Here is a 143356-nt window from a genome sequence, read left to right on the forward strand (position 1 = left end):
GGATATAAAAGCTATTATGCTGAAGAGTGGAAGGAGAGAGAGGTTAAGGAAAGGAGAGAAGTACAAAGAACTGGGGACAATGACTCTGCTTCTCTTTATTTCCTTCTGGAAATGTCACAGTTCAAAAAGAAAGTTTCCTCCTTGCACTTTGCAGCTCTGAATGGAAGTTGACAGCCTGTTTTGAATGCTTGATGAAAGATTGCTTTTTCACGACTTATTACTTAAAAAAAAACTCATTCTTATTCCTAAGGCTATGAAACCACCCATGTTATTGGTAAAATCACCCTTGTATTTTACAGGTTGTGTAGCAGATTTGGCTACACACACACACACACACACACACTCACACACACACTACCCTATTCACACACATAACAGAATCATACTTTAAAAATGACTGACTTGAAGACATTCTTGATTTGATCAAGAATGGTGAAAACTTTCTACAACAATGATTAATTTTTTACTCATGAATTGTGTTGATAAGTATTTCAGGAATGTGCCTTAACTGATGCAAATCAAAATGGAAACAAAAGCTTTAGAAAACAGCATTAATCATCACACGTCCATGCTAGTGGCAATGACAGAACTTCACAAAAATAAATATAGTTTTGATTATGTAGCAATCAAAAGACAGCTAGAAATTGTGATTCACCGCCAATGTATGAAAACATTGGAATCGATTTATTTAAATACAAGATTTTCAATGATAAAAGATACAAGGTAGTTTAATTCTATCATATTTCATAAACCATATTCATGAAGTGCAATGATTTGTATGGGATTGGTACCTAGTTTCTAGTGAACATTTGACTAATATTGTTGTAATCCCTTCACCTCAAATTTGCACAAAGGTGAAATTAGTGTCTGAAAAAAAGGAAAATTGAATTCAGAAATGTTAGCTGCTTAACAATTTTTAGTCAATGAAATTTATAAAGCATGAATCATGTAAAATTCTTGGAATATTATCATTATATCAGTTAATATTTATGGAATACAAACTATGTGCCAGATAGTAGACTAGAAATTTTTAGTAACATCCCTCATTCTATCCTTCCTCTTTCATTAATCCTCAATCTTTAATTAGTATGTATGGGAAAGGTATTATCTTCAATTTTAGAAATGATCAAACTCAAAGAAATCATGTGATTTGCCCAAAATTATACAATTATTCAAATAGATGGGGAAACAGTGGAAACAATGGCAGACTTTATCTTTTTGGATTCCAAAATCATTGCAGATGGTGACTGCAGCCATGAAATTAAAAGATGCTTACTCCTTGGAAGAAAAGTTATGACCAACCTAGACAGCATATTAAAAAGCAGAGACATTACTTTGCCAACAAAGATCCGTCTAGTCAAGGCTATGGTTTTTCCAGTAGTCATGTATGGATGTGAGAGTTGGACTATAAAGAAAGCTGAGCACTGAAGAATTGATGCTTTTGAACTGTGGTGTTGGAGAAGACTGTTGAGAGTCCCTTGGACTGCAAGGAGATCCAACCAGTCCATCCTAAAGGAGATCAGTCCTAGGTGTTCATTGCTAGGACTGATGTTAAAGCTGAAACTCGAATACTTTGGCCACCTGATGTGAAGTGCTGACTCATTTGAGAAAACCCTGGTGCTGGGAAAGATTGAAGGCAGGAGAAGAAGGGGATGACAGAGGATGAGATGGTTGGATGGCATCACTGGCTCAATGGACATTGAGGTAGATTTAGGTAGATTCCAGGAGTTGGCAATGGATAGGGAGGCCTGGCGTGCTGCAGTCCATGGGGTCTCAAGAAACTGGACACGACCGAGTGACTGAACTGAACTAAGTATTAATAATATAGCATAAAGTATTTTCTCTTTAATAAAAAAACATTTGGTAAAATGTACACCAGAAACAATTTAAATGGATTCTTTCCTAACTTCCTTAATTACTTCCTTAATTACTCTCAGTTAAATTCAACAGGTATTTACTGAATGAGTTCATGAACCTATTATAGATAAATATTGGGTAAAGGAATATAATAAATGCATTATTTTAAAAGTATGCAATGTCTTAGAACATAAACTATATTCTATAAGAAAGCAAAGAAAGTGATATCTGCAGACTTTTTCCTACTGCAAGGTGTTTAGGCCATCCATAAAGTTAGAGGGCATCTTCTCCAAGACCACCCTCACTTCTGACACCAAGTTTGAACCCTCAGCTTCAATAATTAGCAGAAGGACTCAAAGAACTCACTGAAAGCCATTATTGTCAGGATTAGGGTTGATTATAGGGAAAGGATACAGGTTAAAATCAACCAAAGGAAAAGCACACAGGACGGAGTCCAGGAGAAGTGCCGCATGCAGAGATTCTTTTGTTCTTCTCCTGGGGTCAGAAAGAGGTTGCTCTTCCAGTACTGATGTATGATAATGTATAAGGAACACGGCCAGCCAGGGAAGCTCATCTGAGCTTTGTGTCCAGAGTTTTTAGCTTTTAGAGGTCCATCATATAAGCATGATTGACTCCTTTCCCCCCATAGTTAATCTCAATTGGTTGACTGATCCAGAGCCCCTACCTTAAGTCACATTGTTGTTCTTTCTAGAGTGGTCATCCCCCACTAGACTAAGTGGTCAGCCCCCACAAGACTATGCAGAAGTAGACAGCTCTCCACCCTGAATCACATTGTTGGATTATCCAGTGTGACATAGGGCCCCCAGGCAAACAAAGACACTCTATCAGGCACAATACTAGGACCCAGAGATAACCTCCCAGAAGCCAAGAACAAAGTCCAGAGTTTCTCTTTGGGCAAGAGACTCTTTATTATATAGTCTTTACTACATATTGACTATATTTTGTTTAAATAATATTCAGATATTTATTTAGCCATTCAAAAATGGTGAAATCCTTTGCTTTCCCATCCCCACCTTCTTTCCTCTCTGGAATGGGAGCATCTCTTTTCTTGCCCCACACAAACCATGAGGCCTGGGAGAAGTGTGAGTATTCTTCAACTTGCCTATCATCCCCCTCACACCTTTATTTTTCTTCTTCTTTAGGAAAGGCCTTCTTTTATGAGGTTCAACTATCTCTCCACACCAACTTATTAACAAATCCCCAGCCATCTCTCACGTTTATGGATTTGAGATCTTTCTCAGTCTTCATATTAAATTTATGAATCAGTGTCTCAACTTAACACTCATTCACCTCAACACTCATTCATTCACCTCCTAGATTAAAGCTTTTTTACTTCATTGTCCAATAAAACTGTAACTCTGAAATCTTGAGCTTTACCAGTTTGTCCTAGATCACAAACTCTCATTCCTTTAGCCCGTCACCTCTCTTACTTCTACATAAGGAACTCTTTGGCCCCTTAGTTTCCTCACTCTCATTTGCAAATCCAATGGACATCTTTCAGACCCGATGTTATTTGACTTCAGTTCTGAATTTGACATTGTTGACTTCTGGCTCCTTGAAATATTCCCTTCCCTTGGCCTCAAGGGATGCTACTCTTTCCCACTTCCCTTGCCTCACTGAGAATATTCTTATTACCCTCTTTTGTGAACTCCCATTCCTCTGCTCTCTCCTCAAGTATTATTCTACCCTGAGATTCTTTCCTGTTTTTAATCTCCTTTTGTTCTAAGACAAGAGGGAAGGAGACAGGGCACAACTTTTAAAAGAATGGCATAGCCATTGAGGAGACAACATAACTGGTTAGAACCAATTAGGCCCCAGATGGCAGAAGATTTGACTTCCAGTAGATGGTTAGCCATCATTATATGCTCATTGTAATATGCTCAAATGACACAACAGCTGGTGCCAGGACAGTTCCAAGGCTGACCGTAAAGCCCACAAAGATGGTAATGGTTCAATTTCTGGAAATCCCCTCTTTTCCCAAAACAGTTGGAACAACCCATACACTTGATAGCCTATGAAATCACGCAGCTCATAAAAACTAACCTGCCATATTTAAAATGGCTGCTCTCACCTTTTGAGATGAACTGCATTCTGTCTGTAGAATGTGTATCTCTCTAAATAAATCCACTTCTTATCTATCACTTTGCCTCTCACTAAATTCCTTCTGCACTGACATAAAGAACCAGAGCTTCATTAAGTCCTGGAACCTAGTGTGCAATCTCAATCAAAAGACAGTAGGTTCGCGTCCCAAGCAAGTCCCATTCTGAGTTTTGGCTGGGTTAGTGTCTCATCTGTGCAGTTTCAGTTCCCTTCCTGGCCTTGATACTGCTCTCAGAACACAGCCCAAATTACACAGTGTAGAATATGGATATGGAAATATCTACCGTCTGAGTCATTTATGCTGAATAGAGTTCTGATTTTTTTAAAATTTGGGCCAACCCCTGACACACAAAATGACAGCCTTATCAGTTCATGTAAATTTTTCAGATGTTTCAGGTTTTCATATCTTTGTGCCTTGGTGTTCATGCTGCTCCCTCAGCACTTGTGAAGAACTCACTCAACTCCAAGTTTCCAAAGGGGAAACATATTGTCTATGCTATGCCAATGAGACTACTGACCACAACCCCCTGACCACAGTGATTGGTTTAGGGAGACGCACGTGACTCATGAGAGACCAGTTAGGGACCCCAGTTAAGCTACCATGGAAGTTACAACTACTGTCAGACTTTTTCATAATAAAATAAATCTTCTTTGTGCACAGAGAAGTTTGGGCTTATTTTTTTCACTTGCTATGAAAGGATATCTAAAAATTGATACTGAGCTCTACAAATATTTGTCAAGTGAATGGAAACTGTAAAATAGGTAGATTAATGATGTCATAGGGCTGGTCTGAGAATTAAATCATTTACCCATCTGAAGCACCAGGCCCGATGCCAAGCAAAAACAGATATTCAACACTTTCATTATGTTTCTTCCCCCTAGCCCTCTCCCTATCCCCACAAAGTCCATACAACACAATTAAAAATTGCTACCTGAACTTGATTTTATAGTACTAAGAAAGCACATATTCTCAAATATTTAAATTATTTTTCCCTATAAATCTTTTCTTCCTATTAAAGAACACAACTTTATTTTTTTTTTCAGAGTCCAAAAGACTGTTCTATACATCTGTGTCTCTTTTGCTATCTCACATACAGGGTTATCGTTACCATCTTTCTAAATTCCATATATATATGTGTTAGCATACTGTATTGGTGTTTTTCTTTCTGGCTTACTTCACTCTGTATAACAGAACACAACTTTAAACATATTCTTTTGTATAACATCTTAAAATGTTTTGCTTGATTTACAGGTAAAAACACAGTATTTAAAGTAAAAGATTGTAAAATCTGACTTTATAAATATTTAAAATTTCTGCATGTCCAAAACCATCAAAACATTTTAAACTTGGAAAATTACCCAACATGTATAAACAAAAGGTATCTCAAAAATCTTAAGCATCATTAAGAACAGGACAAACACAATAATGGAAAAGAAAATGCATTGATTTTAAACAGTTCATTTGCAAAACACCTACAAATAACTATTAATTATATTTTTAATTATCAACAAAATATTCAGAGCCACATTCATTAAGCCTACAAAATATAACTTTCCCCCTTATCATATTGGCAATTTGGGGAAAGAAAGAGAAACATGCATACCTATGCTCTACCAGTGGATGCATGATTTGTTAGAAAGTTGATTTACAATTTGTAGGACATTTTTCAAAATATATATAAACTTTGATTCAGCAATTTCATTTGTAAGAATTTATATTTAGAAATTAATCATAGAAATGCACAAAAAATTAGGAACAATGTTGTTGGTATAACATTCTTTATAATGGTGTGAAAATTCAAAATAGGATAATAGCATCCAGGTGGCACAAGGGGTAAAGAACCCGCCTGTCAGTGTAGGAGACATAAGAGACTTGGGTTTGATCCCTGGGTCAGAAAGATCCCCTGGAGGAGGGCATGGCAACCCACTCTAGTATTCTTGCCTGGAGAATTCCATGGACAGAGGAGCCTGCCGGGCTATGGTCCATGAGGTTGCAAAGAGTTGGACACAACTGAAATGACTTAGCATGCATGCATCACCAGAGTCAGCCGCAGGGACCAGTAAATAATAAAGTAGGTTCCTGGCCATGAGCTCAGTCATGTCCAACTCTTTGAGACCCTGTGGACTGTAGCCCACCAGGCCCCTCTCTCCATGGGATTTCCCAGGCAAGAATACTGGAGTGGGTTTTCATGTCCTCCTCCAAGGGATCTTCTCGACCCAGGAATCGAACCTGCATCTCCTGTGTCTCCTGCATTGCAGGAGGATTCTTTACCTGTTGAGCCATCCATTCAAAAGAATAAAATGAAGAGAAAAATGATATTCCCTTACTTCACATACCCTTTTACCACTTGATGGCAGTATACCAAAGTTTTCTTTAAAAAAACAACAAACAGTTATAATGCCTTGAAATGACACGAAATATCTCATGATAAGGGCTGCAAAACAATTTCCCCAAAATGTGCTGTTTTCCAGTTGGAGATTAAGGTACTGTGACTATACTGTAGGTTTTTGAGAAAGATTCTTTCTGCAATGTGTCCCTTCTCCTTCAGCCCCTGCCCATTTTTATACCTACTATAGAGTAAAGAAATTACGATTATAATGCAGTGAAACTATTGAATTAATATTTCAACCACTTTCTCTTTACTTTTTGCTGCCACCGAGGTCTGATTTGTCTCCTTACATTGGCATTCCTTATTGAAACAGGAAGATCTTCCTTTTATTAAGAGTTGTCTTTCTAATCAAAATGCTGACAAAAAATCATTATAAAAGTTGATAATTATGAAAATTCTTATATATTTACTTCTTGTGTTATACTTACATTTCTTAAGCTACTTATAATGATTTACTTAAAACTCTAATAATTAAATTTAGTAGTTTATATCAAATACCATTTTATTCTTTGAACTAAATGTTAAGTTAAACATTGACAAATTGTTATAATTCTAAAAGAAATAACACTCTCTCAAACTCCCTTCTATTTCCTTTTGGCTTCCTCCTGCTGATTTGATCATTCCTGTCCAGGCTCTTCTTTTCCCTCTCACTTCTTAAACGTTAGTGTTATCCAGGGTTCTGTCTTCACACTGCTCTTTTCTCTTACCCTAGTCACTTCTCCTAAGCATCTCGTCCATATCCAAAGTTTAAGTCATCTCTTATTTACCGATGATTCCTAGGTTTATCTCCCCAGCCCCATCTCTTCTGAAACTCCATTCATTTTGTGATGGCCTATTAAACATTTCCACTGGAGGCCCCACAAACACTGCAAATTCAACATGTCTACTCGTTAATTATGTCCCTTCCTAAATTTGTTCTGTCTCACACCCTTCTGCCCTTACACTTGGTCAGTGAAAATGAAATATTGGAATAATTTTAATATGAATAATAATAATAATTAAAATCATTAAATAAGTTCTGAGTCTTTTATATGCATGCATGCATGCTAAGTCACTTCAGCCATGTCCAAATCTTTGCAACCCCGTGGACTATTTGTAGCCCTCCAGGCTCCTCTGTCCATGGGATTCTCCAGACAAGAATACTGGAGTGGGTTGCCATGCTCTCTTCCAGGGAATCTTCCCAACCCAGGGCCTGAACCCATGTCTCTTATGTCTCATGCACGGGCAGGTGACACTTAACCACTAGTGCCACCTGGGAAGCCCATTTATATGCATCAACCTTATTTAATATTCAAAACAAGCCTATGAGGTAAGTACTATCACAAAACCATTTTACAAGTGAGGAAACAGACTTTCCTACAGCTATGTAGCTAGTAAGCAGAACTGAGACGTAAACCCAGGCAGTGTGTTTTCAGAGTCCATACCACTAACTCACACTTAACAGGAGCAGCACCAAGTATACATGTTTCTAAACATGTTCTTACTTCCCTTGCAACTAGGTTGGGATCATCTATCCAGCTCTGGACAATGAAATGGGAATGAAAATGATGTATGTCTCTTCCAAGATAAGGCACTTAAAGAAATTGTGTTCTCAGTCTTTTATTTCCCCTCAGTTGTGGCCATGAATTCCAGATGGCACAGATACATAATCCATATCATTAAGGGAAAATGTGGTAAGTTCCAGAGATTTCAGAGTTTGCTGTTACCACTGTGGATCCTAGCCTATCCTGACTGATACAAGCCATATGCCAATAAATGCCTCTATTCTCCTTCACTGTTCACATCTGATGGATCAATTACCAAATTGTTTCATTCCTCCTTAATTCTTCTTCCTCTCAGTTCTTTCCATAGCGCCTTAGGCTAAACTCTCATTGTTTCTTTAATTGGGACAGCTCCTATAGCTTTCTAAATAACTCATCTTCTTTCCTCCATCTTCAACCACCTTCAACCCACACTCTACTCTGCAGCTGGGTTGACCCTTTTAAAATAATGTATTCATGCTCTGTTATTTCTTAACATTTTTAAGTGGCTTCCCATTCCCCAAGAGATAACAGCCAGTCTTCTCAGCATGGGCTACAAAATCCTTGATAAGCTCAATAACATCTCACTGGCCACTCCTTCAACCTTATATTCAATTCATTCAGGTCCCCAGATGCCCTTTATTCTGCTTTCTAATGGGCTTGATAAAGGACAGAAATGGTATGGACCTAACAGAAGCAGAAGATATTAAGAAGAGGTGGCTAGAATACACAGAAGAACTGTACAAAAAGGATCTTCACAACCCGGATAATCACGATGGTGTGATCACTCATCTAGAGCCAGACATCCTGGAATGTGAAGTCAAGTGGGCCTTAGAAAGCATCACTACGAACAAAGCTAGTGGAGGTGATAGAATTCCAGTGGAGCTGTTTCAAATCCTGAAAGATGATGCTGTGAAAGTGCTGCACTCAATATGCCAGCAAATTTGGAAAACTCAGCAGTGGCCACAGGACTAGAAAAGCTCAGTTTTCATTCCAATCCCAAAGAAAGGCAATGCCAAAGAATGCTCAAACTACCGCACAATTGCATTCATCTCACACGCTAGTAAAGTAATGCTCAAAATTCTCCAAGCCAGGCTTCAGCAATACGTGAACCATGAACTTTCTGATGTTCAAACTGGTTTTAGAAAAGGCAGAGGAACCAGAGATCAAATTGCCACCATCTGCTGGATTGTGGAAAAAGCAAGAGAGTTCCAGAAAAACATCTATTTCTGCTTAATTGCCTATGCCAAAGCCTTTGACTGTGTGGATCACAATAAACTGTGGAAAATTCTGAAAGAGATGGGAATACCAGACCACCTAACTTGCCTCTTGAGAAACCTGTATGCAAGTCAGGAAGCAATAGTTAGAATTGGACATGGAACAACAGACTGGTTCCAAATAGGAAAAGGAGTACGTCAAGGCTGTATATTGTCACCCTGCTTATTTAACTTCTATGCAGAGTACATCATGAGAAATGCTGGACTGGAGGAAGCACAAGCTGGAATCAAGATTGCTGGGAGAAATCTCAATTACCTCAGATATGCAGATGACAGCACCCTTATGGCAGAAAGTGAAGAGGAACTCAAAAGCCTCTTGATGAAAGTGAAAGAGGAGAGTGAAAAAGTTGGTTTCAAGCTCAACATTCAGAAAACGAAGATCATGGCATCCAGTCCTATCACTCCATGGGAAATAGATGGGGAAACAGTGGAAACAGTGTCAGACTTTATTTTTTGGGCTCCAAAAATCACTGCAGATGGTGACTGCAGCCACGAAATTAAAAGACGCTTACTCCTTGGAAGAAAAGTTATGACCAACCTAGATAATATACTCAGAAGCAGAGACATTACTTTGCCGACTAAGGTCCGTCTAGTCAAGGCTATGGTTTTTCCTGTGGTCATGTATGGATGTGAGAGTTGGACTGTGAAGAAGGCTGAGTGCCGAAGAATTGATGCTTTTGAACTGTGGTGTTGGAGAAGACTCTTATGAGTCCCTTGGACTGCAAGGATCTCCAACCAGTCCATTCTGAAGGAGATCAGCCCTGGGATTTCTTTGGAAGGAATGATGCTGAAGCTGAAACTCCAGTACTTTGGCCACCTCATGTGAAGAGTTGACTCACTAGAAAAGACTTTGATGTTGGGAGGGATTGGGGGCAAGAGGAAAAGGGGACGACCGAGGATGAGATGGCTGGATGGCATCACTGACTTGATGGATGCGAGTCTGAGTGAACTCCGTGAGCTGGTGATGGACAGGGAGGCCTGGCGTGCTGCGATTCATGGGGTCGCAAAGAGTCAGACACGACTGAGCGATGAACTGAACTGAACTGAATATGGTGATCCTTCAGGGACTGCCTCTCCCATGTATCTTGTGAAATTCAACTTAGTTGTTGCCTTTCAGGAAGAAATCTTCCCTGACACTTTATTCCATCACCTCTATCTTGGGCTCCCGTGGCCTCCCTCTTTTGTAGCCTTTATGCCATTGGACGGTAGCTCTTTTTCCCTTCTATCTGTGCTTATTTTACTAACTGTCATATTCATGTTAGTATCTTCCCTACCATGCATGCACATTGTCTGGCACATATCGGATAATAAAATATTTTCTGAATGAATTAATATGTTCGTGAATGTGTGAATGATATTCCTAGATAGCCTGCTGGGAATGCAAGATCATTGAACTATTCACAAAATTGCATTCTCTGGCTGTGATACTCCAAGACGATTTCCCAGATGCCATTCAGCATGAGCTGCCAGCCACCTACATGAATGAACCATCTTGGATGTTCCAGATCAGCTGAACCACAGATACCTGTGGCTCCAATCATCATCATGTCAGACCGAAGAACATTTCAGCTTAGCTCAGTCATCGCCTTCTCTGCTATTATAGCTTCATGCGATCATGCCTCCTATGCGTGCAATGGCAAAAGTGATAATCTGCTGCCTTCCACACCTTTGCCACAGTTACCAGTGCCTGCTGACGCCTCTGCTAATGTTGCTGCTACTAGATGTTGAGAGTGCAGATGTCTACACCGGCGTGCAGTCTCAGGTCCCTGTGGAAGTTGTCATGAATGCTGCTGATCTCCTGCACTTCATCATCCCACAAAGATCACTGTCAAACAGTGATCACCCCAAACATCCGTTGGGGCTGGGCCACTAAATAATCTGAGTGATAGGTAGAAATAGTGCTAAATTCATATTCATTTCTCCTCCTTTATCCTTGGTCCACTGTCCTTAAGTCATACTTTTGTGCCATGACATTCCCTTCCCTTGGATTAAAATTTCTCTGAAGAGGCATTAAGATGCTTGCTGTACACAGGGCCTAAAATGCGAATCCCACCAGACCTGCAGACGTGACCAGAGAAGGCTGAAATCAAAGAGGTTCGACATGCCCAGATCCTAGTGGACTTAAGACTAAAGCTATTCACTCATATATTTATTTAAGTGTAGAATACTCATCTCCTCCCACTTCCATTTGCTAACAGCTGCCATTTTCCTTGGGGAAACTGCCCTGACCCGCTTCCAGTGAGTTGTGATTGGATTGTCAATTGTAGTACATCATTCCACTCTAGCCTAGAGGGATGAGAATGGGACCTTGTTCTGGTCAATCACAGTACCTCCTTTCTCTAGGTCAAGAGACTGTTCTAAAGGATTAAGTATAGGCTCCAAGATAGGGCAGACAGAGTTCCTCTCAGAGATTTTCTTCAAGAAAAGACTCCTTTCTTGAGGTACAGAATAAGAAAGTTGTAGTCTGGGGATTCTATGTGGAAAATATTTTGAGAAAATAAAGCCTAGAAGAATTAAGCAGATGAGAGACGAAAGGCATGAAAGAGAGAAAGTCCTGGTTGTGTTAAGTTGGAAGTTTTTCTCCTTGAGATACCTGAAGTTAACTGCTCCTCACAGAAATTCCATCAGTTCTACAAGTGGGCTATATTCTTTTTCCCACTAATTCCCACTTTTATTTTAAATAGTTTGAATTAGATTCCTAGCAGTTACAGTTTAAAAAAAAATTTATGACTATTGCAAATACAAGCAAACCAAAATGATGCAAAATATTTTTCTTGTTTTTATCTGCCTTATATTCACAATGGGAAAATGACTTAGAGTAAAAAGAGCTGAAGCTGCAGCATTTTAAAATAGTTATCTAATAAGAAAATAATGTGCTATAGTATATAATTTGTGGTTGCTACAGTCTGATCTAATGAGGTTAACAAATTGTTCAAGAAATGAAAATTAGACTTGCAGAGTTTTTTGTAATGGGAAAAAATCATGGAAAATAAATGCTTCCTTGGAGTAAAATGACCGTTTTAAAAGTTACTCTGTTTTGCCATTTTTTTTCTTGCAACTCCAATTTGAAGTTTTTTTTAAAAGAATATCTCTATAATTTTCTGAGAATTCTTTTCTATTGAGTAATGCTGTGCTCTGGATTAATGAAATTTTCTACTGGTTTCTAGTATGAAACATGCACAAATGTTTAATGCTAACATATTAAATCATACTTTTATTTAACAACTGATTAGTATTAACCTAAGAAGGAAATCTCAGCAAAATATAAAGGTTCATGTAAACAAAGCTGCAGTAACTGGAAATATAAAGTTATCTAAAGAAGACAAGCTAATTAAATTAACCATCCAAGATATACTCTATCAAACAGGAAAGTAGAAAATTGACAACCTAATTTATACTATAAATTGTCTTTTCACAATGTCTTTTCACAGTATGAACACTTTGGTTTCCTAATACTGTAAAGAAAAGAAGCACAAGGAAGAAATATCCTAAAAGAGAAAGTCGGTTAGCTACTGAAGACAAAGTTAATATTTCTCCCTAAGTTAAAAAAATTGAATCACACCTGTAACTTGTGATTGGTTGAAAGATGTGTTAAACTCTTCAGTGTTTAAGCCACTGTACTCTAGCAATTTAACAATAATGACTTTCCTGGTGGTCCAGTGGTTAGGACTACGGGATTCCAATGTATGGGCTGTGGGTTTGATCCCTGGTCAGGGAAAAAAGATCCCACATGTCTCATGGCTAAAAAAACAAACAATATGCTATATGTGCCCCATTACTGACTGAGATATGAAACTCTCACCATTAGATTGCCAGAAGATTCTCCTGGCAAAAATAGTTAACAAAACAAACTGCTTTTTTTTAATTGAATTCTGGTTTCAAGTATAGCACTAATGACCTCAATGTTTAATTTGTTTTTCCTCATGTAAACTTGTGCGCCATTTTATTTGAGACTTTTCCCATTCTATTTGATTTGATTTTAGCGTGGAAAGGTGCACAGCATTGAACTCAAGACAGAAATCTTGCCTTATTCTACTTGTTATCACCATAACCAAGAAACCAATATTGATCAGATAATTATGTGCCAGACACTGTGATATACATTTATAGATGCAATCTTACTCAATTCTCCTCCAAATCCTATATGGTATATATTATTACCCACATTTTACAGTGAAAAAAACTAACAGAAAATGGTCTTGTGACTTGTCTAAGGTGATTCAACTAATGAGTGGCCAAACTTGAATTTAAACTTAGATTTCTCTGGCTCCAGAATATTTCTCTTTTCTATCCATCCATCCTGGTGCCTTCATAGAAAATTTAATAAGGTGTGACCTACTCTTAAAGAAGCACCAACTGGAAAAGTGGTTATTAACCTGGAATTCTCAAGGACATTTTCTTTGCAACCTAGGAGAGTTTATCGGAGAAGGCAATGGCACCCCACTCCAGCACTCTTACCTGGAAAATCCCATGGACGGAGGAGCCTGGTGGGCCACAGTCTATGGGGTAGCTAAGAGTCGGCCACAACTGAGCTACTTCACTTTCACTTTTCACTTTCATGCATTAGAGAAGGAAATGGCAACCCACTCCAATGTTCTTGCCTGGAGAATCCCAGGGACAGGGTAGCCTGGTGGGCTGCCATCCATGGGGTCGCATAGAGTTGGACATGACTGAAGTGACTTAGCAGCAGCAGAGTTTATGGTCAAAATGACATTGTTTCAGGTTAATTACATTTTGTATTGCTTTTCCTTTTAGATGATATCTATAAAATTCTTAGTATAGTCCTTGTTACATTGTCAGGGCTAATTAGTTCTCTACCCATGCTTTCCATTTTAGCATTTTGGGGTTGATAAAATCTACTATTTAATATTACTTTATTTGCTGGGCTTCCCTGATTGCCCAGATGGTAAAGAATCTGCCTGCAGTGCAGGAGACCTGGGTTTAATCCCTGAGTTGGAAAGATTCCCTGGAGAAGGAAATGGTAATCTGCTCTAGTATTCTTGCCTGGAGAATCCCATGGATAGAAGAGACTGATGGACTACAGTCCATGAGGTTGCGAAAGAGTGGGACACAACTTGGCAACTAAATAACAAAAACAACAACAATAACACTATACAGGACTCCTGTTGTCTTGTTTGCCCATCACCCAAACTTCCTCTGGAAACTGTTTTTCACATTCACTCCTTGTGACAGATTAAATGATTTAGCCCCATCCTTTCCCCTTCTCTGCATCAAACTCTGACTGTAGCTTCACTTGGGCAGTAAGTTTTTCTCTGTGCTTGCCTTAGTGTTTAACCATGCGGCTGGCACTGATCAGTGGCATGTGAGCGGGAGTGGCAGGGTTAGGATGGTTCAGAGACTAAACTTCAGAGGCCTCCCATGTGCTCAGGCTCTCTTACTTGTCCCAGGAAGTAGATGACCAAAGTGTAGCCACCCGAGTCACTACTACCTGAAGTAGAGCTGCCTCAACCAAATTGCAGAGCTGAGGAAATAAATGATGGTTGTTTCAGTGCTTTGTATACAGCATTAAGTAATGGCTAACAAATTACCTCCCACTCCCAAGCACACTGCTCCCACAGAACTTACCAGGTTCTTCTTATAAGATCTGACCCCTTGTAATATCTTCATACAAGATCCTGTCAATAGTTGGTCCAGAGGCCAAATGGGCTACTTACAGCTCTTCTCAGTGTTTTGAACGTGGAAGAGAACATGCAGCAGTGGGGAGGGCCGGGGAGGGCGGGTGTGTGTGCGCTCTGGCAGAAAGTCCAAGGTGTAAAACCTAGGAATTAGCTATGTCGGCCACCCTGTAGAGAAAGAAGGTTTGCAGTGAGAAAGATGAGTCAGGAGGTGAAGAGTGACACCTAGGGGCTCTTTAGAATTTCTGGTTGCAATTTTTAAGGCCTTGCTACATTCTTTGGCTCTCTGAACTGGTAATTCTCCTTTGTTCAACTAAGCTGTTTTGGCGGAGTTTAGTGGCTTGCAATTGAATGAGTATTGGCCATACACATATTTTCTTTTCCTTTTTAAAAAAAAATTGTGGTGAAAATCATATTTTGTAAAAGTTATCATCTTAACCATTTTTAAGTATGCGGTACAATGCGCACATGCTTAGTCACTCAGTCATGTCTGACTCTTTGCAACCCCATGGACTGTAACCCTCCAGGCTCCTCTGTCCATGAGGAATCTTCAGGCAAGAATACTAGAGTGGGTTGCCATTTCCTTCTCCAGGAAGTGAAGTGAAGTGAAGTCGCTCAGTCGTGCCTGACTCTTTGCAACCCCATGGACTGTAGCTTACAAGGCTCCTCTGTCCATGGAATTTTTCAGGCAAGAGTACTGGAGTGGGTTGCCATTTCCTTTTCCAGGGGATCTTCCCAACCCAGGGATTGAACCTGCATCTCCTGCATTGCAGGGGGTTCTTTACCACTGAGCCACTAGGGAAGCTCACCCAGTACAGTAGTGTTAACTATTTGCATACTGTTGTGCAACAAATCTCTAAAACTTTTCAGTCTTTTGAGACTGAAACTCTATATCCACTGACCAACAATTCTTTTTCAACTGCCCCTTTCTCTGACAACCACTATTCCACTTTCTGTTTCTTTGAGTTTAATTAGTATGCAGGTCAAGAAAGAACACTTAGAACTGTACACAGAAAAACAGACTGGTTCAAAACTGGGAAAGGAGTACATCAAGGCTGTATACTGTCACTCTGCTTATTTAAATTATATGCAGAGTATGGCACACAAAATGCTGGACTGGAAGACTCACAAACTGGAATCCAGATTGCTGGAAGAAATATCAACAACCTCAGATATTCAGATGATACTCTCTAATGTATCTAATTACCACAGTAATCCAAGTCTATGCCCAGCCACTAATTCTGAAGAAGCTGAATGGTTCTGCGAAGACCTACAAGACCTTCCAGAACTAACACCCAAAAAAAGATGTCATCATAGGGGACAAATGCCAAAGTAGGAAGTTAAAGACATTTGGAGTAACAGGCAAGTTTGGCCTTGGAGTACAAAATGAAGAAGAGCAAAGGTTAACAGAATTTGGCAAAGAGAATCCCTGGTCATAGAAAGCACCCTCTTCCAACAACACAAGAGATGACTCTACACATGGACATCACCAGATGATCAATACTGATCAGATTGATTGTATTCTTTGCAGCCAAAGACGGAGAAGCTCTATACAGTCAGCAAAAAACAAGACTGGTAGCTGACTGTGGCTCACATCATAAACCCCTTAATGAAAAATTCAGACTTAAATTTAAGAAACTAGGGAAAATCACTCAGTCACTCAGGTATGACCTAAATCAAATCCCTTATGATTATAGAGTAGAGGTGACAAATAGATTCAAGGGATTAGATCTGACAGAGTGCCTGAAGAACTATGGATGGAGGTTCGTGGCACTGTACAGGAGGCAGTGATCAAGACCATTCCAAAGAAAAGGAAATGCAAAAAGGCAAAATGGCTGTCTGAGGAGGGCTTATAAATAGCTGAGAAAAGAAGAGAAGTGAAAGGCAAAGGAGAAAAGGAAAGATATACCCATCTGAATGCAGAGTTCCAAAGAATAGCAAAGAGAGGTAACAAAGCCTTCCTAAGTGATCAATGCAAAGAAATAGAGGAAAATGATAGAATGGAAGAGATTAAAGATGTCTTCAAGAAAATTAGAGATACCAAGGGAACATTTTGTGCAAAGATGGATACAATCAAGGACAGAAATGGTATGGACCTACAGAAGCAGAAGATATTAAGAAGAGGTAGCAAGAATACACAGAACTATACAAAAAAGATCTTCATGACCCAGATAACCACAATGGTGTGATCACTCACCTAGAACCAGACATCTTGGAGCGCAAAGTTAAGTGGGCCTTAGGAAGCATCACTAAGAACAAAGCTAGTGGAGGTGATGGAATTCCAGCTGAGCTATTTAAAAATCCTAAAAGATGATGCTGTTAAAATGCTGCACTCAATATGCTGGCAAATTTGGAAAACTGAGCAGTGGCCACAGGACTGGAAAAGTCAGTTTTCAATCCAATCTCAAAGAAAAGCAATGCCAAAGAATGCTCAAACTACCACACAATTGCATTCATTTCACATGCTAGCAAAGTAATGCTCAAAATTCTTCAAGTCAGGCTTCAACAATACATGAACTGAGAACTTTGAGATGTTCAAGCTGGATTTAGAAAAGGCAAAGGAACCAGAGATCAAATTGAAAACATCCATTGGATCATAGAAAAAGCAAGAGAGTTCCAGAAAAACATCTACTTCTGCATCATTGATTATCCTAAAGCCTTCGATTGTGTGGATCACAACAAACTGTGTGGAAAATTCTGAAAGAGATGGGAATACCAGACCACCTGACATGCCTCCTGAGAAACCTGTATGCAGGTCAAGAAGCAACAGTTCTGGACATGGAACAAAGGACTGGTTCCAAATTGGGAAAGGAGTACATCAAGGCTGTATATTGTTTCCCTGCTTATTTAACTTATACGCAGATTACATCATGCGAAATGCCAGGCTGAATGAAGCACAAGCTGGAATCAAGATTGCCGGGAGAAATATCTGTAACCTCAGATATGCAGATGACACCACCCTTATGACAGAAAGTGAAGAGGAACTAAAGAGCCTCTTGATGAAAGTGAAAGAGGAGAGTGAAAAAACTGGCTTAAAACTCAACATTCAAAAAATGAAGCTCATGGTGTCCGGTCCCATCACTTCATGACAAATAGATGGAGAAACAATGGAAACAGTGACAGCCTTTATTTTCTTGGGCTTCAAAATCACTGCAGATGATGACTGCAGGCATGAAATTTAAAAGATGCTTGTTCCTTGAAGAAAAGCTATGACAAACCTAGACAGTGTATTAGAAAGCAGAGACATTACTTTGCCAGCAAAAGTCCGTAGAATCAAAGCTATGGTTTTTCCAGTAGTCATGTATGGATGTGAGAAATGTACTATAAAGAAGGCTGAGCAGTGAAGAATTGATGCTTTTGAACTGTGGTATTGGAGAAGAGAATCAGTATTGAGAATCCATTGGACTGCATGGAGATCAACCCAGTCCTAAAAGAAATCAACCTTGACTACTCATTGGGAGGACTGATGCTGAAGCTGAAGCTCCAATACTTTGGCCACCTGATGTGAAGAGCTGACTCTTTAGAAAAGACCCTGATGCTGGGAAAGATTGAAGGCAGGAAGAGAAGGGGATGACAGAGGATGAGATGGTTGGATAGCATCACCAGCTCAACAGACATGAGTGTGAGCAAGCTCTTGGAGATGGTAAAGGACAGGGAAGCCTGGCATGTTGTAGTCCACTGGGTTGCAAAGAGTCAGACATGAATGAGTGACTAACAACAGCACAACAATGGCAGAAAGTGAACAGGAGCTAAAGAGCCTCCTGATGAAGGTGAAAAAGGAGAATGGTAAACTGGCTTAAAACTCAACATTCAAAAAGGGAAAATCATGGTATCCAGTCCCATTACTTCATGGCAACTAGAAAAGAAAAAAGTGGAAAGAGTTACTGATTTATTTTCTTGGGCTTCAAAATTACTGCAAATGGTGACTGCAGACACAAAATTAAAAAATGCTAACTCCTTGGAAGAAAAGCTATGACAAACCTAAATAGTGTATTATAAGGCAGAAACCACTTTGCCGACAAAGATCTGTATAGTCAAAGCTATGGTTGTTCCAGTAGTCATGTAGGGATGTGGGAGCTGGAGCATAAAGAAGACTGAGTACCAAAGAATTGTTGCTTTTGAATTGCGGTGCTGGAGAAGACTCTTGAGAGTCCCTTGGACAGCAAGGATATCAAACCAGTCAATCCTAAAGGAAATCAACCCTGAATATTCACTGGAAGGACTGATGCTGAAGCTGAAACTCCAATATTTTGGCCACCTAATGTGTAGAACTAACTCATTGGAAAAGACCCTGATGCTGGGGAAGATTGAAGCAAAAGGAGAAGAGGGCAGCAGAGGATGTGATGGTTAGATAGCATGACCAATGCAATGGACATGAGTTTGAGCAAACTCCTGGAGATAGTGAAGGACAGGGAAGCCTGGCATGCTGCAGTCTATGGGGTGGCAAAGAGTAGGGACACAACTTAGTGACTGAACAACAAACATGTGGAATTATGAATTATTGTCTTTTTGTGGCAGGCTTATTTTACTCAGCATTATGTCCTCAAAGTTAATCCACCTTGGAATATATGAGAGAATTTCCTTCTTTTAGGGCTGCATAATATTCCATTATATATATTTACCGCATTTTCTTTATCCATTCTTCCGCTGATGGACATTTAGATTGCTTCCACCTCGTGGTTATTGTGAATAATACTGCCATGAAGATAGATGTGCAAATATACACAGATTTTCTCAATGCAATCAAACATACTTACACATGTGGTCTCTGCTTCTCCATTTGGGAGAAAAGAAAATGAAAGAAATATGGATGTAATAACAATGGTTTGAGGACATAAACACCCACCAGTGAAACATACTCCTGAACTTTCCCACCCCCAGGTCCCTGCATATTTTATATCTTCTGTCAAATCTCATCCTTCCCATAATTCAGGGGCTATCTGAAATGTCATGTCCTCTCTGGAGCCTAATGGAGAATCACTTTTTTTAAGTTGAACCTCCGTAAAGTATTTCTGCCTCTCTGTGCCTCTTATTGTAGTTGCTTCACTCTCCACTTTTATGTTGTAATCTTTCTGAAGAAAAAGACAGTCTCTCTCCTTTTAAAATTTGTGCTTATTTGTTTCTTTTTGGCTGCACTGGGTCTTCACTGCTGCACACGGACTTCCTCTGGTGTGGCGAGTGGGGGCTGCTCTGGGCTGTGGGCTTCTTACTGCGGCAGCTTCTCTTGCTGTGGGGCACAGCTCTAGGTGCACAGGCTCCAGTAGTTGCAGCTCTCAGGCCTAGAGCTTGGGCTCAGTAGTTAAGGCCCATGGGCTCAGTTGTTCCAAGGAATGTGGAGTCTTCTCAGACCTGGGATCGAACCCATGTCCCCCTGCATTGGTAGACAGATTCTTATCTACTGCAACACCAGAGAAGTCCCAAAGACAGTCTTTTAATTAAATTTGTATTCCCCCAATAATTCTCTTACAAGTATTACACATAATTGGCACTCAGTAAATATGTGTGGAATTAAGAGGTACCTCACCCAAACCCCTGAGTTAAAACTAGATCCCCTCTCTCATAAAAATTAGCCCATATTTACTCTAATCCACCTACTTTATGCTGGAGGTTCATAGTTCAATCATTTTCCATCATTTGACTGAAATTAAACTCCTAAATTAAATTGAACAAATGAGTCAGCTAGTTTTTTAAAGGTCAAAATATTTGTTGCCAAAAGGCCACAAAAGGTTGAATTTGATCATCCTTTGGATTAAGATTTATTTTAGCTTTAAGATTCTTTAGCTTTGTGATATATACAGTTAATTCTTTTTTCCAATCATAAGTAAATGACTTTTTAGGTAACTTTCTTAAAGATAGAAAATCTGCCTTGGTTTATTTTTCCTTGTATCTTTACATAGGAATGTTCTGGGCTCAGTCCTAGGAACTTCTTCCCTTTTCTATCCCTAGTTTACATATACTTTCTTGGTAATCTCACTCATGCCTGTGGCTTTAAATTCTCTATATGTGCAGAAGACACTAAACTGTTTGTATCTCATCTGTATCCCTCCTCTGAATTTTAGACTGATATGACCAACTGGCTATTCAACATCCCTGTCTGGATGCTTAATAGACATTCTAAAGCTACCATGTCCTAGAATAAATTCCAAATTCCCTATCCCATTCCTCTGCAAAATATCTTCCTCTTGAAGAAGATATTTTATCCCATCTCAACTAATGGCCATTTCACCCAGCTTTTCCAGTTGCTTAGGCCAGAATCATTGACGTCAAATCATGGTCATTCTTCTCTTTAAAACACTCTAATAGCTTCTCATCTCAACTGACAGAAGAGCTGAAAGCCCACGCAGCCTGACACTATCACCCACCAACCCCCTTCATGACAGTTTCTTCTCTATCCTCATTTCCTTCTGATTTTATCTCCCACTTTCATCTCCCCTTGCTTACTAAGCTCCTTCTACACTGGCTTCCTTACCTGTACTCAAAAGCAGCCCAGAGCTTCTTTTCTTACCCTATCTGTCCCCTCCACTGTTCTTCCTGTCTGAAGCACACTTCTTCAATTAAACCCACAGTCCCTCACTCAAGCCCACCAGATCTTCGCTCAAACATCCCAGTCCAGCAAGAGCTTCTCTGAACACATTGAACTCTGTCTGCATTTCCCACTTTATTTCTCTCCAAATGGTAACACCATCTAAAACTATAATTCACTTATTGATTTTACTTACTGTCTCCCCATGCTAGAATATAAGCTTCCTGAAGACTAGACAATAGAACATAGTATGTTTTCTTATACACTGAATTTTCAAGTCCATTCCTGCATTCTTTCCAGCACCAAGCTGAAATGTCACTTTGAGAAGCTGATGGATGTTGAGTACTGGAGTATTAAAGTGGTTGTCCTAAAAGCGTAAGTTAGTAGAACATGACTTGGTGATTGAACAACAACAGTCATTGTTTGGATGTACCAGCAAATCCCCCCTGAGCACATAAACATAAAAATTGAAGAGGAGTATTTAAATGATGCCTTTTAAATTAAAAATAACTAAATATTTAAAAAGAACAATATGGTGCCACTGGCATAAAAACAGACAGACCAGTGGAATAGAAGAAATATCCCAGAAATAAACTCATGCATATGTGATCAAGTAGTCTTTGACAAAGAATACACAATAGGGAAAGTAAAGTCTCCTCAATAAATGGTGCTGAGAAATCTGGATATCCACATGGAAAATAACGATATTAGACCTCTATCTTACATCATTCAAAAAATTAATGGAAATTAATTAAAGATTTAAATATAGGACATGAAACCATAAGATTCCTGGAAGAAAACATAGGGAAAAATCTCCTTGACGTTGGTCTTGGTAATGATTTTTTGGATATGACACCATGAGCACAGACAACAAAATCAAAAATAATCAAGTGGGACTACATTAAACTGAAAAGCTTATGCACAGCAAAGAAAATGATCAACACAAAGGAAAGGCAGAAATGTGGAATGAGAGAAAATAATTGCAAACTATATATCTGATAAGGGGCTAATATCTAAAATGTATAAAGAACTCATAGAACTCAATAGCAGAAAAACAATCTGATTAAAAAAATGGGCAGAGAAATTGAATAGACATATTTCCCAAAAAATATACACAAATGGCCAACTGGTAAATGAGAAGGTACTCAACATTACTAATCATGAGAGAAATGTATATCAAAACCACAGTGAGATATTACCTTATACTTGCTGAATGACTTTTATCAAAAAAACAAACAATAACAAATATTAGGGAGGATGTGAAGGAAAAGGAAACCTTAAATACTCCTGGTAGTAATGTAAAATGGTACAGCCTTCATGGAAGACAGTGTGTGTGTGCGTGCACGTGTGTGTGTGTGTGTGTGTGTGTGTGTGTATGTGTGAGTTAGTTGTGTCCAACTCTTTGTGATCCCATGAACTGTAGTCTGTCAGGCTCCTCTGTCCATGGGATTCTCCAGGCAAGAATACTGGAGTGGGTTGCCATTCCTTTCCCCCAGGGGATTTCCGGGGATTGAACCTGGGTCTCCTGGATTACAGGCTAAGCCACCAGGGAAGTCCTATTCAATATCTCTACTACCTTAAAACAACACTGTTATAACTTATCACATGTTATTACAATTTTTTGTCAAATGTCAAAGAACAGAAAGCTCTTTGAAGTCAGGGATATGCTTAAGCCATCCCTGTATCCTGAGCCTTGTGACTGTCACATGGTAGAAAATTAAGAATATGATTAGTAAATAAACTAATCATCTCTGGTGATATGCAACCAAGCAGGAACTGTAGCAACTCTAATAGACCTTTAATGGCTGGGTGCAGCTGGACTTGAAGATTGAATGATCTAGGGCATTGTAGACAGAAGTTAAGCCATCAGTAGGCTGTCAGAGATTGCTGCTGGCCATAGCCATCCTGGTGCATGTAGCCCTCGTTTTTGCAGTAGCTGTCTTTCTGGTCTCAGAAGTAGTGACCATAAGTATCCACCATGCTTGTGGTCAAATACCACTCATTGTTTTCCACCAGGCTGACCAGCTTCTCAGCCAGCTGCAGGGCCAGGTTCTGCTGAGAGGAGGGCTCAATGTGGTGCATCACCGCTGTCTGCATCGGCTGGTCCAGGGAGGCCATCAGCTCATTGTTAATGATCATCTTGCTGATGATGGAATGCACAATGGGAAGATAGTATAGAGGTTCCTTAAGAAATTAAAAATTGAACTACCATACGATCCAGCTATTGCATTCCTGGGTATATATCTGAAGAAACTGAAATCAGTATCTTGAAATACCTGTACCCCCATGTTCACTGCCTTTATACACAATGTATACAATAACCAAGATACAAAAACAACCTATGTGTCTGACAAGATGAATGGATAAAAAAGATGTGATGTGTATATACAATGGAATATTATTCAGCCATGAGAAAGAACAGAATCCTGCCATTTGCAACAACATGGATGAATCTGGAGGACATTATGCAAAATGAAATAAACCAGACAAAGGAAGACAAATACTGTTGGGTATCTCTTATATGAGGAATCAGAAAAACAACAACAACAACAACACACACACACACACACACACACACACAATGAAACTCATAAAACAGAGAGTAGAATGGTAATTCCCAGGGGCTATGAAAGTGAAGTGACAGTGAAAGTCGCTCAGTCGTGTCCAGCTCTTTGCAGCCTCATGGACTATACAGTCCATGGAATTCTCCAGGCCAGAATACTGGAGTGGGTAGCCTTTCTCTACTCCAGGGGATCTTCTCAATCCAGGGATGGAACCCAGGTCTCCAGCATTGTAAGCAGATTCTTTACCAGCCGAGCTACAAGGGAAGCCCAAGAATACTGGAGTGGGTAGCCTATACCTTCTCCAGCAGGTCTTACCAGCCCAGGAATTGAACTGGGGTCTCCTGCATTGCAGGCTGATTCTTTACCAACTGAGCTAGCAGGGAAGCCCCCCAGGGGCTGTGGGGTGGAGGAAATGGGGAGATATTGATCCAAGGATGCAAACTTTTATTTATAAGATGAAGAATTTCTGAGAATCTAAAGTATAGCATGGTGAATATATTTATAATACCATATTGCATACTTGCTAAGAGACTAGATCTGAAGTGTTTTTGCATACACTCACACACACACACACACACACACACACATACGCAAAGAAGAAGGATAAAAGAATAACTATGTGAGGTGATGAATGTGCTGATTAGCTTAATTATGATGATCATTTAACATATGTATACATATACTAAATCATCACATTGTATACTTTATATGCAATTTTGTCAATTATACCTCAATTTTGAAAATATTTACTGTTATTGCATTTCTGGTACAGCCTTCTTTTCTTTGAGTCACTAAAGTCTCAAGATGTCTGTTAAAGAAGACAATAGAAAAATGAAGGACAATTTAATGGGATAAAAACTCTTCCCCCTCCACTTTCAGTTCAGTTCAGTCACTCAGTCGTGTCTAATTCTTTGTGACCCCATGAATTGCAGCACGCCAGGCCTCCCTGTCCATCACCAACTCCCAGATTTCACTCAGACTCATGTCCATCAAGTCGGTGATGCCATCCAGCCATCTCATCCTCTGTCGTCCCCTTCTCCTCCTGCCCACAATCCCTCCCAGCATCAGAGTCTTTTCCAATGAGTCAACTCTTCACATGAGGTGGCCAAAGTACTGGAGTTTCAGCTTTAGCATCATTCCTTCCAAAGAAATCCCAGGGCTGATCTTCAGAAAGGGCTGGTTGGATCTCCTTGCAGTCCAAGGGACTCTCAAGAGTCTTCTCCAACACCGCAGTTCAAAAGCATTAATTCTTCAGTGCTCAGCCTTCTTCACAGTCCAACTCTCACATCCACACATAACCACAGGAAAAACCATAGCCTTGACTAGATGGACCTTAGTCGGCAAAGTAATGTCTCTGCTTTTGAATATGCTGTCTTGGTTGGTCATAACTTTCCTTCCAAGGAGTAAGCGTCTTTTAATTTCATGGCTGAAATCACCATCTGCAATGATTTTGGAGCCCCAAAAAATAAAGTCTGACACTGTTTCCACTGTTTCCCCATCTATTTCCCATGGAGTGATGGGACCAGATGCCATGATCTTTGTTTTCTGAATGTTGAGCTTTAAGCCAACTTTTTCACTCTCCGCTTTCACTTTCATCAAGAGGCTTTTTAGTTCCTCTTCACTTTCTGCCATAAGGGTGGTGTCATCTGCCTATCTGAGGTTATTGATATTTCTCCCAGCAATCTTGATTCCAGCTTATGTTTCTTCCAGTCCAGCGTTTCTCATGATGTACTCTGCATAGAAGTTAAATAAGCAGGGTGACAATATACAGCCTTGACATACTCCTTTTCCTCTTTGGAACCAGTCTGTTGTTCCATGTCCAGTTCTATCTATTGCTTCCTCACCTGCATACGGATTTCTCAAGAGGCAGGTCAGGTGAATAAAATCTATGTATCAGTAGGCATATAATTCCTTCCAGTTACCTCATATTTTAAGAAGTGACTAGGAAAGAATCTCCTCTTTATATCTTTTCCTTTAAAGACTTCCTAGTTCTTAATATGGTTAGTATTTTTTTAATGTTTAAAAATTATCATATATAATATGCACATCCTAAACAACAGGAAGTTATAGAAAAGCAAAAGCAAGAAAAAGTATCCATAATTTCATAATCCAAAGAAACCACTTTTCGGTGTATTTTTCCACATATGGATTTTGTTTGGCTAGTATAGTATCACTTTATGGCAAATAGATGGGAAAACAATAGAAACAGTGAGAGACTTTATTTTGGGGGGCTCCAAAATCACTGCAGATGGTGACTGCAGCCATAAAATTGAAAGATGATTGCTCCTTGGAAGAAAAGCTATGACCAACCTAGACTGCATATTAAACAGCAGAGACATTACTTTGCCAACAAAGGTCTGTCTAGTTAAAGCAATAGTTTTTCCAGTAGTCATGTATGGATGTGAGAGTTGGACTATAAAGAAAGCTGAGCACTCAAGAATTGATGATTTTGAATGGTACTGTTGAAGAAGACTCTTGAGAGTCCTGTGGACAGCAAGGAGATCAAACAAGTCAATCCTAAAGGAAATCAGTCCTGAATATTCATTGGAAGAACTGATGCTGAAGCTGAAACTCCAATACTTTGGTAACCTATGTGAAGAACTGACTCCTTGGAAAAGACTCTGATGCTGGGAAAAATTGAAGATAGGAGGAGAAGGGGACAACAGAGGATAAGATGGTTGGATGGCATCACTGACTCAATGGACATGAGTTTGAGCAAGCTCTGGGAGATGTGATGGACAGGGAAACCTGGCATGCTGCAGTCCATGGGGTCGCAAAGAGTCACACATGACTGAGCGAGTGAACTGAACTGAACTGAGTATAGGTGACCACTAGTATAGTAGTCTTACAAATGTTTTCCTTAAATACCCTTAAAATAAACTTTAAAAATTATGTACCCTTTTGCATATTTTTAAATGAACCTCTGAAATATTAAACACAAGTCTAAAAGAGTTTGCTTCCTTTTAAATAGACAATAGAAATTATTGAACATTTTATAAGATGAAATAAGCAAGACAAGGCTGAGTAGGAACAAATATGCCATGATATAGTTTGATAACATGACCTTTAGCTACCTTATTCAATTGTTGTTCTTGTTCAGTTGCTAAGTCATATCCGATCCTTTGCGACTCCAAGGACTGCAGTGCACCAGGCTTCCCTCTCCTTCACTGTCTCCAGGAGTTTGCTCAAACTCATGTCCATTGAGTTGGTCATGCTATCTAACCATCTAATCCTCTGCTGCCCTCTTCTCCTTTTGCCTTCAATCTTTCCCATTGTCAAGGCCTTTTCCAATGAGTTGGCTCTTCTCATCAAGTGGCCAAAGTATTGGAGCTTCACCTTCAGCATTAGTCCTTCCACTGAATATTCAGGGTTGAGTTCCTTTAGGATTGCCTGGTTTGATACCCTTGCAGTCCAAGGGATTCTCAGGAGTCTTCTCCAGCACCACGATTTGAAAGCATCAATTCTTTGGTGATCAGTCTTCTTTTCCTTATTCAATAGAGTACAGCAAATCTGAAATAAATCAAGTAAAATTTTACACATGAATTTTATCCAATGTATCTAGAAAAAAAATTATAGTCCATCAAGCATCTTATTTACATTTAAGAGGATAATCATAAGTTTCCCACATTGCTCGTGGTGTTCAGCATTCAGGCTATTCCAAAATGGGCCCAAATATCCCAAATTGACTAAAATTCAAAGTCAACATGGGCTGAAATACTGGTATTTTCATAAGCTTCACTTTTCTAAAATATGCATGCAATGCAGGAAAAGATCAGAAACCTTATGAGCTTAAAGTGCCTTGATTAGTTATTCAAAGAGTTCTCCCTGAAACCAGTACTCCCATTTCTCTGTTTGTTTGATACCCTAGCATTAATTATACCCAGGGTCATGCACAATGCCGAGATTTGGGATGGAGGGCTACCATTCTATGAAGCGAAAGAATGACTATTATGAATCCAGCTCATTCTCAGAGAAATCAGATTTAGGAAAAGGCACATTAGGAAGTTAAAATCTTGAAACTGATCTTAAAAGTATGCGTGAAGTCTCCAAGAGCTACAGTTGTACGTTGAAGGTGGGATTTCCCCCCCAATTTTAAACTTCTTATTTTGTACTGGGGTATAGCCGATTAATGGTGTTGTGACAGTTTCAGGTGAACAGCAAAGGGGCTCAGCCATACATATATTTATATCCATTCTACCCCAAATTCCACCCCCACCCCATCCAGGCTGGCATAAAACATTGAGTAGAGTTCCATGTGTGATATAGTAGGTCCTTGTTGGTTATCCATTTTGAATATAGCAGTGTGTACTTTGAAGGTTTTGAGTTCACCTCCATTTCTGAGCATTCTTAAGTCTCTAAAAAGTTTATAGGAAATAAGGTCGAGTTGACATTTAATGCACACCTCACAGGAAATGGTGATGATTCAGCCAGTAGCACCCATTCCTCTGACAGAGCTGAATGAACCATAAGGTGTTTGATACTGAGAAATGTCGAGCAGTTGCATGTAGGCACTGTCCTTTGGATGAGTCAGAAGATTTATGGTATTTATTTCTTTTCAAAGAATCTATACAACTCTTTATGAATAATGGCACTATTAATTCAGTAGTTGAGAAAATTAATAAAGTGATAACACCTCCTTTCTCTGGCATATTTGAAGAATGAGTTTTTCCAGGTAAAAGTATTGTCAAGATAATTAAAACATAATTTCAAGACCATGAAGTTAGAAAAACAAGTTCAACAGTTTTGATAAAAAGTTTTCTGAAATGAATAATATTTTCTGTTACCTTCATAAATTAAAACTGTGGACCTGAAATTGTACTTTTTGTAATTACTCAGTTGTGAGTGCTAAAAAGTAGAGCATACCCAGAGATGAGCTGGGCACTGCTGGTGGAGCAGTGGTATGGTATGGTCCAAACCCACTGCACAGTGATGGGGTAGCAGTAGGGGCAGTTGAAAGAGGCATGCTGGTGCCATAAAAAGGCAAAAGATTTAATGATCTGCAGGGAAATCAGAGTTATTTGGTACCATAAAATCTAGATGAGAGTCACAAGTGTAAGATCGAACTGGAGGGAACAGGTGAGAACCTGGGCCTGAGTCATTGACCCAGATCAGATAAACTTTGCCCTATAAGAGTTGGCATTCAGGGTAGAAGCTTGCAGAAGTGTGAAACTGAGGCTCCTGTGTACTCCTCTCTGCTCCCCTGCTTTTATATCTTTCTATTACCATTTTATCCTTTTCTATGGTGACTTTTAAACACAATCTTCTTTGCTGCTTCAGGGTCCTTGAAAGCCATTAATATCTTCTGTAGTCACAACCCCTAGCCAGTCTATGATGTCACATAGAAGCACTTAAGGAACATGTAGCCCCTTTATTAGGCCTGTAACAACAGAAGGGCAGGGTAACACTGTCAGTTATCCAAATAAGTTTTTCACTTCAATTACACATACAAATATCAGTACACTGGTGAACACAAAAGGGTTCTTTACCCAAACTTCAAGCCCCTTAATGCAGTATATACAGAAACAACCTTAAAGAGGCCTGAGGATTGGCTTACTGAACAGCTTTGTCCATAGTCCCAATGGGTTTTTCTTGTCTCACCCTTAATTTCAGGGGGTCAACCCATGCAGTTGCCTCCTTTTTGGTTGTCTAGAGAAGGAGTTGAGAGAAGGGAGTCACATACCTAACCAAACATCTATTAAACAATTAGACTTTCATTCTACCATGAATTGATAAATTGTTTCAAAGTAAAAGTAATAAATAAGTGTTGGTCCTTTGGTCGTGTCCAACTCTTTGCGACCCTATGGACTGTAGCCTGCCAGGCTCATCTGTCCATGGGATTCTCCAGGCAAGAATACTGAAGTGGGTTGCCGTTCCATTCTTCAAGGGATCTTCCTGACCCAGAGATTGAACCCAGGTCTCCTGCATTGCAGGCAGATTCATTATCGTCTGAGCCACTGGGGAAGCCTGTTTCTAAGCATAACCCTTGTTATTTGCTTAAGGAAAAAGAAGCCCTCCTGTTTTATCTTATATTTATATTGCGGTTTCTACAGGCCCTCTTCTGTCATCTTGGATTTACTGGTGACTGCCCAAGGAGGAGGGTGGATATGTGTCTTGCCCCAGGCAGACAGTGAGGAGGGATCCAGTCACACTTTAGTCACTGTAGTAAGATAAGCCCTCTCAAATGGGGATACCTGTTTTCCACCCAGGTGTAGAGAAAGGCTGGGCTATACCACTGTATCCTAGCTACCAACAATTGTGCAGATATGTACAAATATCTGCCCTGAGCATATCCATGAATTAGGGGACTTCCTCTGAAGAGCGGGTAGCTGTTGTCATCTTCTCTCCTTCAAAATCAGTTCATCCCACCAACCGTCAGTCTCCCTACCCTTTCATGATATTGATTTCCTTATTCCATACAGAACTGCTAGATTATTATGGCACAAATTTTAAGCCTCCCAAAGCAAGAGAGTTCCAGAAAAACATCTATTTCTGCTTTATTGACTATGCCAAAGCCTTTGACTGTGTGGATCACAATAAACTGGAAAATTCTGAAAGAGATGGGAATACCAGACCACCTGACCTGCCTCTTGATAAATCTGTATGCAGGTGAGGAAGCAACAGTAGAACTGGACATGGAACAACAGACTGGCTCCAAATAGGAAAAGGAGTACGTCAAGGCTGTATATTGTCACCCTACTTATTTAACTTCTATGCAGAGTACATCATGAGAAATGCTGGGCTGGAGGAAGCATAAGTGGGAATCAAGATTGCTGGGAGAAATATCAATAACCTCAGATATGCAGATGACACCACCCTTATGGCAGAAATTGAAGAAGAACCAAAGAACTTCTTGATGAAAGTGAAAGTGGAGAGTGAAAAAGTTGGCTTAAAACTCAAGATCATGGCATCTGGTCCCATCACTTCATGGCGAATAGATGAGGAAACAGTGGAAACAGTGGCTGACTTTATTTTTCTGGGCTCCAAAATCACTGCAGATGGTGATTTCAGACATGAAATTAAAAGATGCTTACTCCTTGGAAGAAAAGTTATGTTTTATTGACTATGCCAAAGCCTAGACAGTATATTAAAAAGCAGAGACATTACTTTGCCAACAAAGGTCCGTCTAGTCAAGGCTATGGTTTTTCCAGGCGTCATGTATGGATGTGAGAGTTGGACTGTGAAGAGAGCTGAGTGCCGAAGAATTGATTCTTTTGAACTGTGGTGTTGGAGAAGACTATTGAGAGTTCCTTGGACTGCAAGGAGATCCAACCAGTCCATCTTAAAGGAGATCAGTCCTGGGTGCTCTCTGGAAGGACTGATGTTGAAGCTGAAACTCCAGTACTTAGGCCACCTGATGTGAAGAGCTAACTCATTTGAAAAGACCCTGATGCTGGGAAAGATTGAGGGCAGGAGGAAAAGGGGACGACAGAGGGTGAGACAGTTGGATGGCATCACCAACTCAATGGACATGGGTTTGGGTGGACTCTGGGAGTTGGTGATGGACAGGGAGGCTTGGCGTGCTGTGGTTCATGGTGTCGCAAAGAGTCAGACACGACTGAGCAACTGAACTGAACTGAAATCAGGTCTACCTAATGAGATTTGCATATTTAGTGGTACATTCAAAGGGATGGCTTAGGAGCTTTACACATGATAATATTCAGAGGTTCTCCCCTACTAAAGCCACTTCAAAGAAATGTAATAATCAAAGTAGAAATAGTGCACCTGCTATGCAAGCACAAATTCAAGAGTTCCCTAGTCTTCCTCTCTAATGAGGTTATCTGCTCTAAGCCAGGCCCATTGAAAAATGCTGGGACTGCCATATCACTTCCCTATACAGAGGTGGTAGGTTTTCCACCTCTAATCAGAGTTAGAGAGTCATTAAGTTCCCATTTCAAGGATCAATAGTCCATTCCTTGTTCTTCTCATTCCCCCCATGTATGGCATCTGAGTTCTGAGGCAAGATAGATTCCTCTAGGCCTCTTCCTTACTGGGTCAGTGTTGCTAGGCAACAGCTTAACATTTCAGGTCTTGGTCCAGATGTACTTCTTAAACTGGAAGATCCTAACCAATCCACTTCAAGGAGTTCCTTCTATTAATAGTGGTCAGTTAGTTTATGACAATGTTTGTTGCCAATGCACACAGAAACTGGGGATATTTTCAATCCACAATAGGCAGGTAAATTTATAGAAAAGCACAACTGCATAAGGACTATGTTGTTTCCTTCCATTTTGAAATTCCCTAAAGAATACTTTTTTAAGTTGGAAAAAATCTAAATGGTGTATAATGTATTTACCTTGTGATGTAACTCAAAATATACTTACTAATTTAATATGTGGTTTTCAAGATCATGCATTTGACACTCAATCATCCTTTTCATTCCTTTATCCAACAACCATTCCAAACTTTTACCAATGCTAGAGAAAAACTTGAAATGGTGTGATTTTTAGGAAATAAACCAGATTTATTACTTGTGGGCTTATGAGACAGTTAAAAGACACCTTCCAAAATAGAAAACTTTTGAAAATAAAATATTGCGTATAATTACCTATGTGTGTTGGTGTGTATGTTCAGTTGTATCTGATTCTTTGAAACCCATAGATGTTAGCCCACCAGGCTCCTCTGTCCATGGAATTTTCCAGGCAAGAATACTGGAGTGGGTTTGCCCTTCCATCTCCAGGGGATCTTCCTGGCCCAGGGATCACACTGGCATCTCCTGCATTTGCAGGTGGATTCTTTACCACTGAGCCACCTGGGAAGCCCCAAGTCTATTCAGTACTACATTTTTCACATTTTGTGATTTTCTTTTTTGATGATGTCACTATTTAACATGGCCCCCAAATACAGTCCTAAAGTATTGTCTAGTGCTCTGAAGTGCAAGAAGTTTGCAATGTACATGATAAAGAACATCTGTGTTAGGTAAGCTTTGTTCAGGTTTGAGTTATACGGCTGCTGACCCTGAGTTTGATGTTAGCTAGTCAACAATATAGATTGTCTTTAAACAGAAACACACATAAGTCAAGACTATATACTGATCCACTGATGAAAATATTAGCAGAGGCTAACAAGACAAAAAAAGAAAAAATTATTAAAGCAATTAATGAATTGGATTTCACTAAAATCAAAAACTTCTTTCAAAAGATATTGGTAAGAAAATGAAAAAAATAGGCCATAGACTAGGCCAAAACACATGTCCAATAAAGGGCTAGTTTTCAAACCACGTAAAGAATTCTCAGAGCTCAGTAATAAGAAAAACAATGAACCAATATAAATGGACTAAAGATTTGAACCTGGAGTAGGAAATGGCAACACACTCCAATATTCTCGCCTGGGGAAATCCCATGGACAGAGGAACCAGGCAGGCTACAGTCTATGGAGTCACAAAAGGTCAGACACAACTTAGTGACTAAACACCAAAAACAGGAGAGATTTGAATGGATTGTTCACCAAAGATATGCATGGAAAATATCTGAAAAGTAGGTTGAGAACCACCACCAGCCCCCATTACAGTAAATAAGTGGATACTGATTTGCAGTGAGCATCCATCAATCTCATCTCCACTGTCCAGATTCCTGAAATGCTAGATGATCTCCTCTCCTTTATTTTCTATTCTAACTCAGTTCAGTCTTCTTTCTACCTTCATTTCTTTTCTGAAACTACTCTCAGGGGGTACTGACTGTTGTCAAATTCAACGCTGCCTTTTAGTTCCTATCATATTTAATCTCCGACCATTTGATACTCGTCATGCTCTTCTTCCTGTATCTCTTCTGTCCTTTGGTCAGGATTTTCTGGTTCTGGCCTCCTGCTCCTTTCCCTTATCTCTCTGGATGTTCTCTCTGAATTCTCTTTTTCTAATTTTACCTTTAATACTACTGACATGCTGAAATCTTCTAAATTTAGATCTCCAGCTCAAACCTCTCTCTCAAGTTTACCAGTGTCTCCAACAGCCTACTAGACAGTTTTCTCTGAACATGTTGGAGGCCCCTTCAATTCAGCATGATCAGAACCAAATTCATTACTTCCCCACCCTCACTTTTGTGTGCTCAGTCAATACTGTTATTTACTGAGTCAGCAAAATGGCCACCAGAGTCAAGCCCTGTGCTCCTGAATTCTTAGCCCCACACACAGGTTGTTCATTGCACAACTCCTGTTGAGTGGGACTCCCCGGAGCTCTCATGTGTGTTTCCTCCTCTCAGTTCTCACTGCCTTTGCTTTGCCTTAGGTCTTCATCAGCCTCTGCTCTTCCATAGCCTCCTAACTGGATTCTTTATCCTCATCCAATTCTCCATGCAGTAATTAGAAATATCTTTCTAAGATCCAACTTGATTATGTATTTCTCTGCCTAACAGTCTTTGTTATCTCTGACACTTTCAGATAAAGGAAGTTGGGGTTTTGTTGTTGTTGTTGTTTGGTTTCTTTCAGCTGTGTAGCCTGATGAGCATGACAAATAGATGGGGCAATAATGGAAACAGTGTCAGACTTTATTTTCTTGGGCTCCAAAATCACTGTGGACGGTGACTGCAGCCATGAAATTAAAAGATGCTTGCTTCTTGGAAGAAAGCTATGACAAACCTAGACAGCATATTAAAAAGCAGAGACATTACTTTGCCAACAAAGGTCCATAGAGTCAAAGCTATGTTTTTTCCAGCAGTCAAGTATGGATGTGAGAGTTGGATCATAAAGAAGGCTGAGCACTGAAGAATGGATGCTTTTGAACTGTGGTGCTGGAGAAGTTTCTTGAGCATCCCCTGGAGGGCAAGGAGATCAAACTAGTCAGCCCTAAAGGAAATCAACACTGAATGTTCATTGGAAGGACTGACATTGAAGTTGAAGCTCCAATATTTTGGCCACCTGATGCAAACAGTCAACTCATTGGAAAAGACCCTGATGCTGGGAAAGATTGAGGGCAGGAGGAGAAAGGGGTGACAGAGGATGAAGTGGTTGGATGGCATCATCAATTCAATGGACATAAGTTTGAGCAAAACTCCTGGAGATAGTGAAGGACAGGAAGGCCTGGCATGCTGCAGTCCATGAGGTCGCAAAGATTTGGGCACAACCGACCAACTGAACAACAGCCTGACCAGCAACAGTCAGGTGGTGATGTGCACCTGAGTGTGTGGAGGACGGACAGGAATACAAAGCCCATTATATTCTGCCATTGATCTAATTTTTCCAGCTCAAATCCTTCAGCCTACAGAAACAACTTGCCAGTCCCAAACCAGTGTTCTTGGTATGTGAAACGTTTTCCCATACCCTTCTTCATAGTTAAGAAAATTGTTACTAGTCATTAAAACCCAGTTGACAGTCAAAGACACTCTTATTCGTGTATTCTGGTGGTCCCCAGCTCTGACTGCTCGTTATAATCACCAGGAGAGGCTTTTAAAAAATATTGATGCTCAGCTTCCGCTTACAGAAATTCTGATTTCATTGGGTACAATAAATTTGAGCATAGGAATGTTTAAATATTCCCCCAGAATATTCTAATGTGCTACGGACTAAAGATACAAAAACTAAAAAGACAATATGGAGTTTCTAACTTCAAGAAATTCACTGTGGAGGAAATGAGTAAATTAACTGTCATTTATAATAGAAAGCTGAACGAAGAGTGAAAAGATACTCATGTAGAACAAACAAGGAGGTGAGAAGAAAAGGTGTGCCACAAGGTCTCCTGGTGATGCTTCCTAGAAACCAACCACATAATTGATACTTTTTTTAAAATTTGGTCTTAGGATCCTGTTAAGGCTTTCCTGGTGGCTCAGCTGGTATAGAATCTGCCTGCAGCGTGGGAGACCTGGGTTCGATCCCCAGGTTGGGAAGATCTCCTGGAGAAGGGAAAGACTACCCACTCCAGTATTCTGGCCTGGAGAATTCACGGACTGTATAGTCCATGAGGTTGCAAACAGTCGGACATGACTGAAGGACTTTCACTTTAGGATCCTGTTAAACCATGAATAAATAGTTTAAAGCCACTGATCTATAATTTTATCATTATAAACAATGCAATATATAAAGCAGCTATTCTGTAGTTAATCACCTTTATATCTTTAATGCCCCAAACAATACCTGGCACATATGAGATGCTCAAAAATGCTTGTTAAATAAATGAATGGTCAATAGTAGCTTTTAAACTTTCTTTTCTTCAGAAATGGATTTATAATGGATATCAATGTTGGTTGCAAATTAAAACTAAGCATTGTATCTTTGGTGTCAAAGATTTTGATAGATTAAACATAAATATGTGTTCTACTTCTTGGATGAGATTATTTCACATTAAGGTGAGGAAAAAAAAAAAGTACTGACAAAGCAGTTCACTTTCAGTAATCTGGGTTTTCCCAATTAATGACATAAGAACCAGTCATTTTGAGTTGGACAGTTTTGAGTTCCTCTTCAAGAATCTGAAATGTAGGTCGGAGCTTTGTAGTTATTTCCATTTGCCTCACCACTGAAAACCTGAAATGATCATTGACAGGCAGCAGTGAGGAAAGAAGACGTGAGGCCGATACGAGGGGAGCAGCCTGGCTCTGAGGGGGAATTATGTGCTTCAGACAGGTTGTAAGGTAAAGAGATAATGATCTCTGAATACTCAAAAACAGCTATATTTCCTTTTGGAAATCCATGGGCCAAGTTGTCTTCTCTTATGAGTTTTATGATATTTCATACAGAGTTATGATAGAAGCTGAATCTGTAATATTATCTAACATCATATCACTTTAAATGGTATTACTGTGTATATTCTATTAGGTGAGTAGTTAACTCCTAACTAGGAATATTTCAGGATTTCTTTTGCCTATTGTTCGCAAAGAGAAGATCTACTATTGTTAACAAATCATGAAAGGGATCTTTATATTCATAAGTCATTGGGGACCTCAGTTTTTAGAAATGAAATACTGTGTGCCATTTGATGAGTTATGAGTTTTTGTTGTTTTATATGAAAGGCTCAGGTTTAATTGAACAGATAAAAATAACTGAATAATGCTGATATTGAATAACTTAATTATTTAATAATGCATATAACTGTTTAACTGAATAATGTTACTCCAGATGTAAACTAATGGCAATATTGTTTGGAATTTCTGTAATGTGCTTCTTTTGAACTTTCTGCAGATAAAGGGGATTTCTGTAAATCTAACTGGTGATAACATATAAGGTTTTGTCTCACTTCCTCTTTCTTCATTTTGAGTGCTTTTCTTTTCTGGAAGTTCTGACCTTTTTGGATTTTCCTGAAAGACTAATATTTCTGGAGCTTGATAGACATGTGAACCTGGTCAGGAGAAGGCTTGAGGATCATGAGTTAGAGCAGAAAGAGATTTCTGATGAGAGAGACAAGATCAGGAGGAATTATATTTCATCAAGGGTCAAAATGTCCTATGAAGGTAATTCACACTGATTTTTGAAGAGTATAAGATCCCATTCTTTTGCTTTACTCCTCCACCTTATTATACCTCCTCACACCCCAGTGACTCTTCTTTGCCCTGTTTCCTCCTCCCTTCCCATCCTTTCTTCCTTCATTCCTTTCTTCCTAATTAAAGTTTCTCATGAAAAACAACTGCTAGAAAAAATGTTATGCCTTTTAGTATTTTATTAAAATATTACAGTTTAAACATTTTTCATATTTTTCTAGAGAGCGGCAAAGAATTTTTTCTGCTTTCAGGCATGAACCAGGTCACAATTCATTGGGATGTGGTAATAGCTCTCTACATATTCTTCAGTTGGTGTCATGGAGGTATAGTATTTTGAGTACCTATTGTTATTTTTTATTCAAATAAAATACTGAGTGTTTATTAGGTTCATGACATTATGCTTGAATATCTGAAGGATAAAAATTATTATATTGGGAAAATTATATGCACATAAAATTATGTGGAATGAAATGTGAGTCCAACTTCCCTCCTAAAGCATCTTGACAGAGTTCTAATTCTTATATCAAAATTTCCATGAAGTGGTCTAATTCTCATATCAACATTTCCACAAAAGAGTTTATTATTTTGGTTTGGCATAATCTGTCTTTGAACATTTTTAACTTATATAACTCATCAAACATTTGAATTTTATTCAATTCCACAAACAACTTATTGATGATTACTCTGTATAAGGTGCTGTGCTAAGCCTTGTCTTCCTCACGACTTTGTGCAGTAGTATTATGTGCTATTATTATTATTATTTTGTAATTCACACAAACAGCTGGCATTATGACAAAGGCATACACAGCTTTTAAGAGTGGGAGGTGGGAGATCATCAGAAGTTCAGGCAGGTCAGCCATTGGCTCTTGAGAGTTTCTATTGGGGGCACAGCATCTTGGACAGGCGAGAGGGACTCATTTACTAAGAGATAAGCAACACCAAGGGCTTCCCATGTGGCTCAGTGGTGAAAGAATTCGCCTGTCAATGCAGGAGATGCAGGAGATGCTGGTTCAATCCCTGGGTAGGGAAGATTCCCTGGAGGAGGCCATGACAACCTGGCAGGCTACAGTTCATAGGGTTGCAAAGAGTTGTACACGACTGAGTGACTGAGCATGCATGCACACACAAGCAACATCAAGGCAGGGTTTTAGATCTTGAAGGAAGCTTTGCAAATCATGCAACTTACTCAGAATAGTGACAAAAGCAAAACTATCTTCTGCAGGTTGGGACAAACTTATATTAGACATATAGTAGTCCCACCATGAGAGCTAGAATCCCTCCAGCAGGATATCAGACACTTCCAGAGTCAGACCAACAGTATCCAAGAAGGTTTCGTAGAAATAAGACATCATTTATCATTTCCTTTTTCCAGCTTCTGGAAATATGCAAATGATAAGTCAGACTTCTGTTTATACATGGAATTCTCCAGGCAAGAACACTGGAGTGAGTAGTCATTCCCTTCTCAAGGGGATCTTCCCAATCCAGGGTTCAAACTCAGGTCTCCTGCATTGCAGGCAGATTCTTTACCATCTGAGCCACCAGGGAAGCCCGTTTATACATCTGAGTGATTAATATGAAGTATAGAGAAATAAGACAAGTCCATATGACATGGCATTAGAGACTTTTCAGGTGTTCATTAGAAATTATTCAATCTGCTGTAATATTTTTACTATCTTTTCCAAATTTTCTACTAGAATGATATTTTACCCCCTTTTAAATAGCTTTGCTGAAATACAAAAAATAAACACTATGTTTAGCATTTTTCTGACCAACACCCTCCAAATTAACATATTTTGTATGACTTATTTTAACATATTAAAAAGAGAAATTAACATGCTTTTGTCTGACTTATTCTTACAAGTTGACTCCTGCCGATTACTGATTTCTTTTTCTATATAGTGAAAAATCATCGACTTACTAATTCATTCCCAGCAGTGAAGCTCAGTGAAGCTCAGCAGTCCGGTGTTTCTGGGTTTTTTCTTTTATTCTATTTTTTAAAACCAAAACAACATTTATCCAAATTTGAAGTCTTCTGACACTTTTAATATTTTCTGTGTATTCTTAAACACTACTCACGTTTCATGATAGTATTCACATATTTTTTAAGGTGCTGAAGAAACAGTTTCTCTGAACTTGAATTGCTGAACTTCTTTAAAACAGTAGGGGTTTCCCAGGTGGCGCTAGTGGTAAAGAACGCCTGCCAATGCAGGATACATAAGAGATGTGGGTTTGATCCCTGGGTTGGGAAGATCCCCCAGAGGAGGCAAGGCAAACTACTCCAGTATTCTTGCCTGGAGATATGGACAGAGGAGCCTGGCAGACTACAGTCCATGGGGTCACAAAGAGGTGGACAGCGACTCAGCATGGCAAAGCAGTCAGATGCTTTCTTAAAACTTCTTTTCATGTCTTTGGCTTCAAATTCCTATTAATAATAATGGAATTATTTTTATCACTACTTCAACATTTAAATATTTATAATTTATATGTGAATGCTACATAAACGGACATATTAAATTATATTTATATTATAAAAGTTAATTTTTAAGCTTTGAATTCTAAAGATAAGGACTTTTACAATTAAATACTGGCCTTTAATTATCACTTTGATAAGGTTTTAAGATATCCTAATGCTTAGAATTTAGAATATTTAGAAAAAGCCTACAATGAATTTTCCTTGATGTGAATTTAACTTAATTGATATTGCATTACATTGTCATTTGAGTTTATGAAAATGCCTTTATTGTCTTTTGGCTATAAAAATAATACATTATTATATAATTTTTAAAACACAGAAATATTCAATTAAAAATAAAAATTAACACACAGAGATTATCATTGATAATATGTATCTTTAATTCATTCATCTATTTATTCTTAACATCGAGCCTATATTAAATATTTTGTTTTGCAACTTGCTTTTCAACTTAAAAATATATTCTGAACATTTCCTCATATTTTTAAATTAATGATGAATTTTAAGTGGTGGTCAAGCAATAAATTTTTGCAACTAGTACGAGTATGATTTCACTCATTAAGCTCATAATTTTCTAATAAAAGTAGCCCTTATCTATAAAAGAAGGAAAGACAGTAGCTGAAGAATGGGGTTTGGATTCTTCACTACCAATTGTTGTTTCTAACGTTACCTTTGAAACATAAGGTAGCTTCAAAATGCTTCATTCCTCACCTTTAAAATAGAAGAGCTAATTATATTTGCACTTTAGACTGCTAGAGAAGCTGAAAAGCTGAAAGCTGATTCTAGGCTTGTGTAATGCTGTCGAACATCAACAGAACATAGTAAAAACACACTGATTAGCTAAGCAACTAAATGATACACTGAGTCCTAATGGTAAAAACAAAAAACAAAAAACAAAAAACACTGATAAGCTAAGCAATTAAAGGATACACTGAGTCCTAAAACTCTTTTCCAATGGAAATTATTCCATTCAGTGCAGTTCAGTCGCTCAGTCATGTCCAACTCTTTGTGACCCCATGAACCGCAGCACACCAAGCCTCCCTGTCCATCACCAACTCCTGGGGTCCACCCAAACCCATGTCCATCGAGTCGGTGATGCCATCCAACCATCTCATCCTCTGTCATCCCCTTCTCCTCCTGCCCTCAATCTTTCCCAGCATCAGGGTCTTTGCAAATGAGTCAACACTTTGTATCAGGTGGCCAAAGTATTGGAGTTTCAGCTTCAACATCAGTCCTTCCAGTGAGCACCCAGGACTGATCTCCTTTAAGATGGACTGGTTGGATCTCCTTGCAGTCCAAGGGACTCTCAAGAGTCTTCTCCACCATCACAGTTCAAAAGAATCAATTCTTCAGCACTCAACTTTCTTTACAGTCCAACTCTCACATCTATACATGACCACTGGAAAAACCATAGCCTTGACTAGATGGACCTTTGTTGGCAAAGTAATGTTTCTGCTTTTTAATATGCTGTCTAGGTTGGTCATAACTTTTCTTCCAAGGAGTAAGCATCTTTAATTTCATGGCTGCAATCTAATTATTTTTGACTGGATTATTTTGAATGGAATATTTGACTAATTAATCCATTCAGTTCAGTTCAGTTCAGTCGCTCAGTCGTGCCCAACTCTTTGAGACCCCATGAATCACAGCACACCAGGCCTCCTGTCCATCACCAACTCCCAGAGTTCACTCAGACTCACGTCCATCGAGTCAGTGATACCATCCAGCCATCCCATCCTCGGTTGTCCCCTTCTTCTCCTGCCCTCAATCCCTCCCAGCATCAAAGTCTTTTCCAATGAGTCAACTCTTCGCATGAGGTGGCCAAAGTACTGGAGTTTCAGCTTTAGCATCATTCCTTCCAAAGAAATCCCAGGGTTGATCTCCTATAGAATGGAGTGGTTGGATCTCCTTGCAGTCCAAGGGACTCTCAAGAGTCTTCTCCAACACCACAGTTCAAAAGCATCAATTCTTCGGTGCTCAGCCTTCTTCACAGTCCAACTCTTCCATTAGACAAAAACAATTTTAAATGCAAAGCATATTCTTCTGAGTATCTGGTTTTAATGTTTTACATGGAATTAATTATTTTATCTATTTGTTTTCCAGGGATTACAAATATAAACTGCTCTGGACACATCTGGGTAGAACCTGCCACAATTTTTAAGATGGGTATGAATATCTCTATATATTGCCAAGCAGCAATTAAGAACTGCCAACCAAGGAAACTTTATTTTTATAAAAATGGCATCAAAGAAAGATATCACATCACAAGAATCAATAAAACAACAGCTCGCCTTTGGTATAACAACTTTGTGGAGCCACAAGCCTTTGTGTACTGTACTGCTGAATGTTCCAGATATTTTCCAGAGACACTGATATGTGGAAAAGACATTTCTTCTGGATGTAAGTGTTGGGGTGCATTCAAAAGCCGAGTGAAAGTCAGCCTAACAATTAACTGGTAACTACCAATACTGTCTAAAAACGGAGGCAAATTAATATACTTCGCTTCTTCTGTTAGTTTAATGTAGGTATCGCAAATTTGAATGTCTCCAGGAGCCAGGCTGGTGAAATGTTGCATTAAGAAGCTGGTGGGATCTGTGCAGAGAGGAAAACACATAGATAGCTTACTGAGCACGGTGTCCAGCTTCAGCATCTCTGAGGGTTCAGTATTCTTAGATCTTTTGGTCCTTCCAAAGAAGATGGAAGTGTAAATTTTCAATGTGAACTCTACAAACTTTTCAATGCTGCCAACATATTCAAAATACAATTTTTTTAACACTAGCCTGGCCGAACACAGGTTTCTAGGTATGTGAAAGGCAGCACTCTCATATTTTCAGTGTTTTTATGTTTAACTATTTTTCACTTCACACTGTTTTCCGAACTAATATCAACCTTGAAGGAGAGTCCATTGAGAAATTTTGAGGCTAAGATTTCGGAAGGAAAAAAACAGTTGCAATACTAGCTTTGTATCTCTGCTATGTTTCTTACCAGCTGTGTGACTTCAGGAAAGTTGCTTAACCAGTTTGTGCCTCAATTCCATGTCTGTAAGATGAGGCTAATCATATTGATCATGGTAAACATCAAATTTCAATAACTTATTTAAAAGTGTATTATATACTTTAAACTATAATATTAATGTGCCTGAGCCCTTTTAAATGGAACCTTTTGATAAAACATGGGGTGATTTTGATACAATTCCCTGCTCCTAATGTCACTGCCCCAATTGTGAATCATTGTGTTTGCTGCTATAATTATTAAGAAAAAAATGAATTGTTATTTTTAAAAACATTTGCTAACTTCAATGTGTGTTCATAGTATCCGGAAAGTGTTTAAGTTACTATAGTAATATGGGCTGGCCTGTATAATTATACACTTAATTCTTGGTTCTACTATTACAAAAGAAAAATCAGTAACTTCAGTACTGGTTTAATCTAGAGTTTCATTCCCTACAGCATCTGGGCCCATTTTTAGTGAAAGATAGAGGGCTTTGGATCTTTGCTACATTCCCTTTCTCCATACTTTCGAGAATCCAATCTGAGTTCTTCCTCATCTCCAGTCCTCACCTAGACAGACCAAGTCCTCCACCTGGCCACCTCTACCTGTCCCTAAAGGGAGTGTCTGAGAAGAAGGAGGCTTTTTTCTTTAAAGCAAGGCCATTGTCCTGCTGGGCACTTGACCTCCTTGCTTCAACAAAGAAGAGCTGTAGGAAGTAGCAGAGGTGAACTGAGGAAGGAAATTAATAGGTTTTGGAGTTAAAGAAAAAATTTAGGCCTTAAAATAATAATAACATGCTAAACTTGCCCTAAATTGTGGAAACTGAAACCACAAGTAGACATCTTATCTGATGTCTGAGGACTTCTTAGCTTGTCCGCATCCTCAGGAAACAAGAGTAACCCTCTTGCTTAGTTACATTCCTACTTATCCTTGATGGTTGGGGGGTGGGTTGTTGAGAGAATATTTCACTGGAGAACAAATGAGCAACTGTCATGGTTGTGGGGAAAGGTTAGTTTTAATTTTAAGCCCGAGTAAGAAAGGAGGCGGAAATGTGGCCTCCTTCCCTGTGTTGCATTTTGAGTGACCAGTGATGCCCAACCTCTCTCCAGGGTTGGCTGAGGCCTTCTGCCCCCAAACACAACCACCAGGCTCTTTGAGGGCCAGGGAATGGCCTCTTCCTCCCTTCTAGGACAACACATTAGAAGCACTTACATTTTCTGCTGACAGCTGCTTAGAAAGAACATTACCCTTTCCACTTGTTTACTCTGTGATTTGGGAACTTTTTACATAGATCTCTGGTTATGAGTGTGAAAGTGTAACTGCCATGTAAGAATTTACTCAAAGCCCTGAGTTCAAGAACCCCCGTGTTCTTGGGCTCTACATTCTTAGTAAACAAAACTTCCTATTGAAGTAGGTCAAGTAGAGGTTTTTGAGGGTTTTTGTGGTATTCTAGAAATCACACTGCTTTCACTGGATCACTTTGATTACAGGATACTCTTCCTGTGAGCTTTACCGTGTCAACTTATCATCACTGTTCTGAACAAAATGATTATGTGCATTTTTTTAGACTGGAGACAAATCATACAAAAGAAAGAGAAGATAAAGGAGTCGTTGCTTTTCCTAAAAAGATATCCAAACATTAAAAGTTCCATACTTTGATGTGTAATTTGTGAAATACAAGCTATTATCACAGTTTCATTTTTAGCCATAATCTTAGACTTCTTAGATTGCTATCTGTAAGTGTACACACATCATGAAAAGTATTCTATCAGAGTCACACCAGTCCTGGAATAAAACACTTTAAGATTCCTCTATTCCTTTAAAAATACCAAATTAAACTATTCATGAAACAGTCATGTTTCCACTGAATCATTAAAAAGTTTAAATATATCGAACTTGAATTTTAATCATCTTTGATCTCTGCTTATCATCTGATGAAAGTAGACTTATTATCCAATAAAAGGCCCTGAAAAGTTGTCTTTAACATTGCTACTCAGTCTTATTAGTGACACAATAGGCCAGTCTGTGCACTCTTTGGGTAAGGAATTATGAAGAGATCTTTGCCAGAAGTATTGTCTTTCTTTTCATTTTAAATTCTCATTATCATTTTATTAATCAAACCAATCAAGCCATGAAATACACTTTACTTTGTGGTTAGTATGCACCAAAAATGTGTTAAACAATAGCAATTCAGAGAAGAGGGGATCACAGACTCTGCTGTCAAGAAGCCCTCAGTTGAAAACGATCCTTGGCTAAACTTTGAATTAATAAGAAACATGGCTTGTGAATAGTAAGGGACCCAGTAGGAGGGGAGATATGTGATGGGCAGGAGAGAGCAGAGTATTCTCTCGTATCTGGCTGTACAGCAGGTTTTTACCCATGGACATTTAATAACCCAGCGGGTAAAGAATCTGCTTGCAATGCAAGAGATACAGGAGATGAGGGTTCAATCCCTGGATTGGGAAGACACCTGGAGAAGGAAATGACAACCCATTCCAGTATTCTTGCCCAGGAATCCCACAGACAGAGGAGCCTGGAGGGCTACAGTCCAATCGGGTTGCAAAGAGTCCAACATGACTAAGCGACTAAGCACACACAATGGAATCTAAAAACAATTTGGTCTTATTTTATATCTATATTCACATTCCCATCTTTACATAGCTTCATATTAACAAATAGCATGTTTATTTGCACATAAGTGTTTAATCTATTTGCTCTTTTACAAAGTTAATTAGCTACCAGACATAACCCTGAGTATTCACTTCAAAGAAAATGCTGTGGAATAACATAGCCCAAAAGACTGACAGTTGTCTTTTATGATGGCCAAATCAAAGATACTCTGAAACTAGAGGGAAAAAATAACTTTAGCACAAATCACTGAAGGACCCCAAGTCAGTCAGTATCCAAAATGATTTAAATTTATGTTTCTACACCTACCTCCTTAAAGGCTCAAGTAAAACTTAAAGATTTATTTTATCTTACTTGGAGTCCAATTTCTCCCCCACTGCAGTTTGATGATACAACTCATCAAAATGTTTTAAAGCACTTTAGTATGTTCTTACTGTCTGAAAATATGTTTTAAAATCATTAAATCAAATTGCATTCATATAGAATGTTTTTATTTAACATTTTGGACCAACAAAAAAGAAATACCCATCATTTCTGTAATCTTACTACATTTCTTATAATCTTACTACTAGCAGACTCCATCTTCAATAATTTGGAATATGTCTTTCTTGTTTCAGTCTCTTTCTCTGTGTGTGTGTCTCTGCCTCTTTTCTCTGTTTCTCTGTCTCTCTCTCTCTTGCTACCCCTTTATCTCTCTGTCTCTCAAATGAGACCACTATACTATACTATTTTGTAACTTATTTTTTCATTTTATCATATGGCTCTTACTTATTTAATTAAACATATTTTGAGTTGCTTCCAAGGCCAGATACTTATATTGTCTTCAATAACTTTGTTTTTTGTTGTATTTCAGGAATGTATTTTGGGAAATTAAGCTGGTTTCCAATTCTTCCATTATTATGAACAACACTTTAAGAGGCAAACCCTTTTAGCCAAATATTTTTGTGTATCTATGAACATTTTAGTAAGGATGCTAAAATTTAGCCAAATATTTTTGCATATCTATGAACATTTTAGTAAGGATGCTAAAATTTTCCTAGATGTAAAATTGCTCGGTTGCAAGATATTACTCCTGCTTTACAGATTATGATAAAGGTTGTTCCAATTTGCATTTCCACCAGCAGTGTGTTAGAGGATTTGCTTGAGTCCATTTCAACACTATGGATGACCATTTTTAAAAACCTTGCCAATTTGATAGTTTTAAATGACATCTATTATTGGTTCAGTTTGTAATGAAGATAAATTTTTTCCATATATGTATTTCTTATTTTATAAGTATTATTCTTGGTAGATGATTTATAGATGAAGTACAGGAATATATCTATGTTTAAGCTAAATCTTTGGGTATAATTTCAGGTGCATAAATGTCTGTATTTTTATTTGTTCTGAGGCCCCATACTTTCATTTTTCTTCTTTCCTTAATGGGACAGAATTATTGGTTTATTTTTTGGTTTGTTTAATTTTTATTTTATAGCTGATTAACAATGTTGTATTAATTTCATCCTCTCATTTTTCATATCATTTTTTGAGTAACCAGTTTCCCAGGCAGTGTTGCACAAGTAGGCACAAGCTGAGAGAGCCACCCCTAAAAAGTGAGCATATGGTAAATGCTTAGTATTTCCATACTTCTTTTTTGATCTTGATTCTTGGTAATTTATTACTGGATGATGTATCTGAAAATTCCAGATGCTGTTCTATATTTGTTGGGGTTTCATAGGCTTTAGAGGCTCCAAGGGCTCCAACAGAACTCTCTCATCTTTTCTCATCTCTTGGGTTTTGTTTTCCCCTGTGCTGGCTTCATTGTTAAATAGACTGTTTCACTATGACAGCAAGATGGCCATCAACAGCCCATAGCTTACATGACACTCAGAGACAGTAAATTAAGGCAGGGAGAAAGCACATCTTCTACAGTAGCCCCAGAAAAAGTTCCTTGGATAATTCTGATTGGTTCATCTTGGGTCATGGGTTCATTCCCAATGGAAATACTCGATCAGGCAGACTAGGTCAAGGGCACAGTTCTGTGTGTCAAGGCACACCCCTTGGCACAGGGTTGGAGTGGGGATGAGGTTAGGAATGAGGAAGATGTCAGTTCTTACAAGGAAGGATGGTGGCAGTCAAAAATTAACAATATTCTCCAAAATTTGGCCATTCAGAGAAAGAGTTGAAGGCATGGGAGAAGAGAGAAAAAGAAACTAGAAATAGAATTCTGTGAATGCCTAAAAAATTTTAATCTTTCTTTCCTGTAGTGAAATGTACTTTTTAAGAGATTCTTACGTGTACAGTTCTATGAATGCCAGTGGTGTATATACACATTGACCTCATTGTGCAACCATCACCCCCATCCATTTCCAGTACTTTTTTCATCTCGCAAAACCGAAACTCTGTACCCAATACAACAACCCTTCATTTCTCCCAACTCCTCAACCCTTGGCCACCACCATTCTACTTTCAGTCTCTGTGAGTTCAGCTGTTCTAGACATCGCCTATAAATAGAGTCATATAGTGTTTGTCCTTTTGTGGCTGGCTTATTTTATTTAGCATAATGTCTTCGAGGTTCATCTATGTTGTAGCATGGGTCAGAATTTCCTTTCTTTTAAAGGTTGAGTATGTATGTATGACTATCAAACTTTTTTTCTTTTTGGCCTCACCCTGAGGCATGTGGGATCTTAGTTCCCTGACCCAGGATCAAACCTGCTCCCCTTACATTGGAATGCTAGAGTAGAGGGTAAATATGGAGAGCACTTTCACAACAGCCAAAAGGCAGAGAGATTTCAAGGTTCAGTTCAGTTCAGTTCATTTCAGTCGCTCAGTCGTGTCCGACTCTTTGTGACCCCATGAATCACCGCATGCCAGGCCTCCCTGTCCATCACCAAATCCTGGAGTTCACTCAAACTCATATCCATCGAGTCGGTGATGCCATTCAGCCATCTTATCCTCTGCCGTCCCCTTCTCCTCCTGCCCCCAATCCCTCCCAGCATCAGAGTCTTTTCCTATGAGTCAACTCTTCACATGAGGTGGCCAAAGTATTGGAGTTTCAGCTTTAGCATCAGTCCTTCCAATGAACACCCAGGACTGATCTCCTTTAGAATGGACTGGTTGGATTTCAAGGTGGGAAAGACCAAAATAGCAAATTCTGCAGATTCAAGCTCAATGATGACCGTAAAGAAATCATGGGATTTGTGGATTAGAAAGTCATTGATGACCTTAACAACAGTGGTTTTGGTGGAATTGTGGGTCTGAATCTTGATTGTTTGGGGTTCAAAAGTATATGGAAACTGAGGAAAAAAGACCAGTATCAGTTCAGTTCAGTTCTGTTCAGTCGCTCATAATGGACTTCAAAAAAGAAAAAAGCTATTGTGAAAAGGAGAAAGATATACTGACAGCTGAGGGAAGAGAATTTGGGGCGGAATTCTTTTGGATGGGAGGAACTTGATCATCTTAGTATCCCGAAAGAGGGAATGTAGTAAAGTGTGTGAAGGAAAGTAGCAATGTTTCAGGGCAAAATGGGCTAGAATGTGAGCTGGAAGGGGTGGAATGGGGCAAGTGCTGATTGACCTGGTTTTCCAAATAATATGGAATGATTATCAACTAACTATAAAAAACCTTGATGTTTCTGTGGTGGCTCCTAAGTGATATATTTTGTTGCAGATCCACCAGATGTACCGGACAAAGTAACCTGTGTCATTTATGAATATTCAGGCAACATGACTTGTACCTGGAACCCTGGGAGGCCCACCTACATAGACACAAAGTATGTGGTGTACGTGAAGAGGTAGGTTCCCTCCTCAACAGTCTGTCCTGAGCAATTCCACTCCAGTTCAGCCAGTGCTGTGCCTCCAGCAGGGATCCAAGAAATCTGCCTCAAATGTTAAATGCATCTTTACTATCCCCAACTCCCTAATATCGATCAAGGAATCCACCAAAGCACTTTTCAGGCCATTGATATTTTCACCCTGTGAGGTAATATGTTCCATAATCTTTATGCTGTTTTTACTCATTGGAGGTGACTGGGCAAGGACCTAATGTGATACAGCACAGTTTTAAAAGGATCTTTGCTTGAATCTCAGCTCTCTCCTCCTTCTAGGATTTAGGCACTTAAACTCTCCAAATTGTCATTTCTGTATCTTTAAAATAGGCTTGAAAATAGAACCTAATGGATAGGTTAATTCTGTTTAAGTGGAATTTGACTTTTAAAGTGTGAATCACCATGCCAGGTACATCAGTACAGTTCAGTCGCTCAGTCATGTCTGACTCTGCAACCCCATGTACTGTAGCATGCCAGGCTTCCCTGTCCATCACCAACTGCCAGAACTTGCTCAAACTCATGTCTATTGAGTTGGTGATGCCATCCAACCATCTCATCCTCTGTCTTCCCCTTCTCCTCCTGCCTTCAATCTTTCCCAGCATCAGGGTCTTTTCCAATGAGTCAGTTCTTCGCATCAGGTTGCCAAAGTATTGGAGTTTCTGCTTCAGCATCAGTCCTTCCAATGAGTATTCAAGACGGTTTTCCTTTAGGATGGACTGGTTGGATCTCCTTGCAGTACAAGAGACTCTCGAGAGTCTTCTCCAACACCACAGTTCAAAAGCATCAATTCTTTGGCATTCAGCTTTCTTTATAGTCCAACTCTCATATCCATATTCCACATATGGAAAAACTATACCTTTGACTTTGTCAGCAAAGTAATACCAGATCCAGAGATAGCACTAAATTCATGGGAGATAGTATTAATAATGAACCCCAAATCTTAAATTTGGTGTCTATATATACCAACCATCTTCCCTGGCTTGGGAGCTATCAGGACACAGGACTTTCAGCTTTAAAACTGAAATCAATAATTGAATGAAAGTAATAAACTCTGGGAAATGGTGATGGACAGGGAGGCCTGGCGTGCTGTGATTCATGAGGTCACAAAGAGTCTGACACGACTGAGCGACTGAACTGAACTTGTGTACAATGTCACGAACCTCTACCCATAGTTCTTCAGGCACTCTGTCTACCATATCTAATCCCTTGACTCTGTTTATCACCTCTACTGTATAACCATAAGGGATTTGATTTAGATCATATTTGAATGGTCTAGGGGTTTTCCCTACTTTCTTCAATTTAAGCCTGAATTTTGCCATAAGGAACTGATGATATGAGCCTGATGATATGACAGTCAGCTCCTGGTCTTGTTTTTACAGACTGTATAGAGTTTCTCCATCTTCAGCTATAAATAATATAATTAGTCTGATTCCAGTATTGACCGTTAGGTGATGTCCATGTGTAGAGTTATCTCTTGTGTTGTTGGAAGAGGGTGTTTGCTATGACCAGTGTGTTCTCTTGGCAAAACTCTGCTAGCCTTTTCCCTGCTTCATTTTGTACTCCAAGGCCAAACTTGCCTATTACTTCAGGTATCTTTTGACTTGTTACTTTTGCATTGCAGGCCCCTATGATGAAAAGGACATCTTTTTTTGGTGTTAGTTCCAGAAGGTCTTGTAGGCCTTCATATAACCATTCAACTTCAGCTTCTTTGGTATTAGTGCTTGGGGCATAGACTTGGATTACTGTGATGTTGAATGGTTTGCCTTGCAAATGAACTGAGATCATTCTGTTGTTTTTGAGATTGCATCCAAATACTGCATTTTGAACTCTTTTGTTGGCTATGAGGGCTACTCCATTTCTCCTAAGGTGTTCTTGCTCACAGTAGTAGATATAATTGTCCTCTGAATTAAATTTGCCATTCCCGTTGATTTTAGTTCACTGATTCCTAAAATGTCAGTGTTCACTCTTGCCAGCTCCTGCTTGACCACGTCCAATTTACCTTGATTCATGGATCTAAAATTTCAACTCGTATGCAATATCATTTTTTACAGCATCGGATTTCACTTTCACCACCAGACACATGCACAACTGAGCATGGTTTCCGCTTTGGTCCAATCTCTTCATTCTTTCTGGAGCTACTTTTCTGCCCTTCCTCAGTAGCATATTGGGCACCTACTGACCTGGCAGGCTCATCTTCCTATACCATATCTTTTTGCCTTATCGTACTGTTGATATGTTCTCAAGGCAAGAACACTGGAGTGGTTTGCTATTCCCTACTCCAGTGGGCCAGGTTTTGTCAGAACTCTTCACTATGACCTGTCTGTCTTACATGGCCCTCCGTTGCATGGCTCATTGCTTCAATGAGTTACGCAAGCCCCTTTGCCACAACAAGGCTGTGATCCACGAAGGTGAGGTCATATGCTAAGTCAGTTTAAACTTTTGAGGAACTGCCACACTGTTTTTTTTTAATTGAAGTATAGCTGATTTATAATATTTTGTTAGTTTCAGGTGTACCACATAATGATTCAATATTTTTCTAGGTTATACTCCATTTAAAGTCATTACAAAATAATTGCTATATTTTCCTATGCTATACAATATATTTTGATGTCTATTTATGTTATAGATAATAGTTTGTATCTTAATCTCATACCCCTATCTTGCCCCTTCCCTCTCTCCTCTCCCCACTAGTAACCACTAGTTTGATTTCTATATCTGTGAGTCTATCTCGTTTTTTGTCATATACATTTGTTTTAGATTCTGCATATAAATGAAAACAGAGATTTCTCTTTGTCTGACTTATTTCACTGAGCCTAATACTCTCTAGGTCCAATAACATTATTACAAATGGCATAATTTCATTCTTTTTTATGCCTGAATAATATTCCATTGTATATATATGGACATCAGGATGCATGTCTCTTTTTGAATGAGTGTTTTCATTTTCTTTCAATATATATTCAGCAGTGGAATTCCTGAATGATATGTTAGTTTTAGTGTTTTGAGGAAACTCCATACTGTTTTCTATAATGGCTACACCAATTTTCAATCCCACCAACAGTATACTAAGGTTTCCTTTTACTCATATCCTTGCCAACATTTGTTATTTGTAGAGTTTTTGATAATAATCATTCTGACAGGTGTAAGGTGATATATCATTGGTATTTGGTGGAAGGGAGAGCTGTTGGGCTTTTTTGATCTTGCCATGTAGCTTTTGGGGTCTTAGTTCTCTGTCCTGGGATTGAACCCAGGCCCTTGGCAGAGAGTGTGGATTCCTAACCAAGGAATCACCACAGGGCATTCCCTCTCATTATTGTTTTGAATTGCATTTCTCTAATAATAGCATTGGGCTTCCCAGGTGGCTCCATGGTAAAGAATCTGCCTGCCAATGTAGGAGATGCAATCTTGATCCAGGGGTTAGGAAGACCCCTTGAAGGAAATGGCAACCCACTCTGGTATTCTTGCCTGGGAAATCCACTGGACAGAAGAGCCTGGTGGGCTACAGTTTATGAGATCACAGAGTCAGACATGACTTAGTGACTGAGCATGCACACAATGACTAGCAATGTTGAGCATTTACTCATGTGCCTGTTGATTACTTGTATATCTTCTCTGGAAAAATGTTTATTCAGGTCTTCTGCCCATTTTTATACTGCCATACTGTTTTCTAAAGAAGTTACATCAGGGGAGTTCAGGATGGGGGACATATGTGCACCCATGGCTGATTCATGTAGACGTATAGCAAAACCCCCTACAACATTGGAAAGTAATTATACTCCAATTAAAATAAATTAGTTAATTTAAAAAATTATTTTAAAAAAGAAGCCACACCGTTACATGCCCATCTAGGATTCCAACCTCCCCACATTCTTGTCAATATTTGCTATTATCTTGTTGATTATTGTCACCATAGTGAGTATGGTTACTTCTCTCAAATCTTGCTAATATGCCTTCTCAGATTCCTAGCAATGAGACTGTGTGGTAAACTTGAAATAGACATAACACAATTTGAAAAAATATGTTTCTTAAAAAACACTTGCCGACCACCCATAATTTCCTATTTAGTATCATTAAAATGTTCTCACAATTTTATAAGACTATTATACATCTCTTTAAAAGCCATTAATGCATTGACAATTATATGTCTAAATTATTTATACATGGTGGTTTTTGAGGGACATGTCTACTTTATCAAGTGAAGGTTTACTTACAGTAGTTATGAGGACTGAAATTGTTCTTGGTACTCAAGAAGTCACTTTGAAAGTCTAAAGTCTAGGTTTATTAAAGAGTAAAATGTCAGAAATATCCATTGGAAAGAGCAGAAGCTTTAGACTTTAATGTTTGATTTCCAGTTCGCAAACTTATCAGTTAGAAGACTTTAATGGTACAAATATCTGAAAACCCAAGTGCAATGACCCAAACAGACAAGGCTTTATTTATATCAAGCCATTGGTGGTAGGTAGTGCAGAGCTAGTGTGTTAATTCAATTGTACTCCAAGGACCCAGGCTCCTTCTATCTTTCTTCTTTGCAGTCTTTAGAGCATTGACCCTAGTCCTTGGATGCTGCACATCTAGGCTTCTCATCCAAGTTTCAGGCAGGAAAGTAGTGAAGGGAAAAGGAAATTCTCCCACTGACTTCTACTTGCATCTCATTGGCCAGAATTGAATTACGCATCTACTCTATCTGGATGGGAACCCAGGAGAGGAGTACGGTGGATGCTGTTCAGTAATCTAACAGTATCTGCCACAGTTGCTAGCTGGGTGACCTTGGAAAATTTGTTTACCTTTGCTAAACCCTAGCCTCCTGAGAAATGAGTATAGGTAATACAAAACTAAGTATTATAAAACTTATAAGAAAGCAAATTATAAGAAAAGGCTCACAAATAGGAAATACTTAGAAATTGACAAAAAGACGATGTTAGAGTGTTAGAACATTACGGTGAAACTCAAGACTGACTCTCTAGACTTTTTTGATTCATTCTAAAATCAAAACCTGACTGATTTGGGAGAGAAGATAAATGTAAAGCCATAAAAATGATCATTTACAGGCTATCATAAGCAATAACTTTATTTACTTTCTTTTCAAGTAACAATAACTTTAGACAGATGACTATCTAGAAGAAATGTCAAATGTGGTCTAATAAGTAAGACCAATTTTCAAGCTGGTGTACATACATCAATAGTAAAGTCACTCATTTTAAAGTCATTCAAACTAGAAACATAAACTCAATATGGGCAAAAATTTTTGCTTGCTTTGTTTACTGCTATATTTCTTTAGCCTGGGATGAGGCCTGGCATCTAGAAAATGCTCAATAAACATGTGTTGAGTGATCGTTCTCATAACTAGAAATGTACATTTCCTGTATCCTTCCTTCACAATCAAGTTGAATAATAATAACACAAGGTCCTATATATTAAAAAGGTATTTTTTTCACTGTCTGTTCTGAAACGGAGAGTAAATTATAGCCAAGCTTAGGCAAATCTAACCCAAATTCTAAATAAATTGAGCCCAGATTAGTGGAATTTTATTGTATCTTAAAAAGGACATAAAGGATGTGAAGTGATAGCGTAAAAATGAATATGCTGCTGCTGCTGCTGCTAAGTCGCTTCAGTCGTGTCCGTCTCTGTGTGACCCCATAGACGACAGCTCACCAGGCTCCCCCATCCCTGGGATTCTCCCAGCAAGAACACTGGAGTGGGTTGCCATTTCCTTCTCCAATGCATGAAAGTGAAAAGTGAAAGTGAAGTTGCTCAGTCGTGTCCGACTCCTAGCGACCCCATGGACTGCAGCCTACCAGGCTCCTCCATCCATGGAATTTTCCAGGCAAGAGTATTGGAGTGGGTTGCCATTATATTCCTCTAGCAAATTCAAAGAATGAGCTCCTGTAACCACATACAAGTTGGAAAAGAAAACAGACATCTGTTCATCTTACAATTAATTAAAAACACATCCATGAACTGAGAAAAATTACAGAAATCCATTTCTAACTAATGATTAAGGCCTTCCCCCCCCCTAGGAAAAAGATGACTTATAATGAGTTTTCTGGTTGAGGTAGTATCAGATTTAAAAAGGTTCTTCTTTTTAATACCCTGAGAACTCAGGATCCTGAGTTCTCAGGGTATTTTCTACTTTGGCAGTTGCATAGATATCAGCATTTGCAAAGTTTCACTTCCAACTCCTGTGGTTCTATTTTCCAGTAAAATCATGTACAGAGAGAGGCATTTCACCTCAGCCCACCTACTTGTTTCCACAGTGGCAGAAAGATGGCATTCCCTCCATGGGAGCACTGGGGCCATCAGGGCCCCCAGATGGTGTGGGGTTGAAGTTGTAAAGCAGAGGAATTGTGTCTATGTTGTTTCAAGAATCTTCTTTCTGCACAGGACTTCTGTGGTGACCCCACAAACATGACCTTTCACATACTCTTCTCAACCCCTTTGTATTTTGCTAAGTATTGCACCAATGGGTGGTGATAGGAAAAAAAACCAAATCAAACAAACAAACAAAAAACCCTCTGCTATTAAGCATCTACTGTTGTAGCCACCCGTTCAGGGAAACAAACTCACTCAGAAGGACAGTGCAGATAGCGGAGTGCAGTTTATTACACCGGCGGGCCTAAGGCAGAGTCTCCTCTTAGCCAAGGACCCTGACCATTTTTTGTGAAAACCTTATATACCCTAAGTGTACTTGCTCAAACCCACCTCTCCAAATTCCTAGAAACTAGTCTGGACAAGGTAAAAGAGAGATACGATCAAAGTTAGCCCATGGTTCATGTGTCACAAGACTAGATAAACAGTGGACATTTATCAATAGGATTGTGGTCATATCCTGATTAACATAATGGAATTTACGACTTTGTTCTGTTACAGAGATAATTAGCATATTCTTTTAGGCAACGGACAGTCCAAGTACAAGTCCTGAGGCTCTTTTATCCGGGGGTCTGATTTTCCATTGGTATGCCATTTCTATAGACGCCGGGCACAAAGTTCAGAGTCCATTGGGAGGGTGACCATCCATGTAGCCTAATGTTCGCAGCCTGGCCTAAGATGGAGTCCAGCTCTGTCTGTTTCCTCCTTCACTGCTTACTGTTGACCTGTTACCCTCAACAGCTTCATGTAAATACGTTCTTTCTTTATCATGGAAGCTCTTGCAATATCTGTCATGGTACTCAGTAAATACTTGTTGAATGAAAATGAGTGCGTGATGGCCCTTCATTCTATCTTATTCAAGTCAATTTAACAAATACTTATTTAGAATTTCATGCCTTCTTGGAACTATGTTAAATGCTAGAAAACTTTTAAAAAATAGACAGCATCTCTGTGCATGACAAGTTCATAAACTATTTAGAAAAACACCAATAGTATATTTTCAGGTACCATGCAAGACCAATAGGGTCTTTTAGTTTTAATAAGACCCCTAAAATCAATTGCTACTCTTCTACTTCATAAGACCTGCTTGCGTTTGCCACGTTTCTCTCCATATTCATATTCATAATAACCAGACAGAGTTCTTAGATATAATTCCAAATATATTTAAGGCTGTGATGTTATATTTCTACTGAGTTCTTTTGGGACTTAAAAATCAGTTCATTTATTAAAATCCATCTGCTCACTGGTTCTACACCAGTGCTTGGAGAGCTAATTGTGGCTGGGGACAAATACAAATTTACTGACTGATATTACTTTATATTCATGATCACTCACTTCAGCTGAGCCCAGATAGCTACCCAGTAGTCCTGTGGCACTTCACTGGTCAAGTCATTCCCCCACTAACCAGGCAATTATTTTGTTACTGTTTCATCTCTGGTTTCCAACATCTTCTCCCCCTTCTTCCTCTCTGTTGATGACTAACTTCCTATTTCATTGAGAAAATAAGCGTAATAAGAAATACCACAACCTCCCTCATCTGCTGATACACTGACATCTGTACCCTACACTAGGTCTTCCCTTCTGTTACTGTGGATGAACTACCACTGCCCTGAGGCCAGCTCTCACCTATAGACTAGATCTTTCTCTGTCTGCCTGCTAGAGGACAAAGCTCCAGCAATGTTCCTTCCTTTCTTCTGTATCATCACCTTTTCCATCTTTACTGGATCTCCTCATCAGCTTTCAAAATGCTGTAGCGTCTACCTTCCCTAGGCACCCCCTTCCACTGATTTATTTTTCTGCTCCTTCACATGGTACTCTCTTCAAAAAGAGCTGTTCATACTTTCCACTTGTGCTGCTGCGGCTAAGTCGCTTCAGTCGTGTCCGACTCTCTGCGACCCCATAGACGGCAGCCCACTAGGCTCCTCCGTCCATGGGATTTTCCAGGCAAGAGTACTGGAGTGGGTTGCCATTGCCTTCTCCTTTCCACCTCTACTTCCTCTCTTTTCATCCTCTCTTTAATCTTGTCAAGCTTTTGCCCTCCACTTCCAGGTCTTATCAGTGTTGCTAATGACGTCCCCATTGCCAGATGGAGCAGTTTATTCTCAATTCCGACCTTCCTTTTGAGGAAGGGTAGATTTATTATCCGGAGAAGGCAATGGCACCCCATTCCAGTACTCTTGCCTGGAAAATACCATGGACGGAGGAGCCTGGCAGGCTGCAGTCCATGGGGTCGCTAAGAGTCAGACATGACTGAGCGACTTCACTTTCACATTTCACTTTCATGCATTGGAGAAGACAATGGCAACACACTCCAGTGTTCTTGCCTGGAGAATCCCAGAGACGGGGGAGCCTGGTGGGCTGCCGTCTATGGGGTTGCACAGAGTCGGACACGAGTGAAGTGACACAGCAGCAGCAGCAGCAGCAAATTTACTATCAGAAACATTTAACTTAACTTTTTACTTCCTTCTTTGATCTTCCAGGACAGCACTCCCTTTTGGTTCTTCCTGGATGTTTTTTCTCAGTTTCTTTTGCCAATTCTCCTTTATTCTAGTAAAGTAATATCAATACCCTTAGATATGCAGATGACACCACCCTTCTTGCAGAAAGTAAAGAGGAACTAAAGAGCCTCTTGATGAAAGTGAAAGAGGAGAGTGAAAAAGTTGGCTTAAAGCTCAACATTCAGAAAACGAAGATCATGGCATCCGGTCCCATCACTTCATGGGAAATAGATGGGGAAAGAGTGGCTGACTTAATTTTTTTGGTGGCTCCAAAATCACTGCAGATGGTGATTGTAGCCATGAAATTAAAAGACATTTACTCCTTGGAAGGAAAGTTATGACCAATCTAGACAGCATATTAAAAAGCAGAAACATTACTTTGTCAACAAAGGTCCATTTAGTCAAGGCTATGGTTTTTCCAATAGTCATGTATGGATGTGAGGATTGGACTATCAAGAAGGCTGAGCACAGAATTGATGCTTTTGAACTGTGGTATTGGAGAATACTCTTGAGAGTCCCTTGGACTGCAAGAAGATCCAACCAGTCCATCCTAAAGGAGATCAGTCCTGGCTGTTCATTGGAAGGACTGATGTTGAAGCTGAAACTCCAATACTTTGGCCACTTGATGAGAAGAGCTGACTCATTTGCAAAGACCCTGATGCTGGGAAAGATTGAGGGCAGGAGGAGAAGGGGATGACAGAGGGTGAGATGGTTGGATGGCATCATCAACTCAACAGACATGGGTTTGGGTGGACTCCAGGAGTTGGTGATGGACAGGGAAGCCTGGTGTGCTGTGGTTCATGGGGTCACAAATAGTCAGACATGACTGAGCAACTGAACTGAACTGAATAGTGATCCAGAGCTCTGTCCTAGGACCTCTTACTATATTTATCTACATTCATTATCTAAAAGATCTCAACCAAATTTATGGTGTAAAACTCCCTAATCTGTATCTCCAGTCCATATCTCCATCTCTCTCTTGAATTGCAGCCAAATTTTACCTAACTGCATACTCAGTATTTCCTCTTAATGTCCAAAAGCTAATATTTTCAAAACCAAATACTAAATTCCCTCTCCTCAGACTCACGTTCCCTATCTCAGTAAATAACAACTCCATCCTTTGCAATATTCAAATTAAAATCACTGGAGTCCTCCTGGATTTCTTTCTACTATGCCCCCATTCAACTGACAGAAAAACTTATTGCACCTATCTTTAAAAAACTAACTTTTCACTGTCTCGTCCAAGCCACGTCATCTCTCACCTGGGTTAGTAAACTGGTGCTCTAGCCTCTGCCTTTGCCCTGCTACAGTCTATTATTCACAAATAGTCAGAGTAACCCTTTTCACACATCTCAGATGTCACTCCTCTGTTCAGTCTTCCATTTCACTCAGAGATCCTTCCACGGCTCTATGTGACGTTACAGTGCCTTATAAATCTCCTCTCATCTAGGACTCTCTGATCTCATCTCATCCCTTCCCATCTCCTTCAGTCTATCAAAGCTTAATGACCTCCTTACTGTTCTTGAACAGGACAGACAAGGACATGCCTCAGGACCTTTGCACATCACCTACAATGTGCTTCCTCCAGAAAGGCATAATTCTTGATTCTGTACTGCTCCAGTACTACCTTCTCAGATTCTCAGACATGTCTTCCCTTATCTTCCTCCCTAAAAAGATCCCCCCTTACCCTTACTCCTAGCATTTCCTAACCCCCTTCCTTTTTCCTTCTGAATGTTTATCAAAACAAGACATATTATATATGTATTTGTGTGCTCTACAAAGGTTGAGACTTTACCTTTTTTGTTCATTATGGTAGCTCCAGTGTCTAAAGTAGTGCTTAGAATATAGCGGGTGTTAAATGTTAAATAACTTTTGAATGAATGATTAAATTTTAAAAGATACTATTTATCATTATCACCATAAATCAGCAGTGTTTACAGAAAATCTATTAACTGCAACAAGGACTAGGTGCAATGGAAACTTCAGAAAAATATAAATCATACTAATTCCCCTTCAACAAATAATCTGTTATATATATTAATTAGCACAGGAAAAACACAGAAGACGTTTTGAAACTTTGTACTATACAGTTGTATGCAAAAACTGTCCTAAAGTTTAGTCAGTCATTTTGATTGGATTTTTCATCTAAAATAGTGCTTTGTGGTCTAGGTGCTAATATGAGGGTATACTTTAAAAGAAGAATTAAATTACCTAGTAGCTATAGTTAATGTCGGTCTGAGAATACATTTCCATTTTGACTTGTGGTCTCAATATGTGTGATGAAAGAATTAGCCACAAACCAATTAAGAACATGTATGTGGTTTTCTCTAACTGAAAAATATTCAAAGATGCCCTACTTACTACTTACACAGTTGCCATTTTCTTATTTTCACATTTGAATACTTATTTAACACAAAAGTTAGCATTCCTTATTACAAAGCCTTTGCATGGAACTCCTATGCAATGCCCCTTCCCAGAGGGAGCTCACTTAGTTCAAACCATTTCCAGTGCTGACTTCCCCAAAGAGGCACAATAGGCACACCCAGAGCCTGCCATACCTTCAGAAGTCTATGAAAATGTTTAATTTCACTTGAAATCACAAGAAAAAAATGAACCATTAGGCCAAAGAAAGTGTTTTAACATGTGACATTAATATATTTACTTTTGTATCAACAGTTGTAAAACATAATTTATATATATATACATATAAGTGCTCATGCATGCTCAGTGCTCAGTCATGACTTTTTGTGACCCCATGGGCTGTAGCTTGCATATGTATATATACACAATATATATATAAATATAAACATTATATATACATATATATGAAAAACATACCTACACATATACAAACTTTTTAATCTTACTTGCAAAAGGGGTTTATGAAGGTAAAGGTGCTTAGGGCCCATGAAAGTCACACTGTGACCCTGGATGGTCTTGATTATGTTTTCAAAAATGAAACAAATTTTGATTCATTTTAAAGTGAAAGTGCATTCTGTAAGCAAGCTAAAAAGACAGCATCAAAAAATTGAGGAATAATTTCTTCAACATAACTGGTGATCATAATCTTTCTCTTTTTGTTAAGTTTAGAGACAGAAGAAGAGCAAGAATATCTCACTTCAGGTTACATTAACATCTCCACTGATTCATTGCAAAAGGGAAAGAAGTATTTGGTTTGGGTCCAAGCTTCAAATGTACTGGGCACGGAAAAGTCAAAACAACTACAAATTCATCTGGACAATATAGGTAAAGAATAAAAAATTCTGTAATGTCTTTACAAATAAACAACTCATTTGCACTGACCTAATCAAATGAAGTCAAGATCTGAAAGGAGTTCCCCTAAAGGTCCCAAAAAATCATGATAAAGAAAATAAGCATTACCCATAACCCGCTGCCTGAGACAAGTCAAAGATAAGTGAGGCTGCCTTTGTTTTATATATCCTTTCAGTCTTATTTCTACACAATAAAATTGTATCTTTTCACAATATTTATTGAGAATTTCTTATGTTCAAGCATAGTTCTCCGGGCTAGGGAAAATAAGACAGACAAAGAAGGTACTTGCTTGCAATCTACTGGGGATGATGGAAACGAATAAGGATTATAATAAAGTCTGATAAGTTTTATGTTGTGAGAATTACAGTATACTGCTATATTACACTATTTTTAAAGTTACGTTTTTGTTTGAAAAGTTCTACAAAAAACATAGAAAATTGTGGAGAATTATATAGACATCTTTGTGTATACTAGCCAGATTAAAATGTTAATATTTTTTGAATCAGGTATTTTAGAACTTGCCTTTTTTAAAAATTACAATATAGAATAAATATTTCTATTAATTTAATCTACAAGCTTATTTTTAATTAAAATCTTTAATTATCCCTTTTTACTGTTCTCAGTTTTTCACCATCATAAATTACACTGCTATGGACAACTTTTAGGCTGAATTTTTACATAGTAGTTGTTTTTCTCCTTAAGGTAAATTCCAAAAAGTAATTGCCCTTGAGCGTTTTACATCTACATTCTAATCCTAAAGCCAGAGTTCAGCCAAAGAGCACCAAGTGTGAATCCCCTTCTCGTTGCAGATTCTAGCGCCAATTAGCCCTGTTTTTTATTATTAAAGATAATTTCAGTAGCAAACACTTATGGCACACTTCTTCAGCACTAACTGCTTTTACATACATTATCTTGTTTAATCCTTATGACAACCCTATTTTGTAGAAGATAATGTAATTTATACATGAGGAAACCAAGCATGAGGCAAGTTGAGGCTGCAGAGCTAGGAAGCTTCTAGTTCCAGGATCCTCAACTCCTGTCTTTGTTTAAAAGCACATTGCAATGTGTGTGACAACTTTCCTGCTGATTAACGATTTAGGGGATATGGCGCCCCTCGGGATACAGCATGAGTATCCTTTGGGGACTACTGGGGTCTTCTGTTGGAACTAATATCTCGATGTCTCAACTATGATAACAGGATTGGTCTAAAAATCTATCCTTAGGCTATGAATATTGGCTTTGAAAACAAACACTGCTAACTATGGAGATGAATAGTAACTCCACTGTGTTGTATATTCTTGGAGTTATAGTTCTCTGGACCATGATCTACATGTTTTTGTAAGTTTACATTTTGAGGTAGTATACAGTCATAGCATGTGCGTGCTCAGTTGCTTCAGTTGTGTCCGACTCTTTGTGACCCTATGGACTGTAGCCTGCCAGGCTCCTCCATCCATGGGATTCTCCAGGCTAGAATACTGGAGTGTCATGCCCTCCTCCAGGGTATCTGCATCCCAGGAATCAAACCCATATCTCTTGCATCTCCTGCATTGCAAGCAGATTCTTTACCTGCTGAGCTACCTGGGAAGCCCTAAAAACAGGTTCTCCTCAATGGCTTAATAATGGTTAAAAGTTACCATGTTCAGTATCATTTTGGCAGTATTCAATATTAGGAACTAGATTAACATTAGTAGTATTACTGCTATTATTATCATTGTTATTTTAATCTTAGTGTATCTATTTACTAAACACCTATAGTGTTCCAGGCAATTAACGTGCACATTACACTTAATTCTGGAAATAATCATATATGATACCATTATACCCATTTTTTAGACAAAGAAAGAGATAAAATAATTTCTCAAACCACATAGCTGTAAGAAGGAGAGCCAGATTTCATCTCAGACTTGCTCACTTGCTGTAGTTAACCATCACCCCCGCCTTCCAAACTCTCCTCTGACTGTCACCTTCAAATCTTTTCACACTAAACCAAGGAGCCTCTTGTTTGCAGTTTCTGCACATCCACCCCCTCCTCCTCCTTTCTCAGTCTCTCAAAATGGATTCTAAGAAACTCAGATTGAAAAACACAGGTTGACAATGTAGGAGGCCCCTCCCAACAGAGCCCCTAGATTCTTACTGGATGTGCTATGTTGATTTATGGCACTTTAAGAATGAGACACTGCAAATTAGATAAATTAACTGTTCCATGAAACTGAAGCAGAGGACTCTCCTGGGAGTAATTTCCACACAACGGCTATGGGATTGGGCTTTAATTAAATTAGGGAGGTATGCTGAAAGGCAGGACTGAGTTAACAGTGTAGAAACACTGCCAAAATGACATGTGAAAGAAATGCTTAAACTTCCCTTATAGAGAAATGAGTTTCAATAAAGAAAATGCAATGCCTTCTGGCTGCCATTTTGAACATTAGTTCTCACCAGTGAATAATTATAAGTAAATACATATTGTTAGAAAGATACCAGACAACTATAATACGACTCCTTATTTCATTTGAAGTGGAAACTAAAGATACAGCATTTATGATGGAACTGACATTAAAAAAAAAAAAACCAAGTAAGATCCGATGGAAATGTTTGAAATGTAAGCAATGATAGAAAAAATTCAACATTTTGAGTCTTGTATAACAAACTAATGGTCAAGTACATATTTTATAATTACTTGACAAATATAAGCTCATGCAAACCTGAAGCCTTAGGTCTCTCTTGTATTGATTTGCTCTGTGCTAAGCCTCTATGTTAACCACACTTACCGTTCTATCTGCATTTCTCATAGGACTAAGAAAAGTTTTTCTTCCTCCCCAGAATATTTCTTTCTGGAAAAAGATCTCACAATGCTTGCGTTGTTATATTTGTAGCAGGCTATACTCAGAGATGGGGCGTAATTTATAGCCTTGAGGGGGGCTTAAGTATTCGCAAATGGTTTCAGAGCCCTAGAGATCCACTTCCCTGACTCTAGAAATCTCTGAATTCTGATTTTTATTTCAAGGAGCTTAAAATAGAAAAAGGAAATCAACTATGGAATTCAGATGATAAAAGTTGAGTACTGTAAGTTCTTTAATTAGATTAATTCTACTACTATTACTTATATTCTATGCTAGGTTATGGAGAAGGAAATGGCAACCAACTCCAGTGTTCTTGCCTGGAGAATTCCATGGATAGCGAAGCCTGGTGGGCTACAGTCCATGGGGTCACAAAGAGTCACACACGACTGAGCAACTAAATCACCATGCTAGGTTAAGCCCAAGGATTTTATTTTAGGTCAGTGTTACTAGAAAGCAAATCTTTAATTTTTCTGTTTTACTATAAATAATGTATCTGTGCACATAACTTTATTATTCATTGAAAATAAAACAATAATTTTTCCCAAAGAATACTTTATAACTTAGAATAAAAGGAAACTAATTCATAGAGAATATTAAGTTGTAATAATGGCCCCTAAAAGCACACTGATTTGTTAAATCAGTATTGGATTGGCCCAAGAGTTTGTACCATCGTACAGAAAACCCTGAATGAACTTTTTAGCCAATCCCAAAATAAATACATCTAACAAAGTCATAGGTTTTCATTGTTCTATTATGCATATAGGAGAAATGGGAAATGCCAATGATTGTATTCTATTCAGACCGAACAAATTTACAATAATTTGCAGATTAGAAATATAGAGATTCCAGGTACACCATGACTCCTAGTATGAAAAATAGTAAGATTAACCATTAGAATTTCGGTTTCCTTTTGAAAATCAACAGAAAATTTTAGTTTCCTTTTGATCTTCCCTGGTGGCTCAGATGGTAAAGAGTCTGCCTGCAATGCAGGAGACATGGGTTTGATCCCTGGGTCAGGAAGATCCTCTGGAGAAGGCAATGGCAACCCACTCTAGTATTCTCGCCTGGAAAACCCATGGACAGAGGAGTCTGGCAGGCTGCAGTCTATGGGTCGCAAAGAGTTGGACATGACTGAGCAACTTCACTTTCTTTTTCTTTGAAAATCATAATCACAGAACACAGCAATAATTTATAAAATCTTAGAGTCTTGTGAGACACTTTGTTCAAGTTACAAGTACAGATTTACTTTAATAGCTAACAAAACAAGTGAGCAAATATTTGTACAAGTTTCCCTATGACACAGGAGAATAACAATATGATTGTGAAAGATCTCAACTCAACATTTTGCCAAATCATATTCTCTGAGCTAAATTTTGGATGCAAAACATAATTTCTCCCTAAACATACACAGGAAAGAAGAGATATCTTCTTTACCTCTTTTTTTATACTCTTTTGTTAATAGGCCAGGCTTCAGATTTCATGAGTTAGGAATATAAGGCAGCATGAGGTGGGAAAAGACAAGACTGTTAAAGTTCCATTTAAAAGAAATGGAGAATGGGTGGAATGGAATTTTAATTAATAACAGCAGTTTTCTCCTACATAATAAATTAGAAAACAAGAAAAATTTCATTAATTATTAATTAGATCACGAGTTTTTTTGTTTAGTACTTTGAGTTTCAACATATATATTGATGAAAAAAATACCAATTTCTTCCTAAGCAGTTTTAAGTTACTGGATTTCTGTTTATGTTTTTTTCTAGTGATACCTTCTGCATCCATTATTTCCAGGGCTGAGGATATAAATACTACAGTGTCCAAGACTATAATCCACTGGAATAGTCAAACATCAATTGAAAAAGTTTCCTGTGAAATGAGATACAAAGCTACAACAAACCAAACTTGGAACGTAAGCTAAATTTACTTTCCTTTTACATGTAAGTGAGTAAAAGAAAAGCCAGCCAAGTCAATGACCAATGATCTATTTTACATGTTTTTATCTGACTGTTTGTGTGATATTCAAACTACTCTAGTTTTAATAATGATGCTTCCAAATAAAGAGGTGAGTTTCCTGAAAAGGTCCCTTGCCTTTTGTAAACCAGTAAATAGACAAATGTCCAACTAGGAGGGATTCATCTCTTTAGCTACTTATAATTCAGTGTCTCAGGGTGAAATTTATATCAGTGATTATGAATACAAATGCAAGTATTCTATGCTGAAATTTACCAGGCATTCAGGAAAATACAATTTGTTCAAAAAGAGCTTCAGATTTATGGGTATCTCTTTTTAAATGAAAAAATGCACAATTCAAAATGTAAGATTTATTACTATATTAGTTTTAAATGAGCATAAGGTATAAAAAAGTGAATGTCTAGGCAAATCAATCATCCTTAAACACCAGTGGTAAGTTAGCAAGTTAGTGTCTTAGGAGAGGCACAGGTGCAAGTTTCATTAATAAAAATCATATCACATGGCAGCACCTGTGACCACTATAATAGAAGCTCACTATTTTGAACTATAGGGGAACAATAATCTGAGGAAAAAGTACCAATTTAGGTGTATTTGAAAAGAAATGCCATTTTATTACTTTCAAGTACAATAAACTGCCATTTGTGTGTGTGTGTGTGTGTGTGTGTGCACGTGCACGTGCACACGCTCAGTCATGTCAGACTCTTTGCAACGCCATTGACTGTAGCTGCTAGTTTAGTCAAAATAATTAGGGAATGGAGTTTATGGCTTTGCTTAATTATGAGTTATGTATCACATATTAATTTGTCAGTTTTCAGGGAGTTAAGTGAAATGATACACATTTATTCTCTGATGATTAGCATGACTCCAAAGCCTTCATCATTCTGAACATGAATGAACTTTTGCTTTGCTATAGAAAGCAGTATGTTTAGGCAGTGTCAAAAAAATGAGGGTAAAACTATACTAACTTTACCACATACTCTAACAACTACTCTTTAAATCCCCAATGCCAACTTGCTTATTTACCCTTGTTCATTTAAATGAGAAATGTGACATTTTAGTTGTTTAGATTACACTTTGATGCAAGTCCATGTTCTGCATCACTTGATAAATACCCCAATAAAGATCCTGCTGGACTCCTTAACTACATAATTATGGCATTTGTGTTCACAGCAACTCCAAGCATAAAGCCTGGGATGAGCTAAATAAAAAAAAATTCACAGCCAATCTTTTGCATATGTGGAATTTAGGTAAATTAGAAAACAACCCAAATGAAATTCTCATCTTAGACTTTGAGTGAGTGAGGCTTTACTCTAATAAGACACCTGGGTTCAATCCCTGGGTTGGAAAGATCTCCTGAAGGAGGGCATGGCAACCCACTTCAGTATTCTTGCCTGAGAATCCCCATGGACAGAGGAGCCTGGTGGGCTACAGTCCAGTCCATAGAGTCGCAGAGAGTAGGACATGACTGAAGTGACTTAGAACACACACAAGGGTAGTGTCATGGTCATAGGATGATATAAGAATACGAAATTCCCTTATTTGGCACAAGTAGGAGGAAGTAATAAGCTATAAGAATGCTTAGGAAATAGAAAGGTGCTATAGTATCAGTATCTTGTAATAGATTTTCAGAAACCGTTTTTTGGTTGAAACTTTTGTTCTCTGCTCCCCCTGGTGGTGCTTCATGTGCCACTGTGAAACTTGGTAACTTGGAGGTGAATTTGAACTCCTCAAAATGTTCTCTTTATCAGAAGCAGGCAAATGAAGGAGCTGAAAGAATATTTGTTACCTCATTTAATCTCTATCACAATCTTTAGTGATAGGTAGTCTCAGCTCCATCACAGAAATGAAGACATAGGGCTTGAAAGAGCTTAAGCCAGGTTCTCCAAGCTTATAGTATTAGTACGGTAACTAAGTACCTCTCACAGACCCTACATTACTTTGGGCACAAAAAATTTTTGGAAAATGAAGGAACCGGTTTCAATCCAAAATCTGTATCCTATCCCTTTTACCATAATTTCTCCAAATGTAACCATTCACAGAGATGACCCAAGTCCAGTTGGTAACAGCCAGAATGAAGCTTTGTTTTCCACATGTGTTACCCATCAATTTCATCTGGATCATGCATAAAATGTTATCGTTACCTCCTTGTAAGGAGACGGGAAATGAGAGTCATGAAGAACAGGCAGACACAAAGGACTACAGATTTGCCCTTCCACCTCAGCTCTGCCTCCATCAGATAATTGCTGGAAGGAAGTTCTTTACTTCAAAGTGGTGGGCAGTTACACAGAAAGCCTTGTGGCTAAGTGCACAGGCTCTAGAGTTCAAAGCCTGGCTATGACACTTTCTAGAGGTACAACCTTGGGCAAGTTCCTTAGCTTCTCTGAGTCTCATTACTGCCGCACTTAAAAGAAGACTAAGATAAACACCCACCTCATATGGTTGTGCATGCTATGCGAGCGTGCATGCTGAGTCGCTTTAGTCATGCCCAGCTCTTTGCAACCCTATGGACTGAAGCCCACTAGTCTCCTTTGTCCACGGGATTCTCCTGAAAGAATACTGGAGTGGATTGCCATGCCCTTCTTCATATGGTTGTGGGGATGATTAAATGACGAGAGAAGCTAGCCCACAACCTGGAATATAGTTAATGTTCTGTAAATGCTGTTTGTTACTGCCACTCTTCATCTTAACCTCCAGGAGAGCCACGTAGCAGGTGTGGTTGAGCCAAAGATGCCCACCTGAAAATCAGAATCAGTGCATTGAGGATATTTTCACCTGTTTTTAGCTAAGCTGCATACATATTATAAGGTATTAGCCAGTCCTTCAGGTGAACCTGCAAGGCTGATGCCATGGGGAGAATATCTGCTTTGGTTATCTTCATCAGCTGTCTTCCTGACACCTTAAACTTGCATAAAAATTTGAGCTCACAGTTCTCAATGGCAATCTTTGCACACTCCTATGCACCCATATCTCAGGAGTATTTGCTCAGCTTACATGTGTATTTCCTCATCTTTTAACTGTGAGTCCCTGGAAGACAGGGCTGTTCCATAATCATTTTTGTATTTACATTGATATTTATAATGTCTACTTCACACAGATAATATTTGGACACATCAACTATTAGTATGATTATCTGCCTTTAATGGTGCCAAGAGCAGTGACAGTAAAGTAGGGAAATCTTGACTATAAGTTCAAGTAAATGAATTAATGGTGACTCAAGTCTCTGATGAAGCTAGATCAGGGTATTGGCAAACTTTTTATTCAAGGGCCAAATAGTAAACAGTTTAGGCTTTTCAGGCCATAAGATCTCTTTCTCAGCTATTCAACTCTGTATTTATAGCATGAAAGCAGCCATAGACAATATGTAATTAAATGGACATTGTTGCATACCGGTAAAATTTACTTATGCACACTGAATGTTGTGTCATTTCCATGCATCATCAAAATAGTCTTCTTTGGACTTTCTTTCAACCATTAAAAAAATGTAAAAACCCTTCTTAGTCATAGGCAGCCCCAAACCAAGCATCCACTGTTTTCTTGGAATAGCTAATAGAACAACGGGCAGATAGCAAAGGGTCAAATCCTTGGCCTTCACATTTCAAAAGTGTAAGTGCTTGTATAGAATAGAAAACTTGTAAGAACATGTGAGTTGCCGCCAACCAGTACCTATTGTATAGCACATGGAACCCTGCTCAATGTCATATGGAAGCCTGGATGGGAGGGGAATTTGGGGGAGAATGGATACATGTATATGTATGCCTGAGTCCCTTCGCTGCTCACCTGAGACTATCACAACTACTGTTAATCAGTTATACCCCAACACAAAATATAAAGTTCAAAAATCCAAAACAAAAAAGAATATATGATTAGTCACAACTAATTTCCCAATCCCCAACCCCCTTCCCTCTCATACCAAACACTAGCTAAAGGCTCCAAGGGCTTCCCTGGGGGCTCAGTGGTAAAGAATCCACCTGCCAATGCAGGAGGCTTGGGTTCAACCCCTGGTCCAAGAGGATCCCACATGCCTCAGAGCAACTAAGCCCGTGTGCCACAACTACTGATCCTGTGTCTAGAGCCCAGGAACTGCAACTACTGAGTCCACACACCACAGCTACTGAAGCCCACATGTGCTGGAGCCCATGCTTTGCAACAAGAGAAGCCGCCTTAACGAAAAACCTGCACACGGCAGCTAGACAGTAGCACCCGTGCACCCCAGCGACAGAAAAGCCCACCCAGGAACGAAGGCCCAGCACAACCGAAAATAAATAAATATGGAAAAAAAAAAAGAGGCTTCTGAGCAGAGAGAGGAGGAAATGGGTTGGTACGGGGGAAGAACAAAAAACGTTTAGACTCAGATGTTTAATGAACAGGACCCCTCAGCCTGTGCCATGCTCCAGGCTGGGGGGTCAGAGGCAGTTAGTTTATAGAATGCTGAATAGGCTGAGAGTCTTCCCTGCACCCAAGGATGCTCCCAGAAACTTAGGTGTAACCCTAAGAAAAGCAGTACCTCAAAATGATGGAGATTAAGTTCCCAGGCCTCCCACCTTGAGAACTGAGGCTTTAAAAAGAAATTAGCTGCTATAAAAATTAAGTTATATTTCTGGCACTTGAGATCATACCCTCTGCATAGGAACACAATTAAGCCCAACTCTCTCTCAATGCCTATTTTAGCCTCTGAAAGTATTATTTTGAAGTACCATCTTGAGCTTGCAAGGCCCTAAAGAGTCACCTGGTTTGCTTCTTAGTAGAAACAACTTTTAACAGTTCCATAAAATTTTTTCTATTTTAGAATTCTGGCTGTAACTTTAGGGTATTTCTCTTCTCAGAGGACTTGTCTACAAATATAATGGCAAGAGACATACGGGAGAATAGTGCATATGGGAGCTAAACTTTTGGCACTAGTCAAATCTCTCCTGTATCTCAGGAGAGCCCAGCAGCCTTCACTCAAATTTAAAAGAGCAGAAAATTTCAGGAGCCATGGGTGAAAATGTGGCTTATGGAAACTCTGAATGATATCTTTCAGGGAACATGATGTCCCAAAACAGACCTTTATATAATTTTTACAATTTAAATGTATTGCAAGTTTTAAGACATATTAAGAGTGGGTTTTAACAGAAGACTCTCTAAATGATGTGAATAGCCTGTTTTGTGTGTGTGTACGTGTGTGTGTGTTTTAATCGTGATAGTTTTAACTTTCTCTTTCATGGTCACTGCTTTCTTCCAGTTGCTGTTAATAAATAAATGCTTTTCTAGAATTTTTTCATGCTTATCTTTCAATTGTGCCTCACTGTTTCCAGTAGATCCACTTATTACGACACACTAATGTGCTGTGTAAGTACCTTGGTTTCTTTCTCCCTTCTGAACCAGCTTGTCTGGGGATTCTTTTTCATTATATTTTATGGCAGGTTGTAGCGCCCCACAAACATGACTTTTAAATTAATCCCTCAGCTATTTTTTTTTGCTTATCTTCCATTGGATTTTCACAGTTCAACGATCTTAAATGTTTTGTTTTGTTTTCATATATATCCTTATAGAATGCATAGATCTGCAATAAGCACCAATTGAACAGCTTAGTTTGTAGGTAATTTTTCCTAAAAGTCATCATTAGCAAGTGAAATTATTTCATCGTTCAGAAAGAATTATTGATCTAAATACCCACTGCAGAGAGACAGGGACAGACAGACAGATGTGGAAGGGAAGAAGGACTGAATTCAAACAGTAGCTATCAGGTCTCCCCTCCTCCTATCCTATTAAAATCAGCTGGGTCAAAATTAAGAGTCTATTACATGCTGGAATTTCTTGAGATTTAAAAGCTTGAGAGAGTTGTCAAACACTAAGCAATGTGTATTTGACTTTTAAGGTTAAATAACATGTATTTGATTATTTATGACTATCTTTTATACAAAGTATTCTATTTCTGTTTCCCCAGGGTTGAGAAGGGTCTGGAACATAATATGTCCCCATATGTATCTGCTAATAATTGTTTGTTTTAAAAGCCTACTGCATTATTTCTTTATGGTACTTCACTATGGTTATTCATCTATTTTAGGTTAAAGAATTTGATACCAATTTTACATATGAGCAACAGTCAGAATTCTACTTGCAGCCAAATGCTACATATGTATTTCAAGTGAGATGTCAGGAAACAGGTAAAAGGTACTGGCAGCCCTGGAGTTCACCCTTTTTTCATAAAACTCCTGAAATAGGTGAGTGTATTTCTATATTTATCTCTTCGGCTTTTCTTTTGACTTTTGTCTCTCTTCCAAGTTTATCTTTTTTTTTTCTCCCTGATTTCTATCAAAATTAACAAAACTATTCTAGGGCAGGTCAGTTGCTCAGTCGTGTCCAACTCTTTGCAACCCCCATGGATTGCAGCACGCCAGGCTTCCCTATACATCACCAAAACTGACTAGGGCAGGGGATAACACTTAAATTGTTATTTTGCTTTGATTTTGTTAAGGCTGACTACAATTTATGTAATGGTTCTCAAATATTTCAAGATGTAACAACCAGCTGGGGGTGCTTGTTTAGTATGCATGTTCACGGTGGCTGCTCCCAGAATGTCTGAGTCCATGATCTGAGGTAGAGGGGATGGGGGCTGTCAAATATCCTGGGTAACTGTCAGGCATGTAATCCCCCTAACCCTTGTTTTAAAAAAGAGTTTAGTAAGAGTTACAGTACACTATTTAGGCCATTCTGATAAAATATATTCTCCTTAGGAGATACAAAATTATTCAATAAAGATTGATTACTTTCTATATGCAAAGTAAACATAAAAAATTAAAACACTTCAACATGAGATTTTTTAATTCTCTTCTCAGTATAACCTAGCTGAGCTATTATTTATTTTTAGATATTTTCCTGCTCTTAATATTATTTTGTTAATTTTCTAGTCATTTAAACGTTATTCTGTAAAAGCTCAGCCAGGGAATTCCCTGTAGGTCCGGTGGCTAGGACTCTGCTCTTTCATTGCCAAGGGCATAAATTTACCTGGTTGGGGAACTAAGATCCCACAAGTTGCAAGCACAACCCCCCCAAAAAAATTAAATTAAGAAATAAAGTCTATTTGGCTAAGATTTTATTTTTAATTGTAAGTATATAATAAAACGAGCCTATTGTAATTGTCATAATACTACATGCTGGTCCCAGTCTTTATCTGGAAGATGTTTCTGTACTGTGGGTAGCTTACACACTAGAATTAAAATGTTCTTTTCAGAACTGAAGGACTTATTTGTAACCACAGCATTGTTAACGTCATTCTTACATAATATAACATCTTGGAATTATTTTATGTTTTCAAAGCACTTTGACATACATTGTAAATATTAATGACTACCAAGTAAGTAGAGGGAGCCATAGAGCCAAAGATAAGGTTGAAAAGTTCTTTTGGTGCCCTCTATGTACACATTATTAAGGGAATCATTTGCAATATGGGTTATCAGTTCTCTCTCTTTTTTTAAGTAAGTTTTTAATTTAAGGTATTCCAACTTAAATTGATATTGTTAAAATTCTTAGGACTTTTGATACCATTTTAGAACAGTCAGAATTTAGTAGATAATCCAGTTATTTTAATGAAATCTAGAATTGCTTAGCAAGATTATTCAAATTGATAATTAACATTTTCTTACCATTTATCGTAGTATACATAAGTGTGTTTGACCTTTACATCAGTCAAATTTAATAGTGAAATTGGCATCATTTTACAAATGAGGAAACTGAAGCATGATTTGTTTCCTTGCTAGTGAGTAAAGAGCAGTTAAAGCCGAATACAAGTTTTCTTACCACCAGCCCTTAGTAATCTCACTGATTTCTTTCTTTAACTAATTACAGTTGACTCTTTAACAACATGGGTTTGAACTGTGTGGATTCACTTATACATAGATATTTTTCAATAAATAATAGAGCACTACACAATCTGTGGTGGATTGAACTCACAGTGCAGAACAGGATACAGTGGAACCAAAAATAAAGAGGGTCAACTATAAATTATACGAGGAGTTCTGGCTGTGTGGAGGGTCAGCACCCCAACCCTTGTGTTAGGGGTCAGTTGTACCTCGAAGTGGAACAACTTACAGAAATATCCTCCAAGTACAGTCAGCTCTTCACATGCATGGGTTCCACCTTCATGGATTTAACCAACGAAGGGTAGAAAATATTTGGGAAAAAAATTCCAGAAAATTTGAAAAACAAAACCAATTTGCCTCACACCAGCAACTACTTCCTTGGAAGAAAGGAATGAAAAACCTAGACAGCATATTAAAAAGTAGAGACATTACTTTGCCAACAAAGGTCCATATAGTCAAAGCTATGGTTTTTCCAGCAGTCACATATGGACTTGAGACTTGGGCCATGAAGAAGACTGAATGCCGAAGAACTGATGCTTTTGAACTGTGGTGTTGGAGAAGACTCTTGAGAGTCCCTTGGACTGCAAGGGGATCAAAACAGTCATTGATATCCTAAAGGCAATCAATCCTAAATGTTCATTGGAAGGACGGATGCTGAAGCGCCAATATTTTGACCATCTGATGCTGACTCCTTAGAAAAGACTCTGATGCTGGGAAAGATTGAAGGCAGGAGAAGGGGAAGACACAGGATGAGATGGTTGGATGGCATCACTGACTCAATGGACATGAGTTTGAGTAAACTCCGGCAGATGGTGAAGGACAGGGAAGCCTGGTGTGCTGCAGTCCATGGGGTCCCAACGACTGAGAAACTGATAACAACAGCAGCAACTACTTCCATAGCATTTACATTGTATTTACAACTATTTACATAGCATTTTATTGTATTGAGTATTTTAAGTACTCTAGAGATGATTTAAAATATATGGAAGGATGTGCATGGGTTAAGGGCAAATACAAACTCCATTTTAGTTAAGGGATTCAAGCTTTCCCTGAGTTTGGTATCCAAAGAGGGTCCTGGAACTAATCCTCCATGGATACCGATGGACAACTGTATAGGACCACAAACCACAGATGTTCTCCTTTAAAAGTAAATGTTGTAAGCTACACACAGAAAGAATGGGGACATCACAGCTACCCTACAATTCTAAATTTAAAGTCTTTATTTCCTAAAGGAAAAATAATCACTCAAGGGGCAAAAATGCCAGCTGAAATTAAATATCTCTGAAAACTTGCATCTGTCCAGGACTAACACGTTAGCTAAGAGGAACTGTAAACTATTCTCTTGGTACAAATTCCTTTCTAAGACACATTAAACAAGATACAGGAAAAATGTGTTAGGGAAAGTGCTAGCATAAAATCATTTTGAAAAATTATCTCTTTTTTTCTATTTGTAGAAGCAATGCAAATTTATTATAATATGCAACCTAGAAATAAGTATTGTTTACATTTTAATGGATTTAATACTAGTTTTTTCCTATACACATATTTTTTAAATGGTTGGTGCTGTAGTATAAGTCCTGTTTTATATCCTGATTTTCTTACTTAATCTACCTTGTTGAGTTTAAAAAACCTATTTAATGGGTGCACTTCAGTTTATGGATGTAATATAATTTAATCGTTTCTCTAGTTAAACAATATCTAGGTTATTGCATTTTTCCTTTATCAATAAACTTCTTTGAATAGCTTTGTATATAAATTCTCCTTCTACCTTTAGGTCTTATCGGATCAAGAGCTGAGCATATTTTAAGATGCTTAATGCAAGTTGCCAAATTGCTTTTCAGTAAATCTTTAATATCAATTGCTTTTTAAAAAAGGTACCCATGAAAACAGTCATTCATTTAAGCTGTTCATGAAATGTTCATTTGTCCTATACTGCACATCAGGCACTTGCTAGGTACTTGCATAACTTCGTCAGTGAAGGAGACAAAGATCCCTTAATCCTAAAGAAGACAGACAAAGCAAAAGTCTAACCAAAAGCACACAGCATTATAAACAAACAATAAATCAAAGCAGTAAGAATTAAACCTCACCACCAAAGTTTGAATTGCTTCATAATGGAAAAAATAAAAAGATAGTTTCTGTAATACTTTAATTAACTTGCTTAGCAGTGGGGTTTGGGGCCAAACTTTCCTGGTAATTTATTTATTTATGAAGAAACATCACTTTTTGGCCTTTTGGCTAAGATCAAGTATGAAGAAACACAGCCCAGGCAGTAATCCTCCCTTCATGGAAGAATTTCCTGTTTTGGTGCTCTAAAATTCTTATTTGTGAACCACTAAATAGATTCATTCTTGTAACAATGCGTTTTCAAAATTTTGCGCAGATGGCACCACAGGACAAATCGTGACGTAGGTATGGCTTTCCTGCAGACCCTAGCATTCTTCTGTCTCACTTTCCCTTGGATAGTGCCTTTCCTTGGCTTTTAAAAACCTGGTCTCCAAAAGAAACCAAATGAAATCATTATATAGTATAACCAAATTATAATAAGGGTTAAATGACATACTCGCTTTTTCATCCTTAGAGTATTTAGACTTCAATGGAAAACAAAGCCTTACACAGTAGCCCCCCCAACCATATGGGTGGGGAATATATTCCAAGACCCCCAGTGGAGGCCTGAATCCACGGATAGTGCTGAACCTTATATATACTATGTTTTTCTCCTGTAAATAAAACATAAATTTTAATTTCTAAATTAGGCACAGCAAGAGATTAACAACAATAACTAGCAATAAAATAAAACTATAGCATTATACACATAATATACATTGTGTGAATGTAGTTTCTTTCTCAATTTCAGAATTCTTATTGTGCAAATTTAATGCCTTTTGCATCTTAACTAAGCACTCAGCACACACTCTGGCTGTAACTTTTGCAGTTTGAGGTATGATAGCAAAACTAGCACAAATTTCTTTTTACTTCTTCATAATTTAAAGGACAGAAGATTTATTCTTACCATACAGCTTGGCGTAGAACTATTTTTCTTTCCTTATTGAGAGTTTTCATCTTTTCGCTTAAAGGAAGCACTTTACAGCTTCTCTTCAGCATATCCAAATTTCCAGCATCACTATGCTTGTTCTTTGGGCCCTTATTATGTCAGATAAGAGTCACCTGAAGATAAGCACCATAATACAGAAAAGTTGTTTTGATAATCACGATGGCTACTAAATGACTGACAGGCCCAATTCGTGGATCATTCATATCCAGGGTAGGATGGACTGGACAATGCAAGATTTCATCATGCTACTCAGAATGGTGCACAGTTTAAAATTTAAAAATTCTTTATTTCTGGAATTTTCCATTTAATAGTTTTGGATCCAGCTGACCAGGGTAACAGACTGAGGAAAGCAAAACCATGGATAATGATAAGAGGGGACTAAAAAAAAAAATAAATCAACCTCAGAATATACTTTCAGACTTTATGGGACAAATTTCCCTGTATTAGAGACTACTATGTTTCTATCCTGGTGTAACAACAAGAGGCTAATTCAGTGGCTGAATCCAGGTGACTTCAGGATAATAAATAATACAGCTAATATTTATTGGATGCTTATTATGTGTTGGGCACTGTGATAAGAATTTTACTCATCACTGCAGCCCTATAAAACTGTTATTCCAATTGTACAGAGGAGGATGAGGCTCAAGGAAGTTAAGAAGTTTGCTGAACATTATAAAGCTGGTAAATGGCAGACCTGGGCATGAGCCAGGCTGCAGGATTCCAGCACTTAACCTGTAGTTCTGCTGGTCTCCTTCCTAAGAGACCTCAGAGGGTCCCTTGTCAGCCTCCTCTGGATCACCTAACGAAATCCTCCTCTACATATTAGCTAACATGCCAACAGAGCTTCTTTAAATTCTTTTAATGTTTGTTATGAAATGCAAACACATGAGAGAAGAGAGAACCATAAGATGCTATCAACTGTTTCCACTTTGGCATGAATACCAGGTGTGGAAGCAGGTTTGTGTTAAAGTGATGAGAATGAATCCATAGGAACCTTGGGATGGGATAGGGCAGTCAGAGACAAGGACAAAGTACAGGTGGAAAAGGTGACCTTACCCAAGACAAGGCACCACAGGGAAATTCACAGTGTGTTTTTCCAGCTGGAACTTGGTTCAGTAAAATGTCTTGGAAGCAGTGCTTCGCAGAGGATCATCTGCATTAGAAATGCTTGGGTACCAGTTAAAAATACAATTCCTCAGCATCTATCAAGTGGTATTTCTGCAGCATCTATCAAGTGGTATTTCTGCAGTGTGTTCTGGAGGTTGGACACACCCTTTAAGAGGGAGAAGTGTGTGGTCAAAGAGGGTCAGAACTGATTGCCCAGGCCATTGCCTTAGTAACATGGTTTTGGGGGGCAAAAAAGGGTGGGTACATGAGATTCTCAGGCCATTCTCTCTAGTATTATCTGGTTCCACCTCTACCTCCTTTTCCTCCTGCCCACCACTTCCTCAGTCCCTGAGCACCCCAGGATCTCAAGAAGTATAGGATGCAGGGCCATGCCTCCAGTGAACCATCCAAATTACCCCCTCGGCCTAGACCCTCTCTGCCTCTGGATATGAGGTTTCAGCAGAGGCACTGAAAATTTCCAGGGGCTGCTAAAACTGGAGCTTCTAGACCACCAACCTGGATATTCACTGCAACAATTCTTGGAGTCATTAAGCAGTGCAGAAATAGCACCAAAAGGGAAAAGATAGTTTGTTGGCACAGAAAACTTACACTGAAAATATGAACGTGAATTTCCTTATTTCACTCCTACTGATGTGAAAAACTGTGAGAAGAGGACTTCTAGGCAGGAATGTTTTTCAGTTCTGTTGTAATACAGATCCTTTTGTCATGAAGAAAAGTTACAGGCCTTCTAACCCCTTTAATGACAAGTTAGAGGCCTGAGGGAAGGGCAGTTACATTTCACAATGACTAATTAACTTGGTTGAATTACAACTTGCAGTAGAAAAGTTTCCCAGAGAAATCAGAGTCTTTTTTTTTTTTTCTGGAGGTTCTCCAGAGGAAGGCAAGTATAAGCAAGATATTAAACCACATTGTTCTTTGTTCTCACAAAATACCATTGGTTGTATTGCCAGTGACTCAAAGATTCTCATTAATTTTTCAGGATTTTAGTGGTTCAAAAAGAAAAAACAAATGTTAATGGAACCAAATATAGGTGATAATAAATATAATGCAAATTAGAAGTGGCACACAGAGTGTACTTTGCAAAAATTCTGTTATTTGTAATTAAGAGATTTCTGATTCATTCATATTAAGATGGATTATAAATTTGTAGGTTTGTGGTTACTAAGCTGGGTTAAACGTATATACACAATGTTCTTTGAAATACTTATGATTTTAGATCCTTCATCTGGATTTATTTAATCTTCTTTGGGTCCTGTCCCTAGTAAACCACCAGGGTTTTGTAGAATAAAGAACAATTCATAAGAGTTTCACAATCTCTCTGAGGTCTGCAATCAGATAATAGAGAATAAAGATTATGCTTTTCCATGAGGAAGTCGTAATCTCCTGTGTTAGTTTCCTATCACTTCTATTAGAAGTTAGAATAAATTCAGTAACTTAAAACAATACAAATGTGTTTTCTAGTAGTTTTGGAGGTGAGCAATCCAAAACAAGTATCACTGCACTAAAACCAAGGTATTGGCAGGACTATGCTCCTTCTGAAGGCTCTCAGAGTCAGTTTCATGCATTTTCCAGATTCTAGAGGCTGTCTGCATTTCTTGGCTTGCAGCCCCATTTTTCATCTTCAAAATCAGAAGGATAGCATCTGCCAATCTCTTTCTTGGACTCTGATCCTCCTGTCTCCTTATAAAGACCCTTGAAATTTCACTCCTGAATATAGGATAATCTCCCCATCTCAAATCCCTTTTGCCATATAAGGTAATCTATCCACAAATTCCAGGGATTAGAGCATGGACATCTTTGCAGGGTCAGTATTCGTCCTACCATGTCTCCTCACCTAACCACCCACTACCAAAAACTGCAATGTTTACCCACTACAGAATTTTTCATGGTGATTGGGTGTAAGCAAAAGAAATAAAATCTGGTGTTCTGAAGCAGAAAAGGAATTAATTATTGGAACGACAGCTGGAAAGTAGTAGAAAGGCTGGTAAAATGGTCACAGATAGGATCCAAGGGATGGGGGCAGCCAGAAGCACAGCCAAAATCTTAGCCGGGGAAGATCTTGTGAGGACTCTGCACCTGGCACTGTGCTCTCTGCCACTGCTTCCCTGTGCCCCAGATTCTCCACTGGTGCTGCTGTTACCAGACTCTGGATATAGCTATTGCATCTACATTGGATTCTAAGTAATTTCCTGGAGCCATGTGTGAGTGGGGAAGAAGGGCATCTGATGAGTGAGGCTTAGGTCATCTGCTTGCAGCTACTTGCTGGCTGGGGAGGGGGTGGGATGGGGTAGGGAGAGGGTTTCTCTGCTCCACTGAGGCTACCACAGTGGGAAACCCTACCTGCCTTCTACCTCCTCTAGGATGCCCACAAAGAAGTAGGTCCTGCAGCTGGGCAACTGAAAAATGGCAAATGTCCACTAGACTGTTCAGACTAAGGAACAGGTACATGCTGGGCTTGATAGCCAGGTTGCACCTTTGAAGAATCCTGAACCACTAGGTAAAATCGGAAGCTGCCCATGCTTGTGCATAGAGTTTGCTACACTTTGATATCAGATCCTCACCTCTCTGAGATCCATGTCACTCAAGAAAATGTCTAGGTGGCTGCCATTTTTTTTACCTTTTCCTTCTCTTATTATTTCTCTTTAATGATATGACCGCCATACCCAGATTTCTTACCTTCTTCTCCCTCAACTGTAAGGAATATAAGCATGAAAATAATCCCTTGAATATGTCTAGGCACGACCTCCTATCCTTAATATACGAGGATAACATGGTAACTCATGAAATGATTCATGGTTCAACTTGTTTTTCAAGGCGTGGTAGAGTTTATTCTGACGTATCCTTTTCTCTGCCCAGGGCTTCTGGTGACTATTTGATAGTTCTGCCTACTGTCTTTTGCTTTGCCATCTGACATGACTATAGTCAAATCTTTACCCTTGGCCCAAATAATGTTGAATTCCAACCATAAAACTAAACTGGCCTAGGACGATAGCAGGTAAATGCTGTGAAACAGTTGAGATTATTAGAATAAGGAGAATAAAAATAAAGAAATCACAAGGGGATGCTTATGTTTTAAGACAAACAAGACAGGAAAAAAACCTTCACTAACTTGAAAAACACACCTTTAGTATGACTTCTCTTTCTAAAATACCTAGAAACTTCGGAAGGAAAGGTCTAGAAAGGGTCCTGTGTCAGCTCTGGTCAAAGCTCTAAGATGCAGGTCTTGGTTAGTGTGGCTCTAACACCAAGACTGGCAAGGACAAAAATAAAGGTGCCTTAAAATTCTCTACCCCCTTTGGCCTAACAATTCCAGTTATAGAAATCTAGCCTTAGGAAATAAGTAGAGATATGAAAAGAAGTCTGATGCACAAAATTTATTTAAAAGCTAATTATAAAATAAGAATTTGGAAACAATCTATAAGTCCAGTAATAGCAATAGCTAATGCTTACTAAGCTTTTAATTTGTATAAGCCATGGTACTAAGCACTTTGCATGAACTATCTCATCAAACCTCACAATGAAGCATTATTATTACTATCCCATTTGACAAATGAAGAAACTGAGTCACAAAGCAGTAATTTGCCCAGGGCCATGCAACTCCAGGTGATGGAGCCAGGATTTGAACAGTTTCATCTAAATCCAAAGCTGTTATTTGAAATCACCAAGATACACAGTTTCTCAATGGGAGAGTGATAGAATAAACACAGTATAAACATGATGAAATATTTAATTGCCAGTAGTATGATGATTGTGAACAAGTTTTAATAAAACTTTTCAATGTTCATGGTGTATTATTGAATAAAAAAACCCAGATACAACATTTAGTAAAGAGCATAATCTCCACTAGGGCATAGATATATACCAAAGACTGTTAACAAATATATTAAAAAAATGATTGTTTCTAGTTTTTGAACAAATACAAAATTGTATTTTCTTTTTCATACTCTCCTATGTTTTTCAAGCATCCTGTAGTTAGCATGTGTGTTTGTTACTTGTTCAGTCGTGTCTGACTCTTTGCAACCACGAGGACTGTAGGCCTCCAGGCTCCCCAGTCCATGGAATTCTCTAGGCAAGAATACTGGAGGCCATTCCCTTCTCCAGGGGAATCTTCCTGACTCAAGAATTAAACCTGGGTCTCCTGCATTGCAGGCAGATTCTTTACTTTCTGAGCCACCGTAGCTTGAATAAAATAGTTGGTGTTCAGAAGAAAATAACTCTAGGCTGGAAGAGTCTAAGAATCAGCGCTCAGTGGGTTAGTCCAACCATAGGCCTTTCAGGTGGGTCCTGAGCCCTACAAGGCCAGGCAGCTCTAACATACTGGCCAGCCCCTAGGGACAATGGCTAAGTCTCAGCAGGGGAACTCTGCTTGCTGGGCTGGCTGAGCTGCCCCACCTGCAGCCATCCTGATAGAAAGTGAGATTGTTAATTAATGGGGCCAGCGACCAGCATAAATCACATGCCAGAACCAGGTAGGAATTTTTACTCTTGGATCTCTGTGCCTAGGTGACTTTGGACATGTCATTTATCCTTATTATGCCTTTGTTGCCTCGTCTTTAAATGAGAACAATAGTATTATCTACCTGATTGGGTTGTTGTAAGGATTAAATGAGAGAAAGCATGTAAAGTCTAGTGCATTATCTGGAATGTAATTAGTACTCAATAAATCATCACTTTAAAAGAATAACAAAACACATTTTGCCCCATGGTAGACGTGGAGGAAAAGGCTGAGGAGACTGGTTTGACATTATCCGTAAGGCACAGATGGAAGACATTATTGCAAAAGTTAATTCCTTTTGAGTAGATCTGATTAAATTAAGCTGGTATTCAGTGGGCCAAAGAATGCAGTTATGCTTCTAGTTTTGTCCAAGAATAAGAAACTACATCTTTAAAAAAAAAAATTCTCAACTCCCTATAAACACGTTCCCTTCTGTTAAGACTAACTCTAGTGTCCAATGTCAGTGTGTATAAATTATATAAAAATTTTTACCAAATTAGAAATGATTTGGGGTTTCTGAGTATACTCAAATATGTGCTGTGAGAGTAATAACCATAATTTAATGTTCTGCTGCAGAGACAGAATTGTCTCTTTACAGACAATACCACAGACATTAAACAAATAACAAAAATACCGTGAGATTTTTTTCCAGCGTTTTAGGCAAAACACTGATCATCAGAGCTGATATAAACAATGTTTTTAGTCATGGAAGCTGGATTAAGGGTTAGGGCTTTTTTTTTCCCTTCTCTTTTATTTTTCTTTTAAATTTATTTTCTCTTTTTACAGTTATTGCTTTTATAATAAAAAATATTAAGTGTGATTTTAAAAGAAATGACCTAGCCACTTGGTGGCAGTATGCTGTGAAGAATATATAGTCTATATGACTTCATTATAGTCCCATGCTTAAAAATTTTATCATTGACTTGATTACTTCTCTGACAATTTTGCTTATAATTGTTTTACTTCAGATACATGATTCTTTATGAAATTACCTTTTCACAATTAAGCACAGTTTTTAAATGGCTTCATTACTCTAACCTGGTCAGTTCGAAATTATGATAACAAAGACTCTAAAGGAAGATTATGTTTCTTCTTTATTAGGGCTAATGAAGCCCTAGTAAGATATAAAAATTATTTTTAGGTGATGCAAATTAATAACTGATGTTTCATTGCCAAATAACCACCTGTAGTTTATGCAACAGAATTATATTAACCTGTGTTTAAAAGCTAGCAACATTATATATTATTTTTAAATAAAATGCTAATTCAAAAATAATAAAAATGAAAATAATCCAGCAACATATGCTATAAACCTATGATTCTGCCAAACTAAAAGTTGTATTACATTTTAATGTAATATTTTTTTTTTAATTAGATGAATAATATTGGCTGTTGGCCATTGGTGATGGAACCACACACTCAGGGGAAAAAAAGAGATTTACAGAAGCACTGAGGAGCCAAAAAGAGTTTCTGATTTGTCACAATTCAGAGTAGGGCTTCCCAAGAGGCACTAGTGGTAAAGAACCCACCTGCCGATGCAGGAGACATAAAAAGACGATAGTTCGATCCCTGGGTTGGGAAGATCACCTGGAGGAGGACACGTCAACCCACTCCAGTATTCTTGCCTGGAGAATCCCATGGACAGAGGAGCCTGGCGGACTACAGTCCATAGGGTCGCACAGAGTCAGACACGACAGAAGCGACTGAGCATGCAGCATGCACAGTTCAGAGTGAAACATTTCCCTCTTGCTGGGGAGAAGCGAGATAAAAACACAAGAAAGAACTTTTGGCTTTTCTGATGTTTTCATCTCCTAAAATTCCCTACCCATGGGTCTTAGAAAACTCCTCTTCAGTTGAGCCTGTGTTTACAACCAGATCAGCCTTTATAATCATTTCCAAAGACCCATAGGGACCTTGTTATTGGAACTCTGTGATATTTTTGTCAAAAAGAGTTGCCCCAGCCACATAGCTTGTTATAAAAGCCTGTGATATCCCTGTAGCAGTTAAGGACATCTCAAGTTGTGATCTCTCCCTGACCCCCACTGTAATTCTTTTAAAAGAAGAATTTGAACACTAAAATCAGAATGACTGAATACACAGGGTTTGAGGCCCTCTTGGGGATCCAGAGCTTAGAACCACTTTCAGGAACATCTTCCATCAACTGGGAGAATCGTGTCCTTGAAATCACCTCTGGAAGCTTTTAATTATCAGGAGGGAGGAGGTGGATGAGGAAGCTCCAGGACTCTTTTTTTTTTTTTTTTTAATGTTCAAGCTGGTTTTATTTTTTGTTTGTTTGTTTTTCTTCTTTCTTTTTTTTGTTTGTTTGTTTGTTTTTTTTAAATTTTAAAATCTTTAATTCTTACATGCGTTCCCATTCCAGGACTCTTGAGTTCAGACTGAAAATGAGTTAGCTGTCAAGGAAGCTAGATGACCCCACCCTGGTCAGAAGCTTTCATTAGCAATGTTCTGAGAGCCTTTATGAGTAGACAGGGCTGGCCAGGATCCTTGCCAGTGGGGAAGGAGCAGAGGGAAGTCATTAATGGCATTCCACCCTTATGTTATAACTTCAAAGTGTCTGCTAATCAAAACTGGGTTTCTTATATGGAGCCAAGATATTGTTTGCCAACAGCATCTTGAAGATTATGCAAAGGCAAAAGTGTCATATCTTGGAGGCACTTAAGGAAACCTGAACCTTATTGCATCACCTATTGGAAGGAATCAAGTAGAGACTGGTTGGGCATTTTCTTCTGGGTCAGTGAATGAAATAAAGCTCCTTGGTATTTGTTGCCTAGAAGTCTCATAAAATTAGTGGACACATCTTGAAGTCTTACAAACTCCAGGTAGTTTTTATCGTCCTTTGAATGTTTCCTCCTTTGGGATTTATCCAATTTAATGAAAAGAAGAAAAGACACACATACTAGAAGGCTTTTACTCCATCTTTCCAGTCTATTAAAGTTAGTGGTTTACTTTATTCATCTCCGAACAAGTAAAGAAACTCTCTTAGGAAACTGGGTAACCTGAGTGCAAAGAATGAAAAGCTTACACTATTTTCTTTTTGTTTAAGTTCCTCAGGTCACAATGAAATCATTCCAACATGATAGTCAGAATTCTGGACTTCTAATTGCTTCCATCTTTAAAAAACACCTTACTTCTGGTAAGAAAATCCTGCTTAGGTTTGTTGAATAGTCTTAGCAATCATTCATTTGAATGCTCCATACTGAAAAATCACATGTTAGGCATAAGTTCTTGAGAGTAAGATATGCCACATGATTTACATAGGAAAATAACCAACAAAAATCCGCTTAAAATTGATTTTAAGGAGTGTTTTAAGTAGATTCTGCCGGCTTTTGCTCTGGGTTAGAAACATGTTCATTTCAATTGGTGCTGGGGCTCAAGACCTCAAAAATTCTTCCTAAAAAATATCATTATTTAAGTGTTTACCTTGTGCTAAAAGTTTCATGTATTTCATCTTTTTCAATCTTCAAAATAACTTCTTGAGGTAAGTGTTATGAGTCTATTTTACAGATGGGAAAACTGGAACTCAGAGACATTGAGGAACTTGTCTGGACTAAAATTCAAATCCGATTTTCCAAATCCTAAAGTCTATTGTGCTCCTTCTCTTACACAAACCAGCTCCCATTTTATTTGTTAGTATGACTAGGTATTTTCCATTGATAAGCATACCAAAATGTTTTAGGCATAAAAAGATATGAGATCAGGTTGTGGAGCATTTATTTCCTTGCACAGAAATATGGCAGGAACAGTATAAAAACTTTTGCAGGTGATATTGATGTTCTTTGGACTTTTATTTATTTATTAAAAAATATTCTGTGTTGCCAGGCACATATTCTATGTGCCAGTCACTATTTTGAGTATTGGGGAATCTGCAGTGAAAAAAACGAACAAAGCCCGTCCTCATGAAGTTTCTTTTCTAGATAGATGAATGTGTGTTGGGAGGAGGTAGACAACAAACAAAACAAGAAAAGTAAGGTGGCAGTAAGTGTTATGAAAATGAAGCAATGTAAGGGTACTCTAAATTTTGTATTATGTGAATCAATTATGAGCCAAGTGCTTAGGTTCAGAAAAGATCCCTAATTACAGATGCCTACACAGACCAGCACCTTGGTATTGCTGTGGGAACTGTGGGGGCTAGGAACTCATGGCTGCTCTATTAGGTAGACATCATTTCACAGAAGAGGAAACTTGAGTTTGGCAAGTTCATTATTTATGCTCTGAGGTTACAGAGCTGATAAATGGCAGTATCTAATTGGAACCCAGGTATCTCGGCTTGTACTTTTGGTCACTCTCCTCTACTCCTCACACTCCTTTACCTGATCCCATGTTAACTTAGGGATTCTCCATCATCTTCTAGGCTCTAATGTCTGGCAGTCAGTCCTCCCATTAGTGGCTTGAAATTCTCAGCAGCAGTATTTTAGTCCCAGGAAAACACTAACTCCATACCCCACAGAGACTAGGAGTGAACTAAGCCACATTGACCCTAGCCCACCAGCTGGCTTTAGGAGAGGGGCTGGACAGCCTGGAGACCCCCAAGTGTATGTTAGGTGCAGCTGGGAAATAACTAGAGTAGGGCCAATTCAGTGCCTGTCATGTAGTAAGTATCTGATAAACATTTGTCAAAAGGAAGAAGGAGGATGGAAGGAGACAATACACAGCATGGCTTAGATACAACTCCCATATGACAAATCGTGTCTCAATTACAGTCTACATTTGAAAACAGAAAATAGGGTTTTTCATGTACTAGGGAGAAAATGCGGAGAAGGCAATGGCAACTCACTCCAGCACTCTTGTCTGGAAAATCCCATGGACAGAGGAGCTTGGTAGGCTGCAGTCCATGCAGTCGCTAAAAGTCGGACATGACTGAGCGACTTCACTTTCACTTTTCACTTTCATGCATTGGAGAGGGAAATGGCAACCCACTCCAGTGTTCTTGCCTGGAGAATCCCAGGGATGGGGGAGCCTGGTGCGCTGCCGGCTATGGGGTCACATAGGGTCGGACACAACTGAAGTCACTTAGCAGCAGCAGCAGCAGCAGGGAGAAAATGTGACGGGCCTGGCAGATAATACATGTTGAATATATTATTTATTTAAAGATTTCAGGTGATTAATTCTACTTCAAAGTTCAAAAGAAGCACTGTTTCTAAAATAAAATATCAGTGCAAAATATAAGACAATTTGAATTTCTCTCATATATTGCTCTAAGTAGAGTGCCCTTTTTCAGCAGGAAGAAATTCATGAACAATAAATTTTGAAGAATGGTGACAAGCTGTACATAACTTCGGTCTTGTACAAAAGGCTAAACAAACCAAAAAAACCCTCAGTTGTGATTGTGGCCAGCTTTAGCCTCTGTCACAAGCAATTGGGAATTCTCACTTGTGTCAGGCAAACCAAATGAGGTTCATCACTACACTTTTTAAAATATAAAATATGCAAGCACGAGCTCATTAAAAAATGTCTAACACTGACCACATTTGCCAGCCACCCACTGACCTCAGATCCATGGAACCCAATCTTCTCAAACAAAAGATATTGTTGTGCAGTTTGGAATGGCAGTCACTTTACAGCCCAAGGTGAAGGTTAATTTTATTTCTTCTTCCTGTTTCCATTGAGATTAATGACCTTCACTTGGTACAGAAAGAGAGAACAGTGATTCTGGTATCACATGTTGTTGTTCAGTCATGTCCGATTCTTTGTGACCCCGTGGACTGCAGCATTCCAGGCCTCCTTGTCCCTCACCATCTCCAGAAGTCTGCTCAAAATCATGTCTATTGAGTCAATGATGCCATCCAACCATCTTATCCTCTGTCACCCACTTCTCCGCCTGCCTTCAATCTTTCCCAACATCAGGGTCTTCTCCAATAAGTCAGTTCTTCACATCAGGTAGCCAAGATGGAAATTATAGCTAAAATTATTTTTCTTTCCTTTCAGACAACGGGAAACAAGACATTGGACTTTTATTGGGAATGGTCTTCTTTGCTGTTATGCTCTCAGTTCTATCTTTGTTTGGGATATTTAACAGATCACTTCGAACTGGGTAGGTTTTTGTTGAATTTGTTTTCTCATTTAGACCATATATTTGTACCATCAAAATAGAGTCAACTATGTGATTTATTTTAAAAATTCATCAACACTTTTTGAGAAAAAGATAAAATAAAAGGAACACTATTTAATGAGTGTGCATCCATGCCAAAAAGTGAAAGTGAAATTCGCTCAGTTGTGTCCAACACTTTGGGACCCCAAGGACTATACAGTCCATGAAATTCTCCAGGCCAGAATATTGGAGTGGGTAGCCTTTCCCTTCTTCAGGGGATCTTCCCAACCCACGGATCAAACACAGGTCTTCCGCATTGTAGGCAGGTTCTTTACCAGCTGAGCCACAAAAGAAAACCGAGAATACTGGAGTGGGTAGCCTATCCCTTCTCCAGGGGATCTTTGGCACCCAGGAATCAGACTGGGGTCCCCTGCATTGCAGGTGGATTCTTTACCAACTGAGCATCAGGGAATCTATCCATGCCAAACTTTACAAATGTCATTCATTTAATCCTTGCAACGATCCTGCCAGAAAAGCTGAGTGACCTATTTTACAGATGATTTAGATGAGGTGTAGAGAGGGTAAGTGCTCAAACCAAGGTCACCAAACACTAAGCCAGGAGTCCAGAGGCAGCTGATATCTAAGCCCATGTTCTTTCTCTCCCTATGCAGTCTTCTCAATGTGCCTCAAGTCTGTCTGCTGTGCCTGGATTCTTCACAGTAGTTAAGCTGTAACCTGCTTCAGTTCAGTTCAGTTGCACAGTCATGTCCGATTCTTTGCCACCCCATGAATTGCAGCACTCCAGGCCTCCCTGTCCATCACCAACTCCTGGAGTTCACTCAAACTCACGTCCATTGAGTCAGTGATGCCATCCAGCCATCTCATCCTCTGTCGTCCCCTTCTCCTCCTGCCCCCAATCCCTCTTAGCATCAGAGTCTTTTCCAATGAGTCAACTCTTCGCATGAGGTGGCCAAAGTACTGGAGTTTCAGCTTTAGCATCATTCCTTCCAAAGAAATCCCAGGGCTGATCTCCTTCAGAATGGATTGGTTGAATCTCCTTGCAGTCCAAGGGACTCTCAAGAGTCTTCTCCAACACCACAGGTCAAAAGCATCAATTCTTCGGCGCTCAGCCTTCTCACAGTCCAACTCTCACATCCAGACATGACCACTGGAAAAACCATAGGCTTGACTAGACGGACCTTTGTTGGCAAAGTACTGTCTCTGCTTTTGAATATGCTATCTAGGTTGGTCATAACTTTTCTTCCAAGGAGTAAGTGTCTTTTAATTTTATGGCTGCAGTCACCATCTACAGTGATTTTGGAGCCCCCCCCCCCAAAAAACGTCTGACACTGTTTCCACTGTTTCCCCATCTATTTCCCATGAAGTGATGGGACCAGATGCCATGATCTTCGTTTTCTGAATGTTGAGCTTTAAGCCAATTTTTTCACTCTCCTCTTTCACTTTCATGAAAAGGCTTTTGAGTTCCTCTTCACTTTCTGCCTTAAGGGTGGTGTCATCTGCATATCTGAGGTGCTTCAAGTTCTACCCAAATAAATCCCCTGAATCAGTCTGAAGAGAAGTGTGGCAGTGTCTGAATTCATCACTCTGAACCAATTGTGTTAGTGTTTTGGCAGCCCCATTGCCCATTTTCCTTCAGTTCATTTCAGTTCAGTTCAGTCACTTAGTCGTGTCCAACTCTTTGCAACCCCATGGACTGCAGATGCCAGGCCTTCCTGTCCATCACCAACTTCCGGAGTTTATCATACTCATGTCCATTGAGTCAGTGATGCCATCCAACCATCTCATCCTCTGTTATCCCCTTCTCCTCCTGCCTTCAATCTTTCCCAGCATCAAGGTCTTTTCAAATGAGTCAGCTCTTCGCAACAGGTGGCCAAAGTATTGGAGTTTCAGCGTTAACATAAGTCCTTCCAATGAACACCCAGGACTGATTTCCTTTAGGATGGACTGGCTGGATCTCCTTGCAGTCCAAGGGACTCTCAAGAGTCTTCTCCAACATCACAGTTCAAAAACATCAGTTCTTTGGCGCTCAGCTTTCTTCACAGTCCAACTCTCACATCCATACATGACTAATGGAAAAACCATAGCCTTGACTAGATGGACTTTGTGGACAAAGTAATGTCTCTGCTTTTGAATATGCTGTCTAGGTTGGTCATAACTTTTCTTCCAAGGAGTAAGCGTCTTTTAATTTCATGGCTGCAATCACCATCTGCAGTGATTTTGAAGCCCCCCAAAATAAAGTCAGCCACTGTTTCCACTGTTTCCCCATCTATTTGCCATGAAGTGATGGGACTGGATGCCATGATCTTAGTTTTCTGAATGTTGAGCTTTAAGCCAACTTTTTCACTCTCCTCTTTCACTTTCATCAAGAGGCTCTTTAGTTCCTCTTTACTTTCTGCCATAAGAGTGGTGTCATCTGCATCAGTTCAGTCACTCAGTTGTGTCTGACTCTTTGTGACCACCAGAATTGCAGCACGCCAGGCCTCCCTGTCCATCACCAACTCCCGGAGTTCACTCAAACTCATATCCATCTAGTTGGTGATGCCATCCAGCCATCTCATATCTGGGGGTTTTGATATTTCTCCTGGCAATCTTGATTCCAGCTTGTGCTTCCTCCAGCCCAGCATTTCTCATGATGTACTCTGCATACAAGTTAAATAAGCAGGGTGACAATATTTAGCCTTGACATACTCCTTTTCCTATTTGGAACCAGTCTGTTGTTCCATGTCCAGTTCTAACTGTTGCTTCCTGACCTGCATACAGCTTTTTTCAAGAGGCAGGTAAGGTGGTCTGGTATTCCCATCACTTTCAGAATTTTCCACAGTTTATTGTGATCCACACAATCAAAGGCTTTGGCATAGTCAATAAAGCAGAAATAGATGTTTTTCTGGAACTCTCTTGCTTTTTCGATGATCCAGCAGATGTTGGCAATTTGATCTCTGGTTCCTCTGCCTTTTCTAAATCCAGTTTAAACATCTGGAATTTCACGGTTTGTGTATCACTGAACCCTGGTGTGGTGAATTTTGAGCATTACTTTACTAGCATGTGAGATGAGTGCAATTGTGCGGTAATTTGAGCATTCTTTGGCATTGCCTTTCTTTGGGATTGGAGTGAAAACTGACCTTTTCCAGTCCTGTGGCCACTGCTGAGTTTTCCAATATTGCTTACATATTGAGTGCAGCACTTTCACAGTATCATCTTTTAGGATTTGAAATAGCTCAACTGAAATTCCATCACCTCCACTGGCTTTCTTCATAGTGATGCTTCCTAAGGCCCACTTGACTTCACATTCCAGGATGTCTGGCTCTAGGTGAGTGTGAGTGATCATGCCATCATGATTATCTGGGTCGTGAAGATCTTTTTTGTACAGTTCTTCTTTGTATTTGTGCCACCTCTTTTTAATATCTTCTGCTTTTCTTAGGTCCCTACCATTTCTGTCCTTTATTGAGCCCATCTTTGCATGAAATGTTCCCGTGGCATCTCTACTTTTCTTGAAGAGATCTCTAGTCTTTCCCATTCTATTGTTTTCCTCTATTTCTTTGCAATGGTCACTGAGGAAGGCTTTTTTATCTCTCCTTTCTATTCTTTGGAACTGTGCATTCAAATGGGAATATCTTTCCATTTCTCCTTTGCTTTTCACTTCTCTTCTTTTCATAGCTATTTGTAAAGCCTCCTCAGACATCCATTTTACTTTTTTGCATTTCTTTTTCTTGGGGATGGTTTTGATTCCTGTCTCCTGTACAATGTCATGAACCTCCATCCATAGTTCATCAGGCACTCTGTCTAACAGATCTAGTCCCCTAAATCTATTTCTCACTTCCACTGTATAGTCATAACGGATTTGATTTAGGTCATACCTGAACGGTCTAGTGGTTTTCCCCACTTTCTTCAATTTCAGTCTGAATTTGGCAATAAGGAGTTCATGATCTGAGCCACAGTCTGCTCCCGGTCTTGTTTTTGCTGACTGTATAGAGCTTCTCCATCATTGGCTGCAAAGAATATAATCAATCTGATTTTGGTGTTGACCATCTGGTGATGTCCATGTGTAGAGTCTTCTCTTGTGTTGTTGGAAAAGGGTGTTTGCTCTGACCAGTGCATTCTCTTGACAGAATGCTATTAGTCTTTGCCCTGCTTCATTCTGTACTGCAAGGCCAAATTTGCCTGTTACTCCAGGTGTTTCTTGGCTTCTTACTTTTGCATTCCAGTCCCCTATAATGAAAAGGATATCTTTTAGGGGTGTTAGTTCTAAAAGGTCTTGTAGGTCTTCATAGAACTATTCAGCTTCTGCAGCATTACTCGTTGGGGCATGGACTTGGATTACCGTGATATTGAATGAATCTTTTTTCTCACTGTATCAGCATGCTGTATAAAAACTTTTCTACAGTATCATGAACTTACCAATTTGTTCTAATTTTAGGTATGCTAAAGGAATATGAAACAGTAAAAGAAACTGAACCATAAAACATATAAATATATGTAAAGAAACTATGCTACAGTTCAAGGTCAAGTTGAGCTAGTGAAGTCTGTGCAGCCATGTTGATTGTTAATTAGTTGAAGTTCTTACAGAAGCTGCATAAGCAGATAAGCAAGCCTGATTTGTGTGGTGCATTGTTAACATGTGCCAGAGCTCACTGTAGTCTCTTCTAAGCCCAAGCTAAACTCCCAAGACAACCTCTTTGCTCAAAGCAACATTTACATAAATGTAGAAAGTGCTTTCACCACAGTGGCAGTGCCAAGGGGTAGCTTTGGAGGAAAAGTGGAGTGTTCATGGCTTCTCCCTCTTCCTTCTGTCACACAACCCCAGAGATCCTTAATAAGTACACAAGTGAAGTAAAAACTGGTATTCTCTCCATGCCATACAATGCTCCTACTCTGACCACATAAGGAAAGTTTGTGGCTACCACTCTCTCTCAACCTTTAGAATCATTACAATTAGAGGAGCTCAAATATTATAGTTTTCTTATATAACATTCTCTTCTTTAATATTTCTTTATGGTTATGCTCCCCTTGGAAAGTTTTACATTTATCCCTTAAGTTTTTTAAATTTTTCCACACTAACATCTCCACTTATAATGCTTTGCCATATTTAACACGTGTATAGTTTCACTTCCTGGGTGGTTCTCCCGCTTATCTTGAATCTAGCGTGAGGGCTTTGGAATGTTCCAACTCCTTGGAGGCAAAGCAATATGGAGAAGAGGAAAATCTGAAAAGATACTGAATCAACTTCCCATATAAGTTTTAAAGAGATGGAAATCTTAGTTCCTGCATTGGAAATTTTAATTTTTATTATGCATTCTATTCTAGTTTATTTCCTAATCTCCAAGATGATTGCCTGCACCAGTCCTCCAGTAAGATACTTATTCTGTCATTTTTTGTTTTTTAGAATTAAAAGAAGAATCTTATTGCTAATACCAAAATGGTTCTATGAAGATATTCCTAAATTGGAAAACAGTAAAGTTGTGAAAATACTTCAGGTAACCAAACACCATTAAGTACAAACTAAATGGCAGCTGAGACCAAGAGCACAGTCCAATAGTTAAAGTAGAATTTCCATTCAAATAAATAAATGTGTGTGCATATTTGCACAACTGTATAAACATATGCAGAAATAAAACTGTACATATTTCAGATAATACTTAAGAGAGATGAGAGAATGGGTTAGGGGAAGGAAAGAGAGATGGAAGAGAGAAGCAATCCTATTCAAAAGAGAAAAGTGAAGAAGAAGATTGTAAGCCAGGTTCCAGAGCTACTTGGTGGCCAAACAATTGGTAGGTGTCCCCAGAGATCAAAGGGACAGGGAATAAAATCTCAATAGAAGGAGCCTCAGAGACACAAAGGGGCTTCTGTTTTACACGAGTTGGAGAAGCAGGTGGAGCCCAAAGAAGACACTACTTTGCTCCTGAGACCCAGTGGAATTCAAGAAGATGGATGTGAGGAGACTGTGGCAGATGGTGTCACCAGGGGTAGACAAGGTCTCCAGTTCAGCAAAGAATAGAAGGTTATCCTAGGAAGATCCTGAGGCAATAGGGGATTTTGCAGGTTTTGAAGGAGCAGCTGCTGGTTATGAAGAAGAGGAAAGAATCTGCTATGTGTGCTCTTATACTTTCTGGCTCTCTGGCCTGGCTGTCAAGGGGCTCAAAACTCAGTTGATTGGACAGACACATCATCTAAGCGTTGAAATGCAGCAACGTAGTATAGTGAAAGAAATGAGGCAAAACCTGATGAGAATGTAGAGGAACTATATTAAGAGATGGGAAGGAATTGCTCAGGAGAGACAGAGAACATTCAAAATAGGGAGGCTACATGAGCAAAGGTACAGAGGTGAGGAGAGCCTGCTGGGCGTGGCTTTGTGGGAACATTTGATGAGAGGAGCGGCTGGAATAATGAGGGAATGCAGAGTGGTCACACAGCGTCAGACATGACTGAAGTGACTAAGCACTGCTCGTAGAGTGGGATCAGGGCACAGGAGGCCTTGTCATGGAACTAAGACTTCATTCTGCCAACCAACAGTTTTCAAGCTTAAATTTATTTTTAGCCTAGGGACCCTCTGCTCAACTGATGTTGAAGTAGACAAGTATTGCAAAGCAAGTAAAAGTGGCTCTATCTGGAGATCTAGTGAGCCCACTAATCAGCTCCTTTCAGAGTCCCAGATGAGTCCTTAAGGCAATAGTTCTCAGCCTTGATTGCACTTTATCCTGATTCCCAGGCCACAATCTTTGGGGGGAGGCCAGGATCTTTGGGGGAAGGGCTGATGTGGGGAGAGCCAGGTGTCAGCATCTTCAAAGTTTCCCATGTGAATCCGCTATACAGCCAGTGTTGAAAACACTGTTAAAGGTTTGAAAACTACTGTGAGAAATTAGCATTGTGAGGGGTGGGCAAAGTGTCAAGAAGCAAGAAGTCCTCAGTGCTGACTTTGTAGACGGCTTATAAGGAGTGTAATGTGCCTATGGAAAATGACAAGGAGCGAGCCACTGGTGGTCCATCCAGGGGTTCAGTTAGAAGTGAATAGAAGATAAAGAAATGGGGATGGATGTGGAGACATATTTTGATGAGTGTAGACTGGAAGAGAAGTAAGAAAGGGGCTATGCTGACACATGGTCAAATGCTGTCAGTACTGATGGTACTGATGCAACCTATGTCTAACAATAGCTTCAGAGCAGTATGGACTCAGAATTGTATTTGTACTAAATTGGGTGGGCTTGAGAAGACTAGTATGGGGTGGCAGAGGTGGGGCAAGGATTGATCAAGCAAGACTATGAAGGGTTGAGGAGGAAAGGCCTACCATGAGCAGAAGGAGGGATCCTTGTCACTGGATACTTAAAGGAAAGAGTGTGGACATGGTTGACTCTAAAGGAGGTAATGTTGTACATAATGGAGGGGTGGTCTGGAATAACTGAACCCATACATAGAATAAAGTAAATAGTTAACAACTGGCTGAAGGTCAAGTACACAGTCAGTGAACTACAGCTGATAAATCCTGTGGTCTTGATATTCATTCCAGTTAGTCATTCTGTCTTGTTCCCCCACTAGTTACCCTGGGGAACTGGGAACATTCTGTGGCTCAGACAATTGTCCCTGACTTCACTGTGATCAGATTCTTCTCTTCCTTTAGTGTCCTCACTCTGGAATAGTCCTTGCTTTGTGTCCTTCATTGTGGTCTGACCCCTATGTACTTCTCCATTCAGCTGCCAACCTGAAGAGGGGAAAAAACCTCCTTCCTCTTGGTTTACTATAGCAAATCTACTTCCTTTGATTACATCTGATCCATGACTATATGTCTGCCCTTCCCAACACAAACCTAGCAAAGGCCCTGGGGAGGCTGAGTTGAAAAAATTTTAATGATATTTCACTCTGCTTTATTCAAGGTCTTCCTTTTGCCAAGCTTCCTTCCCATCCTGAGCTCTTGGAATTAGAAAAGAACCTTAGGATTTCCTTCAGATGAGGTTTTGCTTTCTGCCAAAAGACTAAGAAGTGGTAGTCTAGTCAGTTCAGGACACTCAATAGAATACCACACTGGGCAGCTTAAGTGGGAAGTCCAAGATCAAGACACAAGCAGATGTGGTTCCAGTGAGAGTTCTCTTACAGACAGCTGTCTTCTTGCTATAGCCCCAGATGGCAAACTAAGACATCAGCTTTCTTGTGTCTCTTCTTATGAGAACAATAATCCTATTTATGAGGGCTCCACTCTCATGACCTAATTACCTCCCAAAGGTCCCACCTCCTAATATCATCCCAGGGCTTCAACATATGAATTTTGGAAGGACTCAAACATTCCACCATAGTGGGCAGCTATAATTTTATAACTGTGTTGGGTGGGAGTTACTTGCCCCAGGAAGCCAGCCATCAGGTGGAAGGCCGTGAGCCCTTCTCTTACCAGAAAAGTCATCAGGCTTTTATACAAATAAAAACTATCTTCACCCCCCCCTCCTGACTGATCACCACAGACATGTCTGAATTGTCAAAGCATTTACCACAGCTTTATTCTCAAATGGAAGCAAAACAGGATTTTCTGTACCCTTTTCAGTTCAGTTCAGTCGCTCAGTCATGTCCAAAACTTTGCGACTCCATGGACTGCAGCACGCCAGGCCTCCCTGTCCATTGCCAACTCCCGTTTACTCAAACGCATGTCCATTGAGTCGATGATGCCATCCAACCATCTCATCCTCTGTTGTCCCCTTCTCCTCCTGCCTTCAATCTTTCCCAGCATCAGGGTCTTTTCAAATGAGTCAGTTCTTCGCATCAGGTGGCTTTCATTTAAGCAACAAAGTATTGTCTTCTAGTAAAGCTCTATAATATTATAAAATATTCCAAAATTTTAAAAGGCACTGAGATAATATGCAAGTTAACAAGCAAAAGGCTTCTTTCTCTTTAAAATTCATAAATAAAAACACGTGCTTACAACATGGATTATCTTTATTACTCCTTTCCTTCAACCCCTTCCTGGGAGAATTTAACAAACCTTTGGAATGGAGCAGAGTAACAAAAGTAGGAAATCATATGAGAAGAGAAACACTATGAAGAAAAGCAAAGGGGAAAGGAAAGTTGAGGGAAAGCAAAATTCTAGTCCTTATTTATCCAGTTTGCTACTTTAAATGTCTTTTGTGAAATAAAAGTGTCTTTTCTTCCTAGGAAAAAAATGAATTTATGAATAACAATTCCAGCGAACAGGTCCTATATGTTGATCCGGTGATTACAGAGATAGAAATCATTCTCCCAGAAGAAAAACCCATGGGCTACAAGAAAGAAAACAATACAGGATGCCTGGAGAGAAAAGAGAGCCTGGAGAAGTCACTACTCACCAACACTACAGTTGTATATATTCCTGATCTCAACACTGGGTATAAACCCCAGATTTCAAGTTTTCTCCCTGGGGGAAACCATCTCAGGAATGATGATGAAACAGCTTCCTCAATTCTGGAACCACCAGCTGATTCCTTAAACTTGGGAAACAATGCCAGGTTTAAAAAATATCCTGATTTTGCTTTTTCTGTCTCAAGTACAAATTCACTAAGCAACACACTATTTCTTGAAGAATTAAGCCTCATTTTAAATCAAGGAGAATGCAGTCCTCCGGACATGCAAAACTCAATAGAGGGGGAAACTGCCATGCTTCTGGAAGATGCATTACTGAATGAAACTATTCCAGAACAAACCCTGCTGCCTGATGAATTTGTCTCCTGTTTGGGGAGCATGAACAAAGAGTTGCCATCTATTAATTCTTACTTTCCACAAAATATTTTGGAAAGCCACTTCAATCGATTTCACTCTTAGAAAAGTAGATTTGTGTAGTCAAAACTTGCCTTGAAATCTGAAGAGGGCTCTCTCTCTCAACACAAATTTAATTCTGCCCAATTTTTTTTATTAGATAATTAAGATCCAAAGATGAAACATACTTCATGGCCACAAAAGCAGCAGAAATATTAGAGAAGACTTCTATATTTTTAAAAATGTTTCAACTATATCAAATTTTCCTCATTGCAAGGCACTAATCAGATCTCTGTATGAAGGATAAATAATGCAAAATACATGGTAATGAAATAAATGCTGAAAATACTTTTTAAAATTGAGCTATTACTATTTGCTTACAAGAGGAAAAACAAGTTTAACTTTCATTTTAGTACTTAGTAGATAAAAATATAGCCCATAAACAGCAAAACAAGTAAGGGATGGAAACAGAGGAACAATTAATTACATGTTTAGTGTGTTGTTTTTTTCCTACTACTTTCTATTCAGGTATTAAGAATGTGACCTTCCTTGTTTTGATTTTGGACTGAGAGTTGTAAACAGTGATGTGTGGAAATCATGAGGTGGTTGTCTTCATTCTAGTTAAGAGTGATGACATTGTTCTTCTGTGGTGTAGCTGATGTGTTAATTACACTGCAATAGACTTATTGAGGTAGAAGAAGCAGGATCAACAAGGTGTAATTATTTCTTTTGTATTGGATGTCTGTCAGAAAATTATTGTAAACACAGGTGTGTTTCCAAATCTGGGCTAGCAATGCTTGCTACACCTGTCACTGCCCCATAGTCCATGTCTCCTATAAACACCATTAGCACATCACCACGTGCCTTGCTGCTGGCATTAAGGGGACCTCAGAATTCTCTCAACACAGGACTCCTGATGACCACAGCCAATAAGGGCTGGGGTTGGAGGTGAGCTCTCTGCCAACCAGGTCAACATTGGAAGTGGGTAATCTTAAAAACAGAAAATGCATATTTTTAAGCTGAGAAATGGTAACCAGCAGACTTTTCTATTATGATTAATTTTTACATCAAGGGGAAATTTTTTCTAATGATCAGAGCCATTTGAAAATTGAGCAGATTACCGATTGAATTTCTCTTCCTCTTCTAACAGTTGTCAATGATAATTTATATTCAGATTAAATGGTTTAATTTTACTGTGCTGCAGCTGCTGCTAAGTCACTTCAGTTGTGTCTGACCTTGTGTGGCCCCATAGACAGCAGCCCACCAGGCTCCCCCATCCCTGGGATTCTCCAGGCAAGAACACTGGAGTGGGTTGCCATTTCCTTCTCCAGTGCATGAAAGTGAGAAGTGAAAGTGAAGTCGCTCAGTCGTGCCTGACTCTTAGAGACCCCATGGACTGCTGCCTACCAGGCTCCTCCGTCCATGGGATTTTCCAGGCAAGAGTACTGGAGTGGACTGCCGTTGCCTTCTCCTTAATTTTACTGTGCCAAAGCAGTTAATCAAAAAGAACCAGTGTTCAGCATATTGAGCAAGCTGGTTTGTTTTGTCTTCGCTTTTGAAAAAAAGAGAAACCAAAGTAGTTTTGCCATTAGATGTCCCCATGAGGAGGATGACCAGATATCCTGGTTTATCCTGGTTTTTGTTAACTGTGGCCAGTGTGCCCTTTCCTTCTCAGAAGCATCCCTTTGGATGATAAATCATTTGGTCATTCATTACTCCATTTATGAAAACTGCTAATGTCCAACATATAATTTATCACAATTCATTTTTTGGCTTTTTTTTTTTGGACAATCCTTTATTTTACTTTATATCACTTATTAAAGCCATTGTGCTCCAAAATGAACATTACTGTTAGTGTAAAAATAAATGTATCTTCTACTGTGAAATTCTATTTATCCTAAAATATGTATATATTTGTTATATTTTACATATTCAGGAAGCTGTATATTTTAAATCACTAACAAAATGCTAATGTTAAATATCTTGACTTGTAAATGATCATTTGCTTTTGCTTTATTCTTACCTAAAGGAGAATATAATGAAGCAAAGATGCAGGTAGTATTTGAGATAGAGATAACAAAAGACCAAGATGAATCTTTGATATTTACTAATCTGATGAAGACATCTATTAACAAGTGAAGAATATTTTCAGAGTATATTTCAGTATAAGTGTAACCTGCCACACATCAAAAAAGCTTTTGTCAAGCTTAAAGGATTGAAGCATTATTTGATCTTCTGTGTTTGTTTCAATGCAGTCGGTGCCTCCTTTACGACATCTCCTTCTTGCCCCGCTGGAGCAGGAAGGAGCTGCTTTCTCTTGGTACAGTGTCTTCCCACACCCACATCATATTTAGCACAGAGAAGACACTTCTAGTTCCATCCATTCTACTGACCTTGTTGGTCCCAACAGACTAAAAATGGAGGCGATACTTACAACCAAAGCAATGTGCCTGCCATTGTCCCAACTCAGAGAAAAACTTAACTGCTCCATCACCATGCAAACTTAATCAACAGAATCAAAGAATCTTTGATTCTTTTATTCAACAAGTTTTCACTGAAGCATTGAAGGCCCCTACTCTGTGTAAGGCATTTTGAATTAATATGCTCAGTTGCTCAGTTGTGTCCAACTCTTTGCAGCCCCATGGTATAGCCCACCAGGATTCTGTCACCGGATTTCCCAGGCAAGAATACTGGAGTGGTAGCTATTTCCTCTTCCAAAAGACCTTCCTGACCCAGGGATCGAACCCCAGTCCCCTGTATTGCAGACAGATTCTTTTATCATCTGAGCCACCAGGGAAGCCCTGCCTTTCCTGAATTGATACCAATGTTGACAAAATCAGCCAAGTCCCTGCAGCCTTGGGGCTTCTATTCTAGTAGCAAGAAGCAGAAAATCATTGCCCTTCAGGGAGCTTATATTTTTATGGGGAAAGAGGTGATGATAGGAGGTGGAAAGAGGCAGAAATAAAATATAAAAGAAAAATGCCAGATAACGAGTGCCATGAAGAGAGGTAAAATGGGATAATGTAGTAGAGAGGCACTTAGCGGCCACTCTGTGATGGGCAGTCAAGGAAGGTCTCTCCTAGGAGGGAACATTGACACTGCAGTCAGAGTCACAGGTAGGACGTGCATGTCAGAATCAGCTTGCCACTGACAGGTCCCTTTCATAGACGAATTCTCCAGTAGTTAATGTCTCTACTTCTTTCCCTCGTGGACAAGCTGCTCGTAACTGCAGCCCTTTGCCACCTTTCCCTTCCCCAGCCAGAATTTTCTGTAGCTTTAGGGGACAAGTATGTATCTTTTCATCTTTCCATCCAGCTCTTGGACTTATTAACTTTCTTTCTCTGAGTCTCAAAGTCTTGCTAAGTTTCTGCTTTCTAAATGAATGTGTTAAACTTATTGGTGTGGGTTAAAGAGAAGAAGGAAGAAAGAAAGAGTGAGAAAAAGGTCCCTGGAGATACCACTGAGTGGAAATACCACTGAGGGGGAGAAATATAAGGAATGAAACGTAGACTAATATGCAAGATGCTGAAGCAAAATGGAATGCCTTGGTTCTGGAAAATACTGACGCTGATTAGCAGATTTCCAGTTTCCTTCTGGTCATGAATCTTCTTTGGCCCTACCTCCCTTTTCTTACATAGAAGCAATATGGGGAGGGACAACTGAAGTACAATTTGAGGGTATCTTCTTGATGTATGTGTGTGTGTGTGTGTGTGTGTGTGTGTATGCCCTATCCTTTTTTAAATTAGGAATTTGTTTTTACCAGAGTTAGAAATAATATCGATGAGACTTCCCTGGTGGTCTAGTGTTTAGGGATCTGCACTCGATGCAGGGGGCCTGGGTTCGAGCCCTGGTCAGGAATCTAGATCCCACATGCCATGACTAAGAGCCTTCACAACCAAATAAATTAAAAATGAGAGAAAGAAAGAAAAGAAATAATATTGATGCTGTAAGAGGGCTTTGGCATTCTAGCACATGGTGCTCGGGTAACGTGGGTTGTTGTTTGGCCCTCCGGGTTCAAAGAACAACCCAGCTTCTTTTCTTTCCTTATATTTTCAGTCCCTTTGACATAGAGACAGCACGTGACTGTGGCATTGGGCAGAGGTTTTTAAAAGTAAATTTTAGCAATTGACGACCCCTTTTCTCCAATGAAATCTTTTGCTGAAGCCCCAAATATAAAACAAGTGAAAGCAAATCTTCTGCTGAAACAGAGGGTGAAGTTCATGCCTGTTCCATTGTCTCTCCTCTGCCGCTGCAGAAGCCTATCCATCCATGCACAATGAGAATCCAAGGCTGAGGAATCTCTAGTCCACACCTGGTGATCTGGGTCCTAGCCCAAGCCTGAGAAGCCTGTACCTCAGGATTGTACTAACCTCTCCCTCTCAGCCACAAGGCTGCTACCCAGACAAAGGGGACCAGAACTTCCTGGAGCTTCCCTACACTCTGAATGACTAAGTAAAAAGCTTCTTCTCAGAGACTGCTAATAGAGGCAGTACTATATGCAATAATTTACTTGTTTCTTTCCAATTATTTCATCATAAACGTCTGGATTTTGTTCAAGTTTATGTTCTCTTTGTGATCACTAAGAATAAAATATTGTGTTGTGAATATAATTAGATTTTATAAACCCAAAGACTGCTGAATTGTGCTGCAGTTTCTCTCTCTATGAAATAATTATACCAATTATAGGAGGTGATGTTTTAATGGGAAACATTACCCACTTGGCAGAATCTACTGATTTAAAATAAAAGAAGTGATTAAAAACAATTTATGGATCTCTCTTGGGTAAGAGCATGAAACCAATATAAAATAATTGGATTCTGATTCCTGGAGTGGATTGTGTGCAACTTTCTTGGATGCTATAGTTAAGGCCATATTATAAGAAACTTTAAGAAAGGTTTGATAGAATGTTATTATGTCTCTTTTCCACTGCTAAGATCCTACCATCACATTCCAATTAATGTTTCATGTTAGGATTTTAGCTATTTTGCTAATTTCACTTTTCAACTTAATTTAAGATAAATACTCTGCATCTCTTATATACAGAATTTCCATCAATTTTCTGAATATGCATTTCCTTTATATTTATGTTCAGGAAAATATCTTATTATTTAATTCTTATCATTAACATTTAGCAACTAATTAAGAACGTATTCTTAAATCATCCCTTTTTGTTTAGAGTAGGAAGAGGATTCTGACCTCACTTTATGAGAAGAAATATATATGTATAGACTAAGCAAGTATTGCAGAAACAATTCTTGAGATCATTGGTTCAAATATTCAAGCAAAACAAAATGCTGTTTCTAACCATAAAGGCTTACCTAAAATTAGTGACTTTGTCAGAGCACAGGAAGGAAATCATAAACAGTCAAACACTAGAACCCAAGTGTGAGATGCGGAAGTCAATAAACCTGACTGCTTTCTTTCTGGTCACATCCTGCCTGAGAATTTTATTAGAAGTGAGTGACAAAGAAAGGGTACAATGGTAATATATAAAGTTATACATGAAAAACCACTTTAAAAATCTAAGCTATGCCCATGTAAATGGAATAGAAAGTAACTGTCCCTCTCCACAGAGAGGGCAATGGCACCCCACTCCAGTACTCTTGCCTGGAAAATCCCATGGATGGAGGAGCCTGGTAGGCTGCAGTCCATGGGGTCGCTAAGAGTCGGACACGACTGAGCAACTTCACTTTCACTTTTAACTTTCATGCATTGGAGAAGGAAATGGCAACCCACTCCAGTGTCCTTGCCTAGATAATCCCAGGGATGGTGGAGCCTGGTGGGCTGCCGTCTATGGGGTCGCGCAGAGTTGGACACGACTGAAGCGACGCAGCAGCAGCAGCAGCAGCAGTCTCTCTCCATATCCCTCCTTCCCATATGCCATTCCCATCGTCAAAAACAGTGACTCTCAGCAAGTTAAAGAAACGCAGGTTTAATCCCTGGGTCAGGAAGATCCCCTGGAGGAGGGCATGGCATTCCAGTATTCTTTCCTGGAGAATCCCATGGACAGAGGAGCCTGGCAGGCTCTAGTCCATGGGGTCGCAAAGAGTAGGACATGACTGAAATGACTTAGCAGGCATACACACACAAGTTAATGGTTTTCTTTCCAGTATGTTTTCTACCTAAATGTTAACATATGGTATTTCTCTGTGACTTGTTATTTTCACCTGTCAATATATCTTGGAAATCTTCACGTCATTATATTTAACCTTTTCTTATTCCTTTAAACAGTTACACAACATTCCATAAAATAAATGTGTTTTAATATACTTTACTTATTTTCCTGATAACAGCCATTTAGATTGTTTCCAATTTTTCATAAGTATACCCATTCCTGTGATAAATCCTCTTATATATATATATCTGTGCACATATACGAGAATTTGTGGGGAGGGATAGATACCTAAACAGAGAGGCAAGAATGAGAATACGAGGTACCTGAGAGGAGAGGCAGGAAGTGTCACTAGACTTGTGGACTGAAGAGAAGGAAACAGGACCAGAAAATTTGGAAAGCATGCATTTTAGGTAGTGCAGACTGCTCTAGTCCACCTACTAAAAAGTACCTAGCTGAGTCCCTTGGACTGCAAGGAGATCCAACCAGTCCATTCTGAAGGAGATCAGCCCTGAAATTTCTTTGGAAGGAATGATGCTAAAGCTGAAACTCCAATACTCTGGCCACCTCATGCGAAGAGTTGACTCATTGGAAAAGACTCTGATGCTGGGAGGGATTGGGGGCAGGAGGAGAAGGGGACGACAGAGCATGAGATGGCTGGATGGCATCACGGACTCGATGGACATGAGTCTGAGTGAACTCCAGGAGTTGGTGATGGACAGGGAGGCCTGGCGTGCTGCAACTCATGGGGTGGCAAAGAGTCAGACACGACTGAGCGACTGAACTGAACTGAAACTCTCATCATGTGCCTGTTTTATTTCAGTGTCCACGAGTTCATGGTAAACATGCAAAATCTGATATTCCTTGGATACTGGCTGATGTGATACTTATTCAAAACCTTGTCTCATCTGGATTTAAACAAAGTTCAGCATGCATTTTACTTTGGTATTCGATGTAGAAGATTTATTTTATCTTAGTTTCTAAAATTGAAAATCACTTGTATTTCATTAAATGAGATTAGGATTTTGAGAAGCTGTCAGCTGCTAAGTATTTGCAGGTTCATTTTTCCTTTTTAAGTATTCATTGCACATTCCACCTAGTGTGCTACTTCGGAGATTCCATTTGATTGAATAGAGATAGCATAAGTAGATCCTTGGGAGGGCTTGGGAGGGAGCTTGCTAAGGCCCAGCGTGACCCAGAAAAGTGATTCTAATGCAACAAACAAACCCCAAAATGCTTTGGAAACGCACTAGATGATGGTCTTAGTCTATCCTCATAACTTTAACGAAACGATTATTTTTTTAAAAACTCTTTTTAAAACTCTTATTTTTCCATTTTATTTATTTTGTTTTGCTAAGCAATGGAAATCCTCATTTAACAAAAAATTTGCAGAAAAGCATGTAGAGCTACAAATATAACCGATGTTGCAAATAGGTAGATTGCACTTTATTTTATTTTCCCTTTAAGAGGTTGGATTAAAGCCAAACAATCGAGGTTTTTGAATTTCAAACCTACCACATGCCAAGTGTATGGCCTTGGGCAATCACTGGAGTTTCATGTTCTCTTCCTTGTCCTATTTTCTGGGACAGAGATACCGGTCGTGATGTACCTTGTGAAAGCAGATTTGACTGAGTTGACTTCTCTCTCCTTCCTGAAATGCTGTCTTTACTGCCCTCCCAGGACAGCACCAGCCCGTGACCTCTTTCTCTGGCTACTCACTCTCAGCTTCCTTTTCTGGTTTCTCCTAGCCTCTCTGTCACATAAATGCTAGAGGTCCCATGGCTCAGGTCTTGGTTTTTCCTTTGGTGACCTTGTACATTCATGTGGCTTTAAACACTATCTACATGTCATGAAAACGGATTAGCCTGACATTGACCCTGAACTCCAGACTCATACATTTAGCTGTCTGTCTGACATGTCCATTTGCACGTCCTCACTGCCTATAAGACCCAATACAAGATGGTCTTATGAAATTTTTCAGTAGATAGTACTGCTCACAAATTTGGTGTCATCCTTGATTTTTTTTTTTCTTTGTTTGTTCTCATGCTTCATGTTACTCTATCAGGAAAACCAAGCCACTCTACCTTTAAAATATATCCAGAATTCGATTCACCTCTTACTACCTCAAGTAAGTCCACCACCCTAATTCCACCCGCCTACATCCCTTGCCTGCGTTATTGTAAAAGTTTCCTAGGGGCCATCTTCAATAGCGTTAACTAGACGATCCTGTTAAAACAATGCTTGTCTCCTTCAAAACCTGTCAATGGCTTCCCATCCCACAAACAATAGCAGTCCAAGTCATTCCAGTGACCTATGAAGCCCTACCTGGTGAACCTCTCTCTGTCCCCCTGGCCACTTAGCAGACACCTCAGGGCCTCTGCCTTGCATTTCCTCTTCTTGAAATGCTCTTCCCCAAGGTTGTTGCATGGATCACTTGCACACTATCTCTGGACCTTCCATGTCACTCTCTCTAAAATTGGAAACTCTTCCTCCATGCTTCCTACTCCCCTCTCTTCCCTTTTCTTTCTTTAATTGTACTCACCACCATCTAAACTCAAACATACTGCATATTTAATACATTGTTCATTGTTACCCACTACAGTGTAATTTCCAAGAGGGTAGAAATTATCTGCTTTTTCCTCTATCAATCATGAATGCTTAGAACAGTGCTTGAAACATCATAGGTGCTCAATAAATATTTGTTAAAATAATAAATGAATAATAGACAATGGCTCAGTTTATCAATTCTGTTTCCCATTAGAAAGAAAACAATATTACATGGAGACATCAGAGAACTTTCAGACCTCAATGTGTTTTCTGAGGCTCTTCCTTACAGTCTACTATATTACCATTATCACTGTTACTTCTTTCTAAGCTGCCACTGTATAACTGATGAGAAAGCAATGATACAATGTAAAATTATGCATTTTTCTTTTCAAATCTGCAGTTTCGTTTCCTCAGGTCATTTCAACATGACAGTTATTTTCAACCACCATTTTTACTTTTGACTGAAGTCCTTACTTCAAATAGACTCATATGGCAGAATTAATAACACCTCAGTGAGCAAACAGTACTTTGCATTTCTTCAGGAGAAAATGTGTCTAGCCAGCACACTAATTAGACAGCTCTTGCTGATAATCAGGAGCAGAAAAATTGTATGGTATATTAAAGAAAAAGCAAACCAACAGGTGTGCTCACCTTACAGGACATTAATTAAATAGCTCACTAATTAAAAAAAAAAACACTAGCTGAATTCTGAAAGTCAGTCTTGTTGATAAGAACTTTGGTGTAAAAAACAAAATCACTAAAGTCTCTCTAAAATAGTCAAGTAGAGATTATCCATAGAATGTACTTCAGTCAGTTCAGTCACTCAGTTGTGTCCGACTCTTTGCAACCCCATGAAGCACAGCACGCCAGGCCTCCCTGTCCATCACCAATTCCCGGAGTTCACTCAGATTCACGTTCATCGAGTCAGTGATGCCATCCAGCCATCTCATCCTCTGTCGTCCCCTTCTACTGCCCCCAATACTTACCTATTATTTTTCTAAATGCCATCTATTTTGTTTCAATCTCGCCTGTTAATTTTTTCAGTGAAACTGGTGATTGGTGATTTATGCAGCCTGGCAGAGCTTGGGGCACACATCCACTGTCCTGACTCACCTGCAAAAAAAAAAAAAAAAACAATCCCCATCCTCCCTCCTACTCCTGTAAAACACAAGAGGTACAGCTTTCCCCTGTCAGGGTACTCTCTCCACTTGGCACTGGACTCGCCCCTCATCTTGTGCCTCCTTAGGGACTGGCTACAGTTAACTGTTTATTATCATACCTACCTTGCTCCCATTCACCAGTGTCTGGCTCATAATAAATGCAGTAGAAACTTCTACCTGATTCTTCAGCATCCATGCTTATATTCTTTACTTACTATCAAAACCCCTATAATATTGAAGCACCAAAAGCCATTTTCCAGGTTTCCTTACCACTATGTGTGGCTATGTGACTAAGCTCTGTTCAATGAGACATGCATAGCAGTCGATAGAAGGGTTTCTGGGAAGTCTTTTTAATAGGAGAGACAGACACATGGAGAAATCTTGCTCTTGTTCCCACCCGCCTCCTTCCTCCAGATGAGTGGAAAGTGGATGTGATAGCTGGAGCTCCAGCAGCCATCTGGGACCGTAAGATGTCATGGAGGATTAAAGCCACACAGAAAGAATGGTGGAGAGAAAGATGGAGGGAGCCCATATCCCTGATCACTTTGAGGAGATGCCCTGGAGCACTTACCTCTATTTTGAGACCAAACTAATGTTTTTAATTCACTGTTATTGGTGGTCTTGATATTCCTATCTGAATAATCCTTATGGATGCAATAAATTCATGGGGTTAAGGAATTAAGAAGAGGTGGCAAGAATACTCAGAACTATACAAAAGGGTCTTAATGACCCAGATAACCACGATGGTGTGGTCACTCACCTAGAGCCAGACATCCTCAAGTGCAAAGTCAAATGGGCCTTAAGAAGCATTACTATGAACAAAGCCAGTGGTGGTGATGAATTCCAGCTGAGCTATTTCAAATCCTAAAAGATGCTGTGAAAGTGCCTCACTCAATACACCAGCAAATTTGGAAAACTCAGCAGTGGCCACAGGACTGGAAAAGGTCAGTTTTCATTCCAATCCCAAAGAAAGGCAATGCCAAAGAACGTTCAAACTACCATACAATTGCACTCATTTCACCTGTTAGCAAGGTAATGCTCAAAATCTTTCAAGCAGTATGTGAACCGAGAACTTTCAGATGTACAAGCTGGATTTATAAAAGGCAGAGGAACCAGAGATCAAATTGCCAATGTCCCTTGGATCACAGAGAAAGCAAGGGAATTGCAAAGAAAAACATCTACTTCTGCTTCATTGACTATGCTATAGCCTTTGACTGTGGACCACAACAAACTGTGGAAAATTCTTCAAGAGATGGGAATACCAGACCACTTTACCTGTCTCCTGAGAAACCTGTGTGCAGGTCAAGAAGCAACAGTTAGAACCAGACATGGAAGAATGGACTGGTTCAAAATTGAGAAAGGAGTTTGTCAAGGTCATATATTGTCATCCCACTTATTTAACTTCATGCAGAGTTGTTGTTCAGTTGCTAAGTTGTGTCCAACTCTTTGAGACCACATGAACTGCAGCACACCAGGCTTTCCTTCATTATCTCCCAGAGTTTGCTCAAACTTATGTCCATTGAGTCAGTGGTGCAGAGTACATCATGTGAAATGCCTGGCAGGATGAATCCCAAGCTGGAATCAAGATTGCTAGGAGAAATATCAACAACCTCAGATACGCAAATGACACCACTCTAGTGGCAGAATGTGAAGAGGAACTAAAGAAAGAGCTTCTTGATGAGGGTGAAAGAGGAGAAAAAGCTGGCTTAAAACTCAACATTCAAAAAAAAAAGAGATAATCATGGCATCCAGTCCTGCCACTTCATAGCAAATAGATGGGGAGGAAGTGGAAACAGTGACAGATTTTATTTTCTTGGGCTCCAAAATCACTGCAGAAGGTGATTGCAGCCATGAAATTAAAAGACACTTGCTCCTTGGAAGGAAAGCTATGGCAAACCTAGATAGCATATTAAAAAGTAGAGAGATCACTTTGTGACAAAGGTCTGTATAGTCAAACCTATGGTTTTTCCAGTAGTTAGGTATGGATATGAGAGTTGGACCATAAAGAAGGCTGAGTGCTGAAGAATTAATACTTTTGAATTGTGGTGCTGGAATAGATTCTTGAGAGTCCCTTGGACAGCAAGGAAATCAAATCAGTCAATCCTAAAGGAAATAAATCCTGAATATTCATTGGAAGGACTGATGCTAAAGCTGAAACTCCAATTCTTTGGGCACTTGAGGCAAAGAGCCAACTCACTGGAAAAGACTCTGATGCTGGGAAACATTGAAGGCAGGAGGAGAAGGGGACGACAGAGGATGAGATAGTTGGATGGCATCGTCAACACAATGGACATGAGTTTGTGTGAATTCCAAGAGATCGTGAAGGACAGGGAAGCCTGGTGTGCTGTGGTCCATGGGGTCATGAAGAGTCAGACACAACTTAGCAATTGAAAAACAATATGCAGCAAGTAATCAGAAATTAATTTTTCTAAGAAGGAGGGGAATACACCCCTTTGGTGGTCATCTATCATCTGCCCAGTTACCCTTTCCTGGGAACTGCCCCTTGCCTCCTATCTGCATGTTCCCTCAGTGTTACCCTGGCCAATTAGCTGCAGGCATTGGTGTGGGTTATATCCTAACCCAAGGCAGGCCAACCAAATGCCTTTCCAGGACTTGACTCTGTTTATTAACAGTTGAGGTAGAAGTGCACATCTGATCTAAGCTGGACCAACCAAAGGCCTTCCCCAGGGATTCTGGAAGAACAGTGTCTCTCCAATGACAGCAGTTTAGATGCAAAGCTTTAGATTGTTTGCAGACAGAGAGCAAGAAGAATAAACACATGAATAGAAAAGGGCAAAGAGAAGAGATGGAATGAAAACCCCAATTCAGAGGTTCAGAGTTCCTGGTTTTAATTGTTATTAAGGTTCAATTACATTCATGACCTAAAGTCTAAGAGGAACCTTCACCATACAGTAATCTCTTTGCTTCAGCTACTTATAGCTGTATTTATGCTATTTGTAATTGAGAGTCCTAATACAACCCCCCAAAATTAAAAAGAAACAAGCTTTGTATTTTGCTCCTAGAATCTATATGGTTTTCTTTTAATAATGATTAGCAATGGTAGTCTTTATCTTACAAGTTAATTTACCTGAAATTGAACAGGGACTAGCGTACAAACATATATTTGGGGCTGTTTTCAGTAAATTGTTAGTAAACTGGAGTTAAACCTCAAGCCATCCTGACAACTTCTTCCTAGATTAACCTATTTGCAATTAAAATCAGAAGAATTTGCCATAAATGCAATTCAGCTTGAAAAAAAACCAAACACTATAAATTTTAAAAGCCTGTGCAAAAACACTGGATTGTATTATCAACTCATGGTACTTCCTGTTTGCACAACTAAAATTAGAAACAAAATTCTAAAGTTTTTGCTTTCATAGATGTTTATAACTGTCATCTTTCCATCTCAAACAATTATGCCTGGATAAAGATATTGCAAAGAGTCGCAAAGAGTCGAACACGACTGGCTGACTGAAAAACAATAGCAACAAAGATATTGCACACCATTTGAGAAGTGGAAAATACCTTTAAAATAAGTGACTGGGTTTCACAGTGTTAGTAAAGTATGCTAACCAAAATGTTCAAGCCAACTAATGCAAATTTCCTTTTCTATGACTACGTAAACAAAAATCTTTTGCACAGTACCAAGTTTTATGTGGTATAACGTGTGAAAGAGAAAGCATCTTATCTGTGTTTGTGCAGAAACCAAGTAACCTTGTCATAAACTGGAGAAGAAATTACTTAAGCGTTACGTTCCACTTCTGCTGTGAATAGGCTTAAGGGCTCTAGGTGTCATAACCATTAACACAAACTTGACAGAAACTAAATCTCAGTGCACAAACTAAAAAGAAAACTTGAGGTGCTCTAAATGAGTCCTATGAATTCATACTGGGCTCTTCCCAAATGTTTAACTTCCCAATAGCTTGTGAGGTATTATCATAACCACTTTATAGCTGGAAAACTGTCAGAGAACTGCAGCTCTGTGCCAGGGTCACCAAGCTTGTGAGACTCTGAACATAGGTCACCTCACTCCCAACCTATGTGCATAACTCAACACTGCTCTACTGTGAATTTCTCAGCTGTGGTTTTAAATTGTTTCTTTAACATTTGCTATGCAAACCTAGAGTTTTCTTCTTGGTAGTAATACTGTATACAGCACCAAGAATACAGCTGCTATACCAAGAGTATATTAAAGTCAGCAGGTGTGTGTAATAATACAGCAATTACAAAAAGCACACTTGTGAAGTATGTTCATATTCAGCGATAATAAATCATTTAAAAACTAGGCTTATCCACCAAATCCAACACATGATCCTGGACTGGATCCGAGGCTGAGGGCAAATCTGCTAACAAAACTATTATTGGACATTCAACAAAATTTTAATATGGACTGCAGTTTATTTTTAAAATGCTGTATCAATGTTAAAATTTCCTGCACTTGAGACTTCCCTGGTGGTCCAGTGGTTAAGAATGCCTTGCAATTCAGGGGATGTGGGTACGATCCCTAGTCAGGGAACTAAGATCCCTTATGCCTAGGCACAGTTAAGCCCATGCACCCAACTAGCAAGTTGGTGCTGCAATTAAGACCCCATGCAGACTAATAAATATATATATAGTTTTTAAATTTTCCTGATTTTGATATGTACTATGAATACTTAAAAGCATATCTTTATATGAAAATACATTGGAGTAGTAATAGCTAAAGAGCCGTTATATATTCTAGAAACCTCACTCAGATGGTTGAGTGAAGAAATTGTGTCTCGAGAGAATGAGAGAGAGATAATAAAACAAAAGTGACATGTTAAAAATATCTAGTAAAGGCATATGGGAATTCTTTGCATGTGTTATTTTCATGGTTTTTCTATAAGTTTGAAATTATTTAAAAATATGAAGTTAATTTTAAAAGAGTACTAGGTTTAGATATAGGGGTTCTGGATTCAAGCTCAGATTTCCCATTACTCAACTGAGTGACATTTGCCATTTCACATAACTTCTCTGGACCATGTAAAATACAGAAGTTATTCAACTGTAGGCTGGCACAACCTCAGCTCATCCATTCCCCTACACAGGATAGTTTTGACTTTTTCACCATCACAAACAGTGCTGCAGTGAGAAGCTGTATACATGCTTCCTTGTGCTCACATGCAAGCTTGTCCCATATTATCGACAGGAATAAATTCAATATTGACAGGAATAAATTCAAGAATATAAGAGTGAGTGGGGAGAAAAAGCACACTGTAAAAGGATACATCAATGTAATTCTATTTATACAAATTTTCAGACACTAAAGTTATCTATAAAAATACAAAATCATACACTGGATTCATGTATCCCAGCATCACTGTAGAGCTTACCTCTAGGCAGGAGGGAGCAGGAAGGGAAGGATAGGAGGGACTTTGGCTGTATCTATAATGCCGTATTTCTTAGAGAGAGAAAGAGAAGCAGAGGGAAAGAGACTGTGAGAGAGACACAGAAAGTGTCTTGTAAGTGTGTGTAGACTTAATTTAACAGAATTGAGCAGGCATGTACTGAGAAAATACATTATGCAGGGCATTGAGCTACCCACCAGATAGTCACAAGAAAACACAGTTTGCTATACTTTGATGCTATATTAAAGAAAAAGTTTGGTTAATCATTTCTTTGAGATAATGAAACTTAAGCTACAATTGGGCTTCCCTGGCGGCTCGGGGGTGGAAAAAAAAAAAAATTGCCTGCCAATGCAGGAGATGCAAGAGTCGTAGGTCCAATCCCTGGGTTGGGAAGATCCCCTGGAGTAGGAAATGGCAACCAGCTCCAATATTCTTGCCTGGCAAATCCCATAGACAGAGGAGCCTGGTGGACTACAATCCATGGGGTCATAAGAAAGTCAGACTGGGTTCAGCAACAATTAGAGGAGCTAGTGAATATGGGCGTTAAGGGCGGGCTTTGGTTAGAGAGGTGCTTTTAGCCATAGATGCCTGATGCGGAAATAGGAGCTTTTCATTCTTAGCATTGTTTGCTCAGTGAACCACCTAAGGAAGTTACACCTCAGCAGTTATTACACATTGGAATCGACCGCTTCTCCATTAAGAGCTACAATTGAATAGTGTTTGGAAACAGCAGAAAAGCACAAACGGGAAATATATTTGATTCAGAACTGGTGTCATTTATTTTTTTTCTTTAATTTATTTATTTTAATTGGAGGCTAATTACTTTACAATATTGTATTGGTTTTGCTACACATCAACATAAATCCACCGTGGGTGTACACATGTTCCCCATCCTGAATCCTCCTCGCACCTCCCTCCCCAAACCATCATTTAAAGTAAAACAAAGTGGAAATTTGGTAATTATCTAGTGAATTTCTGCAGCTTGATTACCAAACTTGATAATTCAAGCAAAATGTGTATCCATTGGTGAGTATAGATGATACCAGCAAAACACATGTCTCTGCTTCTGAGGATCACTTTATGTAAAATTGAACAGAAAGGGGTTTATACATCAAGTCTCTTTTGGTACCAAAGAGCAGAAAACTTGACTCAAATTAACCTAAATGAAAATAAGAATTTATTACAAAAGGCAACTTAAAATACAAGGGTAGGTTAAACTTCAAGTACCTCTTGACCTGGGCTTCCCTGGTAGCTCAGCTGGTAGAGAATCCACCTGCAATGCAGGAGACCTCAATTTGATTCCTGGGTCAGCAAGATCCCCTGGAGAAGGGATAGGCTACCCACTCCAGTATTTTTGGGTTACTCTGGTGGCTCAGATGGTAAAGAATCTGCCTGCAATGTGGGATGCCTGGGTTCAATCCTGTGGTTGGGAATATCCCAACCACATGAGGAGGGCATGGCAACCTACTCCAGTATTCTTGCCTAGAGAATCCCCATGGACAGAAGAGCATGGTGGGCTATAGTCCATGGGGTTGCAAAGAGTCTGACATGACTGAGCGACCAAGCACAGCACAGCAGCATCTCTTGACCCAGGAGCCAAGGTGATGGCATCAAGACTCAGTTCTTCCCCATCTCCTGGCTTGATATTCTGCAATGCTATTTTCATTTGCAAGCTTCATATTGTGTCCATGATCAAGTCACTCTCACAGCTAGTCATACCTGGGGGGAAAAAGGGTGGTCTCAACTGAGCAATTCCTACAAGAATTCCAATACTTAGGGTCCTTTGAATAACCTGCATCATTATCTCTAAGCTAATTAGTCATTGGGGCTACCCAGGTGGTGAGCAGTGGTAAAAAATCTACCTGCCAATGCAGGAGACTCGAATTCAATCTCTGGGTCAGGAAGACCCCCTGGAGTAGGAAGTTTCAACCTTTTCCAGTATTCTGTAGCTTGCAGTCCACAGGATCGCAAGGAGTCAAACACAACTGAGAGACTGAGCATAAATACACGCGATTAATCATTGTTGCTGGAGAATGCAGTGTTCTCATCGGCCAGGAGAAGTCACATGACAAGGAGTTAGAGGCGGGATTAGTTCCACTCTCAGCACCCCTGGGGGATGAAGTGTTCTCAATGAACACTTCCCCCACTTTAAAGTGCATTAAATTGCCAGGGAACTTCTAAAATGCAGATTCTGACTCAGGAGATCTGGCATAGACCCAGACAGTCTGCATTCACAATAATCCTGGCCATATAAAAATCTCAAGGAATATGTTAAACTACTGTTTAAGGATCTAAAGTGTTGTTAGTTACAGGCGAGGCCAGATGCATAAATTAAGGGGCCCAGAGCAAAATGAATTGAAGCTCCTTATTCAAAAATTATCAAGAATTGGTGAAGCAAAGCGTTAAACCAAGAGCAGGATACTTTTAAGCTTGAGGTCTGTGCATCCTCACGGGTCCCACATTCATGAAACCGGCCCTCACTGCAAGTTTCTGTTTTGATTAATTTGCAGCCACAGCAAGATTGCTGTGAAGTCTGAGAAAGGCTCAGTCAGACATTGATGTTCTTCTCTGTTCTTCCTGCAAAGAGATTCAGCTTTATCTTTGAACAAATGCTGAACATTTATTTGAAAATTGTCTCCTTCAAGGATCACCAGTTATTAGACTGCTTGTGGAGCCTGCACATCTGTCTGACTCATCAGAAGAGCCCTGAAATGCTTACCCTTCTTAATTGCCATTGATTTTGCTCCCATATTAGGCTAGATACTCTAGCTGTGTATCCCAAGTCATCTCACATTCTCACAGTTCTAGCACTTGGCACATATTATTTCTGTTAACTAATTTAGTTGTCTGTCCTGGTGGCTTAGATGGTAAAGAATCCACCTGCCATGCAGGTTCCCTGGAGAAGGGAATGGCTATCCACTCCAGTATTCTTGCCTGGAGAATCCCATAGACAGAGGAGCCTGGTGGGCTACAGTTCATTGGGTCTCAAAGAGTCAGACAGAACTGAGCAACTAACACACACTTCCCTCCCAGACCACAAATTCAAGGAGAGTAGGGTCAGTGTCTACCTTGTTAATGGACTCTTTGTCTCTACAGTGCCTGGGGCAATGTTTAACAAATAGCAGTTAACTGAGCCGACAATTATAGTAATAGTTAACTTTTCTGGCACTTAAATTTTAGTCAGGCATTTAAATTTTAGCCATTCTGGTGGGTGCGGCAGTATCCTACTGTGGTTTCAATCTGCATTTCCCTGATGATAAATGAGGTTGAACACCTTTTTGTGAAAATTGACTGGATATAAGAATATTATCTGTATTAGCTGGCTAGGAATGCCATAACAAAGTACCACAGTCTAGGTGGTTTAAACAATAGAAATTTATTTTCCCACAATTTTGGAGGCTAGGAATTTGAGATCAAAGTGCGAGCACTGTTGGTTTCTTCTGAGGCCTTTGTCTTTGACTTGTAGGTGGCTGTGTTCTCCTTGTCTTGACATGGTTGTCCTTCTATGTATGTCTGTGTCCTAATCTCCTCTTCTAAGGACACTAGTCAAATTGGATTAGGGCCCATCCTAATAACCTCATTTTAACTCAATTACTCCTTTAAAGAGCCTTATATCCAAATACAGTCACATTCTGTAGAACTTCAGAATATGCATTGAAGGGAAGGTACATGATTCAGCTCATAACCCCTTCTTTTGTAGGAGTGTCTTCAAGTCTCTTGCCCATCTTTGAGTTATCTGCTATAAAGTCTTTATTGAATTTGTTACAATATTGCTTATGTCTTACATTTTAGTTTTTTGGCAGCAAGGCATGTTGAATCTTAGCTCCCTGACCAGGGATCAAACCGGCTCCCCATGCATTAGAATGCGAAGTCTCAACCACTGGACCACCAGGGAAGTCCCTAAAATCTCTTTATATATCCTGAATATGGTCTTCTTTGCCCTCTTCTCTCTCAATGGACTCTAGCTTTACATATGTTAGACCTTTTTATTGTGTTCCTTACGCCTCTTACATTCTTTGTCTCTCTCTCTCTTTCTGCTTCAGTCTGGACATTTTATTCTGACCTATATCCAATTTTATTTTCTCTTTAGCTGCACTGAATCTACTTATCAAATTAACCCATTCAATGCTTACCTTTCATTTTTCAGTTCTAGAACTTCCATTGGGTTCAAACTTATAGTTCTGTCAGTTCTCTGACAAATTATCCACTTTGTTCTTTAATTTCTTAAACACATTCTCATAGTTATTTTAAAATCATGTCTAAAAACTCCAACATTTGTATCTCCTGTGGCTCTGTTCATATTTTCTTTCTGGTTTAGGTCAGTCGTCACTTTTGTAGGCTTCATTCTTTTTTTTAATTGAACTTGAGACATTCTACATGAAGAAATATAAAGGCAATTTGAGGCTCTGGGTTGACTTTTACTTTTGGCAAGAATTTAGGCCAGAGGTAGACCATCTTAATTCAATCTGGGGTTAAAATAATGCAGAGCTAGGCAGGAGTTCTTGTGAAGCCTATTTCCCATTCCCATTGACTCCCAAGACAAAGCCTTTCAGGATCCTAACTGCCTGCCTGGAGAATTTACCAGGGAACCTTTTCTGAGCTCCATCTTTTTGCTCCTCCATTTTTGTTTTTTCTCCCTGCAGCTTCTGGAACTCCTCATGGAACTTCTCAGCACACATCTATCTGCTGCTGCTGCTGCTGCTGCTGCTGCTGCTTCTATTAAGTTGCTCAGTCGTGTCCGATTCTGTGCGACCCCATAGATGGCAGCTTACCAGTCTCCCCTGTCCCTTGGATTCTCCAAGCAAGAACACTGGAGTGGGTTGCCATTTCCTTCTCCAATGCATGAAAGTGAAAAGTGAAAGTGAAGTCGCTCAGTCGTGTCCGACTCTTCACAACCCCATGGACTGCAGCCTACCAGGCTCCCCTTCCATGGGATTTTCCAGGCAAGAGTATTGGAGTGGGTTGCCATTGCCTTTTCACACATCTGTCTGGCATCTCTAAAATGAAATTTAAATACCAAGCTCACACATCTTGACTTTCTTTTATTTCCGTCATTGTCTTTCCCAGACTCTTGCAAACCAGGTGTGGATGGGAAGAGATGACCAGAGTCAGCTTTTCAGATGACTTTCTCAGAGGGTCCCATTGTCAGGACACAGGGGCTGGTCTGCTGAGCTGTGCTCAGGTGTCTCTTGAAACCAGTGTTACTGTCTCTTAATCAAGGAGCCCTATCACCCATCTCAACTTTCTCCAATGGAAGCAGTGCACACCTGTGGACAAACAAGCCCTTAAAATATGTTCTCTACAGAATCAGTGTTTTGAAGGCATTTTACAACTCCAAATCTGTGTATGTTTAAATTAAATAGGAAATTATCTATCTTGAAGTGGGGTTGTTGAATGTAAGCAAAGCGAGCAGAATGAGCACTCTGTGTGAGCAGCCTGATGTGAGAACTCTGCCTCATAACAGTTTGGAGAACATGCTGGATTGAACACTGTCCCCCAAATCCATGTCTACGCAGAACCTCAAAATAGGACCTTATTTGGGAAAAAGGTCTTTGCAGATGTAATTAACTAAGTTAAGATAAAGTCACATGAGATTAGTGAAAGTGTTAATTGCTTAGTCGTGTCTGATTCTTTGACCCCAAGGACTATAGCCCATCAGGCTCCTCTGTCCATGGAATTCTCCAGGCAACAATACTAGTGGGTTGCCATTCCCTTCTCCAGGGGATCTTCCTGACCCAGGGATCAAACTTGGGTCTCTGCATTGCAGGCAGATTCTTTACTGTCTGAGCCACCAGGGAAGCCCCCATAGGGTGGGCCCTAAATCAAATGACTGGTGTCCTCATAATAAGATATGCGAAGACACAGACAGAGACTGGATGTTGTCACAGTCACAGAATTCCAAGGACTGCTAGGAGCCACCAGAATCTGGGAAAGAAGGATTCTTCCCTAAAGCCTTCAGAGGGCGCACTGTCCACCTTGGTTTCAGACTTCTCACCTCCAGAACTGTGACAGAATGAATTTATGTTGCTTAGGTCACTGAGTGATGACAGAGAGAGGACAATGCCATTGAAAAAAGTATTATTACTCACAGTTCGCAAGGGAAGAGGGTGTACTTGCCGGGCTGGGCCACATAAGAAAGTTCCAAGACTGGTCAGCAGGCAGTAAGAGTGAGGGGAGAACATGGTCTAGAGTCCTTTGGGGGGTTTTCATGGAAAGGAATGAACAAGGCAGAGTAGGCAAGTTTTAGCAAGTTTAGGACTAGATAGCTTGAATAATTCCAGTGGGCTCTGGGCTACAGGTGGGAGATACAAGAAACCTGAGTCAGGAAGATCCCCTGAAGGAGGAAATGGCAACCCACTCCAATATTCTTGCTAGAAAATCCCATGGACAGAAAATCCTGGCGGGTTACAGTCCATGGGTCACATAGAGTCAGACACAACTAAGCGACCAAGCACACACACATTGGACTATAAGAGTAGTCTTTACTTGTCTGATACTTGGACATGGGGTGTTTTGAGAAAGAAGAAATATTGACCTGATGTGTGAAAATTATGTAAAGGAAGTATTCAGGGATATGAACTTCAAATTAGTGTTATGGACTGAATGTTTATGTCCCCACAAATTCATATGCTGAAGTCCCAACATCCAATGTGATGGAATTTGGAAGTGAGCATTTGGGGGCATAATTAGGTTTAGATTAAGTCATAAGGGTAGGACCTTCCTGATGGGATTAAAGTCTTTGTAAAAGGGGATGAGAAGGAGAGATCTCTCTCCATGAGAACAGGCCAAGGAAAGGCCAGCTGAGCACACAGCAAGAAGGCAGCCATAAGCAAGCCAGGAAGAGACTTCTCACCGGGAACAAATCTGCTGGCACCTTAATCTTGACCTCCCCAGTCTCCAGAACTCTATGTTGTTTATGCCATCCAGTTTATGGCATTTTGTTATAGCAGCTTGAGCTAGGATAGTTGGTCTATATATGAAAAGAATGTTTGAAGGCAAATTGCTTACTTTCCTAGGAATTAGCTAGCCCTGGAAGGGGCAGTCTCTCCTTGGGTCAGCAAGCCCCTAAAATGTCAAAGTATCATAAAACACAGGAAGCAAAAAATAAAAACAAAAAACATGATTATCAAATTTATAAGCTTTTGCCTAGCAAAGGAAACCATAAACAAAATGAAAGACGAACTACGGACTGGGAGAAAATATTTGCAAATAATTCAACTGAAAAGGGTTTAATTTCCAAAATATACAAACAGCTCATACAACTCAACATTAAAATAAAAAACCAAAAACAATTCAATCAAAAAATGAGCTGAAGATCTAAACAGACATTTCCCCAAAGAAGACATTTAGACAGCCAATAGGCACATGAAAAGATGCTCAACATCTCTTAATTGTTAGAGAAATTCAAATCACAACTACAAACAGTTATCACCTCACACTGGTCAGAATGGTCATCATCAAATCTACAAATAATAAATCCTGGAGGGTGTGGAAAGAGAGGAACTCTCTTACACTGTTCATGAATTGGTGGTCATTATGGAAAACAGTATGAAATTTCCTTAAAAAACTAAAAATACAACCACCATTTGACCCAGCAATCTCACTCCTGGTTATGTATCTGGAAAAAACAAAAACTCCAGTCTGAAAATATATGCACCCCAATGTCCACAGCTGCACTATTTTCAATAGCCAAGACATGGAAGCAATCTAAGTGTCTATCAACAAATGAATGGATAAAGAATATATGGCATATCTGAACCACTTTGCTGTATACCTGAAACTAACACAATACTGTAAATCAACTATACCTCAATGATAAGTATAAATAAAAACATGATCATCACAGACATACAGACAGAAGTTACCAGAAGCAGAAGCAGTATAAAGTTGAGACAGAAGGAGGCAGAACCTGTAATTATCTTTCTTTTCAGAGCCAAATTTCTTGAAAGAATAACTTACATTTCTTGCTTATTTCTCATTTATTCCTTACCAACTACAATCTGACTTTTTCCCTTACCTCTAAAAAATTCCTCTTATGCCAAATTCAGTGAATGCTTTTACATATGTCACCTTTATATGAATCCTTTAATTTTCCTCTACAGGTAGAATTGGTCTCTCCTGCATTAGCATTCTTTGGGTAACTTAGGGAAAATTTTATCAAATGCCTTAAATAATTCCCTGTACATATTTACTTATATAAATATTCCTCTACCAAAATGTAAACTACCAAACTCTGAATTTCTATCCTTAATCTTTAGAATTGCTCCTATTCTTAATGTTTAGAACCTAACACAGGCTAGGCTCCCACTAAATATTTTACAAATGAATTTAAGGACTAAAAATACTCCTCTGAAGCAGAACTTATCATTTTGGACAGTTTCTTGAGTTTCTTTCTAAGTGAGTTCCTCCCTCAGTTTCTATGGCCTTTTTGTCTTCCTGGTTTTTCCCCAATTCCTTACTGTTTCTTTTCTATCTCTTTTTTCTCACATTCTTTCAAGATTAATGTTAGATTCTAAGTGTTCCCTAGTGTTCCCAAGGACTTCATAAAATCTCCCTGGATGATCTCATGTACTTTCCTATTTTCAGTTTCCACCTTCGTGCTGATGACTTCAACAGCTGTATGTCTTGGCTACTACAGCCTCCATCATAGCCCCAAACTGCCTCAAACTCAGTATGTCCAAAGCTGAATTCACTACCCCTTTTCTGTGACATTTCATAATCTCCTAGTCAGGCCCTATTTTGAAATCAGTTCCTAAATGTCTCTTAATCCATATTCTCTTCTGCATCTCTCTGCCCCAATCACAAAGGACCTATTCTCTCCTTCCCCCAGGTCATTCTTTCTATTTGAAGACTTAAAAAGATAATCAGGTCAACGTTTTTAGTGCTTCAGTAGTTCTCTGTATACTTCAGGATAATCATCTTTCCCTAAACATAACACGCCTCTTCCTTCGTCTTCTACCTGGAAGATCCCTCCTGTCTCATTAGCCAGCCAGTCTCTCGGCCATGTAAATAACTTAATGTGTGCCTTCTATGCGCAAAACCCTGGGCTCAAGTATCTTTCTTCAAAAAGCTTCCCTGATCTGTCTCCTCATTTCATAAGATGGCCACATTCATAGAATTTGTCAAACTCTATTATGATTACTTACCTACATATTTTTTCCCTCAGCTCTATTGAGGTATGGTTGAGAAAACTGTAAGATATTTAAAGTGTACAACATGATGATTTTGATACATACATACATTTGTGAAAGGATTTCCCCTTCATCAAGTTAACACATCAATCAACTCACACATTTCCCTTTTTTTCTAGTGAAAACATTTAAGTTCTATCTTTTAGCAAATTTCAACTTGTCTCTCTTATCATCTCTTTCCTGTGAAGCCTATCATAACATCCAACCCATATCAGGCATTTAACAAATTACCACTAATGGGATGGATAGTTGAATCTTTCACGGGTCCTCACAAAAGACAAATGAGAATCTTACAATCTGACCGACCCTACGTGTCAGGGTGTTTCCCAGAACTCCCCCCACACATCTTTATGTTTCATAGATATTATTTAAACCTTTCCAAGATCAGCCTACACCTTGATTCCTTACATCTAACCATGCAATCCATCTCCATCGACGATCTTTTGACACTCCCTTGGAAAGTTCCTATTCATCCTTCCACAGCCAACCCAAGTGTCACATCCTATGTAAATGTTTCTTATTCCCTCAGAACAAAGGAGTTAGATAATCTTTTGGTTATCCCCATAGAAGTTTATACATTCTAAATCTTACTCTTGCACATATGCTGTTTCTTAACAACAACAACAACAAAAAAAAAACCACCAAAACTTTATTATCTGTTTTATTCACCAAAATGGGAAAAGATTGAAGATATGGAATGTCTATCTATCTTGGTATTCTTAGCAACTGGCACCACAAACTGAATAAATGGTTGACTGGCTAAATACATGTTCAGATATGGGCTTTCAGTTCAGTTAAGTCGATCAGTTGTGTCCGACTCTTTGCGATCCCATGAATTGCAGCACACCAGGCCTCCCTGTCCATCACCAACTTCTGCAGTTCACTCAAACTCATTTCCATCGAGTAAGTGATGCCATCCAGTCATCTTATCCTCTGTTGTCCCCTTCTCCTCCTGCCCCCAATCCCTCCCAGCATCAGGGTCTTTTCCAATGAGTCAACTCTTCGCATGAGGTGGCCAAAGTACTGGAGTTTCAGCTTTAGCATCAATCCTTCCAAAGAACACCCAGGACTGATGTCCTTCAGAATGGACTGGTTGGATCTCCTTGCAGTCCAAGGGACTCTCAAGAGTCTTCTCCAACACTACAGTTCAAAAGCATCAATTCTTCGGTGCTCAGCTTTCTTCACAGTCCAACTCTCACATCCATACATGACCACTGGAAAAACCATAGCCTTGACTAGATGGACGCTATCTAGGTTGGTCATAACTTTTCTTCCAAGGAGTAAGCATTCTTTAATTTCATGGCTGCAATCACCATCTGCAGTGATTTTGGAGCCCCCCAAAAAATAAAGTCTGACACCATTTCCACTGTTTCCCCTTCTATTTCCCATGAAGTGATGGGACCAGATGCCATGATCTTAGTTTTCTGAATGTTGAGCTTTAAGCCAGCTTTTTCACTCTCTTCTTTCACTTTCATCAAGAGACTTTTGAGTTCCTCTTCACTTTCTGCCATAAGGGTGGTGTCATCTGCATATCTGAGGTTATTGATATTCCTCCCGGCAATCTTGATTCCCACTTGTGCTTCTTCCAGCCCAGACTTTCTCATGTACTCTGCATGTAAGTAAAATAAGCAGGGTGACAATATACAGCCTTGACGTACTCCTCTCCCGATTTGGAACCAGTCTATTGTTCCATGTCCAGTTCTAACTGTTGCTTCCTGACCTGCATACAGGTTTCTCAAGAGGCAGGTCAGGTGGTCTGGTATTCCCATCTCTTTCAGAATTTTCCACAGTTTATTGTGATACACACAGCAGGCTTTGGCATAGTCAATAAAGCAGAAATAAATGTTTTTCTGGAACTCTTGCTTTTTTGATGATCCAGTGGATGTTGGCAATTTGATCTCTGGTTCTTCTGCCTTTTCTAAAACCAGCTTGGCTTTAGGAAGATTAAATTGGCAAAAGAGTAGGAATACAATACAAAGGCAACGAACACCTGAAGTAGGATGCTGGTAGTGATGATAGAAATACTAAGACTATTCAGGTTGCCATGATAAAAGGAATTGACAACCCAGCAAAAGTTAAGAAGGAGAGAGAATAAGCAAAATTAACTCTAAATCATTTTTATTCAGTTATGCATGGCTTTGAAAATATAAAGAAAGCTAATGACATCATGGTAGGGGGGAAGCACACAAGCTCATTCACAAAAGCTTCTTTGCATAGTAAATCAGGAGATTCCTTCCCTTAATAAGTATCCCTACTTTAGTGCATACACCACTGCTTTAAGTTGTGAGATGGGATGGTTTGAAGGATGGTGATACCACTAAGCAACCTATGACCTACTTGAAAAAATAGCTGGTTTAGAGGAGAGAAGGGAAGGCGGGTTTTGAGAATACAGAACACCTTCAAGTGTGCATGGTTTTGACTACTCTAGAGAGACCTTTGAGGAGCACAACATGTGCAATTTCTGAGGATGCTGAAGCTTGAGGCACTGCTTTATACCAGTAAGTGACTCAGTAGTTAGACAAGCTGAGTGCCTGGCAAATGAAACTCAACTTTTTAATGCACTAGGCCTAAAGAAGTGAAAGAGATCAGCTTGTGGAACGGGTACAGGCAGAGGAGACTCACAACTTCAAAGGCTAAGTTTAATTATGAACTCAGACAATCACTCCTTACGAGAAAATTAGTAGATACATCATTGATCAAGGTTTTCTATATCAAGCTTGAAATGCTAATGGGCCATAGAACCAGAGAATATTCATTAGATGGTTAAACTAGTTATTGAAATAGAAACTGAAATTAAGATGAAGACTTGAGATTTATTCCTTCTGAAGCATGAATTTCAAACATTATTCAAATATGAGATTACAACACAGTTTGCACACACAACCACAGTTTGTATACACACAAACACAACACAGTTTGGATACAAACTGCGGAAAATTCTTAAAGAGATGGGAATACCAGACCACATTACCTGCCTCCTGAGAAACCTGTATGCAGGTCAAGAAGCAACAGTTAGAACTGGACACGGAACAACAGACTGGTTCAAAATTGGGAAAGGAGTACATCAAGGCTGTATACTGTCACCCAGCTTATTTAACTTATATGCAGAGTACATCATGAGAAATGCCAGCTGGATAAAGCACAAGCTGGAATCAAGACTGCCAGGAGAAATATCAATAACCTTAGATATGTAGATGATACCACCCTAATGGCAGAAATCAAAGAGGAACTAAACAGCCTCTTGATGAAGGTGAAAGAGGAGAGTTAAAAAGCTGGCTTAAAACTCAACATTCAGAAAACTAAGATCATAGCATCCAGTCCCATTACTTCATGGCAAATAGATGGGGAAACAATGGAAATACTGAAAGCCTTTATTTTCTCAGGTTCCAAAATCACTGCAGATGGTGCCTGCAGCCATGAAATTAAAAGAGGTTTGCTTCTTGGAATAAAAGTTATGACAAACCTAGACAGCATATTAAAAAGCAGAGACATTACTTTGCCAACAAAGGTCCATATAGTCAAAGCTATGGTTTTTCCATATGGATGTGAGAGTTGAACCATAAAGAAGGCTGAGTGCTGAAGAACTGATGCTTTTGAACTGTGATGTTAGAGAAGACTCTTCAGAGTTTCACGGACTGCAAGTAGATCAAACCAGTCAATCCTACAAGCAATCAATTCTGAAAATTAATTGGAAGGACTGATGGTGAAGCTGAAGCTCCAATACTTTGGCTGCCTTATGTGAAGAGCTGACCCATTGGATATATTTGTCAGACTTTCCCTGATGCTGGGAAAGACTGAAGGGAGGAGGAAAAGGGGATGACAGAGGATGAGATGGTTGGATGGCATCACCGACACAATGGACATGAGTTTGAGCAAACTCCAGGTGATGGTGAATGACAGGGAAGCCTGGCATGCTGTAGTCCATTGGATCACAAAGAGTCGGACACAACTGAGTAACTGAACAAAAACAACAGTGAGATTACTAAGTGCAATAGGCAGACTTCTAAGATAGTCTCATGATTCTCCCTCTCTTGTACTCATACCTTTGTGTAATCCTTTTTTCTTGAGTGTGGAACCTGTGACCTATTTCTAACCAGTAGAAAATTGTAGTGGTGGTAGGATATCACTCCTGTAATTTGTAATTATGCTTCCTTATATGGCAAAGGTGAAGGTATGTTGCAGCTGTAATTGAAGCCCCAAATCAGTTTATGTTGAATCACTTAAAAAAGAGATTATCTTGGGTAGACTTGAGCTAATCAGCTGAGCCATTTAAAAGAGGGACTGAGGCTCTCCCTAAGTTCAAAGAGATTCTCCTTCTGGCCTTGAAGGAATAAGCCACCAAGAGTTCTAAAACTGCAGGGAAATGAATTCTGCTGACAACACTGTGAGCTTGGAAGAAGATGGCATTCTTCAGATAATGTCACAGCCCTGGTCAACACCATGGCTGCAGCCTCGTGATATCCTCAGCAGAGAACCCAGCTGAGTCATGCCCAGACTTCTGACCTATAAAAACCCTGAAATAAAAATATGTCTTGTTTTAAACTGTTATCTAGGTGGCAATTTGTGATGAAGCAGTATAATACTAACAGACCAGTGGAAAAAGAATATGAAGAGAACCAAGGAGGTTCAAAAAAGTCTGACAAATATATCCACATTTGAGTGACTGGGAAAAGAAATAGGTACACTAACAATTATTAAAAGGATGTGGTGGTCAGATGGCGTCTTAGGTAGTGTGGGCTGCTATAGCAAGAATTCTGGAGACTGGGTGGCTTAAATAATAGTTATTTTTTATAGTTCTGGAGGCTGGAAGTTTTAGATCAGGGTGAAAGCATGGTCAGGTTCTGGTGAAAGCCTTCATCTTGATTTCCTTCTAATGTGAAGAAAGAACTTAGGTTTCTTTACCCCATAAGAGAGCATGAATCCCCTCATAGGGACTCTACCCACATGACCTCATCCAAAACTATTATTCCCAAAGGCTACCTCCAAATACCATCACACTGGGGATCAAGGCTTCAACAATATGAATTCGGGAGGGGAGGACTGCCGGGAGCCAGCGTGAGAAGCTCTGCCCATGGCAAAGGTCATGAGGAAGGAGGCCTCATGCAAAGGCGGGATCGAGCCTCAGGAGGCCCCCTGTTCCGGAGCATCTACCCCCAAAAACCAGAGTCTGCCTACTTTACTGCTTTATGCTCTCACCTACACCTCTGACTTTACGGGGGGCTGTCCCCCACCACCTCTCTCGGAGAAGGAGTTAACTTACAGCTTCAGCTAATAAAAATTCGTGGGTGTGACAAAAGTGTTTCAACTTACAAACTCCACTGAAGGTTCTCTAGCCTACCTGTACAGGTTCGTCCGGCCACATGTGATTGTTCACAGCCTCCCAACCATGAGAGGCACGAGATGCTTTAAACTTTCTAAATACAGACTCTTTTGAGAAGTTAGAAAATTATTAGTATAGTATTAGTGGTGAAGGGTTTTCATTTGTTGGGCCAATATTTGCTGCCAAGTCTCCATATTCCCTGTCCTTATACACATAAATGAATATAACTAGCATATAGGAGAAATAGGTATTAACCACTGATATTAATCATGTTAAACCTTAGGCTAAGTAAATTCCTTTCTTGATTATAATCCACTACACCCTCACCCTATAGGAATGCAACTTTATCTGGCACCTTTGGAGGGTGGTGCCTGGTTTAAGAAAAAATCACCCCTGGAAAAATAAGTTTTCACAAACAAAGCTAATGGAGTCAATGGAATTCCAGTTGAGCTGTTTCAAATCCTGAAAGATGATGCTGTGAAAGTGCTGCACTCAATATGTCAGGAAATTTGGAAAACTCAGCAGTGGCCACAGGACTGGAAAAGGTCAGTTTTCATTCCAATCCCAAAGAAAGGCAATGCCAAAGAATGCTCAAACTACCACACAATTGCACTCATCTCACACACTAGTAAAGTAATGCTCAAAATTCTCCAAGCCAGGCTTCAGCAATACGTGAACCATGAACTTCCTGATGTTCAAGCTGGTTTTAGAGAAGGCAGAGGAACAAGAGATCAAATTGCCAACATCTGCTGGATCATCGAAAAAGCAAGAGAGTTCCAGAAAAACATCTATTTCTGCTTTATTGACTATGCCAAAGCCTTTGACTGTGTGGATCACAATAAACTGTGGAAAATTCTGAAAGAGATGGGAATACCAGACCACCTGACCTGCCTCTTGAGAAATCTGTATGCAGGTCAGGAAGCAACAGTTAGAACTGGACATGGAACAACAGACTAGTTCCAAATAGGAAAAGGAGTACGTCAAGGCTGTATATTGTCACCCTGCTTATTTAACTTCTATGCAGAGTACATCATGAGAAACGCTGGACTGGAAGAAAAACAAGCTGGAATCAAGATTGCCGGGAGAAATATCAATAACCTCAGATATGCAGAAGATACCACCCTTATGGCAGAAAGTGAAGAGGAACTAAAAAGCCTCTTGATGAAAGTGAAAGAAGAGAGCGAAAAAGCTGGCTTAAAGCTCAACATTCAGAAAATGAAGATCATGGCATCCAGTCCCATCACTTCATGGGAAATAGATGGGGAAACAGTGGAAACAGTGTCAGACTTTGATTTTTGGGCTCCAAAATCACTGCAGATGGTGACTGCAGCCATGAAATTAAAAGACACTTACTCCTTGGAAGAAAAGTTATGACCAACCCAGATAGTATATTTAAAAGTAGAGACATTACTTTGCTGGCTAAGGTCCGTCTAGTCAAGACTATGGTTTTTCTAGTGGTCATGTATGGATGTGAGAGTTGGACCATGAAGAAGGCTGAGCACCGAAGAATTGATGCTTTTGAACTGTGGTGTTGGAGAAGACTCTTGAGAGTCCCTTGGACTGCAAGAAGATCCAACCAGTCCATTCTGAAGGAGATCAACCCTGGGATTTCTTTGGAAGGAATGAAGCTAAAGCTGAAACTCCAGTACTTTGGCCACCTCATGCGAAGAGTTGACTCATTGGAAAAGACCCTGATGCTGGGAGGGATTGGGGGCAGGAGGAGAAGGGGACGACAGAGGATGAGATGGCTGGATGGCATCCCCGACTCGATGGACATGAGTCTGAGTGAACTCCAGGAGTTGGTGATGGACAGGGAGGCCTGGCGTGCTGCGATTCATGGGGTCACAAAGAGTCAGACACGACTGAATGACTGAACTGAACTGACTGTTATCAGAAAGGGCCATAAAATGTCAGCAGGACTCATGGCCAGAAGATGATGTAAAACCCCTAAGACCTTTGTATACATTTATATGAAGCACCTGATTTTGACAAGGGTCAGGTCTGCTGACCCCACGTGACTCTGTATTCACCCCTATGTATAACAAAAAGTATATAAGCAAACCTGAAAATAAAGAAAACGGATCAGTTTCTGGAAAGACTGATTCCCCCATGTCGTTCTTTCTTGTTCTCTGTTTTTCTGGCTGAATTCCCATCTGGAGAGTGGAGGCTCGCCATGTCTACTTACTTGCCCTGGCTTCTAAGACCCACGTGAGAGGGAGTCCCAGGTGGGGCACCCTCCGCTATTCAAGTGGGCACCGGTGGCCTATGTAGATGGTGCAAATTCCTTGTCTTGGAGTTTTATTGGTTTTCCACATAAACAAAGTTATTCAGCATCTTTTTCTCCACTAATTTTCGTACTACACTATTCTTTTATAATCTCTCTTTATATTTCTAATTAAATAGTTTTTTCATAGGATGCTGACTCCATCTCCCCTTCGAATTACCCTGGATCCACTGGGGCTGGACGCTGGCAGGGACATAAACATTCTGTACATGGGAGGTGGAGACTTCCTCATAATAATACAGCAGCTGATACAAGAAGCTGCCTCTAACTCCAAACACATAGAAATTTTGAATTTTTTTATTGTTTAAAATACATAGCCAAGCCAAAAGCAAGAAAGAACAACCTCATTTGCCAGGAATGAAGACAGGCCCAAAGTAAGAGCACCAAGTAGGAGCTAAAGCAAAACAACTACAGGAGTGAAGGAATAGAAATCTTTGGCACTCAAGTTTTACTGCTGGTGAGAACAGCACATAGACTCAGACCCATGCTTGATGGAAAGCTTGAATAATCTTCTGGACCACATGAGGTTGACTTTGTTAGTGAAAATGGTACAAGGAAAACTCCATCAAATGAATACACTAAGATAATTAAAAAGAATTAGAAGAGATAAAGTTTGCAAATTTTTCAGTGATACATTTACATAAAATAAGATAAATTATAAAACCAATAAGATAAACTATTATAAAAGATTTTTATAATAATTTATCAGAACAAGTTCTGTATATAAAAATCAACATTAGTGCCCCCTGGTTCCAGCAATATCAATTAGAAATATAATAAAAATATTTCTTTTATAATAGCAACAAAAAATAAAGTTGGAATTAATATAATAAGTAATGTCAGACCTATATGTAGAAATTTTTAAGTAAAAATTATTCATAAAACAAGTATAACGTACATACAGTTCAAAAATTTAAAATACAAAAGGAAAGAAATAGTACTTTAAAATGCCCTTCTACCCTTTCTCAGTCACTTAATTCCCTTTTCCTTATAATGTGGAAATCATCTTGGTTTCTTATGTATTTTTTCAGAGATACCCCAGGGATACATAAGCAAAATATATTTTTTTTCTTTTTGTTTAATAAGATGGCAACAGAGTGAAACATTGCTTAGTATCCCAGCTTTCCTCACAGATCAATATATCTTGGAGATAATTTTATATCAGTACATATGAAATTGCCTCATTCTTTTAAAATGTAGTATTGCATTCTATTTACATAACCAGTCCCACATTAATTAATATTGGTACAAACAATGTTATTGTGAAAATCCCTGTACAAATATATCTCAAGTTCAAATTGCTAGAAGAGGAATTAAGTCAAAAGTTATATGCATTTAAAACAATGATAAATAAGACAAGTAAGCCAAAAAAATCTCCCTAGAGTTGCACTCACTCACATTCCCACCAGCAGTGCGGCTGAGTGCCTATTCTCCCCCAGTATACTCTCCATCTCAGTGTTTATTCAAAATTTGATCTATGTCAATACAATAGGTTAAAAATGGTCTCATGCAAGTAAAAACCACAAAGTGGTACTTCACACACAGTAGGAAAGCTAAACTAAAAAAGACAGATACTAAGTTTTAGTGAAGAATCTTTATACACTGCTGATGCTAGACACATTAAATGATTCAGCCACCTTGGCAACATACTGGACATTTCTCAAAAACTTAAACATACAGTTACTATATTAGACCAAACAATTTCACACCCAAGAATATGCCCAAGGGAAATGAAAGCATATGTCCACACATAATTTTGTACATGAATGCTTATGTTATTCTTGTTGTTATTTAGTCACTAAGTCATGTCCCACTTTTTGCAACCCCACCAAGCTGTAGACCAGCAGGCTCCTCTTTCCATAGGATTTCCCAGGCAAGAATACTGGAGTGAGTTGCCATTTCCTTCTCCAGGGGGTCTTCTTGACCCAGGGATTGAACACGCATCTCCTGCACTGTCAGGTGGATTCCTTATTGCTGAGCCAGCAGGGAAGTCCTATATGAATTCTTACAGCAGCATCATTCCAACAAAAGATAGGAACAACTCAAATGCCTATCAATTAATGAATGGATAAACAAAACATAGTTTATCAATTGAGGGTGTACATCACTTACCACTCAGCACTTCTATTGATATTTCTGGGTGCACACCTTTGAGAAACATTCACAAACATTCAAGAGGATGTTCAACTTTTATTTGCAGTAGCAAGGAGTTGGAAGCACCTGAGAAGCCCATCAATATGAGAATGAATGAGGAAATGTGGATTAAGCTTTTGAAGGACTGCTATGCAGCAAGCTGAAACAATGAACCAAAGCTATTTGCAACAGTGTGGACTGACATAAAAACATGATGGTGAGAGGGAAATAAAAGTAAAAACAGTATTATATTTATACAGAAATCAGTTCAGTTCAGTTCAGTTCAGTAGAGTGGCTGAGTCATGTCAGATTCTTTGTGACCCCATGGATTGCAGCATGCCAGGCCTCCCTGTCCATCACCAACTCCCAGAGTTTACTCAAATTCATGTCCATTGAGTCAGTGATGCCATCCAACCATCTCATCCTCTGTCATCCCCTTCTCCTCCTGCCTTCAATCTTTCACAGCATCAGGGTCTTTTCCAATGACTCAGTTCTTCACATCAGATGGCCAAAGTATTGGAGTTTCAGCTTCAGCATCAGTCCTTCCAATAAATATTCAGGGATGGACTGGTTGGATCTCCTTGCTGTCCAAGAGACTCTCAAGAGTCTTCTCCAACACCACAGTTCAAAAGCATCAATTCTTTGGTGCTCAGCTTTCTTCACAGTTCAATTCTCATATCCATACATGACTACTGGAAAAACCATAGTTTTGACTAGACAGACCTTTGTTGGCAAAGTAACATCTCTGCTTTTTAATAAGCAATCTAGATTGGTCATAGCTTTTCTTCCAAGGAGCAAACATCTTTTAATTTCATGGCTGCAGTCACTATCTGCAGTGATTTTGCAGCACCCCCCAAAATTAAGTCTGTCACTGTTTCCATTGTTTCCCCAATATTTGCCATGAAGGGATGGGACCAGATGCCATGATCTTTGTTTTCTGAATGTTGAGTTTTAAGCGAACATTTTCACTCTCCTCTTTCACTTTCATCAAGAGGCTCTTTAGTTCTTCTTCACTTTCTGACATAAGGGTGGTGTCATCTGCATATCTTAGGTTATTGATATTTCCCCCTGCACTCTTGATCCACCTCGTGCTTCCTCCAGTCCAGCATTTCACATGATGTACTCTGCATAGAAGTTAAATAAGTAGTGACAATACATAGCCTTGACGTACTCCTTTCCCAATTTGGAACCAGTCTGTTGTTCCATGTCCAGTTCTAACTGATGTTTCCTGACCTGCATACAGGTTTTTCAGGAGGCAGGTCAGGTGGTCTGGTATTCCCATCTCCTGAAGAATTTTCCACAGTTTACTATGATCCATACAGTCAAAGGCTTTGGCACAGTCAGTAAAGCAGAAGTAGATGTTTTCTTGGTGGAGAAGGCAATGGCACTCCACTCCAGTACTTTTACCTGGAAATATGACGGAGGAGCCTGGTAGGCTGCAGTCCATGGGGTCGCTAAGAGTCGGATATGACTTCACTTTCACTTTCACTTTTCACTTTCATGCATTGGAGAAGGAAATGGCAACCCACTCCAGTGTTCTTGCATGGAGAATCCCAGGGATGGGGGAGCCTGGTGGGCTGCCATCTATGGGGTCGCACAGAGTCGGACACGACTGAAGTGACTTAGCAGTAGCAGCAGATGTTTTCTTGGAACTCTCTCGCTTTTTTGATGATCCAGTGGATGTTGGCAATTTGATCTCTGGTACCTCTGCCTTTTCTAAATCCAGCTTGAACATCTGGAAGTTAACGGTTCACATACTCTTAAGCCTGGCTTGGAGAATTTTGAGCATTACTTTACTAGTGTGTGAGATGAATGCAATTGTGCAGTAGTTTGAGCATTCTTTGACATTGCCTTTCTTAGGGATTGGAATGAAAACTGACTTTTTCCAGTCCTATGGCCACTGTTGAGTTTTCCAAATTTGCTGGCATATTGAGTGAAGCACTTTCACAGCATCACCATCTTTTAGGATTTGAAATAGCTCAACTGGAATTCCATTACCTCCACTAGCTTTGTTCATAGTGATGCTTCCTAAGGCCCACTTGACTTCACATTGCAGGATGTCTGGCTCTAGGTGAGTGTGAGTGATTACACCATCATGATAATCTGGGTCGTGAAGATCTTTTTTGCATAGTTCTTCTGTGTATTCTTGCCACCTCTTCTTATTATCTTCGGTTCCATTACATCCATACCAGTTCTGTCCTTTATTGTACCCATCTTTGCATGAAAAGTTCCCTTGGTGTCCCTAATTTTCTTGAAGTGATCTCTAGTCTTTACCATTCTATACAGCAATATCATTCATTTAAAATTTTGAAACTTTTAGTTTTAAGTTCAGTTCAGTCACTCAGTCGTGTCCGACTCTTTGCGACCCATGTTTCGCAGCATGCCAGGTCTCCCTGTCCAGCCATCCAGCCATCTCATCCTCTGTTGTCCCCTTCTCCTCCTGCCCCTAATCCCTCCCAGCATCAGGGTCTTTTCCAATGAGTCAACTCTTCGCATGAGGTGGCCAAAGTACTGCAGTTTCAGCTTTAGCATCATTCCTTCCGAAGAAATCCCAGGGCTGATCTTCAGAATGGATTGGTTGGATCTCCTTGCAGTCCAAGGGACTCTCAAGAGTCTTCTCCAGCACCACAGTTCAAAAGCATCAATTCTTCAGTGCTCAGCCTTCTTCACAGCGCAACTCTCACATCCATACATGACTACTGGAAAAACCATAGCCTTGACTAGACGGACCTTATTCAGCAAAGTAACGTCTCTGCTTTTAAATATGCTACCGAGGTTGGTCATAACTTTTCTTCCAAGTTAGATACTTTTAAAAAGTTAGATAAAGTTATCTAACTTTAAAAATTAGATAAGTTAGATACTTATCATATTATGTAAATAAACACACAGAATGCATATTATGTAAATAAACACAGAGAATGCAGGTTGGAAAGACACAGTTTATAAGAGAGAAAGTCATTGAGGAGATAAGGATAATAGGAATGGAGTCAGACAATAAGAAAGGAAAAAAGAAAAGTAGACAAAACTTTTAAAGGGGACTATGAACTAGACCTGCCTCTTGAGAAACCTACACGCAGATCAGGAAGCAACAGCTAGAACTGGACATGGAACAACAGACTGGTTCCAAATTGGGAAAGGAGTATATCAAGGCTGTATATTGTCACCCTGCTTATTTAACTTACACGCAGAGTACACCATGAAAAAATCTGGGTTGGAAGAAGCACAAGTTGGAATCAAGACTGCCAGGAGAAATATCAATAACCTCAGATATGCAGAAGATATCACCCTTATGGCAGAAAGTGAAGAGGAACTAAAAAGCCTCTTGATGAAAGTGAAAGAGGAGAGTGAAAAAGTTGGCTTAAAGCTCAACATTCAGAAAATGAAGATCATGGCATCTGGTCCCATCACTTCATGGGAAATAGATGGGGAAACAGTGGAAACAGTGTCAGACTTTATTTTGGGGGGCTCCAAAATCACTGCAGATGGTGACTGCAGCCATGAAATTAAAAGACACTTACTCCTTGGAAGAAAAGTTATGACCAACCTAGATAGTATATTCAAAAGCAGAGACATTACTTTGCCGACTAAGGTTCATCTAGTCAAGGCTATGGTTTTTCCAGTAGTCATGTATGGATGTGAGAGTTGGATTGTGAAGAAAGCTCAGTGTCAAAGAACTGACGCTTTTGAACTGTAGTGTTGGAGAAGACTCTTGAGAGTCCCTTGGACTGCGAGGAGATCCAACCAGTCCATTCTAAAGGAGATCAGCCCTGGGTGTTCTTTGGAAGGAATGATGCTAAAGCTGAAACTCCGGTACTATGGCCACCTCATGCGAAGAGTTGACTCATTGGAAAAGACCCTGATGTTGGGAGGGACTGGGGGCAGGAGGAGAAGGGGACGACAGAGGATGAGATGGCTGGATGGCATCACCAACTCGATGGACATGAGTTTGGGTGAGCTCTGGGAGTTGGTGATGGACAGAGAAGCATGGCGTGCTGCAATTCATGGGATCGCAGAGTCGGACACGACTGAGCGACTGAAATGAACTGAACTGAACTGAACTGGTGAACTAGACTCACCAAAAACAGAGATAACTCAAATAAATAAAATGAGAAATGAAAGTGGAGATGTCACAACTGATACTATAAAAATACAAAGGATTATAAGAGATTATCACAAACAATTATGTGAAAGAAAACTGGACAACATAAAGGAAATAGATAGTTTCCTAGAAACATACAAAGTACCAAGACTGAGTCATTAGGAAATGGAAAACCTGAACAGAATTATGATTAGTAAGATGATTGAGTCAGTAATAAAAATCCTCCCAACAAATAAAAGTCCAAGACCAGATGGCTTCACTGGTGAATTCTAACACTTAAAGAAAAACTAATATCTAGCCTTCTTGAAAGCTTCCCAAAAATAGAAGAGAAGGGACTCCTCCAAACTCATTTTATGAGGCCAACATTACCAAAACCAGCCAAAGTTATTACAAGAAAATTGCAGGCCAATGTCCTTGAAGAGCATAGATATAAAAATACTCAACAAAATATTAGCAAACCAAATCCAATAATAACTTAAAAGAACTGTACACCACAATCAAGTGGGATTTTTCCAGAGTGTAAAGATGGTTCAAAATCCACAAATCAAAGCGCTACATCATATTAACAAAAAGAAGGATAAAAATCATATGAACATGTTGATAGACACAAGTATTTGCCAAAATTCAACATTTATTCATGATAAAACTCTCAACAAGTGGAAACAGAAGGAACAAACCTCAACATAATAAACCCCATGTATGACAACTCTATAGTTAACATAATACACAGTGGAGAAAGGGCTTCCCTTGTGGCTCAGCTGGTAAAGAATCCACCTGCAATGTGGGAGACCTGGGTTCAATCCCTGGGTTGGAAAGATTCCCCTGGAGAAGGAAAAAGACTACCCACTCCAGTATTCTGGCCTAGAGAATATCATGGACTGTATAGTCCATGGGGTTGTACAGAGCCGGACACAGCTAAGTGACTTTCACTTTCATTTTCAGTGGAGAAAAGCTGAAAGCATTACCTTTAGGATCAGGAACTAGACAAGGATGCCTACTCTTGCCACTTTGATTCAACATAATACCAGAAGTCCTAGCCAGAAAAATTAGGCAAGAAAAAGAAATAAAATGCATCCAATTGGAAAGAAAGAAGTAGAACCACCACTATTTGCAGATGACATGACAGTATCTACAGAAAACCCTCAACACTCAACCAAAAAAAAATCACTAAACTAATAAACAAATTTAGAAAGTTTCAGGATAAAAAAATCAATATATGAAAATATGTTATGCACTAACAATACACTATTAGAAAGAGAAAATAAGAAAACAATTCTTTTTACAATAGTATCAAAAAGAATAAAACACCTAGGAATAAATTTAATTAAGGAGGTGAAAGACCTGTCCATTGAAAACTATAAGACACTGATGAAAGAAGTTGAAGACATAAATGAATTTTAAAATAACTCATACTCATAGATTGGAAGAATTAACATTGTTAAAATGTCTATACTATTCAAAATAATCTACAGATTCAATGTAATTTCTATTAAAATTCCAATGGCATTCTTTCACAGAAAAAGAACATACAATTCTAAAATATATATGGAACCACAAAAGATCCTTAATAATCAAAGCAATCTTGAGAAAGAAGAAAATGCTAGAGATATCATATATCCTGATTTCAAACTATATTACAAAGCTATAGTAATCAAACAGTATAATATTGGCATAAAAAGAGACAGATTGATGAAATGGAATAGACAGCCCAGAAATAGATGCACATGCATATGGGTTTATGACAAAAAAGCCTAGAATATACAATGGAGAAAAAAATAGTCTCTTTGATAAATAGTGGAGGAAAAACTGGACAGATACATGCAAAAAAAAGAAAAGAAACTAGACCACTTTCTTATATCTTACATCAAAACTAACTCAAAACAGATTAAAGGCTGTTGAACATGACACCTGAAACCTTAAAACTCCTAGAAGAAAATATAGGCAGTTAACTCTTTGACACTGGTCTTGCAATGATTTTTGGATTTGACAACAAAAGCAAAGGCAGCAAAAGTAAACAAGTGGGACAACATCAAACTCAAAACTTCTGCACAGCAAAGGAAACTATCAACAAGATGAAAAGGCAACCTACTGAATGGGAGAAATAATTTGCAAGTAATATATCTGATAAGAGGTTAATATCCAAAATATACAAAGAACTCATATAACTCAGTAACAAGAAAACAATTTGCTTTAAAAAATGGACAGAGAATTTAGCATTTTTCCAGAGACAATATAGAGATGGTCAAAGAACACATGAAAAAGTGCTCCATATCGCTAATTATCAGGGGAATGCAAATTCAAGTCACAGTGAGATAACTTTTCACATCTGTGAGAAAGACTATTATTAAAAAGATAAGAAATAAGCAACTGGTGGAGAGGATGTGGAGAAAAGAGAACCCTTGTGCACTGCTGGTGAAGATGTAAATTAGTGCAGTCACTGAGGAAACAGTGTGAAGCCTTCTTTAAAAAATTAGAACTAGAGTTACCATGCTGCTGTTCTGTGCTTGGTCGTGTCCTACTCTTTGTGACCTCATGGACTGTAGCCCACCAAACAAACACCTCTGTCCATGGGGATTCTCCAGGCAAGAATACTGGAGTGGGTTGCCACACCCTCCTCTAGGGGCTCTTCCCAACCCAGGGATCAAACCCAGGTCTCTGGCATTATAAGTAGATTCTTTATATCTGCTGGGCTATCAGGGAAACCCAGGGCTACCATATGACCCAGCAATTTTACTTTAGGAAAGAAAACAAAGACAATGACTTGAAAAGATTTCTGAACATCCCTGTTCACAGCACCACTATTTACAATAGCCAAGATATGGAAACACATTAAATGTCCATCCATGAACAACTGGATAAGTTGTGAAAGTTCAGTCATGTCCAACTCTTTGCAACTCCATGGACTGCAGCATGCCAGGCTTCCTGTCCATCATCAGTTCCCGGAGCTTACTCAAACTCATGTCCATTGAGTTGGTGATGCCATCCAACCATCTCATCCTCTGTCATCCTCTTCTCCTCCACCTTCAATCTTTCCCAGCATCAGGGTCTTTTCCAATGAGTTGGTTCTTTGCATCAGGTGGCCAAAATATTGGAGTTTCAGATTCAGCATCAGTCTTTCCAATGAATATTCAGGACTGATTTCCTTTAGGATGGACTGGTTGAATCTCCTTGCAGTCCAGGGGACTCTAAAGAGTCTTCTCCAACACCACTGTTCAAAAGCATCAATTCTTCAGTGCTCAGCTTTCATTATGGTACAACTCTCATATCCATACATGACTACTGGAAAAACCATAGCCTTGACTAGATGGGCCTTTGTTGGCAAAGTAATGTCTCTGCTTTTTAATATGCTGTCTAAGTTGGTCATAACTTTTCTTCCAAGGAGTAAGAGTCTTTAATTTCATGGCTGCAGTCACCATCTGCAGTGATTTTGGAGTCCAAGAAATTAAGTCTATCACTATTTCTGTTGTTTCCCCATCTAATTGCCATGAAGTGATGGGACCAGATGATCTTTGTTTTTTGAATGTTGAATTTTAAGCTAGCTTTTTCACTCTTCTCTTTCACTTTCATCAAGAGGTTCTTTAATTCTTCTTTGTTTTCTGCCATAACGGTGATATCAACTGCATATCTGAAGTTATTGATGTTTCTTCCGGCAATCTTGATTCCAGCTTGTGCTTCATCCAGCCCAGCGATTCTCATGATGTACTCTGCGTACAAGTTAAATAAGCAGGTTGGCAGTATACAGCCTTGACATACTCCTTTCCCAATTTGGAACCAGTCTGTTGTTCCATGTCTGGTTCTAACTGCTGATTCTTGACCTGCATACAGATTTCTGAGGAGGCAAGTAAGGTGATCTGGTATTCCTATCTCTTTAGAAATCTTGTACAGTTTGTTGTGATGTACACAGTCAAAGGCTTTAGCATAGTCAATGAAGCAGATGTTTTCCTGGAATTCTTTTGCTTTTTCTATGATCCAGTGGATGTTGGCAATTTGATCTCTGGTTCCTCTGCCTTTTCTAAATCCAGATTGAACATCTGGAATTTCTTGGTTCATGTACTGTTGAAGCCTGGCTTGGAGAATTTTGAGCATTACTTTGCTAGCATGTGACATGAGTGCAATTGTGCGGTAGTTTGAACGTTCTTTGGCATTGCCTTTCTTAGGTATTGGAATGAAAACTGACCTTTTCCAGTCCTGTTTTTGGATGTAATATCATGTAATATTATTCAGCCATAAAAATGAAGGAATTACTGCCATTAGCAACACTGTGGATGGATTTCAAGGGCATGCTAAGTAAAATTAGTCAAATAGAGAAAAACAATGCTGTATGATCTCACTTATACATGGAATCTAAAAACCAACCAAACAGACATTGAACTGATGAATACAGACAAAAGATTGGTATTTGACAGAGGCAGAGGATGGAGGGTGGGTGAAATTGGTGAAGGTGGTCAAAAGGTACAAACTTCCAGTTATAAAATAAATAAAAAGCAAAAGTTGCTAAGTAAATCTTAATATCTCTAAGTGAACAAATCTTGAGGGCTTCCCTGGTGGCTCAGTGGTAAAGAATCTGCCTGCCAATGCAGGAGAAACAGGTTCAATCCCTGGTCTGGGAAGATCCCACATGCTACAGGGCAACTAAGCCGGTGTGCCATAGCTATTGAGCCTGTGCTCTAGAGCTTGAGAGCTGCAATTACTTATCCCATGTGCCACAACTACTGAAGCTTGAGCGCCCTAGAGTCTGTGCTTTGCACCAAGAGAAGCCACTGCTCCACAACTAGAGAGTAGCCCCTGCTCTCTGCGACTAGAGAAAAAGCCCATGCAGCAATGAAGACCCAGCACAGCCAATAAATAAATAAATAAAATTATTTTTAAAAATTTAATAGTTCTCATCACTTTGAAGGAAGAGACTAGAGATATGAAGATAGAAGTATACTGTTGTAAAGTACATGCTTTATACATTATTTGAAGGTAAGCTGAGATAAATTAATAATACATATCTGTAAAAACTATCAGACACATGAAAGATGTTCATAGTCAAGGATATATGGTTTAAAGCAATGAAATACCATTTCTCATCTGTTATATTGATATAAATAACAGAAGATGGATAGCATTCACTCTTAGTGATGATGCAGTATGCCAGTAGGAGTGTAATTACTATAGTTTGGACAATAATCTGATGTATTCCTTTACAGTGAATAGGCTCAAACCCTTTGGTTCAACAAGGCACACATGAGATTTTATTACACACAAATAAAAGCACTAAACATTTGTACATGTTTATATTTAAGAATATTTTTATTTTGGTGAGTATGTTGTATTTTTGCTTAGAGGAAAATTGAAAAAAAACTGAAGACCTATAAATAAAAGAAAAATTTACATAGTATGGAATACTTGTAGCTATTAAAAAATGAATAGATCTGTTATGTATGTTGTGGAATAAAGTTTATGCCATGTGGTAAAGAAAAACAAAAGATTGATAGACAGACTGACTCAATTTTTTGTTTAAAGCAGAAAAAAGCCCTGTCATGCATTTATATAGGCATGAAGAAAAATGTGGAAAGATTCTCACAAAACTATTACTTTAGGGGGATTTATCGTATTATTACTCTACTGTGTTTAACTTATAACAAAGGATACTTAATTGAGATTCTTTCTGTCTCAGTTTTAAAAGAGGTCCTACAGGTTAAAATCAAAAACTCTAATGTTAATACATCACCCAGCAGATAGCACTGCTTAAGACCAATAACTTCTGGTGTTTCACTTTTTTTTTTCTTTCCAAAGTGGAGCATTCATTGCTCCTGTTCCACCACTTTATATTGTGGGTGAGGAATTGGGGTGCAGGTAACATGTACTTGGGGATTATAGGTGGTAGACCAGAGAAGTCATCGCCAGTGAGGCAGCCACTACTGCTCACTACCCAGAGAACTTGGCTCTGAGCTGGATACATTGAAGGGACAAGACTGGAAGCTGTCTCACTTCAGAAATCAGAGAGTACTTTTTATATATCGGAAGCATAGAGCAAAGAGATACTTGGAGCCTAAAAGACGGAGGCAAGGAGATCAAACCAGTCAATCCTAAAGAAATCAACGCTGAATATTAACTGGAAAGACTCATGCTGAAGCCAAAGCTCCAATATTTTGACCCCCTGATGCAAAGAGCCAACTCACTGGAAAAGATCCTGACACTGGGAAAGATTGAGAGCAGGAAGAGAAGGATGTGATAGAAGATAAGGTGGTTGGATGGCATCACTGACTGAATGGACATGAGTTTGAGCAAACTCCAGGAGATACTGATGGACAGGAAAGCCTGGCATGCTGCAGTCCATGGGGTCACAAAGAGTAGGACGCAACCTAGTGACTAAACAATGACAAAAAAGACTGATACATAGAAAAGAATATTAATGCTCACCAAGCATCTACATTCCAGAATGTCTTCACTGGACTTTCATTGAGCAAATCTATAACTAACTAACTTAAATAACTACTGTGTGATTTTTGGTTAGAAATGTTTGTTAGAAAACTGTCTCTTATGTGAATCTATCTCCTCTTTAGGAGAACCTACAATACACTTTCTCTCGAGCCACAAAAGTTCTGCTTCTGATGCCCAGGTTACAAATTATTACATGATGGAATCTGTGAATCCTGTGTATCATGTCTCTTAGATTTAGCTGTTGAAAAGTGCAGACTGTGAATCAAATTTATGTTGTGTGGAACTCTGCGGCTGTCAGTG

At 39.3% G+C, this 143356-nt stretch overlaps 1 protein-coding gene across 1 annotated transcript; it reads left to right on the forward strand.

Annotated features, from left to right (window-relative positions):
* On the forward strand, positions 37524-99315 carry IL23R (interleukin 23 receptor). The gene is made up of 10 exons (XM_005678285.2): positions 37524-37608; positions 41859-42155; positions 49023-49146; positions 61129-61289; positions 65914-66059; positions 72168-72324; positions 85705-85794; positions 88587-88692; positions 94091-94181; positions 97837-99315. Exons 1-10 carry the CDS (start codon positions 37539-37541, stop codon positions 98476-98478), a joined length of 1884 nt encoding a protein of 627 aa, XP_005678342.2. The 5' UTR covers positions 37524-37538; the 3' UTR covers positions 98479-99315.

The sequence above is a fragment of the Capra hircus genome, chromosome 3 (assembly GCF_001704415.2).
Source record: "Capra hircus breed San Clemente chromosome 3, ASM170441v1, whole genome shotgun sequence".
In the NCBI taxonomy this organism is placed as follows: Eukaryota; Metazoa; Chordata; class Mammalia; order Artiodactyla; family Bovidae; genus Capra; species Capra hircus.

What these genes read in the sequence shown, in the direction of transcription:
- IL23R (XM_005678285.2), top strand. Translation starts at nt 37,539, where the DNA reads ATGAACCAGGTCACAATTCATTGGGATGTGGTAATAGCTCTCTACATA. An exon ending in TATGTGGTGTACGTGAAGAG is followed by an intron (nt 49,147 to 61,128) that starts GTAGGTTCCCTC and finishes CTTTTTGTTAAG; the next exon opens with TTTAGAGACAGAAGAAGAGC. An exon ending in AATTCATCTGGACAATATAG is followed by an intron (nt 61,290 to 65,913) that starts GTAAAGAATAAA and finishes GTTTTTTTCTAG; the next exon opens with TGATACCTTCTGCATCCATT.